The sequence below is a fragment of the Macrotis lagotis genome, chromosome X (genome assembly GCF_037893015.1).
Source record: "Macrotis lagotis isolate mMagLag1 chromosome X, bilby.v1.9.chrom.fasta, whole genome shotgun sequence".
Taxonomy (NCBI): Eukaryota; Metazoa; Chordata; class Mammalia; order Peramelemorphia; family Peramelidae; genus Macrotis; species Macrotis lagotis.
Genome location: NC_133666.1, coordinates 108,100,448 through 108,230,399, shown reverse-complemented (window position 1 = coordinate 108,230,399; position 129,952 = coordinate 108,100,448). Strand labels below are relative to the sequence as shown.

The 129,952-nt window shown below is 35.6% G+C and overlaps 1 protein-coding gene and 1 long non-coding RNA gene across 2 annotated transcripts; one reads left to right on the top strand and one right to left on the bottom strand.

Moving 5' to 3' along the window:
• Positions 1-8,812: 8,812 nt before the first annotated feature.
• LOC141501360 (uncharacterized) lies at positions 8,813-23,842 on the bottom strand. Its single transcript, XR_012472216.1, has 3 exons — positions 23,734-23,842; positions 20,861-21,052; positions 8,813-9,829 (listed from the first exon to the last, which is right to left on the bottom strand). It is a non-coding gene; the product is annotated as an uncharacterized LOC141501360 (long non-coding RNA).
• A 200-nt stretch (positions 23,843-24,042) lies between these two features.
• Positions 24,043-92,609, top strand: SMC5 (structural maintenance of chromosomes 5). The gene is made up of 24 exons (XM_074205256.1): positions 24,043-24,442; positions 31,202-31,343; positions 36,410-36,462; positions 38,700-38,862; positions 42,151-42,285; positions 49,453-49,593; positions 50,881-51,042; positions 52,341-52,412; positions 57,181-57,436; positions 58,627-58,781; positions 60,531-60,644; positions 66,044-66,138; positions 66,300-66,432; positions 69,817-69,990; positions 70,953-71,122; positions 72,154-72,277; positions 73,221-73,343; positions 77,814-77,939; positions 81,242-81,337; positions 81,734-81,838; positions 82,064-82,183; positions 83,980-84,159; positions 84,242-84,337; positions 90,805-92,609. The coding sequence occupies exons 1-24, from the start codon at positions 24,264-24,266 to the stop codon at positions 90,946-90,948; spliced, it is 3,258 nt and encodes a 1,085-aa protein (XP_074061357.1). The 5' UTR covers positions 24,043-24,263; the 3' UTR covers positions 90,949-92,609.
• The last annotated feature ends 37,343 nt before the right edge of the window (positions 92,610-129,952 follow it).

Genomic DNA, 129,952 nt, shown 5'->3' with positions numbered 1-129,952 from the left:
ACACTAGGTGCGTACATGCTTAGTAATGATATAGCTTCATTTCCAATGGTGCCTTTTAAGAAGATGTAGTTTCCTTCCTTATCTCATTTAATGAGATTGATTTTTGCTTTTACTTTGTCTGAAATTAGGATCACTACCCCAGATTGTTTTACTTCCGACTGAGGCATAATATATTTTGCTCCAACCTTTTTACCTTTACCCTGTGTATATCTCTCTGATTCAAATGTGTTTCTTGTAAACAGCATATTATAGGATTCTGGTTTTTGATCCATTCTGCTATCTGATTCTGTTTATGGGACAGTTCATCCCATTTACATTTACAGTTAAGATGACTAATTTTGTATTTCCCTCCATGCTATCGTTCTCCATTTATATTTATCTCATTCCTTTTCTCTTATTCCTCCTCACCAAAATTTTACTAACTTTCCACTTTGATTTTTCTTTTAAAATTTTAAACTTTGACTTCTGGCCAAGATGGTGGAGAGAAGACAGGCCCTGTGCTAAGGTCTCCTGATCTTTCCTCATTTATAATATGAAACAAACCTCTTAACAGAAATCCAGTTTGACAAAACCCAGAAAGAGAAGCTAGGAGAAGAACACCTACCTCAAGGTCTGTCTTTGGGGATCGTTCATGAGCCTGGCACAGAAAGCAGAGACTATGCCAGAAGGGCAGGATGGGGTGAGAGGCTGAGAGCAGAACTAGCCTGGAATCAGCCATAGAAGTTGGCTGTGGGAGCCGCAGTCTGAGAACCAACTGGAGAGAGGAGGTGTTGACTGTGAGACTGACCTAGGACTTACCTGCAGAGCTGGAGGGTGAGTTTCCAGACTCTAGCACCCCCTACTGGCTGGATGAAATTATTAATACTCAGTATACAAAGCCTCTAGCACCCACTACTGGCCTGCTCACCTGGAGTAACTAAACCCAGTGAGTAAAGACTCTAGGGGATCCCAACACCAAACCTCTGTGAACCAGCCCCTCCCCCAACACCAGATCTTAGGAAAATGAAAAAAGGCCATTGAGAAGGTGGGGGGGGGGTCCATAAAATTCCTAGAAAGAAAAGACCCTAACTGAGAGAGAAACCTAGAAGCCTCTGAGGAAAACATGATTTGGTCTCCAGCCCATAAAGACTATTAGTTCCAAATTATCTCTTTGACTTCCTCAATAGTGGTTAGTTCACCCTTTTCATTTTTTATACTGGTAATTTGACTATCTTCTCTTTTTTAAATCAGATTGACCAGAAGTTTGTCTATTTTACTGGTTTTTCATAAAACCAACTCTTAGTTTTATTTATGAAATCACTAGTTTTCTTGCTTTCCATTTTATTAATCTCTCCCTTGATTTTCAGAATTTCTAATTCAGTATTTAATTGGGGGTGTTTAATTTGTTCTTTTTCCTAGCTTTTTTAGTTGCATTCCCATTTCATTGATCTCTTCTTTATTTTTATTCATATAGGCATTTAGAGATGTAAAGTTTCCCCTCAAAACTGCCTTGGCTGAATCCCATAAATTTTGGTATGATGGCTCATTATTATCATTTTCTTGGATATAATTATTATTTCTATTATTTGCTATTTTATCCACCCATTATTTAATATAAAGATACTTAATTTCCAATTAGTTGTTGGTTTATCTTTCCCTGACCCTTTATTACATGTAATTTTTATTGCATCATGGTCTGAGAAGTGGGTATTTATTATTTCTGCCTTTCTGTATTTGATTTTAAGGGGTTTTTTGTGCCTAGAACATGGTCAATTTCAGTGAAAGTGCCATGTACTGCCAAGAAAAAGGTATATTCTTTTCTATTCCCATTAAGTTTTCTCCAGAGGTCTCTCATATCTAAGTTTTCTAAGATTTCATTCACCTCCTTAACTTCCTTCTTGTTTATTTTGTTGTTAGATTTATCTAGTTCTGAGAGAGGGAGGTTGAGGTCTCACATTATTAAAATTTTTCTGTCTATTTCTCCTTGTAATTCACTCAGTTTTTCCTCTAGGAATCTGGATGCTATAACACTAGGTGCGTACATGCTTAGTAATGATATAGCTTCATTTCCAATGGTCCCTTTTAAGAAGATGTAGTTTCCTTCCTTATCTCATTTAATGAGATTGATTTTTGCTTTTACTTTGTCTGAAATTAGGATCACTACCCCAGATTGTTTTACTTCCACTGAGGCATAATATATTTTGCTCCAACCTTTTACCTTTACCCTGTGTATATCTCTCTGATTCAAATGTGTTTCTTGTAAACAGCATATTATAGGATTCTGGTTTTTGATCCATTCTGCTATCTGATTCTGTTTATGGGACAGTTCATCCCATTTACATTTACAGTTAAGATGACTAATTTTGTATTTCCCTCCATGCTATCGTTCTCCATTTATATTTATCTCATTCCTTTTCTCTTATTCCTCCTCACCAAAATTTTACTAACTTTCCACTTTGATTTTTCTTTTAAAATTTTAACTTTGACTTCTGGCCAAGATGGTGGAGAGAAGACAGGCCCTGTGCTAAGGTCTCCTGATCTTTCCTCATTTATAATATGAAACAAACCTCTTAACAGAAATCCAGTTGACAAAACCCAGAAAGAGAAGCTAGGAGAAGAACACCTACCTCAAGGTCTGTCTTTGGGGATCGTTCATGAGCCTGGCACAGAAAGCAGAGACTATGCCAGAAGGGCAGGATGGGGTGAGAGGCTGAGAGCAGAACTAGCCTGGAATCAGCCATAGAAGTTGGCTGTGGGAGCCGCAGTCTGAGAACCAACTGGAGAGAGGAGGTGTTGACTGTGAGACTGACCTAGGACTTACCTGCAGAGCTGGAGGGTGAGTTCCAGACTCTAGCACCCCCTACTGGCTGGATGAAATTATTATACTCAGTATACAAAGCCTCTAGCACCCACTACTGGCCTGCTCACCTGGAGTAACTAAACCCAGTGAGTAAAGACTCTAGGGATCCCAACACCAAACCTCTGTGAACCAGCCCCTCCCCCAACACCAGATCTTAGGAAAATGAAAAAAGGCCATTGAGAAGGTGGGGGGGGTCCATAAAATTCCTAGAAAGAAAAGACCCTAACTGAGAGAGAAACCTAGAAGCTCTGAGGAAAACATGATTTGGTCTCCAGCCCATAAAGACTTCCTTGAAGAACTCAGGAAGGAGTTTAAAAATCAATTTAAAAATTTGAGAAAAGAAACCCAAGAGAAGATTAACCCTTGCAACAAGAAAACAAATCCTTGGAAAATACACCTGAACAAATGCAAAAAGAAAATAATTTTGTCAAAACCTCAATTGGTCAAATGGAAAACTCTCACAAAACTAGAACTGAACAACTGAAAAAGGAGTTGTAAAAGGTAAATGAAGAAAATTCTTCTCTAAAAAAATGGAGACTGTGGAAACCAATAACTTCATGAGACAAAAAGAATCTGTTAAACAAAACAAAAAAAATCGAAAAAAATAGAAGAAAATGTAAAATACCTCATCAGCAAAACCACTGACCTTGAGAATAGAATGAGAAGAGATAACCTAAGAATTATTGTTCTTCCTGAAAACATTGAAGAGATAAAAGCCTGGACTTAATAATGCAGGATTTAGTGTTGGAAAACTGTCCTGATATCATGGAACCAGAGAGCAAAATAGTTATTGAAAGAATACATCAATCCCCTACAGAAAGGGATCCTAAAATGTAAATGCCAAGGAATATTGTGGCCAAATTCCAGAACTATCAGATAAAAGAGAAAAATCCTGCAAGCAGTCAGAAAGAAACAATTTAGATACCAAGGAAGCACAGTAAGGATTACACAGAACCTGGCTGCATCAACTATAAGGGATCAAGGGGCCTGGAATACAATATTCTGAAAAGCAAGGGAGCTTGTAATGCAGGCAAGAATTCACTATCTGGCAAAACTGAGCCTTCTCTTCCAGGGCAAAAGATGGACATTTAATGAAATAGGAGACTTCCAACATTTCCTGATGAAAAGACCAGAGTTTAATAGAAAATTTGGACTTCAAATAGGAGACTCAAGAGACAAATGAAAAGGTTAAAAGGGGGGGGGGTAAAAAAAAAAAAGAAAAAACCTGCTATCGAATAAGATGAAACTGGCTATATCTCTACCTGGGAGAGAGACTCTAATAACTCTCAATAATTATAATTCTATTAGAGAGAATATACTTAGCCAGAAGTGATGGACACTCATGACTTTTCTATGACTTGGACAGAATGATTTCAAAACAATACCTCCTTAAAAAGGAGGACAGTAAAGAGATGGGGGGATGGAGGAGACTGAAAGGGGTAAATCTCATTACATTAAGAGCTACAAAGGATCTATTGCAATAGAGGGGAAGAAGGGAGGAGGTGAGAACTGCCTGAATCTAACTCTCATCAGATTTGGCTTAAAGTAAACATACATACACTCAGTTAAGAAGTTTATCTTACTTTTCAAGTGTTAAAAAAGGGGAAGGGGGGGGAAGGGGAACCAACAGAAGGAAGGGAAGGAAGAAGGAGCAAAGGGAAAGGGGAAAAAAGGGGAGGGGGTTGGATATAGAAGGGCAAAAAAGTGTTGGTATTCAGAAACAAAATACTGGGGGAAATGGATAAAGGAGAAAAGGGGAAAATGCAAAAAGAGGAAGATAACATGGAGGGCAATAAAGAATTAGTAATCATAACTTTGAATGTGAATGGGATGAACTCTCCCTTAAAATGCAAGTGAATAGCAGAGTGGATTAAAAAACAGAATCCTACAATATGATGCTTTACAAGAAACTCGTTTGAAGCAGAGAGATACAGAGTAAAGATAAAAGGTTGGAGAAAAATATATTTTGCTTCAGCTGAACTGAAAAAGCAGGGGAGCAATCCTTATTTCAGACAAAGCAGCTTCAAAAATAGATAGCATTAAAAGAGATAAGGAAGGAAACTATACCCTCCTGAAAGGTACCATAGACAATAAAGTAATTTCAATACTAAATATGTATGTACCCAATGGTATAGCATCCAAATTCTTAGAGGAGAAGTTGATGGAGTTACAAGAAGACAAAGAAGACATGGACAGCAAAATTCTACTAGTGGGAGACCCCAATCTCCCACTTTCAGATTTAGATAAATCCAACCATAAAATAAACAAGAACGAAGTTGAGGACGTAAATAATTGTTAAACACCTAGACATGATAGACTTATGGAGGAACTTGAACGAGGATAGAAAGGAATAAACTTTCTTTTCTGCAGTACATGGCACTTACACAAAAATTGACCATATACTAGGGCATAAAAACCTAATAATCAATTTCAGAAAGACAGAAATAGTGAATACATCTTTCTCAGATCATAATGCAATAAAAATCACATGCAATATTGGGCCAGGGAGATATAGACCCAAAACCAATTGGAAACTAAATAACCTCATTTTAAAGAATGAGTGGATCAAACAACATATTATAGAAAGAACTAATTATTTTATCCTAGATAATGACAATAAGGAAACAACATACCAAAATCTATGAAATACACTCAAGGTGTCTGTCAGGGGATATATTATATCTTTAAATTCTTTTATGAATAAATTAGAGAAAGAGGAAATCAATGAATATGCAACTAAAAAATCAGAGAAAGAACAAATTAAAAAACTCCAATTAAATATCAAATTCTAAATTCTAAAAATTAAAAGAGAAATTAATAAAATTTAAAGAAAACTAATGAACTAATAAATAAAAACCAATGGTTTTATGAAAAAACCATTAAATTGATAAACCTCTGGTCAATTTGATTTTAAAAAAAGAAAGAAGAAAACCAAATTGCTAGTGTAAACGAAAAAGGTGTACTCACCCCTAATGAGGAGGAAATTAAAGTAATAATTCAGAATTATTTTGCTCAACTCTATGCCAATAAATTTGATAATCTAAGTGAAATGGATGAATATTTAGAATAATATAAGTTGCCCAGGTTAAATGAAGAGAAAATTAAATACTTAAACAACCCTATCTCAGAAAAAAGAAATTCAACAAGCCATTATTGAACTCCCTAAGAAAAAATCTCCAGGACCAGATGGATTCACAAGTGAATTCTATCAAACATTTAAGGAACAACTGGTTCCAATTCTGTATAAACTCTTTGGAAAAATAGGTGAAGATGGAACTCTGCCTAACTCTTACTATGACACCAATATAGTGTTGATATCTAAACCAGGAAGAGTTAAAACAGAGCAAGAAAATTATAGACCAATCTCCCTGATGAGTATAGATGCAAAAATCTTAAATAAAATCTTAGCAAAATGAATACAAGTTATCACTAGGATAATAATACATTATGACCAAGTAGGATTTATCCCAGGAATGCAGGGTTGGTTCAATATTAGGAAGACTGTAAGTATAATTAAATATATCAATTACAAACCTATCAGAAATCACATGATTATATCAATAGATGCTGAAAAAGCTTTTGACAAAATTACAGTACCCATTCCTACTAAAAACACTAGAGAGTGTAGGAATGGATTGTTCCTTAGAATAGTAAGCAGTATCTATCTGAAACCATCAACAAGCATTATATGCAACAGAGATAGGCTAGAGGCATTCGCAATAAGATCAGAGGTGAAACAAGGATGCCCATTATCACCACGACTATTCAATATCATATTAGAAATGTTAGCTTTAGCAATAAGAGAAGAAAAAGAAATTGAAGGAATTAGAATAGGGAAGGAAGAGACAAAACTCTCACTCTTTGTAGAGGACATGATGGTATACCTAGAGAATCCAAAAAGATCATCTACAAAACTACAAGAAATAATTAGTGACTTGAGCAAGGTCGCAGAGCATAAAATAAACCCTCATAAATCTTCAAAATTTATATATATTTTACTAGCAAGATGCAGCAGAAAGAGCTAGAAAGAAATCCTATTTAAAGTAACTTCAGACAATACAAAATACCTGGGAATCTACCTGCCAAGGCAGATTCAGAAACTTTTTGAAAACAATTACAAAGCACTTCTCACACAAATGAAATCAGATTTAAATAACTGGGTAAATGGATAGACTGATCTAATATAATGAAAATGACAATTCTACCAAAATTAAACTACTTGTTTAGTGCCCTACCAATCAAAACTCCAAAAAATTACTTTAATGAGTTAGAAAAAATTGTAAATAAATTCATATAGAGAAATAAAAAGTCGAGAATTTCCGGGGGGGGGGGGGGGGAAGTGCAAAAGAAGGTGACTTAAACCCTACAAGATCTAATATTATATTATAAAGTATCAGCTATCAAAATTGTCTTGTATTGGCTAAGAAATATAGTGGTGGATCAGTGGAATAGACTAGGTGCAATAGCAGGAATTGATTATAGTAATCTGCTGTTTGATAAACCCAAAGATTCCAGCTAATTGGATAAAAACTCTCTCTTCAATAAAAACTGTTGGGAAAATTGGAAATTTGTTATGGCAGAAACTTGGATTAGACCGACACCTCATACCCTATACCAAGATAAGATCAAAATGGATACAGAATTTAGACATAAAAAACAATATTATAAGCAAACTAGGAGACTAAGGAAGAGATGGAGTATGTCATTAAAATAAACTAGACAGTTTTGATTAAATTAAAAAGCTTTTACACAGACAAAACCATTGTAATCAAGATCAAAAGAAATATAGTAAATTGGGAAACAATTTTTACACCTAGTATTTCTGACAAAGGACTCATTTCTAAAATATACAGAGAACTGAGTCAAATTTTTTTAAAAAAGCCATTCCCCAATAGGCAAATGGTCAAAGGATATGCATGTGGAGGCAATTTACAGCTGAGGAAATCAAAGCAGTCCATAGTCATATGAGAAATTGCTCTAAATCACTAATTATTAAATGCAAATTAAAGGATCTCTGCAGTACCACCTCACACCTCTCAGACTGGCCAATATGACCAGAAAGGACAATGATCAATGTTGGAAGGGATGTGGGAAATCTGGGATACTAATACATTTTTGGTGGAGCTGTGAACTCATCCAACCTTGCTGGAAAGCAATTTGGAATTATGCCTGGAGGGCAATAAGAATGTGCATACCCTTTGATCCAGCATTGGATCTTTACCCTGAAGAGATTATGAAAAAGGGTAACAATATCACTTGTATAAAAATATTCATAGTAGCCCTGTTTGTGGTGGCAAAGAATTGGAAATTAGGTGAATGTCCTTCAGAGTGGGGAATGACTTAACACACTGTGGTATATGTATGTGACAGAACACTATTATTCTATTAGAAACCAGGAAGGATGGGAATTCAAGGAAGACTAGAAGGATTTGCATGAACTGATGCTCAGCAAAATGAGCAGAACCAGAAGAACATTTTACACCCTAACAGCAACATGGGGGTGATGGTCAGTCTTAATGGACTTGCTCATTCCATCAGTGCAACAATCAGGCACAATTTGGGAGTATCTGTGATGGAGAATACCATCTGTATCCAGAGTAAGAATTGTGAAGTTTGAACAAAGACCAAAGAGTATTACCTTTAATTGAAAAAAAAATTATCTTATTGTGTAATTTTGCTATTTCTTATACTTTATGTTTCTTCCTTAAGGATATGATTTCTCTCTCATCACATTCAACTTAGATCAATGCATAGCATGGAAACAATATAAAGACTAACAGATTGCCTTCTGTGGTGGGGAGGGGGTGAGAGTAGGGAAGAGAGATTATGAAGAGAATTGTAAAATTTAAAATAAATAAAATATTTCTGAAAAAAATTTTAAAAAATTAACTTTCAGTTTTATTCACTTATACCTTCCCTTCCCTTTTATCGGTCCCTTATTCCCTTATCCTTCCCTGCTCCCAGTCCCCCCCTTCCCTGTAGATTAAGTTAGATTTTTAAACCCAAGTGGGAATGAATCTTGTAGATTCATTGGTTTCTAGCTGTTCAGTTTTTTGGATTTTATTTTCTTCAATTACATTATGTGTTTCCTTTTAAAAGGTGCTGAATTCTTTGGTCAGTTTTTCAGTTTTCTTGCATGACTTTGCATTCTTTTTTCCATTTTTCACTCCTCTCTTCTTTAGTTTTTAAATACTTTTTTAAGCTCTTTGATAAGCTTTTATATTTGAGTTCAATTTTTAGACTGTTTTGATACTTCTGTGAGTAATTTTTCGCTGCTTTCTTCTTCAGACCTGGCATTGCTGTCATCTTCAACTGTGATGTATTTTTCTATAGTGGATACTCTTTGAGCTTTTTTACTCATCTTTGTTGTAGTTCTGATCCTGGGGTTTGTGGCATATAGATCCAAGCTTTTATTTTGCTGGGGCTGGGGTCTGATCCCTGGTTCATTATTGGCCAAGATGTTTCCTGTGCTGTCTAGGCCTTGCCTTTGCAAAGGTTTGTTTCCTCCTTTAGGCCCAGAGGATTGTTCCTGACCCAGTCCTGTCTTCTAACCCTGTGTTTTCAGGGTTTAGACTTTATTTGGAGTTGGGATCCTCCCTGCTGGCTTGCTATCCAACTGCCAAGACCTCTGTTATTATTAAGTTATCAGGACCTAGATTGCATAGTGGCTAAAGGCCTCCTGCTGGCTTTCCCCAATTTCCCATCTCTTGAACTTTTCTTCCCCTTTCCCCCAAAGAGACAGACCTTCACTGAAGATCTTCCATGATGTCTACAGTTGAACTTCTTTGAATCTTCTCTTTTTTGGTGGTATCTGTAGTTTGAATGTCAGAGTAGAGGATTCATTTACCTTTGGTAGGGAAAGGCTCTAGGAGTTTGTTAGCTTTGAGCCACCATCTTGGCTCCTCCCCAGAAGTCTACATAAACTATTTTTAAAAATAGGAGAAAGAGTTCTGTCAAATTCCTTTCATGACACCAACAGAATGCTAATACCTAAACCAGGAAGAACCAAAACACAAAGAAAATTATAGATCAATCTCCCTAATGAATATTGATGCAAAAATCTTAAATAAAAATTTAGCAATGAGATTAAAGCATGTTATTACCAGGATAACACAGGATGATCAGGTTGGATTTATACCAGGTAGGCAGGGCTGGTTCAACATTAGGAAAACACTCAACATAATTAAACATATCAATAGTAAAACAAACAGAAATCATATGATTATTTCAATAGATGCTGAAAAATCCTTTGATAAGATACACTATCCATTCCTATTAAAAACACTAGAATAATAATAATAGGATAATAGAATAATAAATAGTATCTATCTAAAACCATCAACAAATATTATCTTTAATGGGAATAAATTCATAACATTTCCAATAAATTCAGGGGTGAAATAAGGTTGCCCATTATCACCATTACTATTCAATATAGTATTAGAAATGCTAGCAGTAGCAATAAGAGAAGGAAAAATAAATTGAAGGACTCAGAATTGGTAATGAGGAAGCAAAGCTTTTACTTTTTTGCAGATGATATAATGGTATACCTAGAGAACCTGAGAAAATCATCAAAAAAAAAACTCCTTGAAACAACAAATTCAGCAAAGTAGCAGGATATAAAATAAACCCACATAAATCATCAGCATTTCTGTATTTGAACAACAAAGCCCAATAACAAGAGATAGAAAGAGAAATTCCATTTAAAATAACTAGACAACATTAAATATTTGGGAATCTACCTTCTAAGACAAACCCAGAAACTATAAGAACATAATTATAAAGTTCTCCTCATCCAAATAAAGTCAGATCTAAATAATTGGAAAAATGTCAAGTGCTCATGGTTAGGTTGAGCTAATATAATAAAAATGACAATTCTACCTAAATTAAAGTACTTATTCAGTGCCATACCAATCAAATTACCAAATAACTTCTTTACTGAGCTAGGAAAAATAGTAACAAAATTCATCTGGAGCAACAAAAGGGCAAGAATAGTAAGGGAACTGATAAAAAAAAAATTAAAGGAAGGTGGCCTAGCTCTACCAGATCTAAAACTACACTACAAAGCAGCAGTCATCAAAACTGCCTGGTACTGGTTAAGAAATAGAGTAATGGATCAGTGTAATGCAGAGAAACTTGGGGATAGAGGGTGATGAGATCAGTAGTAGATAAACTTTGTAAATCTTTTGTTTGCATTGTAAAGTGAATCTTTCTTCCCTTATCATCTAGTTTAGGCTACACCTGAGGGCCTGACCTTCAACTTGGATTGCATTGCTTTTCCAGGGCAGCCAGGAAGCACAGGTCCTGGAAGACCACCCCAAAGAGACCTCTCCCCAAAAGGCAATATCTCCAATGAGGGACTTGGGTCATTCCCAGGTTACCACTCATAGACTCTGGGAGAGAGGGGGTGGGGCGGCACTTTGACCTTCCAGGCTCCTGTGGAGCCCTAGTCAGGTAGCCTGGCCAACATTTAATCAGCAATCCACATGGTCTTTACTTAAAACTCTTTCTAATTTTTCTATCCCTTTCTTAATATGCTGTAACTTCCTCCCCTTTCTTTCCAAAACCTGCATTCCTGAGTCTGAATCATGATTTCTCGAGAAGCAGAATTGAACCCAAGAAACAAATCAGCAGCTACAAGTGGATTAGGATGTGTCCAAAAGAAAATGCAGTAAATGACTACAGTACTCTACTATTTGACAAACCCAAAGACATCAGCCTCTGGGATAAGAACTCACTATTTGACAAAAATTATTGGGAAAACTGGAAAATAGTATGGCAAAAACTAGGCATAGATTCACATCTCACACCCTTTACCAAAATTAGGTCAAAATGGGTACAGAACTAGACATAAAGAGCTACACCATAGATAGATCAATAGACCAAAATATATTCTATCTATCTGATCTATGGAAAAGGGATAAATTTATGACCAAATAAGAATTAGAGCAGATTATAAACTGTAAAATGAATGATTTTGACTATATTAAATTAAAAAGTTTTTGCACTAATAAAATCAAAATTAGAAGAAAAACAGAAAGCTGGGAAACAATCTTCACAACTGGGAGTTCTGATAAAGGTCTCATTTCTAAAATAAATAGAGAATTGCATCAAATTTATAAGGTTTCCAAGTCATTCTCCAATTGAGAAATGGTCAAAGGATATGAATAGAAAGTCTTCAAATGAAGAAATTTTATAAGCATATGAAAAAATGCTCCAAATCACTATGGTTTAGAGAAATGCAAAAAAATCCCCAAAACAAGATGAGATATCATCTTCCACCTATTAGATTAGCCCAGATGAGGAAAAAGGAAAGATGATCGATGTTGGAGAGGTTGTGGGAGGTTTGGGACATTGATGCATTGCTGGTGGAGTTGTGAATGGATCCAACCTTCCTAGAAAGCAATATGAAACTATGCCCAAAAAGCAATAAAAATATTCATACCTTTTGACCCAGCAATTCTAATTCTAGGACTATATCCAGAGGAAATTGTAAAATATGTGAAAAGTCCTACATATTCTAAAATATTCATAGCAGCTCTTTTTGTAGTGGCAAAGAATTGGAAATTGAGGGGAATGACTAAACAAGTTTTGGTACATGAATACTATGGAAAATTATTGTTCGAGAAACAATAAATGGTCAGACTCTAGAGAAGCATAGGATCTGATACTTGAGTGAAGGGAGTAGAGACCAGTCTACATATCAACATTATGAGATGAACAACCTTGATGGAAACAACCCCTCTTGGCAGTCCAGAGTGCTAGGACAACCATATTATAAAAATTATCTCTTATGTATCTCATTCCCTTAATCCTAATTCCTCATGACAAAAACTACTAATTTGTAAATATGTTTAACAAAATAAGTATATAAAATGCTAACCTGACTGTTCCCAACTGAGGGAAGGGGGGGGTGGGAACGAGGGTGGAGGGAAACTTTGTAACTTGGAAATATGCATGTGCAAATGAATGAAAATAAAGAAAAAAAAAGAATCAACTACCCAGCAAAACTGATATAATCTTTCAGGCGATGGAAAAAAATTTTTACACTAGAATATGTTTAGTTATTAGCCACATTTAAAAATAGACATTAATATAAATCATTGCTTTTAGAATCATTTTAAACAATTAGAACATCTTAGGTGACTTCAAAAATTTCATCAGATGTTACTAACTTCAAATGTAACAATAATGCTATAAGAACAATCAGATTTCTAAGTAAGGTAACATATGAATTATTATTTTTCACTAATCATGCTTTCATACTCAAATATTAGTCAAGACAGCACAGATTTTTTGATTTTATAAATGATTTTACATATTTTATTTTATAAGTTTTTTACTTCTACCCAAACATATCATCATCTCATCATTCTCAAACAATGAGAATCTTCAGGAATTTGAATTTTATACTTGTGATAAATAATGTCAGGTCAACATAATTTTTACTATGCTATGGAAATGGCAACAAATTCAGATTAAAAAACAGCAAAACTCTTTTAACTGACCAATAATTTAGATGCTTCTTTTTATCTAATGACAAAATGTTTCACAAATAGTAAATTCAATACCTTGAAAAATAGAAATTTTTCTAAACCAGATTTACTAACTTGATTTGTAAAGGGAAAGATTATCTCTGTAGTTTTTAACTGAAGCCAAGACACTTATACTATTAAAAATTGCCTAATGAGGAACTAGGTCTTGAAATCTTAAAAATGATATCTTAACTTAGATGGTAATCTGTTGTTTATTAATTTTAAATCAATCTTTTTAAAACAATTCAATCCAAACAAATAAAAGGAATTATTCACATATTAGAACTTTTATTTCATTTAAACTGGTCTCAAAATGAATTCAATTGTCCAAGGATCTTATTTTTCCCAGATGTTGACAAATAGTTTTAGATGAATAATTTAGCATTCTATGTTATTGTGCTCACTTTCATGATGCTAGAATCCAATCTACCCAAAACATGAGTACATCCTAAATTTCAAATCTAGGTTCCACACTCCCAGACAGATTTCATAGTTTATTTTTTAATTATAATTCTAATATATACTATATATATATATATATATATATATACATATTTATATATACATACACACTCATACATTGCTACCTTAAAAAATCAAATTACAAAACTTTTTAGAATCTATTCAGATTTTAGTCAAATTCTGATAAATTATTTGCACAAGTAGCAACCACATCTTTATTTTACTACCCTATCTTATATGGTGAGGAAATAAGACATTTTCTTTTAAAAGTTAAAATACAGATTCATTTAAAAACAGATTTGTTTCCATATATAATTTGCTACCAAATTCTAAATTTCCACAATATAACTCTCAACTCAACAGAACATTTTACACGAAATAATCCTGAATTTTTAACTTTTAAAATAATCAAAACTTAAATATCTCTCTATTATTTTGAGTCCTATTTTATAGAATCCTGAGCTTAGAGAGAGGAGGAAAAGGACAACCTCCAAGTGAAAGAGATAAGAAAAAACTGTGTAGAATGATTTAAAAATGAATGGCCATTTTACTCAACCTAGGACTAGGGGAAAAAAAGAGACCTTGCCCTCCTCAAAAATCACAATTTCTGGATTAATAATCCATGGCACTTAAATAGTGAATTTTGAGAGAGAAATTCTAATTTTCCCTCCCCTTCATATAGAAGTGAAATATCAGGTGGCTAGAAGCCACTTCCCTGGCAGGGAAACTCTAGTACTAGTTAATGGCAGAAATAAATTTTAAGCAGAGCAACAAATAAACACAGACATACACACTAACCCGAGAGAGAGAGAGAGAGAGAGAGAGAGAGTTACCCGCTCCAAATCGCTACTGACCCTGTAGGTGCAAAAGCCCCAATGTTTTAATTCACAAGCCAGCAAATTCATCACAGGCCTGCAGTTCCCAGATTAAACTTTTTCTGGAGAGACAGCAAGGCTACTTGTGGACAGACTGAAAAAATGAAGGTTGAAGAAAGAAGGCCTGAAGGAAAAGAAGAAAGGAAAGGGAAACAGCCATAAGAAATGGCTGACTTAGAGACAGCTAGGTGGCGCAGTAGATAGAGCACTGGCCCTGGAGTTAGGAGGACGTGAATTCAAATTCAGTCTCAGAAACTTAATAACTGCCTAGCTGTGTGACCTTGGGCAAGCCACTTAATCCTATTACCTTAAATAAATAAAAAAATTTAAAAAGAAATGGCCAGGGGGCAGAGCCAAGATGGCAACATGAAGGGATCCAGTCTTAGGAGCTCTCTGATAAAAACTCATAAACTAAGGACTCTAACTAAACTTTCAAGAGACAGAACCCACAAAGGGACCCAGTGAGGCAGTTCTCCTACTGGTAACCTGGAAAAGAGCAGAAAGGCTCTGCCCCCCAGGTCAGAGGGGCGGCCCGCCGGAGGGGTGGCCCGCCAGAGAACTGCAGCCTCCTGGAGGCAGCTCCAGGGCACTGGGAGCCGGGCTCACATCAGCGGGGCAGTCTCCTGAGCTGCACCCCGGGGAGCACCAGACACAAACTGGGGGAACAGTGGGGAACCTCTGCCAGAGCAAGCACTTGGAGCCCAGCCCTCAGGGCACACAGCAAGCAGCTTGGTCTTTCTGCAGCCTAGACCCGGAAACAGAAGCAGGCGGAGCCAGTAAGCAGGAGCCCCCAGGGCATGAGCCCATTGAGCTGAGGGAGGGGAGTGAAGAGAGAGAGAGACTGCCGAGCTCTGTCCTCTGCCTCTGGAACAGGACTCTGGGGCTCTGACCACATTCAGATCCTGATCCCAGTCTAGGCCCCCCAGTAGAACAACAGGGACCCCCCACCTCGGCCCCATGGCAGAGGGGGGCACTTATGGTCATTCACAGACCAGGAGGGAGGACAGAACCTCACACACTGAGACCCTTGTGGGAGTGTCCCAAAAGCTCAGGAACACCCCAAAAAACAGGCTAAGGCTGGGAAAATGAACAAGCAAAGAAACAAGAGGAAGACCATTGAGAAATATTTTGCAAATGAGCCCAAGATGGATCAAAATACTCAGTCTGAAGATGAGGAAGCACAAGCTCCTGCATCTAAAGACTCCAAGAAAAACAGAAATTGGGCTCAGGCTATGATAGAGCTCAAAAAGACTTTGAAAATCAAATGAGGGAGTTGGAAGAAAAACTGGGAAAAGAAAGGAGAGAGGTGCAGGAAAAACATGAAAATGAAATCAGCAGCTTAGTCAAGGAAATCCAAAAAAAAATGCTGAAGAAAATAGCATGCTAAAAACTAGCTTAGGTCAAATGGATAAAACAGTTCAAAAAGTTATTGAGGAGAAGAATGCTTTAAAAAGCAAATTTGGCCAGATGGAAAAAGAGATAAGAAAACTCTCTGAGGAGAACAAATCCTTCAGACAAAGAATAGAATTCAGGGAGATTGATGAATTTACCAGAAATCGGGAATCAATACTTCAAAACCAAAAAAATGAAAAATTAGAAGAAAATGTGAAATATCTTATTGAAAAAACAACTGATATGGAAAACAGACTTAGGAAAGATAATTTAAAAATTATTGGAATACCTGAAAGTCATGACCAGGAAAAGAGCCTTGACATCATTTTCAAAGAATTACAACAGGAAAATTGCCCTGATATTCTAGAAGCAGAGGGCAAAATAGAAATGGAGAGAATCCACCGATCCCCCCCTGAGAAAGATATACCAAAAAACCAACCCCTAGGAATATTATAGCCAAGTTCCAGAACTCCCAAGTCAAAGAGAAAATATTACAAGCAGCCAGAAGGACACAGTTCAAATATCGTGGAGCTGCAGTCAGGATCACACAGGACTTAGCAGCAACTACATTGGAAGCTTGTAGGGCTTGGAATACAATATACCGGAAAGCAAGAGAGCTTAGAATGCAGCCAAGAATGAACTACCCAGCAAGGCTGAATGTCCTCTTCCAGGGAAAAAGATGGACTTTCAATGAACCAGGGGAATTTCAAAGGTTCCTTTTGGAATGGCCAGAGCTGAACAGAAGGTTTGATCTTCAGATACAGGACTCAGGTGAAGCAAGGAGATTGGAGGAGAGGGGGGAAATATGAGGGACTTAATGAGGATGAACTGCATGTATAGAAAAATGATACTGATAATATTCATATGAACCATCTCAGTTAATAGAGCAGGTAGAGGGAGCTTTTATAGTTGAAGCACAGGAGAAAGCTGAATTCGAAGATAAAATATGGTGTAAAAAATGGAGTCAATATGAAAAAAAGGGAAATGGAATGGGAGAAAGAAAAAGGAAAGGGGGAATAGTCCAAGATATTTCATATAATAAGATTTTTTTTTATTACAATGAGCTATTGCAATGATCTGGAAGGGGGGAGGCAAGGGGGAATGAGGGATCCTTTGCTCTCATCAGAGATGGCTAGGAGAGGAAACAGCAAATATACTCAATGGGGTATAGACATCTGGAGTAAGAAGGAGGGGGGAGCAGGGGGAAGGGGTGGGGATGTGAATAAAGGAGGATAGGATGGACCATGGGGGGACAGTGGTCAGATATAACATGTTTTCTTTTTTAATTCTTTTAAGGGGCTGGGATTGGATGGCCTGCCCAGGACCATAGGGCCAGGTGGATTCTGGGCCTAAGGGGTGGTGTGGGGGCTGAGGGCTTCTTGGCCCCAGGACCACGGATCTGTCTGCTGTGCCACTCAACGACCCTACAGCAGAGTCAGAGTGAAAGGAGAGAGAAAATATAGTACATGGTAGTGGAGAAATAAGAAAGGAGGGAGTTGCGATCAGCAATGGCAACAGTGGAAAAACATGGAAGCAACTTTTGTGATGGACTTATCATAAAGAATGTGATCCACCCACGAGACAGAGTTGATGGTGTTTGGAACAAAGACTGAAGCACATTTTTTGTTATTATTTGGGGGAGGGTGCAGGGCAAGTGGGGTTGGGTGGCCTGCCTGGGGCCACATAGCAGGGTGATCTTTGGGTGTCTGGGGCCGGATTCGGACCCAGGTGTTCCTGGCTCAAGGGCCAATGCTCTGTCTGCCACCCAGCCACCCCTACTATTAGTATTTTATTTTTTTTTCTTCTTTTTGGTTTTTGCAGGGCAGTGGGGATCGGGTGGCTTGCATGTCACATGGCTGGGTGATTATTGGGTTTACGAGGCTGGATATGGACTCAGGTGCTCATGGCTCCAGGGCTGGTGCTTCATCCATTGTGCCACCTGGCCATACCTAAAATTATTACTATTTTTTTTAATTTTAATTTTTTTTCTCTCCCCTTACTTTTTCGCCCAAGCAAGTCTATCTATATTCATGGTGGGAGGGGTATTTTGTTTACTTGTAAACAAGTATATTTTATTAATGTAAAAAGAAACATTTGTACAAAATGAGAATAAAAAATAAATTAAAAAAAAAGAAACTGCTAAAAAAAAAAGAAAAAAAGAAATGGCCAGAACAGAGTCTACCCTGGAGGAGAATGGGGCCAAACTTTGATAGTCTTGCCCCCTTCCTATGCCAGGAAGAGTTAGGGATAAAAGGGACTGGGGTCAGGTATGGACTTTGTTAGGCTAAAAGGAAGCAAGTGGAGGAGGGGTAGAGGGATGGGCTGAGGTTGCTCTTAACTTTGTCAATTTACATAAAGCAATGGAGTTTGAACAATTGAAAGGAATTTACAACTGGGAGGATGTTATCCTCCTTATGAAAGGGGACAATTCAAGTCAGGGGAAGCCCTCAGATTTCTCCTTCAACAATCTCACCTACTGGGGTACCAAAGGCCCAACTCCTAAAACCATACAAACTTAGTGGGGCATTCAAATCGAATCTCTCCTAATGTCCAGTGTTGGAAAACCAAGAGATACCTAGAGCCTAAACCAGAGGAAATTCTCACCAAAAGCAAGAATTTCAAAAACCAGGATGGGGTGCCCAGAGGCCCAAACCAGAAGAAATTCTCAGAGAGAAAGAATTTCAGTAATCAGAGGTAAAATCCAGAGAATATTTCAACTTCAAACAAAACAAAAGTTGAAAAATAGAGCAACTGAGTTGAAAAAGTCATACACTAACCTTATTTCAAGGCCAGCTTTGACTAGGCTCAAAAATCTGACCAAGTTTCTTGTTAAAAAAAAAAGTAATCTATCCCATTTCTAAGCCAAAATTGTCTAATCCCTTATCTGTCAACAAAAACATTGGTACAGAATAGAATAGGGATTTGAAAAGTTACAGCTCTATTTCATTATAAGAAGCATGTGAGTGGAGATCAAGATCTTGTCCCTCCTCAAAATTCCTCTCCATATCCACATGTCATGGCACAAAACCAATGAACCTTAAAAACTGTAAACCTTAAAAATAAAAGAGTAAAATAAAATAAAAAATCTGTGTTAGACATGCAGTTTTATTCTGAGGGATTTACTATTGACCTATAAAGGTGGAGGTCATTATGGTAATGACCACACCAAGCTGAAGGACATCAAAAAACTACTACAATAGCAAGGGGAGAGGGAGAGAATACGTGTAATAAGAGTAGACAAAATCTTAAACTTCCCTGGGGCCCATCCTATTAAGTTGATCATCTTTTTACAAAGCTATATGATTAATTGCTTCTCTTCCTGGACTTTAAGCATCTTGAGGGCAGGACAAATCTTTCAACATCCTGATCATTGCCTTCTTGTGTTAACATAAGGGGAGATAGTCAATGACTTCTTACTTACTGTAAAGTGAAGGTTGTATACTATTCTAAAGAAATCAGTCATTTTTTTTAACCAAGAATAGTTTTGAAAAACTCATTACTATTACTATTCTTCTTCTTCTTCTTATTATTATTACAATACTTTGACAGAAATTAAAACAGCTAAATAAAACTTGCAGAAAATATCTATTTTTTCAATATAACATGCTCCCATACTGAAAGGTCCAAATTACTCCAAACAGATCTAGAAAACATACCAGATGGAATTCTGATACAAAACTCCAAGACAAAATCACAGAGAGTTATTTTTTTCAGCCCCAGTTGGCTTAAGGAAAGGGATAGAGAAATCTGTGGACATTGGGGAAAGGTCAGGAGCAACACACAAAGAGCCCTCTAGCATGCAGGGAAAGACTGGGTGGACTGGAGCAAGAGGAGGTACTAGCCCCATGTAGGCACTCTCAGTCCCATGTCATGGCATCTCAATGGGGACAGAGCCAAACGGCAACTTTGTCACCCATACCCAATTCCCAGTCAAGCTGAGAAAGGGATTTATTCTAACAGATCAGGAATTTTAGTGAACTACAAACTAAATATGAATCTGAAAAATTACATTAAAATTGAAAATGTTAATAGCATCTTGAACTACATTAATCAAGACAGTATCCATGTCAGAACTGGTTGCCACTGCCTCCCCCACTTCCTGGCAGTCAGTAGTTAAAAGAACAGTTGCAACCAGTCTTTTGGCCCCTCTCCACAGCTGGCTCTGAGTGGGGTGACTGCATTCCCTGACTCAGGCTGGCATCTCTGCTACCCTCTGCCTCCTCTTCTTCCTCCTTTCTTCTCTTCTTTAGCCTCCTCATTATTAAGCATCAGGTCTCCTTGTTGTAGAACTCCTATCCTTGATGTCACAACTGCTTTGATTCCTTCTTTAATAAATTGGAGAAGAGGAAAAAAAGACTAGAGACACAATAGTGCCATTGTTTTCTGTCATGGTCACATCCTATGTAGAACATCATGTTTAGTTTGTGATGTTACATTTTTAAAAAGATAATGACAAGCTAGAGAGAATTCAGATTAGGAAGCCCAGAATGGTGTGGGAACCAGAGATACTGCTATTTGAGGACTGATTAAAGTAATTAGTTATAGTTAACCTACAAAAAAAGAAAATTTAGATGGAATATTCAAGAATATACTAGTAAATGTTTACCATCTCACTCTTAATGTATGCATGACACAAAAATTTTAAGTTTAACTAGCCTTAATACTTCCCTATCACTTTAAGTCAAGGCAATTAACAAAACAATAAATCATGTCATGATGTATAACATTTTGTGGAATTCTAAAATATAAATGCTCACCTGAAAATTTAAAAATTGACTATCTCAAGGAGGTAGGAGTTGGCAGCAGCACTGACACTGAAGGCTGCCATAAGGCCAGGAGCCTAGAATCTTCTCTCTTCTTGCTACTGGATATGTCAGACCTTATTCATATCAACTGTTCCTTCTGGCCTCCTGGATCCTAGTTGTTTGGAATAGACCAACTACTGCTACCTGATGAAGAAACACATCTGATAAAGGCTTTTTCATGTAATCCAAATTTATCAGCTAATCCATATTCTGATACCAACCCTTAGGACATTCTTCTTTCCACCCCAACTCATGCCCTACCTCTATCTAGTATACATGCTGATAATCTCCCAGATACAACTTCCCAGTTCCTTAACTCCTATAACATACATTCTACCTTAGGAAGATACAGGAAAACCATGCCTTAGTTTTGCTATTACTTCTACTTTTGTGTTCAAGAACTCTGAAATTTCTTTACCTGATCATAAGTTTTTAATCTTTCCATAAATTCAATAAACATTAAGCATATACTAGGTATGTGTTAAGTTCTAGGAATTCAAACAAAAGATAAACAGTCTCTGGCCTCAAGGATCATATAACTAATGGGAAAAGATAATACACAAAAGGAAACTGAAGAGGGGGACACCAAAAGATACCAATGCAAAAATCAAACAGAGCCACTGATGGAAAAATTCTGAGCCTTCCATAAAGGCAGGCTTTGGGAAGAGCCCATCAGTCAGAGAAAAATTGAAGAGACTGAAATGTTGAGAATCAAAAGGTGAGTCAATATGCATGGTGATGAAATTTCAAGTGATCAGCTTATGCAGACAGAGGCATATCTCTAGAGTAGAAACCAAGTAGGCTCATTGATGAAAAATAAAATACTTAGTCCTGGATCAATTGCTAGTCATCTTTGACACAACCTCCACTAATAAGAACAGGGGACATCCAGGAACTTCTGATTATACATGTCCTTGAGTATGGTGCCCAGAATGTGGCCTCCAGAAGGGGTCAGAGTACACATATTTAGCCCAATTATCCCAAACACATTTAGCATATTTCTACTTCTAAGTATGTAATATATACTGATACTAGAAACACAATGAGACTGGTAAAAAATACAAGTTATTATAATTTACCCAAGAGAAAGACAATGGAATCTGCAAAAAGGTTTTGTTTATTTTTTAACATATTAAATTAAATTTATAATACATACTACATAATATAATTATAAAATAAAATTTTAAGACTGTAACCAAAATGGAGAAATACTGTGGCATGGTAGATACAGAACCCACTATTCTATCTTAGTCTTTTGCTTGATCTTCATTTATGTCACTCACATTTGACTGTTAATTGTCTATTAAACATTTTAAATTGAATATTCTGTAGGAATCTATTATCTTTCTCTACAAGTCCAACTCTCTTCTAAACTTTTCTATTATTGTTGAGGGCACTATACTCCTGTTACCCAAGAAAACAAACTTCAATGTAAGCACTTTAATGAATATTTACTGGGAGAATGGGAAAACGGTTACTGACTTAAGCTATTTCAAAAAATTAGGTCATGATTTTTAAAAACTGATTTGTGATTTCTGTGAAACAGGTAAATCCTAGTGAAGAAATGCCAATGTAGATCTCACTCACTAAGCAATTTTTCATGTTTAAGAGTTGGTAGGGGCCACTGAGAGATTCTGTGACTTTGTGGGGGAGAGTCTCACACAGTTACTATGCCACTATGTAGTTTTTGAACGCAATTTTTATGATTGTTTATCTCCTGTACAATTGTATCAGTCTTTTAAAAAATTAAAAAAAATTTTTTTAAATTAGTATCTCTTGTTATCTTTAATTCTTTTCCATCGGTTACTTTTTATCAGTTCTTTGTCATTGAAAAATGCCTTAAATATTTGGTTTGCTCATTTCCCATTTTACTTGGCTCTCATTTTTGTTTGTCTAGCTGTTTTCTTTCTTTTGAAACTGACATTAACATCTTCACTTCCTTCTCCTCTTTCATAATTTGTTATTGTTGTTCTGTGGTATCTGACACTTTGGGGTTTTCTCGGCACACATACTGGAGTCATGCAACATTTCCTTCTCCAATTCATTTTATTTTATTCTATTTTTTTTTTTTAGGCTTTTGCAAGCAAATGGGGTTAAGTGGCTTGCCCAAGGCCACGCAGCTAGGTCATTATTAAGGGTCTGAGCTCGGATTTGAACTCAGGTCCTCCTGACTCCAGGGCCGGTGCTTTATCCAGTCCCCCCAATTCATTTTAGATGAAGATGTGAGGCAAAGAGGGTTTGGCACTTGCTACATCGAGTGTCCCTGGGCAGGAGACTCACGAAGAGTCTTCCTGACTCCAAGCTCAACCTTCTGGCCACAGTGACACCTGGGGCCGCGTCATCAACAACAACAACCGCCGCCGCCACCGCCGCCACCACCGCCGCCACCACCACCACCACCAACCACAACAACCAACCACCACCACCACCAACCACAACAACCAACCACCACCACCACCACCAACCACAACAACCAACCACCACCACCACCACCGCCACCACCAACCACAACAACCAACCACCACCACCACCAACCACAACAACCAACCACCACCACCACCACCAACCACAACAACCAACCACCACCACCACCACCACCGCCACCACCAACAACAACCAACCACCACCACCACCACCACCGCCACCACCAACCACAACAACCAACCACCACCACCACCACCACCGCCACCACCAACCAACAACAACCAACAACCACCACAACCAACAACAACAACCAACAACAACCACAACAACCACAACAACAACAAACAACACCAACACCAACAGGGCAGGATGAGCTCGGGGGCGCAGGCCTGGAAACTCACAAAGGCGCCAAGGCTGTGTGCCCCCTTTAATTCTTCCAATCGGGGGCCTGGGCTGGAGCCCTCCTCCCCTCCCCCTCGGCCTGCCCCAGCCTTTCCGGGCCACACTCCCCTCCAGTCAATCACCAGAAACACAGGCCCCGCCCCCGGCTCCTTTAGGCCCCTCTTCCGCCCTTAGCCCCGAGTATGACGTCAGGCCACGGAGGGATCCATTTCCGTTGAAACTGAAAGTTCTCCTCCCGAAGGCGGGGTCAACGGCGGGGGCGCCCGCGGGAGAAGAGGCCGGGGCCGGGCGGGGGCGCAGGCGCAGACGCGGGGGCGCGGGGGCGCAGGCGCGGAAGCCGGCAGCCCGGAGCCCGACGCGCGCTTTTTCTGCGCGGGAGTCGCCGCCGATAGATTTCAACCCCCTCTCCTCTCCTCTCCTCTTCTCTCTCTCTCTCTCTTTTTTTAATTATTTCTTCTTCTCCTCTTCCTCCTCCTCCTTCGCCCTGGAGGGGCCGGAGGCCGAGGCCGGGGCGGCTGAGCCTGCGGCAATGGCGACCGCGGGCAAGAGGAAGGCGGACTCGGACCTGGGTCGCCCCAAGAAGACGGCTTTGGATGGCGAAGAGACCCCGTGGGGGAGGGGGGCGAGCCTGCCGCCCCCGCCTCCACGGACCGCGCTGTCGGGGTTCATCGAGGGCTCCATCGTGCGGATCACCTTGGAGAACTTCCTGTGAGTGGGGCCGGGGCGGCCTCTGGGCCTGTTGCGCCTGCGGACCCTCCCCCCGCCCCCCAGCCTCAGCCCTTCTCCCGGTCTGGCTCCCTCGTCCCCGCCCACCCGATCCGACTGGGGGGACCCTGGGGCTGGGGTGCGGGGCTGCGTTTGTCCTGGACCCCATCGTGGGTCTTGTCGGAACCCATGGACCCCTTTTCAGAATAATGCTTTTCATTGGTTGGAGGAAATGCTAAATTTCATTTAGTGAGAATAAAGAAGGTCTCCCCCCCCCCCCACCGCCCCGCTTCTTCCGGCCTGCTCTCCCCAGGTTAGAGCCCCTGACTTAGTGCAATGCCCTAGTCAAGCCAGTGTGTAAACACCAGACCTCTTATTTTGAACTTGAACGCCGCATTTGAAAAAAATTTTGCCTTTTGTTGTTCCCTTTCAATTCTGAATATGCACCTCCCCTTTCAGCTTCAAAGTCGAAAAATCCACTCTAGCAATGTCTGCTGCTTCCAGGCTTTGTCTGATTCCCCTTTTGGGAAAGGGTTTTTGAATAGCAATCAAAGCGTTGCGATATCCATATTTATTTTTGAGTCGAGTAAGGTAATTATGCCTTTGCATTCAACCTGATGTTGCAGAGAACAGAAATTATTTTTTTTTCTCTTTCAGTTCCTCTTCGAGCTTGGTAGTCAGCCTTGATAGCTCTTCCCTGTAACACTCAATTGATCTGGTGAAGAGGGATAGGGTTCCACATGCTGAATTTATTTCTTGTATGCCTCCACATGGATTTGAGTTTGGGGAAGGGGACAGATTGCCTGTGTTTACACAATTGTTGCAAACTTGCTGATTTTACAGAACAATGAGATATTTCAGTTAAATTCAAAAGAAATCAGTTCCTAACTTTATCAGTATAGAACATTTCTACATTTGATAGAATTAGTACTAACTTCTGACCTTTATATAGGAATTTTATTTTTGCTAAACTATGTATATGTGTGTGTGTGTGTGTGGTTTTTTTATGTCTATAAATGTGTGTATATACATAGATCACACAACTCATTTAATCCAACTCTGAGGATACATCTCTTAAAAAATAAAATTATAAATGATCATTTTTCTTCCTCATGAACTTTTATTTCTACATTATTTTAGACCCTGTCCTTTGCATTTTACTTGGTTTGTGTAGTAATTATGAATATTTTTCTACTTTATAGATTATTTGAATTGTAAAGGTGAAACTTCTCATTCTCTATATGTGTGTGTATACACACACACACACACACACACACACACAAAGGTAAAAATCAGCTAACATTGGAAAGAGATTAGACATGGGGAATTGAGTGAGAAATTTAGGGTGATACCTCGGTTTTGAGAACTTGGATAGATAAGAGGAAAACCAGAGACAGTCTTATCCCAAATAGACAGGATTAGAGATAATGATGAACAGTGTTGAGAAGTGAAGAAAGAGAAGTATTGAGAAAAGTGAAAAGTTTGGGAATTAATAGATCATTGGTAACTTTAAAGAGATAGGTTTTAGTTGAATGATGAGGTGGGAAGCCAGACTGTAGATAATTTAGTGGAATGCAATGAGAAGCAATAAATACTGGAAATTCACTGAAGGTTTGTATGAACTGATACAAAGTTAAATAAGTGGAAACAACCATTTACATAATGACAACAATGTAATCTTTTTTTGTGTTTTTTTCCCAGTGAAATGTAAAGATATTTTTAGTATCATTTTTACAAAATTTTGAGTTCCTAATTTTTTTCTCCTCCCTTTTTTCTAAAACAGTAAGCTATTTTATATAAGTTCTCTATGTGCAAACATTCAAAATACATTTCAATATTGCACACAGTTGTGAAAGAAACAGCAAAAGGAAAAACTATGAAAAATTTTTTTATCTGCATTTACAATATCATTTCTTTTATTTTTTTTTTATCATGAATACTTTGAGATTGTCTTGGATGATTGTTTTGCTGAGAAGAGTTGTCATCCATAGTTGATGATCACATGGTGGTGCTATTGTACACAATGTTCTCTTGGTTCCCCTTCTTTTACTTCACATCAGTTTGTACAGCTCTTTACAGGTTTTTCTGAAGTCTTCTTGTTCAACATTTTTTTTGCATGATACTATTCCATTATGTTCATATCAGTGTAAATTTTTTAAATCAAAGGAAGCTGGATTCTGGGTAGTTAAATTGTTAGTCACCCTGGAGACATAAATGAAATATGGCTCCCTTTTTCTACATAAAAAGGTGGAGAATCTTAGTTCTTTACCTATTTTTTTTCTTTTCTACAAGGGAGATCTCTAAAACTTACCATAATGAAAACAAAGCATCATTAACACTTTTTAAAAAATAGAATTTTTCAGGGAAGATATATTTTAAATTATTATCAGATTAGGGATTAGTTGACTAGTAGATAAGAGTGCAGCAGATTACAGGAATAAAAGAAGGGGAACTCCAGGGGAGAAAGAAAAACCACTGAATAGCAAAGCCATAGAAATGGTTAAAATTCTTAAAAAGTTTAACTGGTTTATGGAAGCTGTTAAAGTAGTGGGAGCAAAAACCAAAAGTGGCCAAAGGACTGGTGGATTTTATGTTGTTTTCTTGCTTAAGAATGATGGAAGTGAGATGCTGATGATCTGTTTCTCTGATTCCTCATATAGTCAATTCAAGAAAAACTTAATAATGTGTAAGATATTATATTAGCTACTGATGGAGTGTGGAAATAAATGGTATACTCCTTACCTTTAAATGGGGTTAGAATCTAGCAGGGAAGATAACATATATATTCATAATTATAATATAAAAACATATGGAAATTCTATTTAAAATAACTACAGACACAATAAAATACTGAGGAACCTACCTGCCAAGACACATACACACACACACACAAACACACACATTATCTGATCAAAGTTTCAAAGCAATCTTCACACAAATATAGATCTAAATTATTGGGGAAATAGTAATTGCTCATGAACAGATGGAGGCAATATTATAAAAATGACAATATTACCTAAATTAATTTATGCAATTCCATAGCATTCAAACTACCAAAGAATTAATTTATGGAATTAGAAAAAAATAAAATTCATCTCGAAGAACAAAAGGTCAAGAATATCAAGGCAATTGTTGGGACAAAATGTGATCTACCAATACCAGATTTCAAACTATGTTACTGACAAGAAATCATCAAAACTGGTAATGAATAAGAGCTAGAATGACTGTACAATGAAAATAGATTAGGTATGCACATATCATATATATATATACACACACACACACACACACACACACATATATGTAACTTTGTGTTTGATAAGCCCAAGGATCTCAGTTATTGGGGTAAGAAGTTGACAGAAACTGTTAGAAAATTTGAAAGTCATCTGACAAACTAAGCATACATGATAATATATCATATCATCTACCAGGCTAAATTCAAAAATAGGTAAATATCTATTTAGATAAGCAAATTAGGGAAACATGGAAAAATTACCTGTCAGAACTGTAACCAGAAGACCACATGACAAAACGAGAGAGAGAGGTTCATGGGACATAAAAGGAATAATTTTAATTACATAAAATTAAACAAGTTTTTCACAGACATAACCAGTGAAATCAAAAGAAAAGAAGGAAATTGGCAGGGGTGGGGGGAGGTTTCACCAAGTTTCTGTAATAAAGGTCTAAAACATAGGAGCCGTTCCTTAGTTGGATAATACATCAAATATGAATAGGCAGTTTTGACAGGAAGAAATCAAAGTTACCAATAATCATGAAAAATGCTCTAAATCAATAATTAAAACAACTCTTAGGTACCATGTCATATGAGATTGGCTAAAATGACAGAAAAGGAAAATGACAAATTCTGGAGAATATATGGGAAAATAGTTACACCAATGCAGGTTGGAACTATGCTGAAAGGGCTATAAAACTGCACATAATCTTTTTTTTAAATTACAGATTTTATTTGAGTTTTACAATTTTTCCCCTAATCTTATGTCCCTCCCCCACACATGCAGAAGGCAGTTTGTCAGTCTTCTACATTGTTTCCATGGTATACATTGATCCAAATTGAGTGTGATGAGAGAGAAATCATATCCTTAAGGAAGAAACATAAAGTATAAGAGATAGCAAGATCAGACAGTAAGATATCAGGCTTTTTTTCTAAATTTAAGGTAATAGTCCTTGGTCTTTGTTCAAATTCCACAGTTATTTCTCTGAATACAGATGATATTCTCCATTGCAGAGAACCCCAAATTGTCCCTGATTGTTGCACTGATGGGATGAGTGAGTCCATCAAGGTTGATCATCATCCCCATGTTGCTATTAGGGTGTACAGTGTTTTTCTGTTTCTGCTCATCTCACTCAGCATCAGTTCATGCAAATCCCTCCAGGTTTCCCTGAATTCCCATCCCTCCTGGTTTCTAATAGAACAGTAGTGTTCCATGACATACATATACCACATAAACTGATTTTTTTAAAGGACAGGTCTGGTCATTTCATTACCCTAAACAGTAAACCCAAGTGTCTCCCTCTTATTCTGGAAATAATTATAAATTTCTATTTGGCATTTAAAACTCTTTACAACCTGACCCCAACAATTCTTTCCAGTCTTTTGTAGTACTCTTCTCACTCTGACTTTGCTGTTCCTTGTATGCACATAGCCATTCGTTTCTCCACGCTGTGCCTTTGCCCTGGCTTGTTCTTTGGATTGCCCTCCTTTCTGACTTCTCTTAGCATTGTCTTTATGAAGTTGGATAGTAAACTTGAAGCATAATACCTGGCACCTACTATTTGCTTGTTCATGGATTCCTTGAGCAGCCTGGGATAATTCTTGTAAACAGATTTGACCCTTAATAGCAAGGACTTTAAGACATTATCATTCAGTAAGGTGGTATAGTTGATGGAGTGGCAGGCCCCCCAATAGGTTAGGTAGGGAGACTGCTACACCCCTTCTCAGCTTTGAAGAAGTTCCAGAAGGTGGACCTTCATCCAAATTACCCAGAAGAATCTGGGTCCCTAATAATTGAGGGGGGAATATGATGTAGAGAAACCTGAGCATGGGAGTGATGAGATCAGTTGGAGACAAACTTTGTAAATCTTTGTTTTTTTAGGTTTTTGCAAGGCAAATGGAGTTAAGTGGCTTGCCCAAGGCCACACAGCTAGGTAAATAAATCTGGTCTGAGAACAGATTTGAACTCAGGTACTTCCTGACTCCCAGGGCCATTGCTTTATCCACTAAGCCACCTAGCCGCCCCTGTAAATCTTTTGTTTGCATTGTAAAGGGAATCTTCCTTCCTTTATCATCTAATTTAGGCCACATCTGAGGGCCTGACCTTCAACCTGATTTGTATTGCATTGTTTTCTAGTGGGCAGCCAGTGAGCACAAGCCCTGGAAGACCACCCAAAAGAGACCCTTCCCCAAAAGGCAAAATCTCCAATGAGGGACTTGGGTCACTCAAATGTGGACTCTGGGGGAGAGAATTTTAGGAGATCTGAGGGAGGGATTCCTCCTCTTGAACCTTTCCAGCCTCCTACTGACCCCTGGCTAGCTGATTTGGCCAATTCAGTCAACAATCTAAGAGGTTTTCTCTTTAAACTCCTTTTAACGTTTCTATCACTTAATATGCTGTAACTTCCTTTAATACATTTCTATTTTCTTTCCAAAACCTGAATCTGAGTCATGATTCATCTTGGGGCAGAACCAAACCCAAGAAACAAATCAGCGGCAACAGTAATGTAAATGTCCCACTCTCTAGTCTCTTTCTTAATTTCTTTTGAATAAAGTATACCCTTCTATTGCAAAGAGCTGTTTAGCTTTCCTGTCTTTGTAGCTTTGTGCTGGCTATCTCCCATGCCTGGAATCTATATCTTTACATCTTTACTCTAGCCTCATGAAATCTCTGATTTATTTAAAAACTGAACTTAAAACCATTTGAAGCTTTTCCTGATTCCCCTAACTACTTAGTGTCTCCCTTTTCCTACCCTGCCTCCAGTTGTCCTTTTATACTTATGTGTCCACAATTGGTTTTTTTGAGGTCATAGACTGTTTCATTTTTATCTTTGATTCCCATTGACTAGCAGAAAAGCTGGCATATGGTCAGTTAATAAATGTTTTTGGTTAATTGATTTATTCCAGTCATGGGATTTATCCTATCAATTCTTTATTGATAACTATGCATTTAAATTAACTTTCTTCTATGGCATTAGCTTAGTGAATATAAAACACTACTACTAATAGGTGAAAACACCTGTTGATGCCCCTGAGGTCTCTAGGTATTGAGTCTTTGTCTTAGCAACGATTTATAGATTCCTTTCTGGCAGTATCAATAATACTGTGTGAATCACCAGTTTTTGATGATCAGTGTGGAAACATTAAAAACTTCCATTTTAGTTTTTCTAATATTGTTAAGAAATAGATCTCTAAAACTCTTTCCAATTTCCTTGGGAAAGCTCCTTGGAAAGTTGGATGATGGATAGAGTATACTTTTTTTTGAGAAATGGATAAAGGTGATAAATGGTAACTGTTTTAAGGTTCTGGCAGTTCCATCCTCATTCACCTGAGGTGATTAGTACTAGGAACAACCTTCTATATTTACAAAGGATTACCATATCCTTGGAAATGGAGGAATTTCTTTTGTTTTATCTCCTGGAGTAAGAGAAATGGACCAGGAGGAATTCAATTGGGACTTACTTTAAGGCATGTTAGGTCTTTATACACTGGGTCATTTGTTTTGTAATTTTAGCTGCATTTTCTTTCAGAACTTATGATACCTGTGAAGTAATCCCAGGACCTAACCTGAATATGATAGTTGGAGCTAATGGAACGGGGAAATCCAGCATAGTTTGTGCTATTTGTCTTGGATTGGCAGGGAAACCATCCTTCATAGGCCGAGTAGATAAGGTAAGTAACATTACTTTTTCAGTGTCATCATTTGCTTGATGCTAAGTAAGTTTTATGTGTATTTGGTGCCATATCTGAATTCCTTGATTTCATAAGCCCATTTTATTTGAGTAGCAGTCAAAGTAGGAAAAAAACAGATGAAAGAAAAGGGATATGAAACAAAATATTTTGCTTTTTCTTTAAAGGAAAGGAGACATTCCCACTGCTTTTTTGGTGAGCTTAAGTTTTTAGTCATATTTTTCTAAATTAGATGATTTTGGAAAACCTTTCAAGCTCTGTTTATAAAGTAACCATCAGCTCTTAGAGTGGGTTGAAACTCTGAAAGTTTTACTTGTAATTATAAGAGACTGACACTTCTAACATTATAATAGCAACATTATCAAAATTATGTTACAAAATTATTGAGGTTTAGCATTTAGTAAAGCTTTATAAAGTTTAAAAGCAAAGTCTCTAACATGTCTGTGTGTGTGATTAATACATTCTTTAGGTTTTCTTGTTTCTCCTCAAACTCTGCTCCTATGATAGTACAGTCTCTTCTACAGAAGCTTAGAAATTTTTCATTTAGATATGAATAAATGAAAAAGCATTAATTGAACAATTACTATATACCAAGAGCTGGGTTAAGTTCTAGGGTTAAGCTCTGGGGTTACAAACAAAAAAGCAAAGCAAACATTGGGAAGTGGTGAAAGGGGAAAGGTACAAGTATGGTGAGTGAGGCCAGAGAGGGGCAAGATTGGCATATTCAATTAAAAAACAATGGTAGGATTGATTTGCTCATAGTTTGTGGTTCCAGAGCTAAAGGAGGAATTGGGGAGTTGTCCAGACCCAGAAGAACTTGGCCTGAGAGGCATATGAGGTGAAGCATGGCTTTGATTTTCCTAAATAGTGTTAGGAGACAGGAAGTCACCAAGAACCTGTTGGGACCCCAGGGCATGGCCTGGGGTGAGTCCAATGTTGCTAGACAGAAAGTTGTAAAGGGAAGATATAGTGATTTTTAATATAGAATCTGACTGTTATTTGACAGAATTTGCTGGCACTTCTATCATTGCATAAAGGCACTGTGACAGAATGTAGAATGTCCACTGCTATTACACTGAATCCTTGTGTGCCCTTTGGGACTATAAACCATGGTTCTCATATACACAAAGGCTTGCAAATATGCCATTTCTCTTTGAAATCACTTTTACTCTTGAATAATTAGCATTCTAGGGCTCCAAGCCTCTGATGGTAGTTAGTACCTCATGCACCCTGATTTTCATAACACATTTTTTTTCTGACACATGGAATGTTTGCACTGAAAGAACTTTATTTCCCATATACAGCTTATATTTTATATCTCCTACACATGAAAACTTACTAGTGTCAGTAATTCATCTTAAGAAGAATTGATCTAAAATCAGATAGAACACTGACCTGGAATCAGGATCTGAGTTCAAATGTGACCTCAGAGACTTGACACTTGACACTTGTTAGCTATATGACATTGAGCAAGTCACTTAATCCCTATTGTGCTACCTCCCCCCATCCCCTCCCCCCAAAATAATATATATGTAGGGAGTGAGTACTGGTGGTAGTGGGGGGGGTGTATTTAAGTCAGAGAATATATTTGTTAAAATCTAAAGTGATTATCCTAGAATATACCCACTTGAAATTGCAGATCTTTTTAAGAGGCATTAAGATGTATTCTTGATGCAGGGAACTAATAGGAGAAACTAGGCTTAGTTATGTATGTAAGATGTTCATAGAAGAATTAGTGCTGAGATTCAATACAAAAATCAGTGTGTTTAAAAATTACCAAATCTGATAACATTTTCTCTTCACACTCCTTTTTTCAATCTTTCTTCAGCATTTAACATTGATCACTGTCTTTTCTTCCTGGAGACTCCTTTGGTTTTCTTTCTTACTATTTGACTGCTCCATCTCCTTTGTGGAGCATCATCCATATTACATCTCCAAATGGGGGTGTGTACCAAGATTCTGTCCTGGACCCTCTTTTATTTTCTTGTTACACTTTCTCAGATGCCACTGGTTTAATTATCTCTATGAAGTTAACTCAGATCTGTATATTCTTGTCTCACCTAAGCTCCAGTCTTCAACTACTCATTGAACATTTCTAATTTGAGGTCTAGCAAAACTTCTCAAACTCACTATCTCTAAATCAGAATTCATAATTTTTTCTCCCAAACCCACCCTACCTTTTGAATATCTACAGAATATCTCTATTCTGTAGAGAGCATTACCCACTTTTCAGACCTTGTTTTTAATCTCTACAATAACTCTTGAATTCATTCCTCAACATGCTTCCCTTTCTCTCCCCTCAAATGACCATCATTCAAATTCAGCATTTCATTATCTCAGCTATTGTAATACTCTCCTAATGTCTCTTTTTACCCTAAATCTCTCTCCTTTTCAATCTATTTACACAGTTGCCAAAATAATTTCTTAAGGCCCAAGTCTGTCCATGTTGTCCCTCTACTTAATAAATTCCATTGATTCCATGTTATCTTTAGGAAAGAGAATTTACTTTCTGTGGCATCTAAATCCCTTCATGACTTGACTTTAACCTATATTTCTAAAAGTGCCTTGAAGTCTTTCTTGATTCCCTTGGCTGATAAAACCTTCCCTATTATAATTACCTTGTATTTATTTTATAAATATGTATAAATGTTTAAATCCCTCCAGAGAATGAGAATGTAAGTTTCTTAAGGATAGGAATTGGATGATTGTACATGTATAACCTATATCACTTCGTATCATGGGGGGGGTAGAAAAATGTGAAACTCAAAAGCTTACAAAAAGAGGAATGTTGAAAAAATCTTTGCATATAAATGGAAAAAATAAAATAGCATTCAAAAAAAAAGGTTAGGAATTGTTCATTTTTATCTCTATCCTAGTACTTGTCACAATGATAAGCACATAGAAGGACTCTTAATAAATGCTTGTTGATTCTACACTAGTCATTGTTTGTGAAGTTTCAGAGACATGGAACCCCAGTGCGATTATTCAAGGGTCAAAAGTATATTTCAGAGAAACAGTTCTTTAATATTACTGTGTTATAATACACAGTTAACTAAAATGTATCTACTTTACAATAATGAGTGTAAAACTAGCACTTGTTTATTTAAAGCATTAAAATATGTGTTTATTACTAACTAGCTAAATTACTCAATGCTTGGCAATTATGATTTATATATAAATGGTTTACAAATAATAGGTGCATGGTGATACAGAGTGATAGTTTATCATAGTATTTTTGGTCATAGCTTCTTTTCCCCATTATTAATTCTCCTCTAACAAATCTTATATCCATCCTCTATTAACAGTTGCAACCACCCTCTAGGTGGTGCAGCTAGATACTACAGTGGATGGACCACTGCCCCTGGAGTTAGGAGTTCAAATCCAGCCTCAGACACATTAACTCTGTGATCTTGGACAAGTCACTTAACCTTGTTTGCATCGCCTCCAGGGTCATCTCCAGTCATCCTGATTCATATCTACATTATCTAATTACTAGACCCAAATGACTTCAGAGGAGAAAATAAAGTTGCTTAGCACAGCACTCCCCTCACTCAAATCCAATTCACATAAATGTTTTGGCATGTCTTCTGATATCATAGTCTTCTTTGAGAATGAAAGAAAAAAAAACACCCTCTAAGACTTTTGCAATAATCTTCTAACAATGCAACCAGCTTCTTACTTTTTCCCCAACTTAGTCAATCAATTTATGCTATATTCTAATGCCAGATTAAAAAAACCCCTAGTATTCAAAGCTTTCCACACTCTGATGTCATTCTACTTTCTTGTTTGATCTTCTAATAATCCTGAAGTGGGCCAAGATATCAAAGAAGGTGATGCCATACCTTGCAAATGAATAGGATTTAAGCGTGGAAGGACTGTGCAAAGTCACCAGCTTCACTTCCTCTGGAACCATTTGGGTTCAGCTGCCAGTGCCAATTGTAAATCAGGATAACTGGAGATGACCCTGGATGCAGTGGAACCATGGCCTAAGGTCTTTTCTAGGCGATTAAGGCTTAGATAAAAAAGAAATGGTCTCTTTTACTTAATCAAAAAAATCAGTCTGGGAAGGGAAAATCCTCAGGATTTCTGGCTAAAACAGAAACAGTTGCCCTTTACTACCTCAACAATTACATTCATTCTAAAATATCTGGGCCCAAACAGTGACTGACATAAATGGGAGCCAAGAGTGATTTGGATTTAAGGCATCCCCACTGGGGACCCAACTGAAATTGGCCAGTTGAGCAATATAGCTCCTTCCTTTCTTCTCTTCCCTTCCCTCTCCTCCTTTACCTTTGCACAGCCCTCCCTGTTTTAAATCCATTTCATGGATTTGCAAGCCGTGGCATCACCTTCTTGAGGCATGTTTCTTTTTGAGAACAAAGGACAAACAATAATTAATCAAACTATCTTCTTCCCTTATCTCAAACCCCACCAATTTTGACTATTTAAAATGTTGCTTTCCCACCTCCCTATCTTTTCTTGTGTTATCTGCTTGGATTATTTTCTCCACTTTTTTTTTTTTTTGCCTGTTGAATTCTTATCCATCCTTCAGATCCCTAATCAAATAACATCTACTTTAGGAAATTTTCCTTGACCCTCTTGTTCCTTTCTTCTCCTCAGTCAATGATAATCTTCTCCCCCCACCCCCACCCCAGACTTCATTTAGCACTTGCTTATACCTCTCTTAATCATCTATTTTTGTTCTCTAGTTATTTGTACTGTATATTTGTATGTGTGATAAATCTCTTTTCTAGACTATAAACACAATATTGTCTTATTTAAACTCAATCTTTGTGCTTTATATACTTTGCCATTATAATGAATTAGAAGTCCTATGTGGGAGGAATTAGTGGTAGAATTTAGATATTGCAACTTTACACAGTTGAGAGAATATAAATGTTATGTGTTGTGTATGTTAAAGAATCAAATATGGTCACCTGATAAGTAAAGATATTTAGGAATGCCTATGCTGAATGTCTGCTTTCTAGTAAGTTAGATAATTTCTCAAGAATTCACTCACTTATTTTGCCTTTTCTTTTGTTCTATAGGTTGGCTTTTATGTGAAGCGAGGGTGTGCCAAAGGGTCAATTGAAATTGAATTGTGAGTGTTGAAAATGCTCAAACTTAAATATTTATTCTCTTGTTTTGTATTCATTTAAGAAACTAATAATGCAGTAACATCAGCTATATCCTGTTACCAATATTTAAACTTTTATTCAGCAAACAAATATGCTGCTTAACTTTGCTTTTTGATTATTTAAATGCAAGCATTTTCTTTAAAAATTAATTTCCTTTAGGGGAATGTATTCTCCATTAAAATTACTTAAGCTATTTCTTGTTTTAAAATTATTTTAGAGAATGAATTATAATCAGATGTAGAAGAATTTAACAATCTGCAATATTTATATGTGCACTTGAGGACATTCAGTGGGGGGCGAGATTCAGTGGCCATAAATGTAAACCCAAAGCAGAGCAGAGCTATATATTAATGAACATTTAGATTCTAAATAAATCATTTTGTTAACTTGAGCAGTCAGAGAAAGTAGGTTAAGTGAAAAGAAGTTGAGAGTTCTAATAGGAGTAGGGAGAGGGGATTATAGAAGGAAGTGTAGGTATGATACAAATTAAAATTGTATTAATACCATTTGGTTTTTTCAGGTGATTTAGATGGAAATTTACCCTATTTTCTAGAACATGCAGAAATCTCAGAGAACTTTTAATCTTTGAAATTGTAATAATAGAGAAATTATATAAAAAATATAGGTTAAGGGTTGGCCAGGTGGCACAGTGGATAGAGTACTGACTCGAGTCAGGAGTAGCTGAGTTCAAGTACGGCCTCAGATACTTAATAATTGCTTAACTGTGTGGCCTTGGGCAAGCCACTTAACCCCATTTGCCTTGCAAAATCCTAAAAAAAATAAATTTGTGTGTGTGTGTGTGTGTGTGTGTGTGTTAGGAGAGGATAATAACAAATCACAGAATATTAGACTTGAAAGAGACTTTAAAGACTTTAAAGTCTAACTCATCATTTTACAGATGAGGATATTGAGATCCTGAGAAATTAAGTAAATTTTGTGTTCAAGACTTCTTAGTAGTATCACACATAGATACTCATGTTTTCTGATTCTTAGTCCAATGTTCTTTATGCAGGATCATACTTTTTACAATTTAGAGTAAAAGAAAGTTATTTTAAAAAAAACTAAAATGTGCAAGATGAAAAAGTAAAAACGAGGGATTTAACTTTGGAGAATTTATAACCATATTAATAAAGGCTTACCAAACAAAATTATTACTTGGAATATTCAGTAGTCTTAAGGGATAGGTAAATAAAAGAAATATTAGCTCTGCTTTTTTGTATTAGTAAAAAAAAAGAAATGGTGTCAATAATTAAGAAATCATTTAGATTTGGATTTGCAAGATTTAATTTTCATTAAATTTGACTGTATCTTTGAGAATTCATAGTGGTTCAAAATAAACTTTTAAGACTGAATGTTCAGCTTTCCTCCATCCAGTTTCCATCTTTTTTTTTTATTTGTTTTCCTTCAATCTAGGAATGGAATGAATGTACCATATCTAAGATTGATTCAGAAGACTACTTATTAGGATATATAGCTTATCACATTTGAAAATTCATACCTTTCTTAAGGTTATAAATAGGTTGTCTTAAAGGTTGTTGGGTTTTTTTATTTTGGAACAAAGGTCCTTCTGACCTTTCCTTATTTCTATTGATAACTCCACAGTTCTTCCCAGTTACAATTCAAAAATTTTAGGTCATTTTTGATATTTTTCCTTTCCTTATGCACCACATCCAGTCATTTGACAAGTTCTGTCAATTAAATGTTTGTGTGTTGAATAAATGAATGCTACTAGTAATTTTGGTTTGAGTGTTTTTAATATTTTGCCTCTTAAGTAATTGACTGAAAAATAAATATCTAACATTTAGAAGCAAGAACTCTTTCTAACCTCTGTGACCACATTTGAGATTTTCTTTTTTTTTTCCACATTTGATATTTTTTTTGGCAGATACTAGAATGGTTTGCCATTTCCTTCTTCATCTCATTTTACAGATGAAAGCAAGGCAAACAGGGTTAAGTGACCTGCCTAGCGTCAGCTAACCAGTAAATGTCTAAGACCACTTTTGAATTCAGGAAGATGAGTCTTCCTGACTCCAGGCCTGGCACTCTGACCAGTGTATGATCTAGCTTCTCCCTAATTATATGTTATTATTTGGGCTACATCATATTTAAAGTGACAAATTAATTTTGATGCCAGTGAATTTAGGCAACTTTCAAACTACATTTTGAAAATAAAGTATTTTAAAATATATTTGTTAACTAGGTTCAAGACTTCTGGAAATATCATTATTACTCGAGAAATTGATGTGCTTAAAAATCAATCATCTTGGTTCATCGATAAAAAATCTGCAACTCAGAAAGCAGTAGAAGAACAGGTATCAGCCTTGAATATTCAAGTAGGCAATCTTTGCCAGTTTCTTCCTCAGGTATGAATAAGTTGTAAAGACTGGAAAATTTATGTTTGCATGATTTAAAGAGCTTTTGGTTCTTGAAGGGGAAAATAATTTAAATGTTTTGGACTACATTTTGTAGCAGTTGTAAATTTAGTGATAATTGGGAAAATTATATTCTTAATAGTAAATTTATATTTATAAGAAGCAATACTTTCTCTTAAATTTTCAGTTTCTATCAAATGTTAAATCTGGATTAGTAAACAATCTATCACATTAATACTTCTTTAAGTGGATCTGTAATCTCAAAGTGGCTTCTCCTTTCAAGATTATTCAAAGTGGAACCAATCACATTCTTATGTAGTTTTTAATTTTTTTCTCATGTAAATCCTTCCCCCAGTACTCTACCCATCTTTCTGGGATTTTTTTCCCTTTAGCTGTCTGGACTTTGTGTAGAGGGCAGTGGAACCATACAATCTGTCTATGACATTTCTCATTTTTGCTACCGATTGGGTCTTCTCTTTCAGATAATACATCTTCGTATCCTGTATTGCATTTGTATGAATCTGGCCATTGCCCTTTGTTTGACCGTAACATTTAATTTTTCAGAGCTATTACTAATTCCACGACTTAACAGCTATATAGTCCTATTGGAAGTCTAATGGTGTTGAAAAAATAGCTCTTTGTTTCAGGGGAAGTTTGGGGATATTGAATGCATTGTGTATTTTCCTAACTAGAAACCAGCTTTACTCTCCTTTTTTTTCCTTTAGTGTTTGACAGTACATTGTCATTCCAGATTGTCTATCCTGGACGTTTGTCCTGATGGATCTGTTTTATAGACAAACTCTTCATTTGTATATCATAGTCTGAGCAAAAGATGTTCCTTATCCACTTGCTTTTTCTTATGTGAATAATTAGGTTGAAACATTTTAAGTGATTATAAATTTAGGTGGTTGTACATTCTTCTGAAGCTTGATAAGTCCACACAATAATATTAACAAACAGCTGGGAGTTCTTATCTTCTGTAGGGTATTTCCATTCCCTTTAGGTATCCTGGATTCTATTCCAGATAACCTTCATAATATTGGCAGATGCCTTTGACAAATATATGTCTCTTTTTAAAAATTTAACTCTTTAATAATCAGAGGATTGTTAAATAAAAATTTCTGTTGACATCTTTCAAGGAATTTTGTAATTTTTTTAATAGTTACTGGGAAAACCTTATTGAAGAGAATCTTTTTTTTTTTTTGGTTTTTGCCAGGCACTGGGGTTAAGTGACTTTTCCAAGGTCTCACTGGTAATTAAGTGTCTGAGGTCAGATTTGAACTTAGGTCCTCCTGACTCCAGGGCCGGTGCTCCATCCCCTGCACCATCTAGCTGCCCCAGAAGAGAATTTTAAGGCAACATTTTACTCTGACAAATCGAAGTGTTTATTTAGACAGTATTGTGGAATGTTATATTCTCTGCATCAGTGAATATCAGTGTATGTTTTAGGTTATCACAAAATGCTTCCTTCTGCCCTAAGATTTCATATTCTCCTTCCCTGTTCTCCCATTGTAGTTAACTGCCTTTTTTCCCTTAGCTTGGTATTGGGAAGCTTTTAATAGCAGTTTAATTCACAGAGATGCAAAGCTGCCTCTTCTATTGTGAGTCCTAAGTAAAAAAAAGGGGGATTATTGGGTGGGGATAGAGAAGGAAGGACTGGAGAAGCCAAAGAATCTCAAGACTGGGTAAATAGATCTGGAAGCCCAATCTCCTGGGAACTTTTCTTTGTTGCCAATTTAAATGTTCCTTTATCATGATTCCTATTAATAAAAGAGTACTGAACCATGAGAACAAAAATTTTTCTTTGCCACTCTTCTCTATGTTTCAGTGAGTTGGGTGATTTTGCTGAAAAAAAATTTTTCAAAAGCCCTTCATCTTTTTTATAGAGTACCTTTCATATTTATAGATAATTCTCAAAAGGGTATTATAAAAACAGGAAAGTAGGCAGTTACTAATATTTTCACATTTTTTGACAATAATATCTGTGATTCTTTTTTCTCCCAAGTATATAGGGGAAATTGCATGATAAGATATCCTTTTCTAGATAGTTAAAGAATTGGTCCCTTACTGTCCTCAAAAATCTGACACCTCCAGCAGAGACCTCTCTGAGCAGATAAACACATCTAGTCCAGTTGCTCTTCCATTCTCTTTTTTTCTTTTTCTTTAGTGCCATTTCTACTTACTCTATCAGCCCATCAAGGACAATTTTATTAGGATTTCCAAATATAGTCTCTATAGTCAGCAATGAAGAAAAGAGTTTGATATGGAAATCTGGACAATTAACATTTTTCATCTTTTTTTTATCTATTCTTCAAGTTTCCTGTTTAAATATTCTAAAGATAATATGGCTTAATTAGATTTCTCATCAGATTTGCTATAAATTGTTTTTCCATCCTTTTTTCCAACATATGAGATACTACTGCCTTTAATCTTCCTTCTGTCTACATAAAGTTTTTGTAAATTAATTTTATATTTATTATAAACCAGCCTTTGTCTGGTATATCTATGGTTGGCAAAGCAGATCAAGCATTTTCTGGCTGAGTCAGTCTTAGACATAATGGTTTTCCTCATTGTGGCAGTTAACTTTCATCAAATTTCTTTAGGAAATGATGAGAATATCTGGTGTCTGCTCAATTTCTATTATCTTAGTGTCAGTAACTTGAAATAGATCAATTGCTTAATTTGCTGTCTCATTTTTATTCTAATTTGGCATTGATCTTTAACTTTACTTCTGCTATTTTATTTTTTTAGTTAGCTAACCAGATAGAGAGAGAGAGAGAGAGAGAGAGATAAATATCAAATTTTGTACCTTCAAGTACTGGAATTATCATTTTTTCTATAAGATCTGTATTAACAGTATTATATCATGGTCAAGAGTTATTTATCATTTTTTATTTAGAGTCCAAAGTTTCATAACTTTTTTTTGTCATGAATTCCTTTGGCAGTTTACTTAAACCTGTGAACCCCTTAGAATAAACGATGTTTTTAAGTGCATGAAATTAAAAAATACAGGATTATAAAGAAAATCAATTGTATTGAAATATAGCTTTCAAAAGATTTTTAAAAACAGGTTCATAGACCTCATCTAGACAATTATTCTTTAACTGACTTTGATTATATCTTTTGCAAAAGGGTACCTGTAGCATTTCTTTACCAGTTCTTCATTTAAAATAACTTTTTGTGGTTTGTAGTTAGAAAATATCAATAAATCACAAATAACTATTATGTCTTATGAAATGACATTTTCATAACAAAATACTGATGCTTCTGGTGCTCTAGGACAGAGTTGGAGAATTTGCAAAACTCAGTGGAGTTGAACTTCTTGAAGCTACTGAGAAGTCAATTGGTCCTCCAGAAATGCACAAATTTCATTGTGAACTCAAAAACTTCAGAGAGAAAGAAAAACATCTCCAGGTATTTAATAGTATAATGGAACAAATTATAAGGATCTTTCTTAGACTGGAGTTATGGGATGTGTTAATGATGTAAAAGATAACTTTTAGACTGCCATTACCTTATTTTTGACTTGTTTATATTTGACATTTACAATCATGTTTAAAGATTATTTTTAAATACTTAAATTAAGTTTTTATGATGGCGATTTTTAAAAAGTCAGTTACTACTAGAGTTAATGGAGTTTGAGTGAGAATATGAACAAATTCTAATATCTCAATAATGAAGTGTGTGTACTTTAATACAGGTTTTTCATATTGTTTAAAAATTTCACCTTGTCACTCTTCAGTTCAGTTTGGTAAACATTAAGTGACTATTCTGTGCCAGGTACTGTTCAGCACTGGGGATATATTTTCCTCTATCTCCCCTTCCTTTCAGAGCTAAGTCGCTAAAAAAAAGTGCTTTAAAATACTTCATACTTATCTTTTATTTTTTTATTTTTATTTTATTTTTTTGTTTTGTTTTGATTTTAGGTTTTATTGATGAATTTTGTTTTTACATCACAAGCACTTATTTACAGATCATTTGTACTTCATTAAAGGTCTCTTGTAACAAAGAAAAGCAGTTAAATAAAATTAATAATACAATGACTCCTCTGAAAGTGAATAGCTTTTCACATCTGTAGCACCCCCACCTCTCTACTTTTATTTTTGTTTTCTTTTTTATATTTATTTTCTAATGTTTTTTTATTCTCATTTTGTACAAATTTTTTTTTACATTAATAAAATATACTTGTTTACAAGTAAACAAAACACCCCTCCCCCCATGAATATAGATAGACTTGCTTGGGCAAAAAAGTAAAGGGGAGAGAAAAAAAATTAAAATTAAAAAAAATAATAATAGTAATAATTGTAGGTATGGCCAGGTGGGGCAGTGGACGAAGCACCAGCCCTGGAGCCACGAGCACCCGAGTCCATATCCAGCCTCATAAACCCAATAATCACCCAGCCATGTGACATGCAAGCCACCCGATCCCCACTGCCCTGCAAAAACCAAAAAGAGGAAGGGAAAAAAAAGACCCAAAATAAAATAAAATAGTAATAATAGTAGGGGTGGCTGGGTGGCAGACAGAGCATTGGCCCTTGAGCCAGGAGCACCTGGGTCCGAATCCGGCCTCAGACACCCAAAGATTATTCTGCTATGTGGCTCCAGGCAGGCCACCCAGCCCCACTTGCCCTGCACCCTCCCCCAAATAATAATAACAAAAAATGTGCTTGAGTCTTTGTTCCAACACCATCAACTCTGTCATGAGTGGATCACATTCTTGATGATAAGTCCATCACAAAAGTTACTTCCATATTTTTCCAACGTTGCCATTTGCTGATCGCAACTCCCTCCTTTCTTATTTCTCCACTACCATGTACTATATTTTCTCTCTCCTTTCACTCTGACTCTGCTGTAGGGTTGCTGAGTGGCTCAGCAGACAGATCCCTGGTCCTGGGGCCAAGGAGCCCTGAGCCCCCATACCACCCCTTAGGCCCAGAATCCACCTGGCCCTATGGTCCTGGGCAGGCCATCCAATCCCAGCCCCTTGCAAGAAGTAAAAAAAGAAAATGTGTTATATCTGACCACTGTCCCCCCATGGTCTTCCTTTATTCACATCCCCACCCCTTCCCCCTGCTCCCCCCTCCTTCTTACTCCAGATGTCTATACCCCATTGAGTACATTTGCTGTTTCCTCTCCTAGCCATCTCTGATGAGAGCAAAGGTTCCCTTATTCCCCCTTGCCTCCCCCCTTCCATATCATTGCAATAGCTCATTGTAATAAAAAAAATCTTATTATGTGAAATATCTTGGACTATTTCTCCTCTCCTTTTTCTTTCTCCCTTTCCATTTCCCTTTTTTTTCCTATTGACTCCATTTTTACACCATGTATTATCTTCAAATTCAGCTTTCTCCTGTGCTTCAACTATAAAAGCTCCCTCTACTTGCTCTATTAACCTGAGATGGTTCATATGAATATTATCAGTATCATTTTTCTATACATGCAGTTCATCCTCATTAAGTCCCTCATATTTCCCCCCTCTCCTCCAATCTCCATGCTTCACCTGAGTCCTGTATCTGAAGATCAAACCTTCTGTTCAGCTCTGGCCATTCCAAAAGGAACCTTTGAAATTCCCCTGGTTCATTGAAAGTCCATCTTTTTCCCTGGAAGAGGACATTCAGCCTTGCTGGGTAGTTCATTTTTGGCTGCATTCTAAGCTCTTTTGCCTTCCGGTATATTGTATTCCAAGCCCTATGAGCTTCCAATGTAGATGATGCTAAGTCCTGAGTGATCCTGACTGCAGCTCCACGATATTTGAACTGTGTCCTTCTGGCTGCTTGTAATATTTTCTCTTTGACTTGGGAGTTCTGGAACTTGGCTATAATATTCCTAGGGGTTGGTTTTTTGGGATCTCTTTCTTGGGGGGATCAGTGGATTCTCTCCATTTCTGTTTTGCCCTCTGCTTCTAGAATATCAGGGCAATTTTCCTGTAGTAATTCTTTGAAAATGATGTGTCAAGGCTCTTTTCCTGATAATGACTTTCAGGTATTCCAATAATTTTCAAATTGTCTTTCCTAAGTCTGTTTTCCATATCAGTTGTTTTTTTCAATGAGATATTTCACATTTTCTTCTAATTTTTCATTTTTTTGGTTTTGAAGTATTGATTCCTGATTTCTGGTAAATTCATCAATCTCCCTGAATTCTATTCTTTTTCTGAAGGATTTATTCTCCTCAGAGAGTTTTCTTATCTCTTTTTCCATCTGGCCAGTTTTGCTTTTTAAAGCATTCTTCTCCTCAATAACTTTTTGAACTGTTTTGTCCATTTGACCTAAGCTGGTTTTTAGCATGCTAGTTTCTTCAGCATTTTTTTGGATTTCCTTGACTAAGCTGCTGACTTCATTTTCATGTTTTTCCTGCATCTCTCTCCTTTCTTTTCCCAATTTTTCTTCCAACTCCCTCATTTGATTTTCAAAGTCTTTTTTGAGCTCTATCATAGCCTGAGCCCAATTTCTGTTTTTCTTGGAGTCTTTAGATGTAGGAGCTTGTGCTTCCTCATCTTCAGACTGAGTATTTTGATCCTTCTTGGGCTCATTTGCAAAATATTTCTCAATGGTCTTCCTCTTATTTCTTTGCTTGTTCATTTTCCCAGCCTAAGCCTGTTTTTTGGGGGTGCTTCCTGAGCTTTTGGGACACTCCCACAAGGTTCTCAGTGTGTGAGGTTCTGTCCTCCTTCCTGGTCTGTGAATGAACATAAGCGCCCCCTTCTGCCACTGGGCCGAGGTGGGGGGGCCCTGTTGTTCTATGGGGGGGGCCTAGATTGGGATCTGGATCTGAATATGGTCAGAGCCCCAGAGTCCTGTTCCAGAGGCAGAGGACAGAGCTCGGCAGTCTCTCTCTCTCTTCACTCCCCTCTCTCAGCTCAGTGGGCTCATGTCCTGGGGGCTCCTGCTTACCAGCTCTGCCTGCTTCTGTTTCCTGGATTTGGGCTGCCCAAAGACCAAGCTGCTTGCTGTGTGCCCTGAGGGCTGGGCTCCATGTGCTTGCTCTGGCAGAGGTCCCCTGCTGTTCCCCCAGTTTGTGCTGGTGCTCCCCGGGGTGCAACTCAGGAGACTCCCCTGCTGCTGTGAGCTGCAGCTCCCAGCGTCCTGGGGCTGCCTCCGGGAGGCTGAAATTCTTTGGCTCTGGTGGGCCACCCCTCTGGCGGGCCACCCCTCTGACCCTGGGGAGCAGAGCCTTTCTGCTCTTTTCCAGGTTACCTTGAGTAGGAGAACTGCCTCACTGGGTCCCTTTGTGGGTTCTGTCTCTTGAGAGTTTAGTTAGAATCCTTAGTTTATGAATTTTTATCAGAGAGCTCCTAAGACTCGATCCCTTCTTGTGGCCATCTTGGCTCCACCCCCCCTATACTTATCTTTTAAATTTTTATTCATTTTTAATGAGACAAATCAAGCGTTTCTATAACATAGTATACTTTTTAAAAATTGCTCATAAGTATGTGTGACTAGCTAAAAGTTAGGGGTTCAAGCAAATTTGAAAGAATTCAATTAAATGATTGATTCTGACCCAGAAGAATTTAGGGATCAAAAAAAAAAAGCTTATTTAGGTATTGCTGGGGTTAGCAGAAGCTAAGGAAAGAAAGATTTGGAGCAACCATTATGAAGGATAACCATAAATAAAGGTATGGGAGAATGAGAGTTTATCAAGGAGATAATAGTCCCTAAGAGCAGTTTTACCTCCCAAAGGAAGATGAGCCATCAGGGTATAAGCCATAAGAGTATAGGGGCAGGTTGGTGCAGCTAGATGGGGCGCGGTGGATAGAACACTGACATTGGAGTCAGGAGTACCTGAGTTCAAATCTTGCCTCAGTCATGTAGTAATTACCTTCTGTGTGGCCTTGGGCAAGTCACTTAACCCCCCCCTACTACCTTGCAAAAAAAAAAGAGTATGGGGCAGGAGAGTTTATTTGGGGGATCACTCCCCAAGTGTGGCTTCACCCTTTTGGTGATTTCCTCACTTGATCTTATCAGGACCTGAGTTCATTTTATCTCTAAGAAGATGACTCTAGTTCCAACCCCCCCCCCCCACCACCACCACATTAGCTGCAATCTCCATCATAAGTTACATCCCTTTCCAAGTACCCCTATGTTAATTGAAGGTATTTCCACTGTGTTCTAGTTACTCACATTTGAAACCTTTAAAGCTCTCACACATAAGACCCACCCAGTCAGTTGCCAAATCTTACCCATTCTACCTCTTTTACCTATCTCTCCTCCATCCCTTTCTCATTTATGTGACCACTCCTTAGTTCAGACTATCTTCACCTCTCATCTAGATTTTAACACCAGACTCCTAACTGGATTCTCTACTTTCCCTCTTTACCTTTATTAAGTCATTCTTCACATAGTTCTTCAATGTGTACAAGCCTTCTCCCCTCTCCAGGACTATCCATCAAAATTCCATCATTCTGGTCCTTTGCTTTAGTCTCAGAGAAAGGGGTAAGCCTTCTTCTTGGCAAAACTAATTCCTTCTATTTATGCCCTTGGTCCCTTCTGCCTAATTCTCTGATAACTTTTTTTTAGTTCTGAGACTGCTTTGTAGGTTTATCAGTCATGCCCTATATCTGGGTTTTGATGTACACTAGGGCTCTGTTCTATCTTCTGTTTTCTCTATATAGACTTACTTTCTTTAGTGACCTCAGCTCTTATGGGTTCAATTTTCATTTCTATGCAGGTAATTCTCAGATTTATGTGTTCAGCCCCAATCTGGACCTCTGTCCCTAATTGGATATTGTGTAGACATTTCAAATTCATCGTAACCAAAATAGAATTCATCTTTCCCCTTAAACTGATCTCTCTGTCTAATTTGCCATTTTATCTCAGAAGTATCCCCATTCTGTAAGTTGCCCACCTTCACTATCTAGGTGTCTTCTTAAACTTTTCATTCTCACTCACACAACCCTCCCTCCCTTTATGTGTAATTGTTTGCTGAGTCTTAAATTTTCTGCCACTTCAGTGTTCCTCACTCATATCCATCCTCTTTTCTGATCACACCATAATCACACTAGTTTAGGCCTTCATCATCCTCTACCTGAACTGTACCCATCACCTTCTAATTGATATTTCTGTTTCTCTGTCTTCTCTGTCTTTAACAGCTAGATATTAAATTGATCTTTGTAGTGTGTGGATCTGACCATGTCACTCTTCTGCCTCAAAGGCTTTAGGGCTTCCTATTATCTTGAGGTCTGAAGTACACACTATTTTTGACATTCACAATTTGTTTCCAGTATAGTTTTAATAGATGTTTCCATATTACTTCCTTTGACATACACACACACATCTGATACTTCAGCCCAAGTTGTCCTACCTGCTTTTCAAAATACATAAGAGTCTCTTTCTTGCCTCCATGCCTTTGATAATCCACAGATTATTCTCTACCCTGGAATTTTCTCCTTTCATCATCTTAGTCCCTTGGACTACCTTCCTTCAAAGCTTAGCTCAGGTGCTATCTTCTTCAAAAGGCCTTTTCTGATTTCCCCCAGTTGATCTTTCTTTTTATTTCCTTTTCTGTGAATATTTTGTTTCCTTCTAGTGAACTTTAAGCTTCTTGAGGACACAAACTGTATTTGGCATTTTGTAGGCACTAAATAAATTCTTACTAATAGATTGATCGTATAAGTAATCTTCCTAAAGGGCAGCTCTTAGAATGTTATTTCCCCTGTTCAACACTCTTAAGTAACTCCCTGTTGCCTCTAGGATAAAAATGTCATGTTCTTAGCTTGCTAATTAAAGTCCTTCGTAATATATTCTCAACCTTATATCCCTTCTCCCTTTTTTTTTCAGACACTCTATATTTGAACCAGACTGGTTTCCTTACTTTTCCCCAAATGAGATCTTTTATTACTCCATTCTTTCATATGTCCTTTTTTCTCTTATAATTTTTAGCTTCCTTCAAGACTAAGAACTGAGGCCACTTTCTTTGGGAAGCCTTTGCTCATTCCCCTAGCTGTTTGTCTCTTTTCGTAAAGTTATCTTTTACTTATACTTAATTTTGTAAATGCATTACCATCCTTAAGAGTGTTCCATAGAAAGAGACCAAGAAAATGTTAAGAGTTCAACCTTTTCATTTTACATATAAAAGAACTTGGGACCTAAAGGAGTTAAGTTACATATTCAGGGTCATACCACTAGTAAGTGCCAGATCCAAATTTGAACCCTGATCCTTTTAACTCTAAATCCAGTATCCTTTCTTATATCAGTCATTATCATCTGAGAGTCTTACCTAGCTCTTAACTAAATAATAAAAGCAAAGTTAGCACATAACTCAAAATGATTCAGTAGCTTTAAAAAAGCAAATGAGTTGAGATATTTGTTTTGATTTTATGTTTAGAAGATTTCTATCTTGATACTAATTTGCAGTGTTGAAATTGTACTTTTTCATAGTGGCTTACTAAATTTTGTTGAATTGTGTTTTGTTTCTAGAACCTGAAAGCTAAGAATGTTGATAATAATAAAAATACTCATTTAAATTTTACTATAGCAATATCATTTGAAGGTCCTATGAAACTCACCATAATGGAATTTTTACATGTATCAGATTTTTATCTACAAGTTTTTTAGTATGTTTTTGTGTTAATTTATCCTCATATAGATTGCTTGCAAAGAGAAAAGTGACTACTTGGAAAAACTGAAACAGACTAATGAAAGACATAAGCAGGATGTGGAGAGATATTATGAGTGCAAACGTCATTTGGATTTAATTGAGATGCTTGAAGCAAAAAGGCCATGGGTGGTAAGTCTAATTTTTGGATATAATTTTCTCTTCAAATGAAAACGTTTACGTGAATAAACAGTAAGAAAGAATGCATCTTTATTGTATTACATTTGTTTTACAATATTTTGCCTTATTTATTACATATGTATGTTATATTTTCTTGTTCCATTTTGTGATATGATTTGGTGACTTGTTATTAATTGCTGTTTTATTACACAGTAGTTAATCAAGGAATATTTTATTGTTTAATCTGTATTCTATGAGTTCTTAAAATCCCATCTATAGATTTCAACTAAAGATTTCCCTCCTTTAATAATCATGTTTACGCTTATTATTTTATAAATATATATATTATGCTTCAACTTCCAGTTGAAGACTAATCTCTTTAGATTCAGGGGGATATATCTCATTTCATCCTTGTAACTTTAATTTGTATATGTACTGAATTGGAATGGAGATTTCATCAGTTTTTTTTTCAATTTTACTCATCTAGGATTTCCAGTCAAGTTTTACTTTGCTCAGTCATTTTGTAGGGATTAGAAAGATTGTCAGACTGACAATAGACCTTTTGTAATCTAAGCACATCAGCCTAACAAATGGTTGAAGAACTCACTACCAGAAGGTTGACCATCCAATAAAAATAACTTTTGGCCATGGCAACTCTTAAAATGAGAAATGTGATAAAAATTTGTGAATAAAAATCTCTTATGTTTTTTAAGTGTTCAGAAGGAGGGAGAGGGGAGAGTGCATGTTTTTATGAGTGTGTGAGAATTTAGTCTTTTGATGTATGGTGGTCTGGTCTTCAGAAATTACTTCAAAGATACAATAAATAGAAATTTTAGCTTCTGATACACCCAAAATCTCATATTCTCTGTGTTCTATTATTCTACGTCTGATTGCTATATAATTGCTACTTCTATTTGCTTTGATTTTTTAGCACTATTAAATTATTTATTTCTTGTGAATTAACATCTCTAACTTTTAATAAGAGTACTATGGTTTTTCACTTAACTTCACTTTTGATTTTTAATTTGAGTTTCTGCTCTTGACTTAATGCATCCTAGTGGAATAAATAGAATAGAAATGGTTGTTTTTGAAAGACCTCTGGTCACACTCTTTGTCCACTTTTTTCTTTTTCGTTGCTCTATTCTCAGATATTTCTTTATTTTCTCCCCAATTTATACTTTTTTGTTTTTTCAACTCTCTTTTTCTTCCTACTCTTACTCTTAGTCTGTGCAGTTTAACATCATTTATATACCGACCTAGAATAACAGGTTAAATTCTATCCCCTCACTTTTTTGCAAGGAATATGAGAATGTTCGCCAACAATATGAAGTAGTAAAACAGAATCGTGACCAGATGAAGGAAGAGCTCAAAAAACTCAAAGAGACTCAGGGTCCCCTAACACAAAAAATTCAAGAGTATGAAAGGCAGCGCCGACAATTGGATAATCAGGTCAAAGTAAAGGTAATAAATTTCAGATTGCTTTTCATATAGATAAGCATAGCAAAAAATGTATATTCTAGACCCTAGATTGGTGTTACCAAATCTGCCCTTGTAGGAACTGAGATACTAGAAAGATATTTTCTCTACCAAAATTTTCTAATAGGAATAACATTAATATAGCACTTGAAAGTTTGCAAAGTGCTGTACATAAAATCTTAAAAGTCATCAAACTTTAGTTTGGAAGGGATCTTTTAAAGATTTATACTCTGGCAGATGAGGTTTAGAGCATTTAAGAGAGTAGATTAGACCTTGGCTCTTCAGACTCCTAATCAGTCATGTTTATTTTGTTGAGCATTTTGAAACAAAGTACATTATTATTATAATACAGTTTCTACTATTCAGAATCATGTCATTATGGAAATAACATTTCTATTGAAATACTCAGCATTTGTATGCATATGTGATCTCATCAGTTTGTGTGTTTCCTCCTACACTAATCCATCCCTGATCATCCTTTGGGAGTCTTCCTATAAACTTGGTATAAGGAATTTATCCAATGGCATTCTTTGCATTTTCTCTTGATGAGAGAATATTGAGAGGACCCTTTGGGCTATCTTTCTAATGTCCTTTGCCTCTTCCACAGCCCCGCCCAACCCATATACTTTTTCTATTTTTCTATTGAATTTTTCTCCATTTCTTTGAATTTCTTCCTCCATTTTATGTTGCAGTCAATTTATGCCTTACCCTGCTGTGTAAGCACAGCCTTTGTTTCTGGGAGAGCTTGAGAGTCATTCAAGGAACTTAGCACCTTTCAAAAGGAAATATAGCTTGTTCTCATTCTTCATTCTGTGTTATAAAAATTATTTTCTGATATAGTTGACCCAGAATTTAAGCAAGCATTTACTCCAAACATTTAAAAATGTAATTTAATTTTACTTTTTAAAGACTAAATAACATTTTTGTTAATAACTTGATAGGTAACTGTTGAAAAAATCTGAAATGTCAGGTTTCACAGATATTAAAGAATAGGAAGTCAAGTGGAAAGATTCTTATTGGTAAGAATTTTTTAAAATTTAGAAAAAAAGAGTCATAGACATACTTAGAAAATTAATACTGCTAGAAAATTAATGTTTGGGCAGTTATTTATGTAAGTGATGATTCAAACTTAAGATGCCATGAAAAGGATACTGCTGTACTGCTATATAATTTTGCTGGCTTCTCAGCTTCCTTGAGATCTGGAAAATTGTGGTCATCAGATAAATGAAAGACTATGTATGTACTTGGATTTTAACTCATATGCATTTTTTATTTCCTTACAGAATAATGATATTAGAGAGACGGCTTGTAAATGCAAAGAAAAAAAAGATGAATTAGAAAGGAGAGAGATACAAGTAAGACTGCATAATGAGATATTTGCTATATGAATTAGTGATCCGTGCACAGATCTTAATCTAGAAAAGAAATTCTTAATGTGGAGTTTGTAAACAAATATCTTTATAACCATACTTTAGCTTACTGTGTAAACTAATTAGTTTACTTTGTAATCTTTTATGTGTGCGTCTATGTGCATTTGTATCAAGTGCATAGAAACCTGATGGAAATGCAAGTTTGAAATAGGAAATTTCTGAGGAATTGTAACTTGTTAAAATCTCTCTCTTCTCTTATCATGTGGTAGGAAAACTTATTCAAAATTGTCCTCATTGAGTAGGAAGTCCTGTGAGGATTATTATATCCCACTCATGGGAATAGTGTACTTACATGATGGGGATCTCCTAAGTTAAAGTAAGACATAAATGATTAAAATGTAACCTCATTGGAATTTGGCCCATGAGATCATTCTTGTGCTCAATAGAAAGAATGTGCTTTTACATGGACATTAACTATTCCATTCCTTCCAAAAATTAGTTATATATAGATTTAATAAAGGTAAGTAAATAGAAAGAGAAATTGCTACCTTTCAAGGAAATATTTGAAAATATGTCATAAAATTGCTTTGTTCTCTTCCTGAAAGTATAAATTGCCAGAGATAATTCTTGGTTGGGAAGAAATAATTTTATAGGCTTAATGCTGGAACTTAGATGTCGTGAAAAAATGAACACAGTAATATATAGTATTTGATAAACCCAAAGAACCCAGCTCTTGGGATAAGAATTCATCATTTCTACAAAAACTCAAGAAAACTAGAAAACTTTATGGCAAAAATTCAATGTAAATCAACATCTCACACCATATAATAAGTTGTCAATCAATAGGCATTTATTATTCTGTTCTGTGCCAGACCTTGTACTAAATGTTAAGAATATAAAAGGAGAAAAAAGATAGCCCCTTCCCTCAGACTTTGCAGTCTAATGGGGGAAGATAACATGCAAGCAAATATAAAAATATATTCAAAGCAAGTTATATATACAGGATAAGTAGGAAATAACAGAGGTTTGGCACTAAACTTAAGAGAACCTTAAGGAAAAAGGTCAGCAGTTGGAGCAGTAGAGGGGAGTGCATTCCAGACAGAGAGAAAATGCCAGGTCAAGAGAAAGCTCCAGATGATTTAGATTCATGATTTAGATATAAAGGGTAATGTAGAAAGTGAATTAAAGTAGCATGTCATAACTATAGTAGGAAAATTTATAATCAAATATATAGCAAGATTTACCAGATATAAAGTAGACAATTCTGAGTACACATTTTTTGCATAAACCAAACTAATACAGCTAAATTAGAAGAGAAGCAAAAAAATTGTGGGAAAATATTTGCAGCATATTTCTCTGATTTCATTTCTAAGGTATATGGGGTAATTGAGTAAAATTTCTTAGAATAAGAGCTATTCCCCAAATGGTTAAAGGTCAAAGGATATATAGGCAGTTTTCAGAACAAGAAATCAAACTATCAGTTGCCACATAAGGAAAAAAAGTCATCAGATTCACTAAGATGTTGTGTATGTTCTTCATTCTTGGAGAGACTATGAGATCAGTGAGGTGATGCTGTGACTTGCAAGTAAATTGAATTTAAATAACAAACTGCTGTGCAAAATTACCAGCGTCACTTTGTTCTCTGATGCCTCTGGGTCCAGTGTCCAGATACAGATTAAGATGACTGGAGATGGCTCTAGATGCAGTAGGAGACTTGACCTTTTTATTTTATTTTTTTAGGTTTTTGCAAGGCAAATGGGGGTAAGTCGCTTGCCCAAGGCCACACAGCTAGGTAATTATTAAGTGTCTGAGACCGGATTTGAATACAGGTACTCCTGACTCCAGGGCTGGTGCTTTATCCACTACGCCACCTAGCCACCCTGAGATTTGACCTTTTAAAATTACTTATTATTATTATTATTATTATTATTATTATTTAAGGCAATGGGATTAAGTGACTTTTCCAAGGTCATACAGCTAGGTGATTATTAAGTGTCTGAGACCGGATTTGAATTCAGGTCCTCCTGACTCCAGGGCTGGTGCTCTATCTACTGCACCACCTAACTAAGGGTTATTGTTTAGGGTTAGAGTTAGGGTTACTAGAATTATCCACATTAAAAATATAAATATAAATATATATATATATGTATGTGTGTGTGTATATGTATACATATATGTATACATATATGTATATATACATATATATATACACACACACATACATATATATGTGTGTGTGTGTGTATATACATATATATATCTCCATCCTTGTTTGGTCTGGTTTTATAGCCCTTTGGTCATAGTTCCACATTGCTCTATAGAGTTGTTGAATCCTTTCACAACTCCACCAGTATATTAATGTTTCATTTTCCCTGTATCTCTTCCAACATTGGTTATTTTCTTTCTGTCTTATTAACCAATCCAATAAATTTAAGATAGTACCTCAGGATTGTACCACACCTCATTTCTCCTAACCATAATAGGTTACTTAGGTTAGACTACTTTGGTTTACATTTCTCTTGTTATTAGTGATTTGGAGCATTCTTTTTTTTTTTTTTTAATAAATTATTTATTTATTTTTTGAGTTTTACAATTCTCCCCCCCCACCTCCCACAGAAGGCAGTCTGTTAGTCTTTACATTGTTTCCATGCTATGCATTGATCTAAATTGAATGTGTTGAGAGACAAATCATATCCTTAAAAAAAATTTAAGAGACAGCAAGATTACATAAAAAGATAACTTTTTTTTAAAATTAAAAGTCATATTCTTTGGTTTTTGTTCCAACTCCACAATTCTCTGGTTACAGATGGTATTCTCCATTACAGATAACACAAAATCGTTCCTGATTATTGCACTTATGAAATGAGCAAGTCCATTAAGGTTGATCATCATCCCCATGTTGCTGTTATGGTGTATGTTCTTCTGGTTCTTCTCATCTCGCTCAGCCCTCCAGGCTTCTCTGAATTCCCATCCCTCTTGGTTTATAATAGAACAGTGGTGTTCCATTACGTATATATATATACCACAGTTTGTTTAGCCATTCCCCAATTGATGGACATTCACTCAATTTCAAATTCTTTGCTACCACAAATAGAGCCACTAAGAATATTTTTGTACAAGTGATGTTTTTCCGTTTTTCAAGATCTCTTCCGGGTATAGACCTAGTAGTGGATCAAAGGTATGCATATTTTTATTGCTCTCTGGGCGTAATTCCAAATTGCTCTCCAGCAGGCTTGGATGAATTCACAGCTCCACTAACAATGTATTAGTGTCCCAGATTTCCTATATCCCTTCCTATCATTGTCCTTTCTGGTCATTATTGGCCAGTCTGAGAGGTGTGAAGTGGTACCTCAGAGATGCTGTAATTATTTGAATTTTTCTAATAAGTAATTATTTAGAGCTATTTTTCATATGACTATGGATAGCTTTGGTTTCCTCATCTATAAATTGCCTCCACATATCCTTTTGACTATTTGTCAATTGGGGAATGACTTTTTTTTTTGACTCAGTTCTCTATATATTTTAGGAATGAGGCCTTTGTCTGAAATGCTAGTTGTAAAAATTGTTTCCCAATTTACTACATTTCTTTTGATCTTGGTTATAGTGGTTTTTGTCTGTGCAAAAGCTTTTTAATTTAATGTATTCTGAATTATTTGGTTTGTTTTTAATGATGTTCTCCATCTCTTCTTTGGTCATAAACTGCTTCCTTTTCCATATATCTGGTAGGTAAAGTATTCCTTGATCTCCTAGTTTGCTTATATTGTCTTTTATGTCTAAATCCTGTATCCATTTTGATCTTATCTTGGTATAGGGTGTGAGGTGTTGGTCTAATCCAAGTTTCTACCTTACTAACTTTGAATTTTCCCCAACAGTTTTTATCAAAGGAGAGTTTTTTATCCCAAAAGCTGGACTCTTTGGGTTTATCAAACAGCAGATTGCTATAATCATTTCCTGCTATTGCACCTAGTCTATTCCAGATCCATCACTCTTATCTCTTAGCCAAAACTTAGAAAGTTTTGATGACTGATGCTTTATAATATAGTTTTAGATCTGATAGGGTTTTGCTTTTTTCATTAAATACCTTGAAATTCTTGACTTTATTTTTTGGAGCATTCTTTTATAGGATTGCCATTAAGAGTTTATTGTTCTTTTGAGATCTCTTTGATCATAAGCTTTGACACTTATTGTGACTGACCCTTATCCTAAGTGCATTAATTTTGTTTGTACAGAAGCTTTTCAGCTTCACATAATCAATATGATCTTTAAAGTTAGGTATCCACTTAAAATTTATTGTGGTATATTGTATAAGCCTAATTTCTTCCAGGTTACTAAGCAATTTTTATTTACATAGAGAATTCCTTAGAAATTTGTTTTTAAAAAAAGAATTTTGTCTTTTTAGTTTATTGCACACTGGGGTTTTGACTTTTTCTGAAACACAATGGTTTCTTTTTCCATATAAAATATGAATATTCATCAAGTTGCATTTATTTCTAAAATGGTTATTGCTATCACATGTTTCTGTTATGCCTCATGATTGATTTTTTACTTGGATTTACTTGATGCATGGGATTGACTCTTATTTACATATACTTTGAAACATTTGAGCTTAAAATAGGATTTTTGTTGCCTTTAGTAACACATAAATAGAATATGTACTGAGAATGCTGAATTTTGCCTTTTTAAAAAAATTAATACAAACCTTATAAACCAACAGGAAAAAGTCCCAAATAGTAATTTACTTATATTCTATTAGATTGAAGAAGTAAAGCAAGCTTTCAGAGTGAAGCGAGATGAAGAGGATAATAGACTGCAGAGAATAAGTAACACTCGTAAGATGATTGATGATTGGCAAAGTGAAATTGAGGCCATAGGAAGCTGTGAGAGTCTTCAGTCCCAACTTGATTCCATTAATGATAATCTAAAACAGGTGCATGAGGAAAAGTCAGCAATTGATGTAGAAATTAATGAGAGAATAAAAGAGATGGAAAACCTAAAGAAAGATGAACAAAGTAAGTTTATTAAAACTCTGCAAAAGTATGTATATATACTTGATTACTATATTCAAATGAAGACTATATTATTTTCCCACATCTGTTTTATATAAAATCTGTAATCCACTGTCATTTTCATGTGTTAAATATTTTTTTTAGTTTCTACTATGAGGCAGGTACTGTGCTAAGCAATGAAAGTACAAAGAAAGGCAAAAGACAGCTCCAACTCTCAAGGAACTCACAATCTAAAGGGGAAGACAACATGCAAATAACTAATCAAAAATATGTGTACAGAGTAAATGATTATAGCTTCATTGGGAGGGCAGCAGGATTAATTAGGAAATATAATTTAGGAAAGCTTTTTGTGGGAAGATGAGATTGCAGGAATCCAAATGACAATCGTGAGGAATGAGATAATTCCAAGCAGAAGAGACAGCTACTAAAAATGACTACATTCTAGAGATGTAGTGCCCTGTGTAAGGACAAACAAAGAGGCAAATATTACTGCATCACAGAGTACATTGGGTGTTTTAAGAAGACTATAGGAAGGGACCAGGTTATGAAGGGTTTTAAAAATCAATAATTTTATATTTGATTTTTGAGGGGACAGAATCATTGGAATTTATTGAGTGATGTGATCAGACATCTGCTTTAAGATCACTTTGACAGCTAAATGAAGGATAGACTAGAGTGAGGAGAGACTTGTTTCAGAGAAACTAACCATGAAAGCTATTACACTATTCTAGGAATGAGGAGTTGAGGGCTTGTACCACGGTGGTTGCAGTGTCAGCAAAGGAGAGTGTTTATGAGAAATGTTACAAAATTGTACTTGGCAACAAATTGGCAAGTCTTAACAATTGTTAAGAGTGAGGAATTAGGGGTGGGTAGGTGGTACAGTGCACCTGCCCTGGAGTTAGGAGTACCTGAGTTCAAATGTGGCCTCAGACACTTAATAATTACCTAATTGTGTGGCCCTGGGCAAGCCACTTAATCCCATTTGACTTGCAAAAACCTTAAAAAAAAAAAAGAGTGAGGAAGAGGACTACTAGGTTAGGAGAGTGGTAATTTTATTTTCTATTTATTAAATTTACCTGTGGAACAAGTACAATGATACATGTACTGTCCTTAACAAATGTTTGATAAATAGCTTAATTAACTAACTATGCTTTTCAGAGGCATAATGCTTTATTTTTGTTTTTCAAAAATAGCTATAACTGCTCGTATTGTATGCCTTGATAACTTATTGAATCAAAGGGAAGAGAAATTGAGAATGAGATATCGTGATACACATGATGCTGTTATGTGGCTAAGAAAAAATAAACATAGATTTAAGAAAACTGTTTTTGAACCCATAGTGCTCATGGTAAGAGAATCTGCTCACTTTAAGAACATCTCATTTTGTCACTATTGTAATTGATATTTTTGTTATATTGACATTTTTAGAAAACTGATTTCTTGTTTATCCGCAATCATACTTCTTGCCACTTGTAACAAATTTTAATCTTGAATTAAGCTTTAATGCATTGCTTCTCACACCTTGATAATCACTGAGATCTTCACTTTAGCATATAGCAAGTAGTGCAATAATTGGTGCTCATAACAATGACCCTGAAATGTCAAGATTAGATTTTGTTTATGTTGTGTTTAATTAGGGAAATATATAGTATGTTTACCTATTTCAACTGTAATTTAAAAATATAGTCAAGTATATGTTTTATTGATGTATCAAATTCACTTATGTGGATTAACCTGTGATAGTTAGTCTTAGATAAATAGAATATTGTGTTTGGGTAATAATACATAAAATAGATTAGAGAATAATGATTTGCATAAAAAGACATTTTCTTACAGAAGAATTTACTAAACTTCATTAAAATCAGAAGTTCTTAACCTGAGGTCCATGAATTTTTAAAAATATATTATAATTAATTTCATTATAATTGTTTTCATTTGTTTTACTATATGTTTCCTTTTGTGTAATTAATAATATTATTCAGGGGAAAAAAAAGGATGCCAAAGTGGGTCCATGATTCACATAAAGACTAAGAACTACTGGTTCAAAATAGGCCATTAGTTTTCCTTCAGTATTGGACATGTGAAATATAATTGTATTTTATATTGATCACATTTTTATTTATAGTTTATATTCAAAGTAATTTGTCTCTTTTGCATATATTTAATTTATATTAATGATAAGTATCCTTATCATGTGCTCTCTATATACAGATACATGTTTCTAACTTTAATTCAAGGCACATCTGCAATAAAGTTAAATATTACTTGGAAAGAAAATGACATTTGGAAGACTTTGAGACATTTTACAAGTACCTTAAATTTTAAATAAGTCTTGGAAAGTGATTCTCATTAAGTCTCCATAGCAATATAGAATCAGGTAGAAATATTATTAAAATGTTTAACTTAACTGGAGTTTGACATCCTATTGTCATCTTTTTTTCCTGTCTTTTCTCATCAACATGGGTGTCACATTTATTATTTAAGTAAAATTAAATTTTATTTTGGGGAGAAATTCATGATATATCTTACTTTTTTTTTTTTAATCCACTACATTGACTATAAACTCCATTCTCTCCATATAGTGACCCTGCCCCTAGCACAGGACTTGGCCAAACAGCAGGTATTGAGTAAATATTGAATAAATACCAAGAGATTAAATGTCATATTCAATTTATATCTTCCTGTATATTGTCAAGTTTAGGGAAATTTTCAGTAGCTGTATGTATTTATTAAAAACTTATTTTTATAGAGGTATTGCATGCACTTACATTTTTTTAATTGATCGAGAACATATACTCAATGGGAACTTAATGTATATACCCTGATGGTAAAACATTGGTCTAAGACCGATCCTATAATCATTTGCTTATAGAGCCTTGGATTTGTCTTTTTCATAAATTATTTAGCCAAATTCAAGAATATGCTTGATGAATTAAATTGTAATTGCCAGCCTAAACAAGAATTATTTTCAAATATAGAGCCTTAAATCATCAACTATTTCTTCTAGTACCTTTTACCTTTAATACTTCATTTATAGAGTTACTGTTTTTTAAATATTTTGGTAGTCATAAATATATTAATCCTTTTCTTGATTTAGATTCATGTGAAAGACTATAAAAATGCCAAATATATTGAAAATCATATACCATCAAATGATTTGAGATCTTTTGTGTTTGAAAGTCAAGAAGACATGGAGTATTTTCTCAAAGAGGCAAGTATTTCGTGATATAATACTTTGAACAACTGAGTGGATGTTTTCAATTTTCAGACTTCAGAGAATGCCTAAGAACCAGAATTTTATTTTTCTTACCAAGGTAGCATGATGTAATTAACTTTATCAGGGAATAGTTTATAGATTCTCTTGAATTTGCTTGTCTTCTCCCTTTGTTTATCATTAATTTAATGCTTTAAGGACCTTTGATTTTATTTTTATGAGTATTGCCCAAGCTTGTGATGATTGCAACACATTGCATATTGTAACATTATTATAGGATAATATTTGTGGAACTGTCAGTTGATCATCAAATATTTATTAATTAACCTAGTGTATGCCAGGCATTCTGCCAGAGATACAAAGAAAGGTAAAAGACAGTCCCTATTCTCATGAAAGAACAAGCTTCTGCTCTCCTGTTTCTCTTTTCTTCTCCTTACCCTCCCCTGGTTATAATTACTCTTTTCTTTCAACCTTCTGTTGGAATTTGTTTTGCTTCTAATCCCTCATCAAGTCTACTTCTGCTTTCCCTGTTACATTTAATATATCTCTACACCTAATTCTTTCTGTATGTTTGTATACATATATTTTTATATTTGTGTATATATATGTATGTATTTTTACATTAAAAAGACACACACGCACACACACACACACACAGAGTGAGGCAACTAGGTGCTGCAGTGGATAGAGAGCTGTCCTAGAGTTAGGTGGCCCTGAATTCAAATTAGACCTTGATACAAGCTATGTGACCCTGGGCAAGTTACTTAACCCTATGTGCCTCCATTTCCTCGTATGTTAAATGAGCTGGAAAAGGAAATAGCAAACCTCTCAAGTTTCTTTTCCAGAAACCCCCAAATGGGGTCACACACAATCAGACATAACTAAATAACTAAAAGAGTGTGTGTGTGTGTGTGTGTGTGTGTGTGTGTGTGTGTGTGTGCGTGCTGTGTGTGTGCTGTGTGTGTGAGTTCAGAACTCCTTTGCCCAGTTCAGATAAGAATGTATTATTCATTTACAGTCAACTCTAAACTCTGTCCGTTTAACTTTCATGATTTAGTAAATTAGTTTACACTTTTATATTGACAATTATATTCGTCCAGTTATTCTCAGTAAAGAAAAATTATAAGAGTGATGCTTGCAAGTTTGGAGCAATTGATAATCTAGGCTGTTTTATAAACCTACATTATAAAGAGCACCCCATACATTTGTAATCTCTTCCCCCCTCCCTCCTGCCGAAGTCCTTCTGATGTATTTTTAGAGCTTTATCAGTATGTTTGTGGAGGATATAGACTCTTCAGCATCCTAACACTGTCTGACTTAAAAACCTTTGTATTTTTTAAAGCATTACACCTGGATCTCCTTTCTGGAGTCAAAACAAATTTAGTCCTTCTCTCCTATGTTTGAAGATAGCTGTTAAATCCTCCCAGTTCATTTTTTCTTCACATTGAGTATCCCAGCTCCTTCAACCTGTTCTCATATATTATAAATTCCAAACTTTGTACCTTCCAGATTATCTTCCCTGGATCCTTTTCAGCATATTATCTTTCTTCCTAAAATGGGATGGCCAGAACTGATCACTAATACACTAGATGTAGGTTGCCCAGAGTAGAGTACAGTGACATTCATTATTGTGGTGCCTCTTGAAGCTAAGATTGCATTTGTTTTCTTGTTCCTTTATAACATTCCTGACAAATTGCAGTAGGAGTAGGAGAATTCTATACCTTTTGCCTCTGGTTCCTCTTCTCCCGTTTCTCAGTCTTGTGCAATTTGATTTAAACCCTATCATTCAACCAAAACTTGAAATTGTTTTCTTCAGAATTAACAGTAATTTCTTAATTAGCAAATCTTTCTTGAGTTCTCTAGAGGAATTTGTTAATCACTTGGATACGACCTCACTTTCCTAGGTTTTTCATAACACTGCTTTTACTTTTCTGGCCTTTCACATGCAGGTTTATCTCCTATTACACACCTCCTGACTATGCATGCATATGTCTTTTGAGCTTTCTTCGGTTTTTTGTCCTTAATAGTATTTGATGACCTCTTTAGCTTTCATGAGCTTAATTATCATTTTTGTGAAGATGAATGAACAAATGAAAAAGCATGTAAATGATGCTAACATCTGGGAAGACAAATAGAAGGAAGATAGTTACTGTTCTTTAGAAGCTCTCATAGTCTAATAAAAAGACTGTATGTATTAGAGAGTTCAACTGAAGAGAAATGCCCAATGGTGTTAGAGTTCACTGGCAAGGTAGATATTTGTCATTTCCAGTGTTCGTGTTATATCTTTTTCTGATGTTAAGCCATTTGATAGTGCCAAAGACGTTGTAATGATTGCTTAATAGGAGAGAGCATTTTGTACCAATTTCAGAGGCGCCTGCCCATTTCACCTTTGCAACCTTTAAATGCCCCTTTCTCTCCTTTGACTGTTATTACCACTCTGATATAGGATCTCATCCACACCTAGCCTGCTGGTGGGTCTATCGGCCCCCAAAATATCCTTCATTCAGTTGCCAACATGATTTTACTAAAACAAGACCAGTCGAGGCGGCTAGGTGGCATAGTGGATAAAGCACCGGCCCTGGAGTCAGGAGTACCTGGATTCAAATCTGGTCTCAGACACTTAATAATTACCTAGCCCTGTGGCCTTGGGCAAGCCACTTAACCCCGTTTGCCTTGCAAAAAACAAAAAAAAAAACAAAAAACAAGACCAGCCATATCATACCCATAAATACTCAATAAACTCTAGAGGCTCTGTGTAGTTTCCAGGTTGAAATGTAAAATGCTCTATTTGGCCCTTAAAGCCCTTTATAAGCACATTTCCTGCCCCTACCACTTATATTTATACTTCTTTATACCAGTGGTATCAAACTGAAATAGAACCACAAATTAATGTTATCTTTGTTACATTTTTATTTATTTTGTTAAAACATTTATTTCCTTGTGGTCTCTCCTTTTGGATTGTGAGCTCTTTGAGCACAGAGACTGTCTTTTACTTCTTTTTTGTATCCCTTTCACTTAACACAATGCCTGTAACATATTAGGGCTTAATAAATATTTGTCTGATTGATATACATGTAGAATGCTAAGTTATACTTCAGCTCTTGAATGGAACTATTGATAAGAATACTTATTTCAACAATCCATATAGCAGTGCATCATATCAGTCCCATCTGTGGGATTCTTTTGCTTGTCCTTAATGGAACATCACATGCAATGAGGATACTCTAGATGCTTTCTCAAAAGATATAAGAGTAAAGCAAAGATACCCACTTTCCCCATTAATATTTGATACAGTTCTGGAAATGCTGTCAGTAGCAGAGAAAGAAATTTAAGGGCATAAAAATAGAGGATAAAGCTACTGATGACAAGATGATTTATTAGGAAGTCTGGAGTAATGAGCAAATATATTATTGAGAAAATTAATAATTTCAGCAAAGTTGCAGGCTACAAAATAAATCCACAAAAAACAACATTTATATAAAACAACAATAATAATAATGCCCAAGAAGTAATACTAGAAAAGGAAATTCATTCAAAATAAATGTATCAAATATTTGAGGGATCAGTCTACTAACTTACATAAAATACTTATATAGATTCCATTGCAGATTGCTCCTTAAAGAATTGCAGAACAGTTTAAATAGCTGGAGGAATATTTGGTGCTTATAGTTAGGCTAGGCCAATAAAATAAACATACCAATACAACTGGTTAATTTGTTTATAATGCTATACCAAACTACCAAAGAGGTTTATTATAGAATTAAAAAAACTAATAATAAAATTCATTTGGAATAATAAAGAATATGATGAAATAATAATAAAGGATATGATGAAAAAAGGTAGTAAGAAGGAACATCACTTCCAGATCTCAAAATATATTATAAAGTAATCGTTAAAAATCATTTGTTTTAGTTTTAGTAAAAGAAAAGTAGATTAGTGGAACATAATAGAAAAGAATTAGCCATACTGGAATTCAATAATCTACTGTTTGATAAATCTGAAAGCAAAATTATTTAGGAAAGAATTCTCTGGTGCCTTATACCATTTTTCATAGTAAATTCAAAATGGTTATATATGACTTTAAGTGTTAAAGTTCACAACATAAAAAATTAGAAGAGAAAGAAATCATACTTTTCATAGTTTTATAATCAATGAGATAGTGTTGAGGCAGTTAGATATAACTTTGATTACATAAAAACTTCCACACAAAGTTAATGTGCTTAAGTGAGGAATGGTTGATGCAAGGAAATCTGTATCATATTTCTCTGGTAGGAGTTAATAGCCATGATAAATATGTGTGTGTGTGTGTGTGTGTGTGTGTGTGTATTATTATTATTTAAAAACATTCCCCAATAGATAATGATCAAAGAATATGAATGAACGGTTTTCATAAAAACCCTTGTAAATATCACTAATAAGAGAACTGTAAATCAAAACAACACTGAGGTTTCATCTCACACCTAGTAAATTGGCAAATATGACAAATGATGGAAATGGCCAGTAATATAAAAGTTGTAGGAAGATAGACAATCTGGCCCTATTGTGGATAGATATGCCAATCCATATAAAAACAGTCAGTACAAATGGAAAGCAATTTGGAATTATGCAAATAAGCAAGGAAAATGTCTAAGGAGGTCATTGTGGGGGGGATAAAAGAACTCATATGCTCCAAAGTATTTACAGCAGCACTTTTTTTGTGATAGTAAATATATGGAAACAATTAAATTGTGGTACATTGATGTATTGCAATATTGCTATGCTGTAGGATATGACATATATGGTAAATAAAAAGAAGCATGGCAAAAATCTATATGAACTAATGTAAAGTTAATTAAAAAGAGCCAATAAAACAATATACACAATGACTTTGCATTGTAAATGGAAAGAACAGCAACCACAAATCAAACTGACAATTATCAAAAATAAGCATGTGGGAAGATAACTTTACAGAAATGCAAGATCTACCAGTGTGGAACATTGCATACATGTTCAATTTTTTTATTGTATTGATTGGTTTTGTTGGGTTTATATTTTAGTTTCCTCCTTTTTCTTTAAAAAATGTTATATAAAATATGGTTCTTTTACTTTAAAAGTGAAGTTCATTTATTATTAAAAATATTTTTTTGCAAATCTTATTTTTCACCAATTTGTTGTCATCACTTCTAAATATTCTGGGAAAGACTTTGCATAACTGGGTCTCTCTTAAAGTTGTTTTACCCTTAACTGCCTTTCTCTGTTTTATGAGATTTCATTGCTCATAATATTCTATAATCCATTCTTAAGATTTTACAAATACTCTTAATTGATAATCTGTTTTTGTTATAAAGTTGATTTTATCATTTTAATGATTGTTTTGAAATTGCATCTTAAGAATGTTTTGCTTTCCTACAATCTAGATGCGGGACAGTTACAAATTAAAAGTAAATGCTGTTTGTATTCCCAGTATAGTATATGCAGACAGAGTACCGACAAGGTCTCTTAATGATCTAAAGTAAGTATTTGAAATTATTTCTAATTTTGAACCATATTTATGTCATAAATGTTTTTAAGTATTATTTACAATTTAAAAACTTGGGAAAATATATTTCATAATATACACTAGCCAATCTAAAAATCTAAGAACATTTTGTTGGTAATTTTTGTATTCATTAGGAAATATGGTCTTTTTTCTTATCTGCGAGAGTTGTTTGATGCACCTCAATTTGTGATGAGTTACCTTTGCTACCAGCATCATGTTCATGATGTCCCTGTAGGAACAGAAAAGACCAGAGCAATAATTGAACAGGTAAGGAGGTCTTTATACTTTCAGGGGGGGACTTTATTTCCCCTAGCATTTTTTTTTATTTTGTCAAGGCAGTGTGATTAAGTGGCTTGCCCATGGTCACACAGCTAAGTAATTATTTACTGTCCGAGTTTGGATTTGAACTCAGGTCCTTTCTGACTCTAGGGCCAGTGCTCTGTTCACTGTGCCACCCTGACTGCCCTTATGGGGGGACTTCATAGTGAATGATATATACTGGAAATAGCATTCAGAACAGTAAGATACATAAACAACCTTAGTTTTTGTCTGTAAGTGTTTTTTTTATTTTCAGATATCAAATACAAGGACTAATGGTTAAAATTGACAGCATGAAGGGGTGAATGGTTTACCTGGATTAAATAATAGCTAGTAATTTTAGGTTAACGGATTGAACATAAAACTTCACCTAGAACACTTTGCCTTTTTTTCTTTCTCAGTAAATGTCTCTAGATTATCTTGATTGTATAGTTGAAAAGCATACATTGTTGAATTTTCAGAATCTAAATTGTTTTCTAAATAATATGTAGATTTGAAATGATGGAAGGTATAAAATCACACAGGCAATACCATTCTTTTATATGTGAATGTCTACCGCTACTATGAAAACATATCCCTTGATGGAACAGCTAATTTAAACTGCCTTCCTTGTCACCACCACCCTGGCTCTTAATCTAGACCCACATGCATATACATATACCTCTACATATGCACCTCAGTTCACATACACACACACTCCCATACCCACACACATCTTTTCTCCCCATCTTTTATTGATCATAGTAATAATAAATACTTCTGTCTTGCTCACAGAACCATCTCTTTCAGAACCCTCAAACAAATCATTAAAAATTACAAAGGAATAACCACTAAATTGGTTTCTCTCACACTGCTTGAACAGGAATTTCTAATCTTTTTGTGTGTGTCATAGGCCACTTTGACAGTTTGATTAAGCTATACATCTTTTTTTTCAGATTAATGTTTTTAAATGCATAAATTTTGAAGAATTACAAAAGAAACCAATTAGCTATTTGCTAAATAGTTTTAAAAACCAAGATAATTTTTTCCTCAAACAGGTTCATAGATCCCCTGAAATCTGTTCATGGATTCCAAATTCTCCCCTAAGAGAAAGTTCTTACTTTAATAAGCAAAGTTCTTTACTTACCCTTAAGAATTCTTTGAAGCCTACCACTCACTCCTTTCATTACTTAAGACCTTTCAGTGTATAGAAGGGTAGGAGAAAATCATTTACCTAACTTGTGGTGCTTTCAATCTTTCAGCTTATAAAGTAGATATTCCAGTGTTGTTATTCCTAAATTTCAAATGAACAAACTGTCTCTCAGGGAGATTAAGTGATTTGTCTAGTTGTGTGACTTAGAAGAGCATGAGTCTGGATTAGATGTATATTTACCTGATCTGTGCACTAACCATTAGGCCTTACTAGTTTCTGGTCTCTTTTCCTATAAAAATAATATAAAACCTAGAGTATTAATAGTACCATTTCCAGAAGGCATACTTAAGTAAATTCTCTTCTCTTGTCTAATCTTGGAGTGGGTGTCAACTTATCTTGTTGGAAATTTTGCTAGTAGAGAGAATACAAAACATGACTAGAATGACTGAGTCCCAGTAGCTGAGGTATGAAAACCAGCCTCATTCATTTAAAGACCACAAGTTTGTCTATGGGGTGATTGGTTTTGATTTTTATTTTCAGCTACAGCAATTCATGAAGTCTCTCTAGAGAGACATAGAAGGGTTAGTATGTTTGTCAGTGGAGGAAACACCTGCGTTAGTGAAATCATGTGAATTATTAAAGTAAAGAATTTTTTTAAAAAAGAAGTTTTTACTCTAAGGAATGCGGTTCTTTTTCTTTTGAGCAAAAGGAGCTATTATAGTGGAAAGAACTAACTTAGAAATCAAGAAGTCTCAGTTCTGGTGATCATCTCAGTCATTAAATGAGCAGCATAACCCTTTGAGCCTCCTGCTTTCTCTATATGTAACATGAGAATACAAGGAGTGATCACTCAAGTCCCTCTAGTTCTAAATTATGAATCCAAGTTAGAAAGTTTAGCAAGATATGACTAGAGGTCCCCAGTACCTTATTTATTTGGTGCCTATTATATGTGCTAGGCACAATGTTGAGCACTTTGCAAATATTATCTCTTAATCTTTAGAACAACTCTAGGAAGTAGGCACTTTATTCTCATTTTACAGATGAGGAAGCAGGTAAACAAGTTAAGTTTACTTGCCCAAGTCATACAGTTAATAAATATATGAAACTGAATTTGAATTAAAGTATTCCTAATTCTAGACCCAGCACTTCACCCACTGTGCTGTCTAGCTGCTCCAACACCTGAAAGTACCCTCCCGATCTCTTTTTTTTAGATCCCAAAACTTAAGGTAATTATGTGGAATTTTAAGGGCTTGTTGTAGTTTTAGAGGAGAACTCTCAGCAAGGAAATTTCTTTTTGGGGTTTTGGTTTTTTAAGACCTCCCAAAATTTTAGAGAATTACCAGATGGGATTTTAAGAGAGAATTCTCAGCAAGGAGTCATTGTGTGTCTGTCAGACTCACAGTTTGAGCACCATAAAATACTTCATTTATGTCTGATACTGTACTCAGCTGTAAAGTTGCAGAATCAAGACACGTTGAAAGACATGGGAAGTCAAAAATACTTTTAAGAGACTGAGGAAGTGGGCAGCAAAGGTGACATGGTAGATAGAGCACTGGCCCAGAAATCAGGAGAGCACCAGCTGTGTGTCCCTGGGCAAGTCACTCCAGTTGCCTTGCCAAAAAAGAGAGAGATACTAAGGAAGTCCCAGAAGCTCTTTGACTGCCTTATTTATTCCTACTAATTTGCATCTGTAGAAAAAAATACAAAATATTATAGTATTTATTCCTAGTTTTATGTTCTCAAGAATATATAATACTTTCTCACTAATAGAATCTAATTCCTAAGATCTTGAACCACATTGTACAGGGCTATATATGTTCTATGTTTGACTTTTTTAAATTGGGGAATTAACGTATGGTTTGCTTAAGGTGATACAGTAAGTCTTTGAAAGAACTGAAGGTGTTAAAAAAGAGACTATGTATTACTCTAGTTATGCTTTGAAATAAAGGAAGTTTGAAGGAATTTTTTTCATTTGTCTATATTTTAATTGAGTTGATGGTAAAGCAGTTTCTAGGTCTTGGTCTCAGAGTGGGTTCAGTACTTTTCAAAATTAGCAAAAATTTATCATTTTTTCAAAGATATAATTATCTCATTTTAACCCTTTCAAACTCAAATGTATTCTTTAATGTATGATCCTTTAAAAAAAAGAGACAAAGTGGGACTAAGAATGGCTAGGTAAATGATCATATTTTTCATTTTAGGTTATACATGAAACCAGACTGAAACAAATTTACACAGCTCAAGAAAAGTATGTAGTAAAAACTTCTATTTATTCAAATGACATTATTTCCAGTAATACACACCTGAAAACAGCCCAGTTTCTCACATTTACTGTGAATGTACAAGAAAGAAGACAATTGGAAGAGCAGGACAAGGTTAGTTATCTGTCCTAAAGAGGTACCATTATTCTTTCCTCTTCCAATCCCTTCATCCCTCCACTAAAAAAAAAAAAAAAAATACTTTTCACTGAAATCCATGATTTAGAATGGGAAGTAGGCTGGAGAGGAAGGTCGGAACTAGATAGATCACACATAAAAGTAGTTTTCCTATTATGTATAACTGACCATCAATTGTCCTAATAGAAAGAGGAGGAAAAAAATTAAGGTATTAGGAAGGACAGGTAACTCAGCTATATCGGCCTTAAAAATCTAGTTAGAAATTATAAGTTGCTGTTGACTCCAAAATGAATAAAGTTGAGAGCTTTTAATTAGTTGAGTATAAAGAGTTCTAAGAAACTGACATGACAAGAACAGGGAAGTTTACTCTTGTCTAAAGAACTGAAGTGTCTCCCAAGTTTATGGTCATAACTTAAATTTATGAAATGCTAAAGATTTATACAGGTTGTTTATCAATGTAGTGGATGATGGTATGGTAGGACCATGCTATAGGACTATGGAAGATATGGCGGGGGGCAAGGGAATGATGAACAAGAATGACTTATTTCACCACAGTTGTTTAGAAGATGTCAGCAAGAAGAGAGGTTTCTTATCCAAAAGCTATTGCTTTTGTGTCCCTCACCTGCTGATGTAAAACAAGTTTTTATATTTAATTTGAATGAGATGTCTCTGGCTCGAAATTATCAAGATTTGGTAAACAAGACCAAGAAATAGGAAATGTGAATTTGAGAGCAAAGAGTGCTCATCTCTACAAACATGAGACAGGTTTCTTTCAAATGAGGAATTTTATAATTCTTTTAATATACATTTTTTCCTTTAAATAATTATTTTATGGATTGAAGACTATATTTGGGGGTAGCCAGCCTTTATTTAAACCAATATTGGAATTGAAATGGGACTTGTTTAATGTATATTTACAATTTGAATCTATATCTTCATAGGAAATAAAGAAAAAATTTCAGATACTGGAAAAAGAGTTAATATCCTTTCGTGAAAAAATCAAGCATCTTGAACACAGAGACAATGAATTCAGAAATAAAAAGAAGGTTCTTCAAGATAAGAAAACCAAAAAGAATCAACTGGAACAGAAAATTGGTTCTAAATTAGATAGGTATTATATTTTTACCCTAAGCTGCTATTGTTACTTTTGATTTTTCCTTTTCTCTTTAATAACAATACTAATGACATGAATATGTATCATGCTCTACAGTTAACAAAACACAACAGTTATTTAAGGTGGATAATACAAAACATTATCCCCATTTTTCAGATGAGAAAATAGTCTCAGAACTTGTGATGTGCCAAGGGTTGCTAAGACAGTAAGTAGCAGAATTTGAACTCAGGTTAACTGGCTCTGTCTTTCACTTTTTCTAGTTTATCACATTATAATAATAAGTGACAAATTTTTGTGCAAGTGCAGTTTTCACTGTACATAAGTTTCTAAAGAATTGCATTAAATTTAGTCATATAAAATAGATTTGAAATCAGTCTATGAAAAAAATTATTTTTAATTCTTTTATTTAATGAGCATGCTGCCCTCTTGTGCACAGCTAATGTCAACTTTTCTTGTCTTCCACGACATTACATAATCTAACTACTAACTACTAACCAAGGTTAGTAACCTTGGCAACATGTTGCCATCAAGTAAATGTTTTCCTCCCTGTCTTCATCTTTCTTGTTTTTTTTTCTCACTTCTATGCTTTTGCTCTTGAATTTCCATGTACCTAGAATCACCTCATTTTTCTTTTGTCAGTCTCCCTCTCATTGATCCTTCAAGATCCTGTTGAATTTAGATCATTCACTTAAAAACATATATATATATTTCATGTATAGAGTATAGTTTGGTCTTCTCCCTTGATTGATGCCAGGGACTGTGCCAAACTTTGTATTTTTTATTTGCCATGGAAAACCTAGGAGCACAGTAGATCTTCAGTAAAACTTTAGAATAAAGTGTGAGACCTAGAAGGACTTTAAAGTCATTTCATTTTATGAGAGAAAAACTGACACCTCTTTCAGGTTAAGTGACTAGCTGATTGCAAGGCTAAATAGCCATTGAGTGGCAGAGCTTGAATATCAGGATGGAAGTCTTTTCCTAGTATTTCAGGACACCTTTATCAGAGTTTCATTTTATTTCTTGTACAGTTTAAAGCTAATGGAACATCGTACTTACAATCTTGAAGAAGAGGAGCAGAAGACAAATGCCAAAGTCAAAGAAATTAATACCCAAAAAGCAAAGCTAGTTTCTGAATTATTGAAGTTAATTAAGGTAAGATTTTGAAAGTTGTAGTAGGTATGTCAGGAAAAGGTATTAAAGTCTATTAAAAGGGCAGCTAAGTGGTGCAGTGTACAGAGCACCAACCCTGAAATTAGGAGGACCTGAGTTCAAATGCAGCCTTAGACACTTAATAATTACCTAGTTGTGTGACCTTGGTCATGTCCCTTAATTCCATTGCCTATCAAAAGAATGATTTTGCTGTTCTGAAATAAGGAGTTTTCATTTTTTTTTGTTTGTTTTTTTAGGTTTTTGCAAGGCAAATGGGGTTAAGTGGCTTGCCCAAGGCCACACAACTAGGTAATTAAGTGTCTGAGATCAGATTTGAACCCAGGTACTCCTGACTCCGAGGCCGGTGCTTTATCCACTACGCCACCTAGCCGCCCCAAAACACCTGATTTTTTTTTTTCTTAGATTTTTTTGCAAGGCAAACGGGGTTAAGTGGCTTGCCCAAGGCCACACAGCTAGGTAATTAATAAGTGGCCGGTGCTTTATCCACTGCACCACCTAGCTGCCCCTGGAGTTTTCATTTTTACTTAAAATTTTTTACATACTCAGAAGCACATTTCATTAAATAATGTAGATTCCTACCCTTAATTTTTGCCATTGTATGTTACACAAATAGAGTACTCTATTGAAGCTTGCAATTGAACTAAACTTTTGATGTAATTCTTACTATTACTTAATATGAAATAGACATAGTATTGTAATATGTATGATGACAATCACATTTAACAATAATTTTTTCTGCAGGAAACTTGTAAATTGAATTGACACATAATTTAAGAGACTACAATTGATTAGATTGATTTTTTTTTAATTTTATTCTCAAATTTGGTTTGTTGTACAATCTTGAACAAAATTTGCTTAAATTTAAGATCTGAAGTGCAGGAGAAATTATAAAATCTAAACAACTGTTTATGGGTTTTGTCACCAGACTTGCACAATATTGAATGTACGAAAAGTAGATTTAGTTCTTGAACTAGCTACTGAAGGCTATGAGAAGAACAAATTAGAAAGAGAATATAAAACTACAATATCAAAGCTGCGGCAACTGGAGGTAAGGTTTTACCATTTATTGATTCTGAATAAGAAATTTTGTTAATCAAAAATCTGTTTCTCTGTGCAATTTTATATTTGGATCATAGATTTTTATAAGCATCATTTCTTAATGCTTTATTCATTGCATTGTTCTTAGTATCTTTGTAAAGATTATAATGGAAAGAGAATGTATATAAATGTATACAAAAACCTAAAAAAAGAGAAAAAGAAAATGAATACTCTGAGGAGTCATTTTATCTAACCCTTTCTTACATCTGAGGGTGTCTGGTGATATTCAGTGACCCTAACTGAGCTTATATAGGTAGAAATTAGCCAAGATTGAATTTGAGTCCCTGTGCCATTTGAATCCATATATGCCCTAAACTTTACTGTTTTCATGAAATCTATTGATGAAAAATCTAATATATATATTCAAAACATGGTTTGGTTTGATTTTTAAATTGCTGTTTTTTTTTAAAAAGAAGTTAGGTTGCTTAATTTGCTTATTTAGTATCATTGCCTAGTCTTTTCTCTGATATATAATTAGTTTTAATTTTATAATTTTTTGGTTATAATTAGTAAATAATAGCAATTAATTTTAATTGCCATTTTTACATCCTATTATATTTAAAAGTGTACTCATGATAAAATAGGATATAACCATATCTGAACATTTGCATTAAGTCAAAAAAGCCTCCAGGGTTTTATGTATTATTCTAATCTTTTTGTTGTTATTGTTGTTTTTGTTGTTTTAGGTTTTTGCAAGGCAGTGGGGTTAAGTGGCTTACTGAAGGCCACACAGCTAGGTAGTTATTAAGTGTCTGAGGCCGGATTTGAACTCAGGTACTCCTGACTCCAGGGCCGGTGCTCTTATCCACTACACCACTTAGCCTCCCAGTCTAATCTTTTAAAAATAAATCTTAATATTTTTATATTCTTAAAATAATATTTTAAATGACGTTTCAAGAATTGAGGACAGATGTGCTATACTCACTTAAATTAAAATCCAGCAAAATTCCAAGGTATTCATGGAAGGTACCTTCAGAGAATATAAGAATCAAAATCAGAATTGTATTTATACATTTATCAGCATTTTCCCTATTATGTTATAAAATGTTTAATTCAAAATCTCAGACCAACAGTATATTGGTTCAGTAGAGAATGTGCCAGGCAGGGCACAGATTAAGAGAGTGCTGGTCTTGAGTCAGGAAGAAACAGATACTGTGCCAGAGGCCCACACACAAGTCACTTCCCTGCTCCCAGACTCTGTTTCCTTCTCTATAAATTGGAGATTATAATACCAATAGTTTTTAAAGGACTGTTTAAGTATCTCTAATTATTAGACTATAGAATACAAAGTCTAGATTCTCCTCTTGACATTTTTGTTGATTCTGAAACAAAAGAAATGTTTATTTCTTTATATGATTATTTCTTAATGCTTTATTCATTGCATTGTTATTTTGTTTGTAAAGATTATAATGGAAAGAAAATACTTGCTTTAGAGTCATAAAATCTGAATTCAACTACTTACTCTGCCATTTATTATTAATCACACAACCTCAGGCAAATCATATAACCTCACTAATTCTTGGTGTTCTCATGTAAAAAGGAATAATGGGTGTATAGATTTTTAAAAGTGCAATAAGGACATAAATCAATATTCCTAATGATATCAATGATCCATGTGCTGAGGCACAGCAGCCATAAGAAAACTGTTGTTAGCCAGTTATCTTCACTGGGAGCAGTTAGGTATCATAGTGGTTAGAGCACTGGCCCTGTAGTCAGGAGGACCTGAGTTCAAATGTGGCCTCAGACACTTGACATGTACTAACTGTGTGGCCTTGTGCAAGTCACATAATCCTGATTGCTTTGCATACAGGGTTGTCTCCAGTTGTCCTGATTCTTATTTGGCCACTGGACCCAGATGACCCTGGAGGAGAAAGTGAGACTGATGACTTAGCACAGCAGCCTGCCCCCACTCAAATCCAATTCTCATGCTTGTCATGGCATCACCTCCCTGATGTTAAGGTTATCTTTGAAAATGAAGGACAGGGGTGCTTAAGTGGTGCAGTGGATAGAGCACCAGCCCTGGAGTCAGGAGTCCTTGAGTTCAAATCCGGCCTCAGACACTTAATAACTACCCAGCTGTGTGGCCTTGGGCAAGCCACTTAACCCCATTGCCTTGCAAAAACCTAAAATAAAAAAGAAGAAAAAATTAAGGACAAATATTATCTTCAGTGAGGGGTTATGTATGGAGTACTCTTTTCCCCTGTTTCTGCTTTCCTTATATATTCCTCTTGTTTACCATTCATTATGTATTTCCACATGCTTTTCTTGCCTCTCTTTAAGCAGAACCAAATTACCTTAATAGATTGAAAATCAATATATCATAACAAATACTGATTTTAAAAGTTTTGCTTTCTGTCACAGTGTTGCAAATTTTCAAGTGATAACCTAGTTTTCATATTCTGAAATTCATTTATCTTAAGCTGTAAATATATCTGTAATCTGATTTGAAATAGAAGAGACATTTGTTATAGTTGAGGATACACATGACAAAAAGAAATATAGAACAGCACTGATTAAAAAGAAAATGTTAACAGTTCAAGCTATGAAGAATTACTTAATTCCTTTCATATGAAATATTTGCCTACATTTTTGACTCTTGTATTTCAGTGTTAAGTGTTGTGTTTGACACAATTGCAATATCTGGTGTAGGCATTCTTCAAACTTAAGTAAATTTGTAACCAACTCAAGCTTCCTGTACTCCTTACATTTATTTTTGAACATGTTTCTCTATAAAATTGTCTAAGGAGATTCTTATCTAGTATAATGAATATATATGTTCATGCATAGATCTGGGTTTTATAAAATAGGGAACAACTTTTCTATGGGTGACCTCTAGTGGAAAATAACAAAATAGTTCTGAGAATTTGTTCTTACATAAACCTGTGTGGGTGTATATGTATATGTATATATGTATATGCATCAGTACATATAGTTTATAGTAATTACAGTATGTAAAATAATAATATTCTAATTTATAAAGTGTGCATATTATATATATATATATCTATATATATATATCTATCTGTGTGTATGTTTGCATGTGTTCCTGATGAACTATTCTAATATCTTCCACTAGAGGTCACCCATAGAAAAGCTGTTCCCTATTTTAAGACCAGAGGATTTGTTCTCAAAAAAATTTTTTTTTATGTATTTGTTTATATTTCATATACAAAGTTTGTACAGGAAGAGTTCTGTAACTCAGTTGATAGCATGCTTGGCTCAGACACAAGTTCAAATCCAGCCTCAGAAACTCCCTTAGCAATATGACCTTCTGTTAAGTCACTTAACCATGACCTGTCACTGGAAAAAGAAATGGCAAACGCTCCAATAACTTTGCCAAGAAAATGAAGAGTACAATATGACTGAATAACAACACATGTATTTGTGTATATATAGACTTTTTTGAAAAATTTTTTTTAAGATCTAGTCTAATATCTTCTAATAGAGCATACCCAGTTAGAGGGGAAAACTTCCTGTTTTAAAGATATATATATATATATATCTTCTAAAAGAGTTTTGTTATAATTAATGGTGTGCCTTGAAGTCTTTTTTTTTGTAGTTTTGTTTTACTGTACTCTTTGTTATAAAGGGGGGAAACCTTATGTAAAATAATCCCCTCTTTGTCATTGTACAGAGTGAATTTTGTGAGTAGGACTAAAGGGACCTTCATATCTAGTGCCCTTGATAAGCAATTCCAATAATTTATCTGCCCTGGGAGTCTTTTGTCCTTAATGTTTCACTATCCCACTTAAAATCTGTCTTAGAGAATCCTGGGGAGACAAATAGCCAAGCTATCTCTGCATGCATGGTAGCCAAGCATGATCCCTAAAGTGTTAGTATAGTGTGAGGTATGCAGTGTCAGTAATGCTGATGATACTGCTAGTATATTTATTCATACTGCCATGTTGGATCAACCACCATATAGGGGCAATAGGAACTAAGTAATTCATCTCAGATTTAAGGCATTGACTCAAGGCACAAGAATAAAGTATTTTTCATTTGGGTGTTTCTTCCTATACCAGTAACATTTTTGTCATGTATGTTAATTAAAATGATTGTTGTCATATTTCACCCATTCCTATCGAAGGGGATGGTGAAGTCAAATGGATGCATTTGGCTCTAGGGTGAAGATTAGTGCTTTCCTTTTATTAGTGTTTTCCTTTTATAACATGTTTATGCTATGTATTTAAATCTTTCTTATCTAGATGTTTATAGGTAAGTTGATTCTCAGGATGAAATTTTAAATTCCTTGTTAATAAGTTAGCCATAATTTTCAATAGTGTTGCATTTGGTTTATTCATGATTGTGAAGTAAGGTACATACATGAATTTGCTGTGATGATTTAGAGAAATAGATCTTTTATTTTCAGTTGCTAGAATCTAAATCCTTAAAGCCCCTTTTTTTTATTTTATTATAATAGCAACAATATAATGCTTTTGGTGAAACAAAACGTAGACTTCTAGAGAAATGCAAAGAACTTATGAAGAGAGCTAGGCAAGTATGTAACCTTGGCCCAGATCAGAGCATTCCTCAAGAGTACCAGACAGTAAGTATTAAGAGTACATAATGATGTAAACGTTAATAAATTTATTTTGTTACATTTAACTTTTCTGCATTCCCCTAATCCATACTACTTAGAGAAAAGAGCATTGGATAGAGCGTCAGATGATTTTAAGTTCCAATCTTAGTTGTGCCTTTTGATGAACTGTTTGATGTTATAAATGTCATTGAATTTCTCTGTGCCTATTTTCATATATCTTTAATGGGTATAACAAGACTTGTACAAATTACTTGTGAGGAAATTCTTTTTAAGCTGTTAGGCATCATAGAAAGATATAAGCTACTGTCATTACTGGTCATTTGAGAAAGGGATCATTTTTATGTCTATAGTACCACAATTCTCAAATCTTGTGTTGTGATCACAAAGAAATCATTCTCCCCTGAGAATTTATGTTGGTCGCTTCTTCTTAACCTATTTCTACATTTAAAAATATATAAGGGCAGGAGTTCGATGGGGAAGACAACAATGGAAGAGTCAGAGAATTACTAATTAGGAATAATATTTAGTGGAACAAAAGAAAAAATGAATAAAAAATTTCTGAGGGTTGGATTGAGTTATTAGTTGAGAATTAATTGAGTGAGATGTTATCAAAAACCCCAGATATGTTATTAAGAAAAAAAAAGAAAAGCCTTGATGCTCTCCATTTAAATGTTAAAATGTTTGGTTTAGTCTAGTTTTTCCTATTGTGACTGAAAATTTTTCACCTACTTTTTTGCTTTAGCATCCCTGGGAGAAGAAATGAGATCCTGATAAAATGGAAAGAGCATTGGAGGATCTGGGTTCAAATCTTGACTTGCTCCTTATTATGAGCATGTTCTTGGACAAGTCACTGATTCTTATTGGGCTTCAGGTTCTTTAGTTATAAAATGGGAGAGTTTGATTGTATAGCTTCTAAAGTCTCTTCTAGCTTTAAATCTACTATCCTAGAAATTAGGACTCAGGATACCTAGGTTCTAGCCATTTCTTCACTTAAATGACACTGGATTTGGAGGATTGTATTCAAATTCTAACTCTGCCACTTACTACTTGTATAATATTGGGTAAGTTATTTAACCTCATAGGCCCTCAGTTTCTTTATCCATAAAGTGAAGGAGTTGGCTTCGCTGGCCTCTGAAATCTGTTCTAGCCTCAATCTATGATCACTCTGTATGAGATGAGAAGGTTGGATTAGATGGTTTCTGGCTTTCCTTCTAACTCTGACATTATAGAATACTTCCCAGGGATCAAGGAAATAGATAGCAAGTTCTTTGAAAAATAAAATCTAGTATGTATATTGTATTTTTATTGTTCTTTTTGTATTTTGCTATTTTGACATAACTATAATTTAATCAGTTTGTGTCATGAGATTCACCTACAGTTTGCTATTGCTTTTCATTCTATTTGCTTCTTGTCCATTTTCTCCCATAATTTGTTGCTAGTGATTTAAATGTTAACTACTTCATGCAGATAATTAAAGAGCAAATGAAGTATAGACAACTGAGACAGGCCTCTTGTTGGGATTAAAAAGTTAATCCTCTCCATAAACATGATACAGTAATGTCACTCACAAAGTAGACAGAGAATGAGTTTGATTGATGTTTCATGTTATACAATGGGGTGAACTTTTTAAGAAGGAGAGGTTTCTATAAAACCATCCCACTACCCCTAAATGTTTTCTTCATTTAAAAAAGCTCTGTGATTTTGCCCAAGAAAGTCATACTACTCTGGAAAATATAAAATAGGGGATGTACAATGTGATATTCCTACCTCTACTGTACCAGATTTTAATAGGAAGGAAAGTCAAATTGCTTTTGAGAGAATAAAAATGAGAAGAACAGCCTTATTGGAGTAAAAAAGTAGGAAAGGATGGTTAGGTACATAAAATTTAGACCAAATCTCAGTTATGGTAGTACTAAAAGATTCCTGTACTTAAGTACCCTCAAGGGGTCATTGAACATCTTTCCACTTGAAGACCTCCAAGGTTAGGAAATTCATGACCTCATTAGATAGATTTCCCTTCAGTGAAACTTCATTACTTGTTCCTAGTTCTACCTCTTGGATCTTTTTCATTTTGAATTTTTAAATTTGATTTCTTGAGCCTAAGCATAGGAATTTATCATTATCTCTATGAAATGCCTCATTTGTATATGTCACCCATCAAGATCCCCTTGAAGCCATTTATCCAACATAAGGTACCTGTTTCAGGTTTATATTCCATGCAGATTCAGAAACAAGTCAATTATTACTTTATCCAAATTATGGATATGAATATAGAACAATACAACCAAAGGCAGATCCTTGAGACACTCCTCTAAAGTCCTTCTACAGTTAAAAGGGTCTTTCGAGATTTAATCCAGTTTCTTCATTTATGTTTGAAGAAACTGAATCCCCTGAAAGCGATTCAGTGACTCACATAAAGGAGAATAAATGTGAGAACCAAAATTCATATTCAAATGGTTTGACTGTATCCTTCCATTACACAGTATTAAAAGGGTAGAATGAAATTATAGTGAGTTTTAGAAAACAGGCTAAGGAGTTTGTATTTCATCTTGTAGACTGTTTGATTTTTAAACTGCTTTTAAGTCCTTCTCTTTTCACCTATCCAAATCTGAACTCAGAGCCCTTGTTGGTCAACAAACATTTATTAATCACTTAAAATGTGTCAGGGACCTTACTAAGTAGTGAAAATGCAAGACAAGAAATTCTGGCCCTTCCCTCAAGGAATTTACATGCTAATGAAGAAGATATATAATAGGAATCTAGGAAAAGAGACCTGGGGAAGCAGGAATGGAGAAAGAAGGCCTAATCGAAAAAAATCCAGAGGAGTGTGACCTGATAAGAAATAGAATGTTCCTGCCTTAAAAGGAGCCCTCCACACACTAAGCAGAGGAAGGGATTCCAAGGATGGAGGGTATTTTCAAGGTGTGAGTTCTAGGATTGAAATGATCTTTCAGTATGAAAAAAAAAATGGAAAAGTCCAATGAAATACAGTCTGGTGGAAAATGAAGAGTTAAAAATTTCCTGACCACTCTAACCTACCTGATACCTCATTCTATATTTTAAATCCAAATAGCATTGTTTATGCATTTTTAATGCTTTATTTCAAATTATGCTGTATTCCTTACCTTAACAGTTTTGTCTTTGAGATTTATTTTTCCAAGAAAATTGTAGGCTTTTCCAAAGCATGATTTGTGTAATTCTTTTACATCCCTTCATGGTGCCTTCCTAAGAAAATACTAATTGGATTGTGTTGTTTCTTAGTATTCTTACTATCTAGTATTAATGGACAGATTTTTTTCCTTTTTTAGGCTTTCCAAGATCTCCCAAACACAGTGGAAGAAATTGATTCTTTACTTTCTGAGGAGAAGACAAGAGCTTCTTGCTTCACAGGCCTGAATGCTTCAGTACGCTTTCCACCCCCTTTCTCCTTAGTACTTACCTCCCACTCTGTACTAGAGCTCTTGATAATAATAAGCTAGACAGCAGGAACAATGTGCTCTAAATGCCAGATTCTGAATCTATTAGAATTTTAAATAGATTCTTCCTAAGGAACAGGGTGTTCTTGCCTTTTCTTTATATAAAAAAAAATAGTTGGACTAACTTATAATATTGCAATGTCTAACATTTTTCAAAAGATAGAAATGTCATATTTTCAGTACATAAGGAGTGCATAAGTTAATTGCAGGCAAACAAAGCAACACAGTTGGCATTTTTAAGTTAAGATTTTAATTGATGCACATTTTAATGCTATTTTATCTTCTGAAAGATTTGTCCTAAAGTAGAGTGTTTTTTGCTGCCAGGTTGTCGAAGACTACAAAAAAAGAGCACAAGAAATACAACAGTTAACTGAGGAACTAGAGCAAAAGACAAATGAGCTGGATAACTATAGACAGACCATTTCAAAGGTGATGTTTTAAATTCTGTTTTTGACACTTAACACTCACTAATATGACGAGAGGAAAAGATATAAGGGACAGCATACTATTATTAGTATTTTTTAAAGGAAAAAAATTTAGGGAAAATGTTTCAAAGTTTATTCAATATATAATAAGTTGATGCTATATTGTATTTTTGTAATGTAATAGATTTTCCAATTTTTAATAGTACTGTACACTTGTCTCTATTTTTAGGTTAAAGAAAGGTGGCTCAATCCTTTGAAACGTCTGATAGAACAAATAAATGAAAAATTTGGCAGTTTTTTTAGTTCCATGCAGTGTGCTGGTGAAGTGGATCTCCATACAGAAAATGAGGTATGAGTGTCTTTCCTGAGCAAATTTTTAAAGACTTAAAAAAAAATTTAAAAACATAATTACAATTTATTTTTCTCCTATAATTTATTTGGTTTGAGCCCTTAGAATTCTTCTTTTAAAAAATCATTGATCATTAAAAAAGTTTTGAAGAAAAATTATCTGTTCATTCAGACTGTTTCTTGGGTGACTTTTAAAGATTATAGAATTAACCATCTCATTATTGACCCTCTGTTAATAATCTAAAAAAAGTGAGTAATGGGAAAACAGAAATGAAGGGTATGCTGCCTGACAATTAAGACTTGGTGAATAATGATGAAAAATTTCCTTTTTTTTTCTGATTCAGAAGTTAACTAGAATTTCATTAATGTAAAAATTTCTGAAAAGGAATTAGTAATATTGTAATTGCTAGAGGTTCATAAATTTTAATTTTGAATACTAAGTAAAATAATTAAATATATAATGAGTAAAGCAGATTGTTAGTATGGTAAAATATTGAGGGAAAGGAAATTTTCTAATAATGTAAGTATTGCTCAACAACTTGAAATGGAAGATTTATTAAGGACTCTTCACCACCACCACCCCTGGAAAATTTTCTCTTTCTTGACTGACGCCCCTCTGGTCTCTTTTTTTATTCACCTCTGTAGTGTGAGAATTGTTGATAGCCAACTTAGGCAAAGTCAGTTCCTGAAATTTTATTAAATATGTCATGTTTAGGAGTTCTAGTGAACTAGTACACCTTTCTCCAATAATTTTCAATTATAGCATGCCTGATGGGAAATAAATCCATCACACTAACACTATCTCTTTTAAGTTGTTTCTATCATCCAGTAATTTGCCCTAAGGTCATTTAGATTGACTGATTTGCTTCTTGGATGATTTTAGAGGTTTAATTTCAGAAGATAGTTTTTCTCATCTGGTTGAATGTAAGGAATGAATGAATGATTAAAAAAAATCTATTAAGCATTTCACTGCCTACAAAAATCAGTACTAAGTGAAGAAATATAAACAGAAAAACAATCCAATCCTTGCTCTCTAAAGAGTTCATGTTCCTATAAGAAGCAAGTTTGGAGGCTTCAAGAGGATGATCAGATGGAAAGTCCTAGTGGTCTTTTAGGATATGGAGGGGAAATGAATGGTAATGTTACACTGATAAAACCATTTAAATCGATCTTTTTGATGATGCCAGGAATTTGGAGACATCGGTTAGTACAACCCATATCTGATTTTCTCCTGAAGCTGGGAATGTCTTGAAAATAATTGGTTTAGCACCAACAGAGGCAGCTATCAGGGTCAGTCTCCTCAAGGATTGTTCCCTTGAACAGTGATCACAGGAAGTGGACTGGAATAGGACTAGAGCTATAGGGGGTGGTCAGAGAATGGCAATTAATCAATAGTTGATAATGATGGTGCTAGGTATGATTGTCCCTCTATAAAGAATATTCCCCTTGATGATGGCTTTGGGAGGGAGGGGACATTGATGCTATTCCTGGAGTTCTTTGGGCTTAAAGACCTGAGCTATATATGTCCATTGGGGTTTCAATGGTAGTATTTGTTTGACTCAATACCTTTTGTCTTTCAGGGTATCCTTTTATCTAGAAACATTCTAACTAGGCATTAGAGCCCAATCAATGCATTTTTAACAATTTCATTTCAGACAGTTTCACTAATATTTTGTGTCACTTTACCTTATAATTGATATTTTATTTTGAGAACTTAATTTACCTTATTGTCAAAGTACTACATGAAATACTAGAGAGAAAAAGGCTTATTTTTTATCAAACTTATCTGATTTACAGGAAGACTATGATAAATATGGAATTAGAATTAGAGTCAAATTTCGCAGTAGCACACAATTGCATGAACTAACTTACAGTCATCAAAGTGGAGGTGAAAGAAGTGTTTCTACAATGTTATACCTGATGGCTCTCCAAGAACTTAACAGATGTCCATTCAGAGTGGTAGATGAAATTAATCAGGTATGACCATTACTTTGTGACATTAGGTTTTATTCCTTTTCTAATCAATATGAATTTAATTCTTACTATTATTATTATCAAGGGAATGGACCCAGGCAATGAAAGAAGAGTATTTGAGATGGTTGTAAAGACTGTCTGTAAAGAAACCACATCTCAGTATTTCTTAATTACACCAAAGGTATGTAATCTATGACCTTGAAAGCACTAATATAAATAAAAGTACCCAGATGATGCCCAGTTATTTAAGAGAATTTTGCCTAATAGTGAAAATAATTATGCATTTTGTAATAGTAACAATGGCAATGGAAGAATTGAATGGATTCAAGTAATGCTTCTTTTATTGAAGGAGGATCATAGGCTCATTGTTCTATAACTAGGAGAAAATTAGGATCAGAGAGGTTTTCTTTATCTCACCAGAAAATCAGCTTCAGGCAGGATTTGAAGCAAGGTCGTCTTCATTCTAGAATCAGTGCTCTGTGTCTTTGAGACAAATACCTTACACATCATTTAAGATAAAATTTTGTTCTCTTTGTTTTTTGTATTTTATTTTCATTCTCTGAAACAGTAATACATTTGTGTTAATTACCATTCCTCATATAATACTGTATGACAGTAAATGCCACAGGGTACATTACTTACAACTATAAAATGTTAGAAAACTTGAAGAATCTGTGATCTTTTCTCAATTACAGATTCTAGTTTGTTTCCAACTTAACCCTTCAATTTGTAAAGGTAGAAATGTTGGAAGACTTGTATAAGGTTGTTTTATTTAAGTTGCATCTTTAGTCTCACACTTTGCTATTTGAAACTTCATTATTATAGCTAGAATTAATTTAAGAAATGGAATATGCTTTGGAATATTGGACTTCTTTTCTGTTCCTTAGCCAGTCACTCTCATTTCTTTTGTCTTGACAGTAGATTGCATCTTTCTAGTTTTTCATGCTACATAAAGGCCTCTTCTACAAAAGGCCATGGCTATATGTTTGTGATAAGGACTTGTGAGAATCAGGATGGTGTATATCTTTATTCAGCCTAAAAAATAAAACCTGTACCTGAAATAGTACAGTCATTTTCTTTATAGTGACCTAGTACTAAAGAGCCTGGAACTTCCTCTTAATTTCCACTTGTCAAAAGAAATTTTGTTCTTAAAGAATTTGTTCATTAATCACTGTTTGTTCCACTTCTGTATTTAATACTGTGACAAATTCCTAAAACTGACATTCTGACAAATGAGTAAGAAAAATCCATTAAAACTGGATTCACTCTATAGTTAACTGTTTAACAAGACACTATCCTTCTTCCAAAATTACTTTGCCCCTTCTATTTTGCCTTTTCACTTCTTATTATGCCCTAACCCCTGATGACATTCACTTATTTTATCTGCAAAATGAGGATACCTTCATTTGTCATACCTACTTTCATATTTCTTTGAGAATTAAATGAAATAACACCTAAAACACTTTGCAAGCTTAAAACCATACATAAATGCCAGCTATTACTGTTTTCCACTATTACTTCTTAACCAGTTGGTCCACTAGAAATTCATGCTCTAATTTGAGTCTTCAGTGCTGGTAGCACAATTCATTTCTCATATCTTAATGACTACTCATTTCACTCTTTATTCCAAACCATTTCTCAGTGCTCCAACCTTAACTCCCTGCCTCTTAGCGTATGACTTCATCTCCTATACTGATTATATTGAGGCTGCCCCATTTCCCTTTGACCATACTTTAAAATCTGTATGTCAGCATTCATCCTCTTCTCCTTTGCTTCAGTCTTAGAGAATGAAATGATTTTCTACCTTTCCAAATTCCTTGTAATTTGTTTTATCAATCATTTTCTCCCTATCCCTTCCCACACAATTCCTCTCCCCCTATCTTAAATTTTACCCTTTTTCCTGCCTACAAATATACTCAATTTTTCCTCATATGGAAAGACAGAAGGGAGGAAGGGAAATAGATGTACATATAATTTTTAAGTTTGGGAAAAACTTTCCCACAATCCTGCCATCCCCTCAAAGTATTGTTCTATACCACAGCATTTCATTTCCCTTCCTTGACATGTCTATACCATTTGACCTTTTTTTTCTGGAGGAAGCATGATGGTAATAGAAAGGGTATTGGATTTAGGATAGGGTAACTGAGTTTGAATCCCAGTTCTCTTGATTTATAAGCTATTTTATTTAGCCTTGGACAAATCACTTAAACTCTCTATCTGTTTCAACTTCCATTTTTAATCTTTCATATGGCAAAGAAGAGAAGTAAAATGGGAATTAGGAAACTTAGGTTCTTGTCTTGGTTCTACTCCTACCACTAAGTGTCTTGAACACAGTTTCATCTCTGTACCATAGTTTCCTCCTCTAGAAATACGGACATGATTTCATCTTTTGCCTATCTAAAAGATGTTTATATGAAATAACTAAAACAATGTATTATGTTATAAGCTGCTCTTGGAAAGCCAGAGTGAAGAAATTTTCAGTGTTGATAGCCTTAGTACTCAGTAGAGAGAAAGAATGTGTTTATTAAGCACTTACTATGCATCAAACATTGGAAATATAGACAAGCAAATAAGCCAATTCTTGCCCTTGAGGAGCATAACAATTTTTTTAAAAATGTGTTTTGTTTTAATATTATAAACATAGGATTATTTACTCTCCCACTTAAGAGAACTCATACAACAATAAAACAGTTAAGTGAAATTAATAATACAGTGGTGTCATCTGAAAATGCCTGCAACATTTCATATCTTTGAACTTCCTACCACCAATTTTTTTTTTTTAGGTTTTTGCAAGGCAAATGGGGTTAAGTGGCTTGCCCAAGGCCACACAGCTAGGTAATTATTGTCTGAGACAGAATTTGAACCCAGGTACTCCTGACTCCAGGGCCAGTGCTTTATCCACTACACTACCTAGCAGCCCCTCAACAGTTTTTTTTAATGGAAGAAGTAATTTTTTTCTTTTTCACCCCATTGGAGGGTGTCACAAGTATACATAATCAAGCAAAATCAATTTTTTCAATGCCTGCATATATTTTAATATGTTTTACTCTGCACCACTAAATCTGTTATATCTCTATATAATAAATAGATAATGTTTCATCTCCAATTCCTTGGAATTATGAGTGGTCCTTGTATTGATCTTAGGTCTTGCAGGTTTCAAGGTTGCTGGTTTTTACAGTGTTTGTATTTTAAAAATTATTCTTCTTGTTCTGTATGTTTCATTCTTTATCTGTTTGTAAACAGCTATCACAGATTTTCAATTAATACTATTAATATTGAAGTATAATTGTTCTTCTGATTCTTCCTACTTCATTCTGCATTAATTTATGTAAACTTCTATGCCTTCATTATTTATTTATTTATTTATTGGCAAGGCAGTGGGGTTAAGTGACTTGCCCAAGATCACACAGTTGGTTAAATATTAAGTATCTGCGGTGAGATTTGAACTCAGGTCCTCCTGACTCCGGGACCAATGTTCTATCCACTGCACTACCCAGATGTTCCCATTGCTTTTCTTTTCTTTTTTAATTTATTTTCATTAAAGATATTATTTGAGTTTTACAATCCCCCCCCATCCCCCACGGAAAGCACTCTGTCAGTCTTTACTTTGTTTCCATGTTGTACCTTGATCCCAATTGGGTGTGATGAGAGAGAAATCATATCCTTAAAGAAGAGAAGTCTTAAGAGGTAACAAGATCAGAAAGGGAATAGTCCTTGCACTTTGTTCAAACTCCACAGCTCCTTATCTGGATACAGATGGCACTCTCCTTTGCAGACAGCCCAAAATTGTTACTGATTGTTGCACTGATGGAATGAGTGTACAGTGTTTTTCTGGTTCTGCTCATCTCACTCAGCATCAGTTCATGCAAATCCCTCCAGGCTTCCCTGAAATCCTGTCCTTCCTGGTTTCTAATAGAACAATAGTGTTCCATGACATACATATACCATAGTTTGCTAAGCCATTCCCCAATTGAAGGACATTTACTTGATTTCCAATTCTTTGCCACCACAAACAAGGATGCTATGAATATTTTTGTACAAGTAATGTTTTTTTACCCTTTTTCATCATCTCTTCAGGCCCATTTCTTTTCAAAAAGTGATCTATTCCCATATTTCTTACAGCATAATAGTACTCCATCACATTTGTAACCCACAACTTATTCAGCTATTTCTTAGTTGATAGATATCCTTTTAGTGTCTTTTTTTGCCATTATAAAAAATGTTTGTCTTCTTCTCTCCTCCCCTTCTATCTCTCTGCGCTCGCGCTCTCTCTCTCTCTCTCTCTCTCTCTCTCTCTCTCTCTCTCTCTCTCTCTCTCCCTCCCTCCCTCCCTCCCTCCCTCTCCCTCTCCCTCTCCCCCTCCCTCCCTCCCTGCATCCCTCCCTATATCTATATCCTCATATATGTATATCTGTATAAAAACACACAAGTGTGTGTATACATATACTTATTTTTTTTCTTTCCTTTGATCTCTTGGGTAAAGGCTTAGCAGTGGTAGAATTGAGTTAGAGTACTAACAAAACACAAGGATTCAAAAAATAAAACTAAAATAAAACACTAAGGGCAAAAAATTAAACAACTCATTGTAAAGGGGAAAAAAACTCTGCTCAAGCTTGCAGTTGATTTTTTTTATGATTGTGGAAGAAAAAAAATCTTAACCTCTTCCTTCCAGGTCTCTCTGTGGAGGACAGACTCCTCAGATTTAACTAAGAATTAAAGAAAAGTCGTCTTCTTTGCTCTTATCAAAAAAATAGAGCTTTAACTAAAATTAATCATAGTAAAAGGGAACTTTAGTGCCAAAGGTAAAAGTTAAGGTCTAAAGAAAGACCACTTGTCTTAAAACTCCATAAGTGACTTTGACTCTTCCCTCATTTTAACCCCACCCCCCATACCTAGATCATTTCAGTATCCAGACCTTTGCACACTGTCATCCTGACCTCAATGATAGTTTGACCTGCTGCTTCTTGTCAGTCTTTTTTCTCTCCAATTCCTCCTTTATCTAGCTATCAAAATAATGTGACCCATTCATTGCTTCCCTTTTGATTGTAGGATAAAATAAGAACTTCATAGACTGTCATTTAAATTATGGAATAGAAATTCCTTGAGGTCACTATCTCTAGTGCCTAGACTTTGTGTTATCAGTGTTGCTAAGCACTGTGATGGGGATTAAATGTTAAAATTTAACGTCCACCCTAATTTGTTACCAATTTACCTGTAGAGTCCTATTTTATGTTATTTCCCCTTTCAGGGTACCTTGAGACCAAACTAGACAGTTTTCTGTCTCATATCTATGTATTCAGAGCAAGTTATCCCTCATGCATAAATGTGCTCTTTATCTCTGCTCGGTGAAATGCTTTTCTTCCATTAAATCCCAATTTAGTTGTACTTCTTCAACAACTCCTTCCTTAATCCTCTAGCTGAAAGTGATCTCTTTCCCTTCAGATTTTCCTTTGTTGCTATCTCATTTTACCCAGTATATTTTTTCTGCATGGCATCTTTTCCTTTATTAGATAGTAAGTTCTTTAAGCGCAGAAGTAATATCTTTTTAAATTTTTGTATCTCCAGTGCCGAACACAATGAATGCTCTGCATAAAGCAGACAATTCATAAATGTTTGGTGAGTTAAATAAAAAAGAATATGACAGAAAAGTTAAAATGGCTTGCTATCTTTTGTATGTAACTTTACACAGTGAATGGGTTAGAATATATATATATATATAAAATGATACGGTTACATGAATGTTTCCAGTTAAAATACATGTAATAGATACATTCAGAGTACTGTGCTTGACATTAAGGGAGATCACAGTCCCTACTTTCAGGGAGCTTTTAGGATGATACACATCATGTCCAGACAATTAATGTACTTATACTCCCATTATAAATAAGTGGATTAGAGAGTTGTAAAATAAGTATTTTGTCAAGAGTTCATCCTTAAATAATACCAGAAAAATAGGGTAGTGCCAGATCATCTAGTTTCTTGAATGCCATATTTTGCCACTAATTATCACTTAGTTATTTATTAGTATTTCCTTTTATGTTAGAATCACTGTATTCTTTACTATAACTAGCACCATTAATATGTTGAGATAATGGCAGGCATTTGAACTGGAAATTTGTGATGCACCCACCATATATAGAAGTGCTTTAGTAGCTGCTCAGACATAGTTTAATTAATAGAAGATAAATGTCATTTTCCTACATACCAAGAGAACAAAAAGTCTTGTTTCTTTTGTTGTTCTTAACAAAAGTCCTAAGTAAGGGCTGAAATTCTTTATTGTTTGCTATATATCTTAGGCACTGGACACTGACTGATCTGGGGAAACATGGGCTTCAAGTTTAAATTGGAACAAGATTTGGAGAGAGCCTATACTGGTTCAGAATCTCCAAAAATTTTGGTTGTATTCCTCCAGGCCTAATCATTTCAAGGACAGTCAACTTAAGGATGGTCCCAAACTGAACTGGGCAGGCACTCTGAGATATTTCCTCAGCATTATAAGGCTCAGTTATGCATTTGAAATCGTTCCATGATTACTGGTTTCTAACAGTATTTTGGAGTTCCTAAAATGCTATAGTATTGTCATAATGAAGTAATAGTAATAAAAGAATGTCTGTTAACATACATTTTTATGTGTTTTAATATTTACAGCTTCTTCAAAACCTCACTTACTCTGAAAACATGACAGTGTTGTTTGTCTACAATGGCCCTTGCATGCTAGAGTCAAAGAAATACAATTTAAAGGCTTTCCTTAGGAGACGACGACGTATTGGAGTTAGCCGAATGGATCAGTAATGAAAGAAGAAAGGATCTTTGGAATTTTGCCTTAAAACTATGTTTATAATTACAGAGCTGTTGAAATAAAATGAAGAAGTTTGCTGAAACTACAAAGAACAAGATTTATTTTTGGAAGCCTGCTTTCAAATATAAGTAGGGTGATATAGTTGAAACCATGTAGTTAATATTTCTTCCTGCTCCTTTGGAAAACTTGCTGGTAGTTGGAGTTACCCTGTTTAGCCCTTGTTGATTTTGGGTCCTTAGTATCCTGGTGTTAGTTCATTGAGGTTCTATGTAAAATTTTTAGTGTGTAATCAAAGTGTGTCACAAAATATGTGATAATGTAGGTTACAGAGTTAGTTGGTTCATGCTCAAATGACTATTGATAACAGAGTAACCTTAAGTTAAAAGTAGAGACACCTAAGTAATTTTTAAAACCTAAAGATGGTTCTGTAAGCTTAGGTAATGATTTTTTTTCTAAGGTCCTTATATTTAACTGATAAAAAATGATTTGAATATTTCTAGTCCAAAGTGTTTGTTAGTGCTCGTTTCTACTATGAGGTATACCTTTGTTCTTTTGAAAAATTTAGAAAAAAACTTTTATGGAATTTGAAGTTTTTGTCCTATTTGTATTTCATATTCCTCTCCTTTTTCCCTCACTCCCCACTTAAGAATATAGGGTTAAAAAGTAGTAGTGGGACTTCTTTGAAGTAGCACTAATAAAACCAGGAAACTTCCAAAGAAGAAAATCAGGTGTCAAGGTTATTGGGTGGGTGGGGAGAATGGGGGAAGAATAATAAACAGTATGAGGTTTTTGTATGAAAAGTAAACTTTATTTTCCATTTTAAATTTGAGGAATTTTATAATTTGGGAGGAATTGGTAATTGTACTGGGATTTATTTATATCTAAGATTCTTAAATATTTTATATAGCAGAAAAGTGCATTCATTATTCAGAACATAAATAGTTCTTAAATCTTCATATTTATTGCACTTGTGTAATTATATTGGTCTTTCCATTGTTTGAGATCTAATTAAAATCTTTTTTTAATCAGTGAAAATCCTGTTAAATAATTTTTTAATTGAAGACATCCTCCTCAGCAGTAATAAAGCAAATTCTGTACTTTTTTAAAATATATATCTTAGAAACAAAAGCTCACTCTAAGAACATGTCCATTCACTTAAAGGGACAAATTGTCTATTTGTTTAAATCTGTATTATTGATTATAATGTTCATTTAATTTGTCTGCTTATTCAAAGTGAGGGATTGAACTCAGTGCAATTTATATATGTATATATTTTAAATAGCTGTCAGAATTGATATTTTTCTTAGGTCAAGAAATAATATATGTTGTAGCTAATACTCTCTCAGCCTAGAGATTCTCTCAGAGAGAAAGAATCAGATTGCATTTTCCTATATATAAAACTGCAAATCTTGTTTATAAAGACTAATGAAGTATGTAAATAATATTTCTACTTGTGAATTTATCAAATCACTTTTAATATTTTGTTCCTTATGTAAATTCAGAAATTTAGTAATTTTTTTATTCCTAAGTTTATTAATTTTTACCAGTTAAATGTCTGTTATTTTTGTGGTTGATGTAATGTAGATTTAAGTCTTTATTTTGGTTCAGTCATATTAATTTTTAGCAAGATAAAGATTTTTGGAAACAAGGTCAAAGATGCCATATTTTATACATATATATATATATATATATATATATATATATATATATATATATATATATATATATAGTTAAAATAGGATGGTTAGTGACATTTCAGTTTATATATATAATAATCATTTCTTTATTCAGATTTTTGTACTGAAAAAAGTGAATATGTGGTTCCCCTTTGAAATATTGACTAAAAGCATAAATTATATAGCATTCTAATACAGAAAGTTAAAAGAAATGTAAAGAATTGAAGGCCTACCAAGGTCAGTGTATTCTCAAACACTTGTAATTTCAGCTGTCACTTTGAAAAGGGAAAATGAATTCTATTTGCACATAATTCATAAAAATCATCAAGTGAGAACCCAATTTAAGTAATGTGATATTCAAAATTTTTAGTGGCATTGATGTTAAAAGGTAAAGATTTTCAGTAATTCAAAGTAAAAGGAAAATATTTTGCTATTTTCTAATTGATTGTAATATTTATTTTTCTTTTGTATATTTCCTTCAAGATTATGCCATTTTCATAAGTCTATCCTTCTGATATATTTTTATCCAAAAATGTGAGTAAATAAAGAAACAATGAGTAAAAGCCTTATCTTACAGGAATTGATATGGCGGTTGGGGGGAGGGATGAAAAGGGATGAGTCTGAGGAGAGAGAACAACTTACCATCTTGTTGGAAATTTGAAAATAAATCTATATTTTCATATGCTTCTGGTGAAAATTATTTTAAATTGAAAAAAATTGTAATACTTTTGACATACTAACAAATCAAATTTGAAATTCAGATTCATTCAAAAACAACTCTGAGTTGGTCTTGTTTGCAGAAAATACCTGAACTCTATATGTGAGGTCCAAATTTATCTTCAAGAAGCTTATAGTCTAGTTAGTAAAACAAAGTATTAGTATTTTCCTAGAAGAGATTTCTCCTTCAGAGTAACAAATTTTAAGTGTACCAAAAGCAATAGAAGTATGTGAGTTAAAGCCAAATGTTTAGAAAAAGCTGTAAGATATACAATTTTGTTCTTAGTCATTTCAATTGTGTCCAATTTTTTGTGATCCCATTTTGCGTTTTCTTGGCAAAGATCTTGGAGGGTTGCATACTTCCTTCTCCACTGTATTTTACAGATAATGAAACTGAGGCAATCAAGGTTAAACAAATTCCCCAGGACCACTCAGCTAGTAAGTGTCAAAGCCTGGATTTGAACTTGGTGAATCCAGACCCAGCACTCTTTTCACTACTCTCTCTTCCCTATTCTTAGCCTAACTACATTTTTAAAAATGTAAATATTAAAAATGTTTACAGTGTTTATGAAATATTTTGCTATCAAGATTTCCAAGTACTCATTTCTGCATAAATATGTATAACTTAGTCAAAAGAGTAATGAATAGATTTTCATTCTTTGCTGTTGGTCTTGAATCAGTTGACTCTAGCCTTGAGACTTTTTTTTTAAAGATTTTTAAGATTATGATTTATGTACATAAGAAAGACCTGGTTTCATAAGAATGGATCTTATAAGGAAATAGGTCAATTTTTCTTTAGTTCTACCTTGTATTCTGTCGCTTTCTAGTTATAGTATATGTGTCTGGAGATAAGCCCATAACCCCCACTAAATTTTCTATATTGTGGACATATAGTGATCATTGACATGATGGGTTATCTGGTTGCTTAAGAGTAGGGTGTGTGTGGGGGGGGGGCTAACTCTGGTGGGAAAAAAACAACTATTCATGCAATTCTAAGGGTATTTGAGGCTGAGAAATGCATTCTCAGGTATTTCCCTGAGCCTTGCCTAAAAATAGTCTGATCTTGGTTTTCTTTAGCACTGGCTCTGTCTGATCCTCTGCAGTAAGGAGAGATTAGTTATTTTTAGACAGGCCTCAGAGAAACACCTGAAAAGTACTCTGATTCAGCAAATACCACAGTTATGCCTGTCTGACCTCTCTAAAGCTAATGAACTTATTTGAAATCTTAAACCATTTTTCTAGCTCTATCTTGTAGTTTCTAATAAGAAACAGTTTATAAGGAAAATACAAAAGAGGATTTGCTGCTGAGTCTTGGTGCTATTTTTGAAAATTCCATTCTATTTTTTAATCTGATATTTGATTTATGAACATTTCCTATCCATTATCTTTAGGCACACTTAAAACTTTTAACAGTATCAGTAGGATGACAGTCACTTTTATTTATTGTATTCAGACACAATTTAGTTGAAATAATCCTTTAAAATATGAACCCCAGATATGAGTATGCTTTGGAAATTTTTTTCCACAATCCTGTTTTTCAAAATCTAGAGACTTAACTGCATCTTAGATGATAGGAGTTACTGATGGCTTAGACTTGGCAGCTTTGTAGACTATGGAATGGAAAGAGGAGATGCTAAAAGCAGAAAGATAGTTTAGATAGAGGCCTAAACAAGAGTAAAGAGACTGAATGTTAGGGAGATAGAATTAAATACTTTCAATTCATTCTCTAAGAAGATCATGACATCAGGGAACTGATACCATGACAAACAAGTGAATTGAATTTGAGTGAGGGGGTGCTGTGCAAAGTCACCAACCTCATTTTTCTTCTCTAGGGCCATCTGGGGCCAGTGAATGTGAATCAGAATGACTGGAGATAGCTATGGATTCAAGGCAATCAGAGTTAAGTGACTTGCCCAAGGTCACACAGCTAGTAAGTGTCAAGTGAGGCTGGATTTGAACTCCATGGCCAGTGCTCTCTATCCATTGCACTACCTAGCTTGGCAACTGATGAAATGTAAAATATGAGGCAGAAAGAAGAATCAAAGATGAATCTGAGTTTACAAACCTGGATGACTTATTCAAGAAATAGAAATTTGAAAACGTGGAGGTTGGAAGGTGAGAACTGTTTGAGATATTAATGAAACATCTGGAGAAATGTATAGCAGGTAGTGGGAGATACGAAAACAATATGTAAATTTGGTAGTCATCTGCATAGAAAATTGAACCCTTGCAACTGGAGAGGGTCACCATGGGAGAGAGCAGAGGATCCAATTCAGTCTTAACAAGTACACAGTGGACGAATGATGACCTAACAAAGGAGATAGAAATGAAAAGACATAATTGCCACAAATAAGAGGGATAAGAGAATGTCCAATATCCAACAGGAGTTTCCATGCTTTAGAGATCAAGAACATGAAGACAAAAGACCAATGAGACTTAGCAATTCCAGAATCAGTAGTAATGAAGTAGATCATGAAGCAAATGGGTACAGATTTTAGTCTATTTCTTTTAATGCTTCAATGTATTATATGAATAGATGTACATAAATGTGACAAAGGAAGAGATAAAAGATGATTGAGAATATTTTAGGGGCCTAATGGAGTTTTCTTGTGGATGGAAGATATAAACATAAATATAGTCAGCAGGGAAGGATAGGTCTTAACTCAATCTTCCAGTTCATTTCCTTCATCCTTTTTTTTTTTTTAAATAAGGCAATGGGGTTAAGAGATTTGATTTGCCCTAGGTAAGTACAACTAGGCAATTATTAAGTGTCTGAGGTCAGATTTGAACTTGGTCCTCCTAACTCCAGGGCCAGTGCTCTATTCACTGCACCACCTAGCTGCCTCCCTTTCATTCTTTTAGATAAGTCAGTATCATTGACTTCAATGTGAGAAATAAGTGAAAATAGTATAACCACATGTGCCTTTCATAAATAAATATGAGCTTTTTGAATTAAGTAATGCTTCAGGTTAACTTGCAAGTGTAACATTCTAAAGAGACAATGTCTTTTTAATAAGTAATACATTCTGAAAATCAAAAAACAATGATTTGGGGAACAAATAAATTCCAAAACTGAAAGAGCTTTAGATAATTGTTTTTCCCAAGAGCTTAAGGTAAAAAAAAATAAAAGTGGTAGTGTTATTTCTGAGGAAGATCTCAGATGATGAGAATTTTTCTTAAGTTTAGCCTTTAAAATTGTCTAGGTGAACTTGAATTCCCAGATCTGGCAAATAATTATGAAATGTACCTTCTGAGGAAGTATATTTTTTTCTTCTAAATGGAATTAAAATTTAGAGAAGAATTTATTATAGTTTATGGTTCTCAAGTGAAGCATTACTTTTGTAGCTACATAAGCCCAAACTTCGAAAGGGAAGAAGTGTTAAGTAGCAGGATATTCCAAGAGAAGAACTCCTGGGGACCATTCGTCTGTGCAGAATTTGTCTTTCCTAACATTAGTATCAAACAAGAAAATTAAGTGAAGTAGAGTACATGTGCAATTAGATGTCAGAATGCAAATACTTTTTTAAAAATTGAGGTAAAAATGAATATAGGCAAAGTATATTACAAGAGCCATTAAAGAATTTGTAGAAAAATTTTAAAAGTCAGAAGATTTAAAAAAATTATGAAAAATACTAATGGATAATATGGAAAATCTAAAATCAGTATTGAAGCAACCTGCAACAAGCTTACTACAAAGGGAAAGCAAATTCAGAAAATAACTATTGAACTGGAACAAAGATACAAATGATAAACCTGGAAGAGACAGTACCCCTTCTTTCTCCTACCCCTAATTTAACATTCAAGAAAATTTAAGGGGGGGGGGAATTGAAATAGAACATATAGAAAAAATAACTTTCCATTGGACCTTAAGATAAGGCACAAATATATCAGAATAAAGGAATGAGTCCTTGATGAAATGTCCTTAGCACTGGTGTTTTAAACCTTAATAATGGAGGACCAGTATTTCCTTGAGATCTCTGAATCTCTTCCCTGGATTTGATAAGGCATAATAGGTAGAGTACTAGGCCTGAAGTCCGAATCACTTTTCTGAGTTCAAATCCAACCTCAAACACTAGTAATGTGACCCTGGGCAGGTTGTTTTAACCCTGTTTGCCTCTGTCAAATGAGTACGAGAAAGAAATGACAAATGACTCCAGTATCTTTGCTATAAAAACTCCATTGGGTTAAATGAAAAATCAGACATGAATGAAACAACTGAACACTAATTTTACTAAAAGATCTTTAAGGATCGCCTAACCCAATCTAGTCTTTATCTTCTACTTTGTCAACTTCTTATCTTTTCCATAGTTTGCATCTATGTTTTTGAAGTTCTATTCTTTAAACTTTTCTTATCACTTAACAAGGAAAAGTAGAATTTTGTTTCTAATCTGATTTTGTAAACAAGCTCCTGTTCTCTATTAAAATGTAAATTTTAGTATTGATTATTAAAAATTGTTAGTTTTTTTTTAGGTTTTTGCAATGGGGTTAAATGGTTTGCCCAAGACCGCACAGCTAGGTAATTATTTAGTGTTTGAGGTCAGATTTGAACTCAGGTACTCCTGACTCCTGGGCCAGTGCTCTATCCATTGTATCACCTAGCTGCCCCCAAAATGGCTAGTTTTAAGATCCTATGAAGTTACCTGCTAAATTCTTTCAAATGAGGTAGTATTTAAATAGTAGATAATTAATGCTCATTGCCTTCCATCTGTCTGGTGTTATGAAATAGAAAATGAGCTTATGTAGTTTGTGTAATAAAACTACACATACTTTTCCACTAAAAATTTTATGCAAATGAATTCCATTAGAGGGAGGGATTATGTAAACAATACCTTCAAGATATTTAATACTTCCTGAGTTTTTTTTTAGGTTTTTACAAGGCAAATGGGGTTAAGTGGCTTGCCCAAGGCTACACACGGCTAGGTAATTATTAAGTGTCTGGAGTAGGATTTGAACCCAGGTACTCCTGACTCCAAGGCTGGTGCTCTATCCACTGCACCACCTAGCTGCCCCTTCCTGAGTCATTTTTAATCATTTAGGAAAGAATTGCATGTACAAAATTCCTAACAGATAAAAGTAGTAGATGAACTGATTCTTTGCACATTTTACAAGTCAATATGGGTAAGCTTAAAGGAAGATCCATAAAACTTAACTTTTTTTTCCTTTGGGAAAATTACTTTTGTGATTTTTTAACATTTATTATTTAAAATTTAGAATTCTAAATTCTCTACCTCTTTTCCTTCTCTGTTAAAGATAAACAGTTTAATATAGATAATACATATTCAAACATTCAAGCATTTCCATATTAGTCATATTGTGAAAGAAAACACAAGAAATAAAAAAGTGAAAAATAGTATCTTTAATCTGCATGTAGATTGGTTATTTTTTCTGGAGATGAATGGCATTTTTCATTATAAATCTAATTGTCTTGGATCATTATATTACTGACAATAATCCTTCACAATTGAGCATCTTGAAGTATTGCTATTACTGGGTGCAATGTTCTCCTGGTTCTCACCTTACTCTTTATCAGTTCATTTAAGTCTTTCCAAGTCTGTTCCAATATCACAGTTGTATTCCTTTTTCAATCATATACCACAACTTGTTCAACTATTCCCCAGTTCTTCAACACTCCTTCAATTTCCAAGCCCTCCCCTCACCTTTTTTTAATCCCTTTGGGTTTTTAGACTTAGTATTGCTGTATCAAAGGATATATACAGTTTTATAGCCTTTTTGGGGTTCCAAATTGCTTTCCAGAATGGTTGAATCAGATCACAATACCAACAGTGCATTATTGTCATCATTTTCCCATACTCTTCCCAGCATTCTTTTTCTAACATTGGCCAATCTGTTAAGTGTGAGAGTTGATTTAATTTGCATTTGTCTAATCAATAGTCATTTAGGGCTTTTTTTTTTTAAGGATTGTAGATAGCTTTGATTTCTTCATCTGAAAACTGCCTGGTCATATCCTTTTTTGATTTTCAATTGAGGAATAATTTTTCTTATAAATTTGACCCAGCTTTGTATATATTTAGCAAATGAGGCCTTTATCAGAGACACTTGCTATAAAAGTGAGTGTGTGGGTGTGGGTGGGTGTATTCCCCAGTTTTCTGCTTTCCTTTTAATCTTGGCTTCATTGGTTTTCTTTGTGCAAAAAGGTTTTAATATGATATAATCAAAATTATCATTTTACATCTTGTAATGCTTTCTATCTCCTATTTGGTCATAAATTCTTCCCTTTTCCATAGATCTGACAGGTAAACTATTATAATGCCCCCTTAATGTTATTACCCTTTATTTCTAAATTATATGCCCATTTTGACCTTATAGTGGTAAAGTGTTTGACCAAATCACTTGGGGTTTACCAAACACCTATAGCTTACTATAGTTTTATTACTATGTATTATGTAGCTATTCTATTCCACTGATCCACCACTATATTTCTTTGTCAGTATCAGATTTTTTAAATTCTCGTATTCTTGACCTTTTCTTCGAAATGAATTTTTTTCCCTAGTTCTATAAAATAATTTTTTTTGGTTATTTGATTGGTATGTTACTGTATCAGTAAATTAATTTAGGTAGAATTGTCACTTTTATTATATTAGCTCGAGTCTACTCAAAAGCAATTAAGGTTTTTCCAGTTGTTTAGATCTCATTTATATAAAATGTGTTTTAGAATTGTTTCATATAAGTTCTTGGGTTTATCTTGGTATGTAGACTCCCAAGTATTTTATATTATAAAGTTATTTTAAATGGTATTTCATTTTCTATCTTTCTGCTGAACTTTGTTGGAAATATCTAGAAATGCTGATGTTTTATGAAGGTTTATCCTATATCCCGCAACTTTGCTAAAATTGTTAATTATTTCAACAAGTTTTTTGACTGATTCTCTTAAGATTCTCAAATCATTGTCTTCAAAGAGTGATAGTATTGTTCCTCATTGCCTATTCTAATTCCTTCTATTTCTTTTTCTCTCATTGCTATAGCTAGCGTTTCTAATACAATATTGAATAAGAGTGGTGATAATTAAGCACCCTTGCTTCTCCCATGGTCTTACTTAGCTTCTAGTTTATCCTCCTTACAGATAATGCTTGCCAATGGTTTTAGATAAATACTACTTAACATTTTAAGAAAAGCTCCATTTATTCCTTTTTTCTTTCTTTTTTTTTTTTTTTAGTGTTTTAGTTTTTTGCAAGGGAATGGGGTTAAATGGCTTGCCCAAGGCCACACAGCTAGGTAATTATTAAGTGTCTGAGGCCAAAGTTGAACTCAGGTACTCCTGACTCCAGAGCCGGTGCTCTATCTACTGCGCCACCTAGCTGCCCCTTTTTTGTGTTTTTAATAGAAATGAGTGTTGTATTTTGTCAAAAACTTTTTCTGCCTCTGTTGAGACAATAATGATTTCTTTTAGTTTTACTATTGTTATGGTCAATTATGCTACTATTGAATCAATTTCACATTGCCAGTATAAATCCTACCTAATCATAGTATATGATCCTTGTGATTACTGCTAAATTCTCCTTGGTGGTATTTTACTTTAAATTTTTATATCAACATAGGCAAATTGACCTGTAGTTTACTTTCTCTGTTTTAATTCTTCTTGGTTTAGGTATCAGCATAATGTTTGTATTGTAAAAGGAATTTGGTAGGACTCCATTTTTATCTGCTTTTCCAAATAGTATTGGAATTAAGTGCTCTTCGATAGAATTCACTTGTGAATACATTCTGACCTTGGGTTTTTTTTTTATGGAATTCTGTGATGACTTGTTCAATTTCTTTTTCTAAGATGGAGTTAAGTATTCTGTTTCCTCTTCTGTCAATCTAGGTAATTTATATAATTTTTAAATCATCAATTTTGCTTAGATTGTCAGATTTATTGGTATATAATTGGGCAAAATTGCACCAAATAATAGCTTCAATTTATTCCTTTGTGGTGAATTCACTCTCTTCATTTTTGATACTGGTCATTTGGTTTTCTTTTTCTTAATCAAATTGGTCAGTAATTTGTTTCATTTTTTTTCCATAAAACCAGCTTCTAGTTTTATGTGTTAAATTCAATGGTTTTCTAGCTTTCAGTTTTATTAATTGTTTTGATTTTTCAGGATTTCCAATTTGGAGCTTAATTGGTGTATGGGAGTTATTTAACCAGGAGATATATATGCTTAAACAGAATTTCAGAAATGGAATGAATATCCCTCTAAAAGAAGTAACAAAAAAATTCAGCATTTGTATGGAGACCTCCAGTAAAGGGAAATCTCCTACCTCCTGAAAATACACACATTTTGCTTTTAATAGCTTTAATTCTTTTACATCAAGTCTCAATTTGTTTCTTTGAAATTCCTACCCAATATGTTTGTTTTCTCTGAAACTGAACATTTTTTTAAGATAACTAATATCTATAATTATATCTAATAAGTAATCTTACTCTTCTCCAGATATTCCTCATATAGTATGGCTCTGAGGTTCTTCACTTTTCTGGTAAGCTTCTGGTTCTTTTCCAGCTTTTAACAGTCACAGGATTACAAACATGGTATGATCAGTATAATGTAATGCAACTATCAACTTTCTTTTTCCTAAAGCTTATGCTTTCTAGTGCAGCCCAGAATAACACTCTCTATTTTGGCTTCCATATGACACTATTGACTTCATTTTGAGATTGTAGTTGAATAAAATATCCAGTTCTTTTTTCATACATAGTGCTAATTGTGTCTTCCCCATCTTATAAAGACATTTTTCAAACCCATGTAAACACTTGAAATTTCATAGAAATCAGTGTAATCTTGTTAACTTTAGCCCAATATTGAATACAAAATCTTTTGGAATCCCAACTCTACCTTCCATTGTGTTATTACTCTTAACTTTGTGACATTTCTTAATTTAATGGTGATGTTCACTGTTACATGTGCGCATCATCAAGTGCATTGATCATAAGGGCACTGTACTCTGTTCAGCCATTCAAACAACTTGAATGCTACTGTTAGTGACTTGTTGAAGGATAGTATTTTTCAGTTTAATGACAAATACCAATATTCACTTTGAACTATTTAATTTTTGTGTAGTCTACCATACAGATAATACAGATGACTATTTGTATTGCTTTCTTATATGAAAATCATAAATTCACCCTTTTTCTAAAATTTATGGGAGTTTTGACACTTCATTTCACCAAAAACAAAATAAAAACCTTTTTTAAAACCCTCAGTTAAAATGTAATTAATGTACCTGTTAACATTTTTATTTCCATAAATGAAAAAAATAATAATATGCCCATCAAAAAGCTGCTTCATACAGTTTGTAAACTAATTTGGTTTATCATCGTTATCCCTTGGGATTTTTACTTTCATTACAGGATTTAATCTGGTGGCTAAGTTTGAAGAAAAGATCTTCCATCACTTGTCAAGGCTGCCAGAGAAAAGAGCCTGATCTGCTTCAACTATGGCAGCCTTCATCTTTGGCCACAGACTTCACAGTGGTGGTAGTAGTGCTCCCATTGCCAGGTCAACTGCCTGGTATATTTATTAAATTTTTTTTAAGTGTGCTATCTTTTTTAGTTTTATATCACCTTTATTTGCCACCAAATCCCCCTTTAGTCAGAGAACCATCACTTATAATGAAGGAAGGGGGAGAGGGGGACAAAAGCTATTAGGGAAACTAATATATCAGTTAAGTCTGATCTTCACAGATCAAGTGTTCCACATGCACAGACTCAGCCAAAAAATGAAGAAAAAATGCATTCTCACCTCCAGGACCAAACTTGAACATTCTAATGACCCAACATTATAGTGTTGGGTTTGTTGTTGGCGGTGGTGCTTTGCATTTAACATTATTGTCACTGAATTTTTTCCTGATTCTTATTATTTAACTCTGCATCAGTTCCTGTTAAGTCATTATACAGTTGATGGCTATCTTACTTTGCTACTATAGAAATATTTAAGTGATTTTAATGATCTTTATTTTTTTTTTATCCTTTACTTCCTTGGAGTATGTTCCTACCAAAATGATCTTTGAGTCAAAAGAAGACTTTTTAGTCACTTTCTTAGCAAAATTCTAAATTTCTTTCCAGAATGATGGATATCCCAGCAGTCTATTAGTAATCTTGTTTTTCTACAAACCTTCATTGGTCATTGTTGTCTTTTAGTAAGTTTGTTAATTTGCTGAACATGAGGTAAAACTTGTTTTGCATTTTTCCTTAGTAATTATGAATCTTCAATATAGTTAAGTTTTCAGTTCTTTTGAGAATTTGTTCATATCTTTAGACCACTTATCCATTGGTTAGTGGCTTTTGGTGTTGTATCATACTCTTAGAGATATTTGATATGAAGATATTTTTCTCCTTCAATACCTGGAATTAAAAATTAGCTTCCTGTTGTCGTCTCCTGACTTCTTAACGTCACAAAAAATGTTAAAGTAAAAAAAAAATTTGGGCTGATCATACTGTAACTTATGTTACAATAAGCTGCTCCTAGTTTCATAAATGTGTTCCATAAAAACTAAAATGGGATTGTAAGCTCAAGCTAGCAAAGGAATTCCAAGGGAGAAATAGTGGCATGTGTCAGCAAATAATTGCCACCATCTCTCAGAGCCACATTAAAAAACAGCTCAGAAACTTGTGTCTAAGAAGTCTAGGAAAACTGTTCCAATCTATACCATACCTGCTTACAATTCACTTCATTATTAAGAGGAGCAATCTCTGTCAAGAATTAGCCTACCTGGCTTTGGGCAAGCCACTTAACCCCATTTGCCTTGCAAAAAAAAAAAAAAAAACCTAAAAAAAATTAGCCTACCAAAAAAAAAATAAATAAAAAGAATTAGCCTACCTTCAAACCGATGAATACCAATGATAGACAAGCCCCAAAGTCCCATGAATGGCAGTTCTCTCAGATCACTGGTTGTACTTCCAGTTCAGCCTCTGTCTTTATCATCTCATGATACAACTTTTATAGAAATATAATATGGAAACTATTTATACAATTGTTTAAATTTCAATTATCACAGTGATTAAAAATCCCCCAAAAGAAAGTTTTCAGGATTAAATTCTTTGAAACTCAAAATGAGAAATAGGTAAGACTTCATCAATGAAAAAGACATTAAAAAGGTGCATTACCATCTGCTTTGCCACTGTATTCTAAGGAAGGACCAGTGGGCCTTTCCTTTTGACTTGTAGCTGAAACAGATATATGTTGTCTTCCTTATTAATATGAGATCCTTGAAAAGAGGAACTATTTTTATCCTCTATTTATCACATAGTAAACATTTAATAAATCCCTTTTCCTTTGTTCAATTATTCAATCATAGATTTAGAGCTGGAAAGGACCTTTGAAGCTATGGAGTCCTAATCTCTCATTCTACATTTTAAGGAAATGATCACAGAAAGGTTAATCAATTTAGTCACACAGTAACTAAGACAAGATTCAAACTCCAAGCCTAAACCCATCCTGACATATAGGAGGTTCTTAATAAAATGCTTGTTAACAAGTCTTTACTTATGCCTGGTTAGGAGGTTCACCATGACCATGACCCATTTTAAACTTTTAAACCTTGTGATAGTATCACTTTCCTTTGTCTCTCATTTGGCATGTGTTAATTTGTTCTATTAGCCGCCCCACTTCACACACTGCTTTGGTGCCTTCCAGTCTAATAACCAGCTGGCTAGCCCCAACTATTGACTGGTTTTCACTGTTACCATTATCAGCTATAACCAGGACCTATGAAAAGAGAAAAACTAAAGGTTTCTTCCCTCTCCCCTAAATTTCCCCTACAGCCTTTAAAAAGAATACAACTTAATCTTTGGTGTGGAACTTGTACTCCCAGCTTTCTCTTATCACACTATTGTGGTCTGAATTGAAGTGATGATATAAGAACCATTTTGTCCTCAGTTAAGGATTTGGCAGCTTCTTTGATGTTCTTTATCCTGTGAGGTAAGGTCAGATGATCAAAGGACTTAGAACTGGAAGGGACCTTAAAAGAAGCTCATTTTTCAGATGAGGCAACTTGAGACTCAATAAGGTAGAGGTAGTAAAGTAGTAAAGCTCAGGTCCTCTTGACTTCAGATCCAGATTTTTTTACTATGTTGTACAAGTTCTATTCACATTAAAGAGTTAAAGAAATTGCCCAGTGACATAGAGAAAAAGGAGAGACAAGCTAACCTAGTCAAACCTAGTCATAACCTAGTTGGAATCTTAGCCCAAATAAATTTCGAGTAAGTATGCTGTTCTTGGGACTTACTGCTTGAAGTGACTAAGATTTCCTATAGCCTTCCAGATTTTGTAGCATTATATCACAACTGTTAAGTATCTGAACTACTGACTTTTTTCTTTTTTTTTTTTTTTACAACTGTTAAGTATTTGAAAAAAATAATATAAAATGTCACTCCTGGTGCTGAATCTACAGTGGTCTCCAGACTCCTTCACAAAGTTCTTCCATCTCACTAACTTTATCAAATCTTTATTTCTAATATTTAATTTTTTCCCATCTCTATTGCTTTTAGTTCCCCTGGGAAACCTTCCTTTCTTTTTATAAAAGCATATTTTACTTAAAACATAACAAAACTTGAATGTTTACAATGTGTATAAACTGATTTTGACATTTGTACACATGTATTATGAGAGTGTTTTGTATTCTAAAAAGTGTCAGGACTAGGCTGAGACAGATGTATTGAAGTTCTTTTAAATATATTGTATTTCCTAATGTAAATTTTAATGAGTTTATGACTATACTACCTTTTGAACAAGTATAATTATTCTCATTTTCCGTAGATATTTAAGATGGGGCAAAGCCAAAATTGTATAGAAAATACACCGGATCAAATCCTGATTAGAAAATTTTGAAGGAAAAAAATCAGTCATTTTTCTGAACCAGATAGCTATAAGAAGGATGTGCATTTCTGAAAATACCAGGGATGAGTGTAACCAAGGGACCCCAAACAGATCAGTTCAGAAAGAGACTGTGCACCAAGGCAAGAGAAAATCCTGAATCCAGCACAGATGAGCCTGAATCTATGAATGGAAGGAAACAGATGCCACCTGACAGTCCTATCACTTAGTAGCAAGTTCTGGATCACAGATCCAGAGCAGATTGAAGAGAAAACCTGCAGGAGGGTGGCATTCCATAGTGAAGCCCTGGACTGAGAGGAACAAGTTCAGAAGCAAGCAGTAGCTGTCTGTCATGCAGTTGAAAGAATGGTGGATCTCCTCCCAGCATGAAGCCTGCAATATTACTAGGGCAGCAATGTCAGATCAAAAGAGGAAGCCTAGTCTTCTCTTTAAACCAGCAGAGAGCTTTCTTGCAGGCTGATTGTGGCCAAGTCCATCACCAGTCTACTGAAACTCCATATAGGGTAAGTCCAAATGTGTGTTGAGATTCAAACCCAAGTCAGGAACTTGTAGAGCTCAGATTGTGTGTGAGTGTGCAAGGAGGAAGGATGTAGTGATCTGACATTGCCCCAGATCAAACCTTTTGGGGAGCAATGAAAGGTTACAGTTCTCCAATCTGAATTGTCCCTGAGATTCTTTAATAGCATTCAACATTCCCAAGAAAGCATAGAAGAACCAGTCCAGATATTCCTCCCAGAAGTACACAGAATCAAGAGTCTGATGCCATATAAAGTTTAAAGATCAGAAGTCAACTGGACGAATGAGTAAACAAAATTTTAATTCCTCCATATTTCTCCTATGATAACAAATAAGATACAAACTCAGAAGAAGGGAATGATTCCAAAACATCTACCAGCACAGCTTCCAAGAAAAAGCACAACTTGGGTAAAAATTCAACCTGAATTCCTAGAAGAAATAGAGGGGCAGCTGGATGGATAGAACACCAGCCCTGGAGTCAGGAGGACCTGGGGTCAAATACAGCCTCAAACACTTATTACCTTGCTGTGTGACCTTGGGCAAGTCACTTAAACCCACTGCCTTACAAAAAACAATGAGGGGTTTTTGTGTACTAGAGGATAAAAAAGGAATGAAAGCTATGGAAGGAAAGGGAAAGTGATTTAACCTATGGTACAAGTGATAACAAAAACTTGCCCAAGCAACGAACTTCCTGAAAATTAGAATGGGCAAATAGAAGCTAATGAGAAAAAAGACTGAAAAATTTAAAAGAGAATGAAAGTATAGTAAAAACAACTGACCTGGAAAAAACAACAAGGAAAGATGATTCAAGAATCAATGAATTAGGGGTGGCTAGGTGGCACAGTGGATTGAGCACAGGCCCTGGAATCAGGAGTACCCTGAGTTTAAATCGGGCCTCAAGACACTAAACAATTCCCTAGCTGTGGACAAGCCACTTAACCCCCTTTGACTTGCAAAATCCTAAAAAAAAGAAAAAATCAATGAATCACCTGAAGGCTGTCACCAAAAAAAAAACCAACTACATAAATTTCAAGAAAGTATAAAACTGCTCAGATTTTTCAGACCCAGAGAGACATGTGAAAATACAATCTACCAGTCACCACCTAACTGAACAGTCAGAATTCAAATACTGAAGGGAATCAGTCATGATCTCACGCAAGATTTAGCAGTGAAAGAGTTTAGAATGACATTCCAGAAGTCAAAGAATGAAAGACATAACCAAGAATAACCATATCCAGCAAAAGTGAGAATTATCCTTCAGGAGAAAACATGGGCCTTTGATGAAATTAAAAGCTTTCATAAGAGGATATGAATTTATATGGCACCTACTATGTGCCAAGCACTTTACAACTTTTTCATTTGATTCCTACAACCTTGCAAGGTTTGCTACTGGTATTTATTTTACAGTTGAGGAAAATGAAATAAATAGGTTAAGTAATTTTGCCCAAGGTCATGTAATTAGTGTCTGAAGATAAAAGAACTCCAGGCCTAGCTCTCTTCTGAAAAGAGCTATATAGTAACTTTTTGGGGTTTTTTTTTTTGATTATTGATATTACATACTTTTGATAGTTCCAACTATACCCAATGATAGTTTTTACCATCTTTTTTTTTGGCAAGGTTTTGAGTTCTACAGTTTTTTTCCCTCTTCCCCCTAAGAGAAGGCAATCTACATTGATAACCATGCTAAATATTGATCATGTTGTAAGAGAAGATAAGATCCAAGTGGAAGAAAGAAAAACATTAGAAAAAGTGATGTAGGGTGGCTAGGTGACTCAGTGGGTAGAGCACTGACCCTGGAGTCAGGAGTACCTGAGTACAAATCTGGCCTCAGACAATAATTATCTAGCTGTGTGGCCTTGGGCAAGCCACTTAGCCCCATTGACTTGCAAAAACTACAAAAAAAATTGTTCTCTGTATATTTTAGAAATGAGTCCTTTGTCAGAAATACTAGTTGTAAAGATCGTTTCCCAGTTTACTACATTTCTTTTGATCTTGGTTTTAATTTAAGGTAATCAAAATCATCTAGTTTGTTTTTAGTGATGTTCTCCATCTCTTCCTTAGTCATAAACTGCCCCCCTTTCCATAGATCTGACAGGTAAACTAGTCCTTGATTTTCTAGTTTGCTTATATTTTCCAGCTTTTCTGAAATCCTGTCTCTCATGATTCCTTATAGAACAATAATACTCCATTTCATATATATATATATATATATATATATATATATATAACAATTTGTTCAATAGCTTTCAAGTGAAAACAAAGTCAAGAGAAACATAGATAAACACAATCAGAAGTACTAATGGATAAGCTAATAAGGGGGAAATAAGGCATGTTATCTGAATCTTATCATGGGTCTAAATAGAAGTTCTGGGAATAATATTTTAATGTTCTTAGAAGAATAGAAAGAAGGTAGAGAAATACTCAAGTGAAAACAAGGAGAGGATGGTTGGAGAAAATTATCTCATAATCAAGAGTGTACAATTAGTCTATTCAAAGAAGGAGAAAAAGGAGGGAGAAATGGAAATTTGAACCTCATTCTGAACTGAACACTACTCAAAGGGAAGAATATATACATAAGGTTAGATGAAAATAAATCCCAATGATCAGAGAAATAAAAAGGAAAGAACTAGAGGGAGGGCACATTAGGGGAAAGATTGATCTTAAAACATTCTAAGGATGTACAAAAACATTACTGAGGTGGCAACTGAAGGGGATGTCCACCACTTGGGTCATAGCTAAAGAAGTTAAGGATAATAAAATACTTTTGTGCTTTAAGGCATGAGGAAAGGGAGTGATTTCAGAGAAGCCTGGTAAGATTTTTCTTATGGACTAATACAGGATGAAATGAGAGAACAATTTATTCAATGACAGTAATACTTTTAACATTTTAAAAGGGATTCTAATCAGCATCATGTCCAACCTTGACTCAGGAACATTAATAATGCAACTTGCTCACTACTTATAAAAAGCTGAAGGACTAGGAGTATAAAATAAGACTTTTTTTTTGAGAAGGGGGTGGGGAGGAAAAGTGACAGTGTAGAAATTTGTTTGACTTGACTTGACCATACATATGTCAATCAACATTATGTGCCAGGTACTGTTCTAAACAAATGGGATTACAAAAAAGAAACAGTCCCTTCAAAGAGCTTACACTCTGGGGGGGAACAACATAAAATTATATAAAATTTAGGTGTCTTTGTTGCTACTTCAGAAAGCCTTCATTAGCCACCAGTCTTCTAATTGGATCAATTATAGAACTTTTTAAAAAAAAAAATTTTAAATTCTCATTTTGTACAAATTTTTTTTTTACATTAACAAAATATTCTTGTTTAAGAGTAAACAAAATACCCCTCCCCCATGAATAATAGACTTGCTTGGGCTATAAAGGGGAGAGAAAAAAAATTAAAAAATAATAGTAGTAATTGTAGGTATGGCCAGGTGGTGCAATGGATGAAGCACCAGCCCTGGAGCCACAAGCACCCGAGACCACATCCAGCCCTGTACACCCAACAATCACCCAGCCGTGTGACATGCAAGCCACCCGATCCCCACTGCCCTACAAAAACCAAAAAGGAAAAAAAAAGACCCAAAATAAAATAGTAGTCATAGTAGGGGTGGCTGGGTGGCAGACAGAGCATTGGCCCTTGAGTCAGGAGCACCTGGGTCCAAATCCGGCCTCAGACACCCAAAGATCACCCTGCTATGTGGCCCCAGGCAGGCCACTCAGCCCGATTTGGCCTTCACCCTCCCCCAAATAATAAAAAATGTGCTTGAGTCTTTGTTCCAACACCAACAACTCTGTCATGGGTGGATCGCATTCTTTATGGTAAGCCCATGGCAAAAGTTGCTTCCATATTTTTCTAACGTTGCCATTGCTGATCGCAACTCCCTCCTTTCATGCTTCTCCACTACCATGTACTATATTTTCTCTCTCCTTTCACTCTGACTCTGCTGTAGGGTCATTGACTGGCTCAGCAGACAGATCCCTGGTCCCGGGGCCAAGAAGCCCTGAGCCCCCATACCACCCCTTAGGCCCAGAATCCACCTGGCCCTATGGTCTTGGGCAGGCCTTCCAATCCCAGCCCCTTGCAAGAAGTGAAAAAGAAAATGTGTTGTATCTGACCCCCCCCCCCCATGGTCCATCCTCTCCTCCTTTATTCACATCCCCACCCCTTCCCCCTGCTCCCCCCTCCTCCTTACTCCAGATGCCTATACCCCATTGAGTATATATGCTGTCTCCTCTCCTAGCCACCTCTGATGAGAGCAAAGGTTCCCTCATTCCCCCTTGCCTCCCCCCTTCCATATCATTGCAATAGCTTATTGTAATACAAAAAAATCTTATTATATGAAATATCTTGGCCTACTCCCCCTCTCCTTTTTCTTTCTCCCATTACATTTCCCTTTTTTTCCTATTGACTCCATTTTTACACCATATTTTATCTTCGAATTCAGCTTTCTCCTGTGCTTCAACTATAAAAGCTCCCTCTAACTGCTCTATTAACTGAGAAGGTTCATATGAGTATTATCAGTGTCATTTTTCTATGCAGGAATACATACAGTTCATCATTAAGTCCCTCATATTTTCCCCCTCTCCTCCAATCTCCATGCTTCACCTGAATCCTGTATCTGAAGATCAAACCTTCTGTTCAGCTCTGGCCATTCCAAGAGGAACATTTGAAATTCCCCTGGTTCATTGAAAGTCCATCTTTTTCCCTGGAAGAGGACATTCAGCCTTGCTGGGTAGTTCATTCTTGGTTGCATTCTAAGCTCTTTTGCCTTCTGGTATATTGTATTCCAAGCCCTACGAGCTTCCAATGTAGTTGCTGCTAAGTCCTGTGTGACCCTGACTGCAGCTCCACAATATTTGAACTGTGTCCTTCTGGCTGCTTGTAATATTTTCTCTTTGACTTGGGAGTTCTGGAACTTGGCTATAATATTCCTAGGGATTGGTTTTTTGGGATCTCTTTCTCTGGGGGATCGGTGGATTCTCTCCATTTCTATTTTGCCCTCTGCTTCTAGAATATCAGGGCAATTTTCCTGTAGTAGTTCTTTGAAAATGATGTCAAGGCTCTTTTCCTGATCATGACTTTCAGGTATTCCAATAATTTTTAAATTATCTTTCCTAACTCTGTTTCCATATCAGTTGTTTTTTCAATGAGCTATTTCACATTTTCTTCTAATTTTTCATTTTTTTGGTTTTGAAGTATTGATTCAATCTCCCTGAATTCTATTCTTTGTCTGAAGGATTTGTTCTCACAGAGTTTTCTTATCTCTTTTTCCATCTGGCCAATTTTGCTTTTTAAGGCATTCTCCTCAACTTTTTGAACTGTTTTATCCATTTGACCTAAGCTGGTTTTTAGCATGCTATTTTCTTCAGCATTTTTTTGGATTTCCTTGACTAAGCTGCTGACTTCATTTTCATGTTTTTCCTGCATCTATCTCCTTTTTTTTCCCCAGTTTTTCTTCCAACTCCCTCATTTGATTTTCAAAGTCTTTTTTGAGCTCTGTCATAGCCTGAGCCCAATTTCTGTTTTTCTTGGAGTCTTTAGATGCAGGAGCTTGTGCTTCATCATCTTCAGACTGAGTATTTTGATCCTTCTTCGGCTTATATGCAAAATATTTATCAATGATCTTCCTCTTATTTCTCTGCTCATTTTCCCAGCCTGAGCCTGGTTTTGGGGTGCTTCCTGAGCTTTTGGGATACTCCCACAAGGGTCTCACTGTGTGAGACTCTGTCCTCCCTCCTGGTCTGTGAGTGACCATATGCACCCCGCCTCTGCCAATGGGGCTGAGGTGGGGGGGGGCCCTGTTGTTCTATGGGTGGGCCTAGACTGGGATCAAGATCTGAATGTGTTCAGAGCCCCAGAGTCCTGTTCCAGGGGCAGAGGACAGCTCTGCAGTCTCTCTCATGGGTTCATGCCCTAGGGGCTACTGCTTACCAGCTCCCCTGCCTCTGTTTCCGGGTCTGGGCTGCAGAAAGACCAGGCTGCTTGCTGTGTGCCCTGAGGGCTGGGCTCCAAGTGCTCGCTCTGGCAGAGGTCCCCCGCTGTTCCCCCACTTTGTGCCCAGTGCTCCTCGGGGTGCAGCTCAGGTTGACTCCCCAGCTGCTGTGAGCCGAGGCTCCCAGTGCCCTGGGGTTGCCTCCGGGAGGCTGAAGTTCTTTGGCTCTGGTGGGCCGCCCCTCTGACCCCGGGGAGCAGAGCCTTTCTGCTCTTTTCCAGGTTACCTTGAGTAGGAGAACTGCCTCGCTGGGATCCTTCGTGGGTTCTGTCTCTCAAAAGTTTAGTTAGAGTCCTTAGTTTCAAGTTTTATCAGAGAGCCCCTAAGACTCGATCCCTTCTTGTCTCCATCTTGGCTCCGCCCCCAATTATGGAACTTTTTATTGTCACATGTCTTTATTATATTCTATTTTGTATTGTATCATGTACTTCCCTCCCCCCCCCCACTAGACTATGATGATGATTCTCAAAGAAAAGCATGACATTTGGGAGGTGATGCCATGACAATCACAGGAATTGGATTTGAGCCTGGTGGGGGGAGAGGGAGTTGTGCTAAGTCACCAGCCTTAATTTTCTCCTCCAGAGCCATGTAGGTCCAGTGGCCAGATCTGAATCAGGATGACTGGAGAGGACACTGGTTGTAAGGTAATTGGTTAAGTAACTTGCCCAAGGTCACACAGCTAGTAAATGAGAAGTGACTGGGGCTGGATTTGAACTGTGATTGTGACTATGAGACCAGCATTCTATCCACCACTGCCACAATGCTTCTAGTAGACTAAGACGTTAGGAGATAGACACTATTTTACTAATCTTACGCAACATAGACATTCTCAGACTTAGACTCTTAATTGTTCATTTAATTGAATTGTCTTAAATGCTTGATAATGCTACAAGGATTTTCCATTTTGGGGGGGTTACCTGACCTCCAGAAATGTTAGTTTCTTCAAAGAAGAAACTATTGGTTTGACAAGGCTGAGAAAAGAAAATGACAAGGGTTGGGGGAGCTAGAGAGAAAATTGGCATACTGTTGTGGAACTATGAATTGATTCAGCCATTCTGTAAGTCAATTTGGAACCTTGTTTCAATAGTCACTAATTTGTGCACATACCCCTTGACCAGCAATAACATAACTAAACATATACTGAAAAAAAAAATCACAGAAAAAGGAAAAAGACTCATACAAACAAAAATATTGCAGCTCTTTTTGTAGTAGAAAAAATTGTAAACTAAGTACATCTATTGGAAAGTGGCTAAACAAATTTTGGCTTAAAAAAGATAATGGAATTATATTTATTGTGTATGACATATGCCATAAGAAATGACAAAATGTATAGTATCTGAGGAAACCGGAAAGACCTTTATGAACTGATGCAAAGTGAAGATCAATTTGTGAAATCACAACAAAAGTAATAATTTTAAAATTTGACACATGCAATTTTTTAAAAGTTGTAAAAAACCAAGGATAAAAGCATTCTCCTGATGAGTAGTATGCTTTTTTTTCAAGTAGTACTCTTGAAAGGCAAAATGAGATAGACATTTTTGTACTAGATCAATAAAAGGGAATTTGTTTTGCTTAACTGTATATTTGTTAAAGAGGATTTTTCTATTTCCTTTTTTATTCACTTAAGGGGAGGATGGAAAGTAAAGAAAATGTTCATTGGGGAAAAAATTTAAAGTTTTAGAACAAAACTTTGGAAAAGGGGGTGGCTAGGTGATGCAGTGCATAGAGCACCAGCCCTGGAGTCAGGAGGACCTGAGTTCAAATATGACCTCAGACACTTAATAATTACCTAGTTTGTGTGGCCTTGGGCAAGCCACTTAACACCAAATGCCTTGCAAAGACCTAAAAAAAAAAGTAGTTGAAGTGTTGAAGGAGAAATATCTCTAGCTTTTTAAATAAGAAAATATTTGTGCCCGTCTGATACGTTCAATATAAATCCCCTTCAGATGTGAGCGCTCTCCATGGTTCCATGTAAATTTGCCAAGAGCAACCTCAGCCCATCTCTACCCCTTCTCCAACTTCTCAGTCTTCCAAAGAGGGTACCTGACCCCAGTTATGTGGAGGTGGGGAACCAGTCTTGGACCCCCTTACCCCCTGAGTCCTGCACAGGAAATAGGCAAGACTATAAACCCGCAGCCCATTCCAGGCTGGATCCTAGGGCTGTTTTCCTTTTCATCCTCTCTCCAGCATTCTTGTTCACCAGTCTGCCTTGAAGTAGCGGCTGCTGCTGAAGTTGACTATGCGCATTGTCCGTGGACTTTAGTCTATGTGAAGTTTGCAGGCCTGGGAATTGGAGCCTGAGCCGTTCCCACCCCGGGGGGCGTTTTTCCCTCTCCCACGGCATCACCCATTTCCCCTTCATTTTGGTGGTGGACTTGGAGGGGAGGAACGCCTTTTCCTTGTGCATCTCTTCTACATCAACCAAAAATTAAATTTACGGGCCGGCCTTCCCACATTACCCCCCCCCCCCGCTCCCAGGGGGATATTTGGGGGCGGCATGCCTTGGGGTTGGTTTGCGGGGTGACGGGCCACCGCAGGGGGGGCGCCCTTTGCAAGGTTACCCGAAATTTACGAGCATTGCGCGGGGAGCCGCGCTCACGGGCTGCCAACAGCGGGGCCCGGGCGGCCGGCGCCCAGGCTGCTCAGGACCGGCTTGCTTGGGGGCCGGGCCGGGGCGCCCCCGGGGAGATGAGCAGGGTCGCCACAAGCCCCCCTCCCAAGGTTTGTACCCAGCCTGACGGGCCCCGTCTGGGCGTGGCGCCCGCGGCCCGCCCCTGGGACCCCTCGGGACCCGCGGCCCGGCCCGGCCCGGCCGCCCACGTGGCGAGAGGCTGGCGCCGGGCGGGCCTTGGGCAGGGGGCGCGGCCGCCCGCCCGCCCACAAAACCGGGGCGTCCGGAGGGCGTTCTCCGCCTTAACAGCTTGCCGTCGATAACGCTGAAAGACTGAATTCTGCTTGGAAAGTTTTCTAACTTTATTTTTAAAAATCAATGAAAAGAACTAAATGAGAACCAAAAGTTAATCTCTGGATTTCTGGAACGGAGAAAGCTAGATTTGAGCCGGATTACGTAGTGCTGGGACACGATTGGAGTAAATCCAGAACCTAACACTAGATTGCCACATTTGCAGATTCTAGCAGTGAACTGGCTAAAGGAAATATTTTTAAATGAGATGATGGAACTATCTGCAATGTGAATGTTAGCACTTTTAATATTCTCTGCAATTTGATAACTGGGTTTGATCTGTGCAAGGTAATTTAAGAATGCATTTAACTCCATCAAAGATGTTTAAATGACTGGCTGTTTAAATTGACCCGAAAATTATTTTCTGACCAGTCTTTAAAATATATATATATATATTTTATATGTTGCTTCCCCCAACAGCAATTTTCTTCTCTCCACTAGCCCTGAGAACTAAGAGGTCACTTGGCCCCTAATCTTATCACAGTGTACCAGTATACAATCTTTGTTCTACTGAGGATTGTGTGTGTGTGTATGCACATATGTGTGTATGTATATGTACTTAGAACTATAAATCAAAAAACAAGTAGGGAAGAGAGTGCAATCCAGATCTGAAATGGTTTAAGATGTGCTCCTGTTTAGGGTAGACTAATAATAATAATGATGATGATGATGTTTGTCCTTTATTTTTATTTATTTTTTAGGTTTTTGCAAGGCAAATGGGGTTAAGTGGCTTGCCCAAGGCCACACAGCTAGGTCATTATTAAGTATCTGAGGCTGGATTTGAACTCAGGTACTCCTGACTCCAGGGCTGGTACTTTATCCACTACACCACCTAGCTGCCCCTTGTCCTTTATTTTCAAAGAAGACCATGACATCTGGGACGTGACACCATGATAGACATGTGAATTAGATTCGAGTGAGGGAGATGTTGTGCCAAGTCACCTTACCATCCTGAAAGTGAGCAGTCTAACTTAGAAAGCTGTATTTGTCGATATTTGGGGGGGGGGAAGATATGTGGGGAACTGAGTTCATTTCTAGCCCATTCTAAATGAAATGAATGTTCTAAAATGTTTTTATTTTTACTTTTGTTTGGATTTAATTGTTTTAAAAAGAATCATTTTAAAATTGATAAGCACTAACAGATTACCATCTAGGTTAGGATGCCATCAATTTTAAGATTCCCAGGCTTAGCTCCTTGCTAGGGAATTTCAATAGAATAGGTAATTTGGCTTCAATTAGAAACTGCAAAAAGATAAACTTTCCCTTTATAAATCAAGTTAGTAAATCATATTTAAACTAGAAGAAAGGTTTCTAGATAAATATCTGTAGGAAGTTTTTTTTTTGTTTTTTTTTTTTAGGTTTTTGGCAAGGTAAATGGGGTTAAGTGGCTTGCCCAAGGCCACACAGCTAGGTAATTATTAAGTGTCTGACACCGGATTTGAACCCAGGTACTCCTGACTCCAAGGCCGGTGCTTTATCCACTAAGCCATGTAGCCACCCCTGTAGGGAATTTTTTAAAGCAAGTCACACCTTGCTAGCAGCAAAACAATCCCCTACTTCACTATAGTCAGAGACCACTTGAGCATCTCTAAAGTAGCATAAGCCTCTGCATACCTCCTAATGACTTTTTGTAGTTATTGAAAATCAGGGGGAGGGAGGGGATTAAAGATCTGGAACTCTTTCAAAGAAGAATCCCTCTGGGATATATACTGTAACATTTATTTATTATAAAACAGAATAATATCTTTTTATTTATCCCTTTAATTAAATATAACTACTTCAAAATTCAAGCCACCTGGCTTGAAGCAAATTTTGCTTTAAAAAAAACTCCTTAAAAGAAAATAGCCTCCTGGCAATGACCAAGAGAAAGTGGTATTTGGAAATTTTGTGATACACACACACACACACACACACACACACACATACACACAAAGGTCCCTTTCATCTGTAAGCTAATTTAATGTAATGTTAAAATAATATTAACAATTGTGTCCAACCTATTTTAATGAAACTGTGGGATTTTGAATATTCTTTTAGATGTGAGGTTTTAAGTGAGTGGTATGTTATAATATCCATATTCTCTGTAAAAGGTAATCTAAGGCTTTGTATAAGGACAGATTCTCTTTTAAATTAAACGTATATATGACTAGAATAACTTAATATTTGTTATTTGACAATAAGATAAGGTAGGAATTATTTGAAATTTTTGTTAACTGGGTGACTTAGTACTTCATCTCTTAGTTCTTCATGTGATTGTAAGGGCAGCTAGGTGGCACAGTGGATAGAGCACTGGCCTTGGATTCAGGAGGATGGGAGTTCAAATGTGACCTCAGACACTTGATACTAGCTGTGTGACCTTGGGCAAGCCACTTAACCCTGATTGCCTGGTATCCAGGGCCATCTCCAGTCATCCTGATTGATGTTTGGCCACTGGACCCAGATGGCTCTGGAGGAGAAAGTGAGGCTGGTGACTTAGCACAGCCCCTCCCCATTCAAATCAAATTCATGTGCTTGTCATGGCATCACCACCCTGATATCATGGTCTTCTTCAAAAATGAAGGGCAAGCATTATTATTATTTATTATTATTACTTCATGGGATTGTAAAGTGCCTAGCATAAGCTAGTTAGTTGTTATTGTTCTTGTTTCAAGTAATATTAATTCTCTTGGTTTCTGATAATAACAATCCGTTAATAATACTCAGCCATATATCTGGGCCACCTTTGCTACTGGGTAAGAACTCAGGACCTGTGGATATCTCCTATGTTAATTGTTAATTACAAACTCAGGAAGACAATGGTCTGGATGTGAAAGACTCCTCCTACCCATGAGATGTTTAAAAGTCCAGGAAGAGATAACAATTATCATACAATACTATTGTATAAGGATGATAGGCTTTAAAGAATAATTGGCCAATTTAATATTATATAACCCTTAATAAGGTCACTTATTGATAAACAAGAAGTTTTTACCAGTCATTAACTCTTTTTAAAAAATTTTATTTATTGAAGGCAATGGGGTTAAGTGACTTGCTCAAGCTCACACAGCAAGGCAATTATGAAGTGGCCAGATTGAACTCAAGTCCTCTTGACTTCCAGGGCCAATGCTCTATCCACCTAACTGCCCTTGTTATTAACTCTTGTAACTGTCTTAATTTCCTTTCACCTTTATTTAAGGTTTAGAAGTATTGCATGTACAATTATTTGGTTAGCTTTTATGAACATAGAAGTTACTTGGAGTTATTGTAATAACATTATTACAGTAAAGCTGAAGTCTGAAATTGGTAATTAGTTACTCTATAGGGATAATAGAAGTATCAAAGGTCATGCCCCCTCTCTGGGATCCCTGAGATTTCTAAACAATGAATTGAGCTTGCTGTAGATCTGTAGATTTATGTATAATATAGTAATGAAAAGATTATGTTTAGTTAAAATCTAATAAGTCATATGTTACTCTAATTGGAAATCTGCTTATTCCTACTACCGTTTCTTACATTTGAAACTAATAACACATGTTGAAATTTTAAAGTCACTTAAGATGTTCTAATATTTTAAAAATTCTGAAAGCAATGATTTGTAATTATATCTATTTTAAGCATGGCTAATAACTAAACATGTTTTCTATAATGAGCTATTTTTATAAAAACATATTAGCTGGTTCTAAATGAAATTTGGGATTATTATATTTTTACATCCCAAGTTTTTGTTTATTATATTTCATCTAAAGTACAGCTTTATGAGCATGTTCAACAATTGAAAGAAGTAGTTGCAATTTTTCTCTGGATCTCTTTGCTAATATTAATGATAATAACTACATGGCATTCTTTGATTCTTTAGAGCTGAACCCACCTGAAGCTCTGATTATAGGAAATTGCTATTTGCAATATATTGCTACTAATTGGTCTGTCAGACATCAGGTATGTTACACAAAGGGACACCACTGTGCCAATGATGCCACTAGCCCTATGGCGTTTGACATGTAATACTATTGACACTTTTGAGAGAATGGCCATCAGCACAACTGAGGAAGATTCTCTTAACAGGAGACCCCTCACCTGGCAAACCTGGAGCCTGACTCATTGTAATGAACTGCCTTTATTACCTCTGCCTGAAACATACATCTAAATACATAAGGAAACATATCCTTTTATGACTGTATCTCTATGGAAAATTATCATAATCATACCAGGGGCTCATTATAAGAGTGTGAGCTATTTGATCTACCATTCTCTAAATTCCTAACAGCCAGCAAGTATTGGCTTTTGTTACTAACTACATACTTCTATGTTAAGTGAGATCCCTTAACTCACAATTCTATGAGGATATTTAGGTAAATGATGAAGATTTGTGACATCAGGATATGATTCCTTATCACAACTAGTTATATCAGAACAATGGCCTATTTTAAAACTTTTAAAAGAAGATTCATTTTTCAGTTAGGGTTTTTGTTCATTCTAAATATGATTAAAATTAAAACAGAAAACTTTATTTCAAATCACTTAGTGGACATGTGCTGCTCTAAAATAATTATCCAGTGTATTTGTTCATACCATTCTTGAGCTTTTGATGGAAACCTTTAATGAATCCTTGTTCTTATGGAAGTTTCTGAGATTGGCTTAGGATCATGGAGTATGATTTTTGTTCTTTATGCATTGCTAGTTTTCAAGTCCTTCTTCCTGGGACTCCTGGCTTTTCTCTATACTGATGTTTGTCCTTCCACACAACATCAGGGAGGTGATGCCATGACAAGTACATGAATTGGATTTGATTAAAAGGATGCTGTGCTAAGTCACCAGCCTCACTTTCTCCTCTAGAGACACCTGGGTCCAGTGGCCAGATATGAATCAGGATACAGGAGATGGTCCTGGATGTGAGGCAGTCAGAGTTAAAGGACTTGCCCAAGGTCACACAGTAAGTGGCAAGTGTCTAAGTCTAGATTTGAACTTCCTCCTGTCTCCAAAGCCAGTGTTCTATCCATTGTACCACCTAGCTGTTAATTGATCCTCTTGTGTTTGCTTAATCTTTTTTCTGAAACTTGTGTTCCCCAGCTACAAGCCGTGCATATCAAATAGTGGCCTTACAATCAATAGTCTTTTGGATGCTGCTGTCCTGGTCTAGTTCCTTCTGTCCCATGTTCCCCCTCAAATGGACCTTGACAGGCAAGGCTAGATCAACGCCCCCTTTCAACTCTGAAGAAGTTCCAGAAGAAGAGAATTATGTCCTAATTCCTGGAAAAATTCAGGATCAATTGTCTGAGTGGAGATGTGTTGAAGGAGAAATATCTGTCTTGCTTTTGTAATGTTAAGACAATATTATTTGTGCCTATCTGATATTTTCTGAGGGCTCTGCCCCCCTTCCCATTTGTTTAAAGTGAGCCTCTGACCCAAATTGTTCAGCATAAGCCTTTCTCAGATGTAAATTCTCTCCATTGTCCAATGTAAATTTGCTAAAAGCAACCTCAGCCCATCTATCCTCCAGCTTCCTGACTCTACATAGCCCCAGTTATGTAGAGGGAAGGTCACACTTTGAACCTCTTTCCTCTAATTTCTCCCTGCACAGGAAGTGAAAGACTATAAAAGTTTGATCTGCATCCCCTTCTAGGCAGGACCCTTCAGGTCTAATCCCAGTCTTTTTTTTTTTTTTTTAGGTTTTAGGCAAACAGGGTTATAAGTGGCTTGCCCAAGGCCACACAGCTAGGTAATTATTAAGTGTCTGAGACCAGATTTGACCTCTGGTACTCCTGACTCCAGGGCTGGTGCTTTATCCACTGTGCCACCTAGCTGCCCCAATCCCAGTCATTTCTTAAAACTGTTTTCTTTCCTTTTGCTCTTTCCCTTATGCGTTCTTGTCTCTACTTTTTGTTATTCAGTCTGTACTTAAGTAACTCTCTACAGAAGAGGTTTAATCTGTGAACTATTTGTGGTCTGTAATATATGTGAAGTTTTCAGGCCAATGATGAACTTCTCAGGCCTGTGAATTATATGTGGAGTTTGCAGACCTGTGAGACTTTCCTACCTCTGCATTCAGTTCATGAGTTTTTCCACTTAAAGAACCCTAATCTTTGGACTTTTTCTCTGATGGCACAGTCCATTTCCCCATTATCATCAGAAGAACATGGTTAAATGATTAAGTTCCTTTTCCCCCCCAAAGGGTTCCCCTTTCCTAATGTTTCAGTTTTTTTCATAGGATTATTACTGTTTGTGTGTGTGTGTGTGTATGTGTATGTATGTGTATACAAATATATGTATGCGTATATCTCTAGAAAGATACCAATACATAGATGCATATGTGTATACCTATATATGTTTGTGTGTAAGATAGATAAATCACTGAGACTCCCCAACAGGGTTTTATTTGAGAGAAAAAAAGATTACAAAAAGTGAAATTGTTTCTAAATAATAATAGTTTAATTTCATAAGGTCTGCAAAAAAAGTTTGCACCTCAAAATTTGAGAAATACTTTATGCACATTAAAAGTAAACTGAGGCTCAGATAGTTTAATGAATTGCCCAGGGTCAGATACTGCTAAAATCAGAGACTATATTCAGATGTCTACCTGACTCCAGGCAGGACTCCAGAAGATTCACTGTGCCACAATATTGTATAGGGCACTCCTCCCTTGAAAACAACAACAAAGATCCTATAATAATTTATAAACCTATAGACACATCTTTGTCAATTTATAAAACTGTGATCCAGAAGTTCATTTGTATTCAAAAGGGTAATCCTAAATCCTCAGACAAACCTGTAGAACTCTGCCAAAGACCTTCATAATTTCATGGTGAAACAAAGTTTTATTCCAAATAGAAAATTGGAAGTTAGAAAGTAAAATTGTATATGAAAGTACTGTGCAGAAAAAGACTTTGTGTAGAAGTAAACTTTGGAGAAAGGACTAATTAGCATTTCAAAGGGCAATGATAATTGTTGGCAATTTATTCTACTGGCCCACAGGCCCTGGGTGACAAGAGTGACAAGAGCAGTTTTCTTTAGACCTGCAGATACTAGCTAATGGCTATTGTAAAGTGTTTTTATTTCCTTTTTTTTTTAAAGGGAAGTTATTTTCAGGTATTCACCTGGGAACATCATGCTGAGTTACCATGCTTGTTGTCTCCCAAAGGAACAAAAGAATCACCTTTTGTTTCTGCTCTTTTGCCTGTTGCTGCTGACAACCAGCCACTTCTTTAAATTTGGAGGAGAGAGGGTACTAAGTGGAAAGAGAAGCAGGAATGTAGGAGAAAGAAAATGCTCAAACATAGACTGAGGCAATAAATGAATGAATTCTTCCTAGAAAGAAAATCTTTAAAAAGTTCTAAAAATTTAGTATTTACAGTTTATAACAATATATGACTCTAATCCTAACCCCAGTGCATTCCTTGGTCCATGACACTCCTGATGCTCAAATACCTTCAATGGCTTCAGTTGCAGTGCATATAAAATTTGACATTCATTGCTTCCACATTCTGGGTCCAACCAACCTGTCCAGCCATCTTTTATCACTCCCCTTCTGTGTTTGACTTTCCACTCAAACTGGAGCACTTTTTCTCCCATCGTTCTGCCAGTCATCATGGAATAATGACAAGAACAAAGGATTTGAAGACAAAGCAGTTGAGGCTGAAATGCTTTCTCTAACACTTATTTAAAAACTTTTAAAATAATCCAACATTTATTTATGTAACACATTCTTATCTGACCCTGGCAAGGCACTTAACCATTCTGGGCTTCCCTTTCCTCTCTAAAATGAAAAATTTGGATTCAAGTGACCTTAAAGCAGCTTTCCATCTCTCAATATACACCTTTGATCCCTCTCAGAGTCCTTTGCTCAAGTCATTGTCCCATTCCTAGAATGAGAAACCAAGGGATCGTCAGAGACAAGATATTTTCATCTGTTCAAGAGCTTATTCAAATACTACCTCCTCCTTGTAGGCTTCCCTGACCTGTGCTTCTCAACCCCGGTTCTAAAAGTTTTTCAGTGTGCTTGGGCTCAACTTTTCTTTTGCACTATTCTCATATATCTTTTTTATACTTGTTTGTCCATTTGTCCTCTATAAAATTTTAAGCTCTTAGAAAGACTTGTGTAGAATCTATTTGTACACCTAGCATTGATTTTTTAAAAATTGAATTTCCTTTTACCAGAAGGGTCCAGAAATTATGATTCTACTCTAGAGCTGGAAGCAACTTCAGTGTGCATTTAGAACCTCATTTTATGATGAAGAAGCTGAGTTCCAGAAAGATTAGGTGATTGACCCAAAGTCACCCAGGTTTTAAGCACAAAAGGTAAGATCTGAACTGAGATCATATGACTCCAGAGTCAGGGTTTCTTTTTTCTATTCCCAAGCAGGCCTTCACCTAACACCAAGGCCAGACTTGTAATTCATTAAAAAATTGTAGCCACATCTGCAGAGATTTAGCTAATTCTCCCAAAGTGGGAGAATGTCCAAAACTGAACTCCTCTTTCCCCCTAAACTTTCCCGTCTTCCAAACTTCTCTGTTACTGTTGAGGGCACACTATCAGTAAGTTAGTCAACAGACATTTAATAAGTACTTTTTATTTTTTTGTTTAGTTGTTTCAGTTGTGTCTTTACAACTTAGGTCCATGGGGTTTTCTTGTAAAGAATAGTGAAATAGTTTGCCATTGCCTTCTCTATTGGCAAAGATTCGAATGACTTGCCCAAGGTTACATGGCTGGAACATTTCTGAACTTCAGTTTGAACTCTGGTCTTCCTGACACCATGCCCAGTGTTCTATTCCCTATGCTATCAAGCTTTCCTGATTTCCATTTCAGAATAATTCTAAATTCTGGGATTACAAATACAAGCAGGAAGAAAGACAATCTTTGTCCTCATGGAGCCTTCATTTTAATGGAAGAAAACACATAAGGGGGAGCTGAAAAGGAAGAGGAGGTTTGAAAATACATGTGGAGGAGAAAAGAGAGAGAGATAGTCTAGTGGAAATGAGTCAGAAATGCATCCTGGAGAGGAAACCTCCCACCATTTTCCCAGTCAACTAGACTCAGAAGTTAAATATCATTCTCACTTTCTCATACCCTCTTCCCCTTCTCCAACTTATCCAACTGTTGCCAAGGTTTGTCTGTCCTACCTTTGTAACATCTCTTAAAGTGCCCTTTCTATCCACTGACATTGCCACTATCTTGGTCCTAGGAGGACTATCACAATAGATTTTGAGCCAGTCTTCCTGCCTCAAATCTCTTCCCTCTTCAACCCATCCTCAACTCAGCTGCCAAGAAGTGATTTTCCCAAAGGGAAAATTTAACTCTATCATCCTCATCTCCCCCAGTAAATTTTAGTGGTTCCCAATCTCCAAGATCAAATATAAAATCCTCTGACTTTTAAAGCTTTTCATAATCTGATTCTTTCCTATTTTTCTATAGTCTTCTCTCACTTTACTCCCCATTCACAGTGACCCTAATGTTTTTGCTGTTTTTCACACAAAACATTCCATCTCTTACTCCATGTGTTTTCATTAACTATCTCCCTACCCCTGATATACTGAATTCCCATTCCTTTTGTCTATCTCCTGGCTTCTGTGGCTTCTTTCAGGTCTTGCAAGAAAACTTTCCTGTTCTATTAATGCCTTATATGTAAAGTTAGCAGTGTTATAACATGTTTCAAAAATGCAAATTAGTTCAAATTCTTCTGACATATTAGGGAACATTTTGAGTATAAGACAAATTTTGAGTTTGTTTCTGCAGGATTTCTTCCATGGGGAACAGTGAAATAACTCAGAAAATTATACTACTACATAATAATTCATAAACTGAAACAATCCCAACATTCATTTCCACCAGCAAACTTCAGTAAAGACCTATATTTATTATACAGTTGTCCCTTCCCCATGGTGACTTAACTATTTAATATGGATTAGCATAAGAAATTAAATGTTAATTTTGGGGGGATTTTGTGGAAGCTTTAGACAACATGCAAAGACCATCAGACAACACAGAAAAAGTTTAGAAACTCAGAAATGCATAAAATCTATGTAGTATTATATAATATCAACATCTTTTTTCTTTCAATACCATAAAAATTCAGACTTCTCTGGTATGTAACCTGTCCCTAACCAACTTGTGCATATATAGGAACATAGGTGGAACAGTAGTCTCAGGCCTCAGACTCTACCAACTATTTATGTATTTCTTAACTATTTAGCATATATAAAACTATACTACCATTTTTATTTTTAATCAGAGTTTTTTTTATAGCATTGTGCTCCTACCCCCATTTTCCCCATAAGCTCTATGATTTTTATTGTGCAAATTTGTAGAGAGGTACTTTTGAGGGAATGAATATTATAACAGAATTGATGACATAATTATTGCTAGGTTGTCTACCCATTAGAGGGTGAGTTCCTTGAGGATAAGAACTATATTTGCCTGTCTTTGTGCCAGTAGTATTTAGTACAGTACCAGGATTGCAAAAAAATAAATGCTTACTAAATAATATGGGATGTCTAATCCAGTTTGCCATAAAGAAATCTCTTACAAAATAAAATAATAGGCATTTCTCATCTTGAATAATTTTATAATAGTATTCCCCATTTAAAGGGGGAAAAAAACTAGGCAAACCTTATATTAACTAGAATTTTCCCCCTTAACTCTGCCTTTCCCAGAAAGAAAATGTGGGTGGAAGGTGTGGAAACAAGATCACATCTACCCTTGTTAAAAAGATGGTTTATAGTCTAGACTCACGTTCAGTATTATACATTCAGTCCTGACTTGTATCTTTTCAAAATGGGAACTTTGAAGGTCTAGTGGAGAAGGGTTCCAAGTGAAAAAGTAGTTGAACCTGTATCAGTAGGTCCTGAGAGATAAGCAAGTGCAGTTCTGAAGGGATGGGGGAATAGCTTGCCAGATGGAGTTCAGATCCTTGCATCCAGAGTGGCACCACAAGGTGTCCAATAAGGTAACTACTGATCCCAGAGAAGCTGGCAGGAATCCTGGGGGGGAATCTTTTTTTTCTTTGTGAAGGGCAGGGTTGTCCTGGAATGGGTTCACCCTTGGAAAGCATCACAATCACAATATCTGATGAGTTTGAACTCTAGGATGTGTACCAACAGAGCAGAGGACATAGCCCCAAGGTTGGCAAGCTGCCATTGTCCTAATGCTAAAGCTATTGCCATTCATGTCATTCTGATGTGTGACTCAAAGGCGGAAATTCTGAGAGACCAGCTGAATGAATGATTAGTCCAGCAAGAACCAGGTTAGGATATATTGGGTAGTTGTATCCTGTCTCCAGATGTCACATGCTGATGCTTGCCTGGCGCTGATGAATCGCTGTGACGCTTCACTGATATGGGAGGAAGCAAAACCAATTTTAGGCTAAAAGACTCCCATAGCAGTAAGACCATCTTCCTATCAATCAGGCCTTGGGATGGAATGATTCTGGTAAAGGCAAGTGAAAAGGATATCTTGCACAGCATACCCCTCACCATAATATAATTGTGCAATTCACTCAAAAAGTTAGGACCATTTGTAGTACCTTCTATTCTGAGATTTGCATCACCATGCAGTGTACACTCTAAGTAAGTAAAAATGGTAGTATAGTTTTATATATGCTAAATAGTTAAGAAATACATAAATAGTTGGTAGAGTCTGAGGCCTGAGACTACTACTCCACCTATGTTCCTATATATGCACAAGTTGGTCAGGGACAGGTTACATACCAGAGAAGTCTGAATTATTATGGTATTGAAAGAAAAAGGATGTTGATATTATATAATATTATACATGGATTTTATGCATTTCTGAGTTTCTAAACTTTCTAAACACCCTAAGAGTAAACATTAATACTTTGCCCTTTATGTATTTTATATTGCATCCTTAGTCATCAAAGACTTGATGTGTTCATTGTATTCTATTTACTAAGGCAAGAAGTTTAGAAAAATTTTCAGCAATAAGACTTGAAACTCAAAAGGGTATTTCTACATAGAACAAAATGAATAAACTCGGTTAATCAGAAATCTAAAGCAAATAACACCCATCAAAAAAAATTCTAGTTTAATGCACTAGGATAATAGGGCCACTTCTCTTATAGGAAGGGACTTCTTCCATTGATAAAGATAGCCACCCCTTCTATATCTTGGCTTGTGTGGTTCTTGCCCACATTTTCCATAATCCCTATAGAGGTTCTACCCAGTACTCTTGAGACCCCTTTGTTTGCTTATTCTCTTTGGAAATCCAATATACCACTTGGGACGTTTCTTCTTGCTGCATGACCTGCCTACCTCATTTTCCAGTCCCACACTTAGGATCATAAGATCCAGAGAAAGATGAAACCCAGACCTTAGAAAACATGGTATAACCCCTTCATTTTACTTTTGAACTACTTGTGTGGAAAGAAAAATTAAAAACCAAAAAAAAAATCAAACATGATTTTATATTTGAATCTGAAGATGATAGGGAGGGTGTTTCAGTCTAAAAAGCACAAGAATTGTGAACACTGCAATTAGTTAGCCTTCCATTAATATTGGTAGTATTGATTTGATTACTATCCCCACATGAGATTAAAAGTGGAGGAATTGGAAGGAGGAGCAGCTGGGTGGCATACAACTCCTGTTTCTGGGGAGAGTGGTCTCAAACTAAATGCCATTTTTACAGTATATATCACCTACACATCCAATCAAGTTCACATCCAGATTTTTCTTCAAGGTGTTAGTGTTATGCTAGCTATAAAATGTGGCATGCCCTCAACTCAGAGACCTTGGGTGGCTCACTTTCCTGACCTTTCAAAACTCACAATATTAGAGTTTCCAGTTTACTTCATCTAAAATGACAGAACAAATTCCAAGGCAAAGAACTAAGACTTGTGTTCATGAATCACATATCAATTATGGAGGGCAGCTAAGTGGTGTAGTGGATAGAACACTGGCCTTGGATTCAGGAGGACAAGTTTGAATGTCGCCTTAGACACTTGCCACTTATTAGGTGTGTGACCTTGGGTAAGATACTTAACCATGATTGCCCCACATCTAGTTGTCCTAATTCATATATGGCCATTGGACACATGGTTTTGGAGGAAAAAATGAGGTTGGTGACTTAACACTGTACCTCCACAACTGTGGAGGGAAAATGTCCAAAGTCTATCTCTGTCACCCAGGAAGAAGTCATATAAAGAGGAATAAAAACAAAGATCAAGGTTTTTATCCTCTGGTATCTTTGAACCAGAACCAGTTACAGATTGTCTAGATATGCTCCCAAATCTCTCCAAGGTACCTCTCTCTGATAGAAATTATTTAACTTTAGAAGCTTCAAAAACCCCAAATATTTACTTCACACAAACTCTCCCAGAGTTGAGACATATCCTCTTCTACAGGGGTTTTTTTGCACCCATTCATAAAGAACTCAGTGGACAGTTCCTTGTTTCATAAGAAAAAAAAAACTTTCTAGCAGTAAGAACCATCTAAAAACTTGAATGGGTTGCCAGAAGTGATAATGGGCTAACCTTCTTGGTGGTCTTCAAGAGAAAGATGGAAGGCCACTTGTTGAGCATGTGTTGTGGGAAGGTTCCTGTTTAGGTTTTGTTTGATTTCAGTTCCAACTCTGAGATTTTGTGATTTTTTTGTGAAATCTCTTCAATGTTTACTTACCCCAAAAGAAATCTGAATATCCCTGCTTGGTATTCAAGTTACACTCTAACCCAAATATATTAATAATCTTGTACATGTCCCATGTTTCTTAGCTTCCCATTGTTTTGGCCTACTCTTGCCACTCCCACCACTAATTTCTATCTGTAAGGATAGCAGTCAGATAGCAGAAAATGCTCAATTGGAAAAAAGTCATCACTTTTTAAAAAAAGTTTTTGTTGCACAAAGTCTCTCATATCAGCATTGATATCTCTGGTATCATTTCCTCTCCTCCCCTCAGAGAGCCATTCAGAACAAAAAGTAATATTTAAAGAAAAAAAAACACCTCAGTACAATGGATGGATCCATTGAAAAAGTCCCCAAATACCTACAGACTTTTAACCTTCACAAAGGGGTTGGTTGTCAGTATTCTCTTGTATTTATTTGAGTATTTCTTGATTTTATTACATTCATGTTTGATTTTTTTTGGTTTGTGACTGTTCTTTCCCCACAAGTTACTGTATTTATTGGTTTTGTTTTCTTAGCTATGCTTGCTTCATTCTGCATCAGTTCATGTAGACCTTTTCATGTTTCTTTGGATTCATCACATACATCATTTCTTAAAACAGCAACATTACATTACATACAGGTACCCCAATTTATTTAGTCATTTCCCAATTGATAGACCCCTGTTTTGTTTCCAATTCTTTGCAATGACAAA

What these genes read in the sequence shown, in the direction of transcription:
- SMC5 (XM_074205256.1), top strand. Translation starts at nt 24,264, where the DNA reads ATGGCGACCGCGGGCAAGAGGAAGGCGGACTCGGACCTGGGTCGCCCC. An exon ending in TTGAACCCATAGTGCTCATG is followed by an intron (nt 58,782 to 60,530) that starts GTAAGAGAATCT and finishes TTCTTGATTTAG; the next exon opens with ATTCATGTGAAAGACTATAA. An exon ending in CCAGAGCAATAATTGAACAG is followed by an intron (nt 66,433 to 69,816) that starts GTAAGGAGGTCT and finishes TTTTCATTTTAG; the next exon opens with GTTATACATGAAACCAGACT.